The sequence below is a fragment of the Argopecten irradians genome, chromosome 2 (assembly GCF_041381155.1).
Source record: "Argopecten irradians isolate NY chromosome 2, Ai_NY, whole genome shotgun sequence".
NCBI lineage: Eukaryota > Metazoa > Mollusca > Bivalvia > Pectinida > Pectinidae > Argopecten > Argopecten irradians.
This window is the reverse complement of record NC_091135.1, coordinates 45,191,070-45,335,248: the sequence shown is the minus strand read 5'-3', so window position 1 is coordinate 45,335,248 and position 144,179 is coordinate 45,191,070. Positions and strand designations below refer to the sequence as shown.

General features: G+C 35.7%; 6 protein-coding genes across 9 annotated transcripts; 4 read left to right on the top strand and 2 right to left on the bottom strand.

Annotated features, from left to right (window-relative positions):
- The first annotated feature begins 20,571 nt into the window (after positions 1 to 20,571).
- Positions 20,572 to 35,496, top strand: LOC138315662 (protein IMPACT-like). 2 transcript variants are annotated; one of them, XM_069256845.1, is made up of 10 exons: positions 20,572 to 20,699; positions 25,846 to 25,929; positions 26,307 to 26,359; positions 27,300 to 27,362; positions 29,409 to 29,494; positions 29,847 to 29,960; positions 30,236 to 30,330; positions 30,818 to 30,976; positions 33,124 to 33,258; positions 33,637 to 35,496. In XM_069256845.1, the coding sequence occupies exons 1-10, from the start codon at positions 20,673 to 20,675 to the stop codon at positions 33,679 to 33,681; spliced, it is 861 nt and encodes a 286-aa protein (XP_069112946.1). In that variant the 5' UTR covers positions 20,572 to 20,672; the 3' UTR covers positions 33,682 to 35,496. The 2 variants fall into 2 exon arrangements, with proteins under 2 accessions (XP_069112946.1, XP_069112945.1); XM_069256844.1 differs by having other exon boundaries at positions 25,846 to 25,974.
- Positions 35,497 to 56,583: 21,087 nt separating this feature from the next.
- Positions 56,584 to 104,828, top strand: LOC138315661 (phosphatidylserine decarboxylase proenzyme, mitochondrial-like). The gene is made up of 5 exons (XM_069256843.1): positions 56,584 to 57,102; positions 95,261 to 95,497; positions 96,028 to 96,310; positions 96,716 to 96,876; positions 102,006 to 104,828. Exons 1-5 carry the CDS (start codon positions 56,791 to 56,793, stop codon positions 102,264 to 102,266), a joined length of 1,254 nt encoding a protein of 417 aa, XP_069112944.1. The 5' UTR covers positions 56,584 to 56,790; the 3' UTR covers positions 102,267 to 104,828.
- On the top strand, positions 77,711 to 93,702 carry LOC138315659 (heat shock 70 kDa protein 12A-like). 2 transcript variants are annotated; one of them, XM_069256841.1, is made up of 6 exons: positions 77,718 to 77,901; positions 79,727 to 80,025; positions 80,927 to 81,139; positions 85,923 to 86,067; positions 91,118 to 92,147; positions 92,918 to 93,702. In XM_069256841.1, exons 3-6 carry the CDS (start codon positions 80,957 to 80,959, stop codon positions 92,919 to 92,921), a joined length of 1,362 nt encoding a protein of 453 aa, XP_069112942.1. In that variant the 5' UTR covers positions 77,718 to 77,901; positions 79,727 to 80,025; positions 80,927 to 80,956; the 3' UTR covers positions 92,922 to 93,702. The 2 variants fall into 2 exon arrangements, with proteins under 2 accessions (XP_069112943.1, XP_069112942.1); XM_069256842.1 differs by lacking the exon at positions 85,923 to 86,067 and having other exon boundaries at positions 77,711 to 77,901.
- A 300-nt stretch (positions 104,829 to 105,128) lies between the features above and the next one.
- Positions 105,129 to 123,286, bottom strand: LOC138315658 (uncharacterized). Of its 2 annotated transcripts, none has more exons than XM_069256839.1 (17): positions 123,048 to 123,286; positions 120,242 to 120,440; positions 119,830 to 120,130; positions 119,138 to 119,351; positions 118,695 to 118,841; positions 118,464 to 118,561; positions 117,307 to 117,976; positions 115,932 to 116,130; positions 115,220 to 115,306; positions 114,480 to 114,676; positions 113,877 to 114,013; positions 113,543 to 113,686; positions 113,018 to 113,096; positions 108,465 to 108,985; positions 107,966 to 108,080; positions 107,695 to 107,844; positions 105,129 to 107,408 (listed from the first exon to the last, which is right to left on the bottom strand). In XM_069256839.1, the coding sequence occupies exons 2-17, from the start codon at positions 120,412 to 120,414 to the stop codon at positions 107,143 to 107,145; spliced, it is 3,498 nt and encodes a 1,165-aa protein (XP_069112940.1). In that variant the 5' UTR covers positions 120,415 to 120,440; positions 123,048 to 123,286; the 3' UTR covers positions 105,129 to 107,142. The 2 variants fall into 2 exon arrangements, with proteins under 2 accessions (XP_069112940.1, XP_069112941.1); XM_069256840.1 differs by having other exon boundaries at positions 108,528 to 108,985.
- A 252-nt stretch (positions 123,287 to 123,538) lies between these two features.
- On the top strand, positions 123,539 to 136,253 carry LOC138315656 (nudC domain-containing protein 1-like). Its single transcript, XM_069256837.1, has 9 exons — positions 123,539 to 123,659; positions 129,526 to 129,677; positions 130,737 to 130,925; positions 132,130 to 132,319; positions 132,967 to 133,155; positions 133,460 to 133,673; positions 134,078 to 134,219; positions 134,349 to 134,477; positions 134,864 to 136,253. The coding sequence occupies exons 1-9, from the start codon at positions 123,548 to 123,550 to the stop codon at positions 135,320 to 135,322; spliced, it is 1,776 nt and encodes a 591-aa protein (XP_069112938.1). The 5' UTR covers positions 123,539 to 123,547; the 3' UTR covers positions 135,323 to 136,253.
- Positions 136,243 to 138,237, bottom strand: LOC138315657 (uncharacterized protein SCO4629-like). Its single transcript, XM_069256838.1, has 3 exons — positions 137,815 to 138,237; positions 137,351 to 137,474; positions 136,243 to 136,718 (listed from the first exon to the last, which is right to left on the bottom strand). Exons 1-3 carry the CDS (start codon positions 137,902 to 137,904, stop codon positions 136,243 to 136,245), a joined length of 690 nt encoding a protein of 229 aa, XP_069112939.1. The 5' UTR covers positions 137,905 to 138,237.
- Between the last annotated feature and the right edge of the window lie 5,942 nt (positions 138,238 to 144,179).

The following is a 144,179-nucleotide window of genomic DNA, read 5'->3' as shown; positions in this document are numbered from 1 at the left end:
TGGAAATTAGTCTACAGACTTTCATAGCAATTCAATGAGTTACATGCCGGGAAGAACGTTAAGCATTATAGTGAGATTCAGTGTTGTTTAATCACTGTGATATTATATTATCATTTGCTTTAAGCTCTCCTGTAAAGACGGGGGTTGAAATTTCAATCAACGCTCCATAACGTGGCCTTATGAAAGATTACACTAACTCCGAATAATCTCGTAATACTAATCCAATGTTTATGTGACGTTTGTCAAAACATTTCTTCCGCACTTAAAACCAGATATTATAGCATAAATTGTTTCCAATATGACATTAAAATACCAAAACATTAAAAATAACTTTTAATTTTTCCAACACAAAAAAAAGTCAAAACGTCCAATAACGTTTTATTAGTGTAGCAAAGATATTTCTCAATGATGCTTATACAACTCTTTGAAGAAAACAAGAACTACAAATCAGTATTAACTGTCAGTCTCCGATCGTTATGTTTCTGACTAAGCGGTCGCACGTTCAAAAACATATTTTTATCATTTATATATGTGACAACCAGAGAAAATAATCATTAAAGCATTGAAAATATATGTAGTTTTATTTTGTTATATGTATATATGTATAATCTAATTGCAGTAGAATTCTAATTCAGCTCCAATACGACCATCATAGCGGAATGAAATTACAAGTCTAATCTTGAGTATTTGAGTGTATCGTACTGCTGCGGAATTAAATTTTAATTGATATTAGATTTCCAAGATGTATGAAAGCTGCTCTATATCTCCCATATACAACAGCTCCCATTACAGATGTCGTTTCCATGTGTCGCAATATTTGCTATTTACCGGAAGTGCAGTTTGTAAAAAAAAAAATTTTACCGATGACCATACAGAGGAGTATTCAGGAATACATCCTGAATTAACAGTTCCAACGTAAATAATAGTTCCTTCAAACAGGCGTAGAATAGTTTAACATTCAAAAGACCATACGGCAGTGATTTGGCTACTAAGAGTGATAAACACAAAGAATGATTTCAAGATAGCTTGCAGACCCATCGTTATGACTTTACTACGGAAAGCAAAATAAGTGCATATGGCACGTGCGATGTTTGAAAACATCTGTCGTACGTTCACTCTGAGGTTATCGATAGCATTACAAGAAATATAGTATTTAGGCAGAAGGCATGTAAAATAGTCTAGATATCATTTCATAAAACCAAATCAAGCCGTGAAAACAAAGAAACAGGTCACTCTCTATTTTGATTGCGATCAAACGTATCTGAAAAGCATTGGAATAAATTTGAAAGTTATGAGAAAGAAATATGGGCCAAAGGGAAAATAACCAAATAACTTTTCTGGTATCTCGAATAAGGTCATGAGGCGTTATGGATCTCTGTAATTATTGCATTCTGCAGAGTATGGTAATTCAATAAACAGAGTAGTCTGTAAGGTATCATAAATATATCATAAATATACTTATTTCACCGCGCCGTACACGCTTTAGTCATCGAACAGCGTAATGATCCGGGGTATATATCGGGATATCTTAACCAGCAAAAAAAAAAGGAATTGGATAACTGGTATGTCAGTTATATTGAGACCGGTGGGATGATGATGTGCTGCCCTGTGAATCTAGCGGTAATCTTTAGGACTATAAAAATAGCCATGGTTTCCACTTTTGCAAAGAGACATTATACGAACATGCAGCAGCCTCCAAAAATGTAAATATTCACAAAAACAAATCGGATACAGGCCATCTTAAAGGACTCTAGCTGTTTGGTGGACAAAAATGTTGAAATGAAATAATAATTTGTCAATTGTGCATTAGCGGTACTTTTTTTAAAAAAAAAATGGTGGATTCTGTTCATGCTTGGCACTAAGCATGGAGGAAGTGGGGCGACTGGTTCGCCCGTTGTCACTACATGTATAGTGTGGGGTGTGTTACTTGGTGTCTTCGGTGGCATGCTTCAGTGATATAGCATTAGAAAAGGGTAAGGGATCCACAAAACAAAAAGATACAACACGAATATATCTCAGTCTCCCACAACACGAGCAATTTATACACGCTATACACCGCATATATGGGAGGCCGTCCTTTACCTGACTGTTATAATCAAACAAACATACAATCCGTCAAATTATTTGTGTGTTATGTGTAATTGCCTAAAAGTAAAGCATCATTGACACTGCCTTACCACATCCCTTTCCATATTCGAAAATTTGGTTTGGTTTATTTAAGTCAGGGTTATTTAGGCTCGCAAGATTTACTGGCCATTTCCGTTTATACGGTTTGACTGGCTGGGCCTAGTTGATCGTTTTTGAATTAAAAACATTTTGTGAATAAACTTTTTTTTTCAAACGAGCCTTGGTAACGCATTAAGGTTTTTATATGAACTGCAAGTCTGTTCGATTGTCCGTTGTTCCGACTAAACCAAAACTGCCATCCTCGTTCCAACATTTGTCTGCTCCTGCATATCGCTCATCATTAAGGGTGTGGGACGACTGGTTCGCCCGTTGTCAATATAAGGTGACCAGATGGGATGTGTTGTTTGGTGTCTTAGGCTGAATGCTTCAGTAATGTAGCACCTTAAACAGGGCAACGATTCAACTATACAAGAAGACACAACACGAATATACCGCAGTCTCCCAGGGCACACACTTGCACTTCAGGTGTGACCCCGTATCTAGGTCGATCTTGGTTTGGTTTGTTTTATTTGGTAGTCTCCGGTAATCTATTCTAATCGCCTTTTGTCAGTCGTGCGCTGTGCGTCATCCGTCGTATGTCCGTAAACAATTTACATTTTCGACTTCTTCTCAAACATTGTTGAAGCAATTTCAATGACATTTTGCTTTAAGACTTAAGGCCAATCACAATTGTGAATTATACCCCCCGCCTACTCCCAGGAGGCTATGGGGGGTGTAGAGTTTACTGAAATTTCAAAAATATTCTTCTCCTATCACAAATGTGGTAGAATCAAATACTTTTCATAAATAGAAAGGTCCTAAGGTCCTTTATGAAAGTTGTGAATTATATGACCCTGGATCTCACGTTTCCCCTTGTGGAGGGAGTCCATTTTACTATAGTTTGTATAGGGAAAATACATTTCTGAGCATTATTTACTCAATTTTCATAGGAAATGAGTCAAACTTTGAATTATTAGCCTGAGATAGTAATGTAATTTAACATCATATCCATATTGGTTCTGTTCTACCTGAAGGGACGATTGGTAGACCATCAGAGGTCTGGATTAGACCACGGTCAACTGTTAACACAACATAGTTGAAAATTGTTTTTTGAAGTAACAAAAGGTTTTGGGAGGTAAAATTGTTACCAATATCGCTTAAAAAGTATTATGTTGGTTTGTTGGCAATTTACTCATCACAAATACAATCAATTTTGAGATCAATTGATAACTTATGACATGGGCATTAAAGGACAACTTGAATTATGATGATTAAAGCAAGTTGCCGGTATATAGATTTAACATTAGTTTTCCGTGTTGTCAAATGAGAAACTAAGAAAATAAATTACCCATAATTATTTCATTTTACTGACATAGACCATTCAGTGTCGAGCGTGAAAGATCTCACGATGTCTCTTGTGGTGTATCTGTAAGGAAGTGAAAATGCCTGTGTTTATCGCTTCGTCGTAACCATTGACGTCAGTTTACAACAGTTTTACTGTTATATGTTGTTGTACCATATTTTGTACAATTATATGACATTTATTTACTACCATTTTATAGACCATTCATTGGAAGCCAAGGTGTTGTAGGCTGCTGGCGTATACAATTGATAATACCAAATGGAGATATAAATTCACCTCGGCTTAGGATTCGCTTTAGTAGCTAAGTATATTTAATTTTGCCATGGCTTCAGATTAATGTAACGAATTCGTTGTCTCACCCTAGGTTGGTTGATTAAATTATCGTCTTATTCACAGCAATTCTGGTGTTATCAAAGCACAACTTTTGGCCGTTGACTCTCCACCATTAAACACACGACGTGAACTACTAGTTATTGATGAAGATCGTTACCATTATACAGGAAATGACGTCATTTGTTTTTTCGATAGCTTCTTTTCTTTCGATTGTAAATTAAATCTTATATCCAAGGATAAATTCGGAGTTGTTTATGTCTTTCTTGCCTTCCGTAACATTTGCAGTAAGACGCATCTATACACCTACTTCATACAGAGCACGTGTCCGCTCCTATCGGTTAATAAATGTGGTAAATATTCACTAGGAAGACATTCGTTGATTGTATGTCTGTGAGTGTCCTGCTAAATTCATCTTGTGAATGTTGACCAGTTTATATTTCTCCAGTATTTATTCAGAAGGAAAATTTTCATTTGTATTTATTTTTCTTTATTTTTTTTTTCTTCACTGAATTCTCCTGGCATAGAGTCCTGCCCTGAGAAGAAGACTTTTAATCTAATAAACCTTGGTTAGGTTTAATTTATTATATTTACATCCTATTAACATCCTTTAAGTACGGCCTCCCATGTGGTGTGAAGTGCGTATTTTGGGAGACTGTGGTATATTTGTGTTATATACTGGCATTCTTACCATTTAAACCAAACAAAACCAGGAAGCTAGAGCCACACACAGAGGCGAGCGCTCAAATGAAGTCAAAAATCGACAGTGTCAAGGAAGACAAAGTCTGCTAGAAATAGGAGAAAAGATAAGATCCTAAATATTGTCGCATTTTACGATCTCTTTGTATCTTTGGATATCCCCCAGTGTCAGCAATCGCAATAGAAAATCGATTGCATACTGATACTAAACATATTTTTGATGAGATGCCATGGTGTTTGTGTCCTGTTCCGACCCTTGGGCAACATGCTCCGTTCAGTGAGATCGTATGACGTGATCAGATTTAGTTACGACATTTCTACTGAATAATGTCTTTATAACAGATCGTTGACCAGACCCAGGGATTATCTGACAGTTTTATACTTAAGGTTTTGATTCGCCAACCAAACATGACTTACTATTGAAAACACTCTCTGTAATTGGCCAAGTCTACACTTCATAAATTATTTTAATTTTAGCAAGCTTTTGTTTAAAATAACACTGTTCCGTAATCCTTTGTCCAGTATTTTTTTATGATCTTATTCTTATTGTTTTGCCCCAGCGACGAAGTTGAGGAGGCGTATGTCTGTCCTATTTTGTCTATTGGTTAAAAGAGTTGCGTTAAATGAAACATTAAAGAATGATTTCAATCAAAAAGGATATAGAACAAGATCAGGAATCGATCCATACCAATACGGACCTAGAATTACATAAAGAGTTAAAGAGAAACAACGAAGTTAATTTTCAGTCAAAGCCAAAAGACACCGCACAAGCACACTCCGCCCTGTCATATTATACTGACAACTGACACTTGTTAAGTAAACATAACCATAATGTGACGTGCTGTCTATATATGTTATTCAATTCTTGTATTGACTTTTGGTCAATGATTCATCAGTACAACAGTAAATATATATAGTGTGGACAACATGCACTATTACAAAATTTATCACAAAATTATAAAAGGTAATTGACATGTTATCAAGGTAGACCGTCTTTTCTGGTTTCCTCTGAAGGATTTCGTTCATTTTTTTTTAATTTTGATCTTAGGTACACCCTGATCACAACAAACATGTCACCAGGTTAATTTCTACAAAAGTGTGTATTGTGGACAACATACATTACTACAAAATTTATCACAAAATTACAAAAGGTGGTTCACTTATTTATTGTTAAGTACAGAAAAAGAGTCATTATCAGAATGATATACTTAATTTGAACAATTATTGATCTACGTTCATGACTACTTACAAAACAAAATACATAATGTATCAACTTTGACGTACATGTGATGCGTCCATTCATAGGGTTGATACAAATACACTACTTATCAACATATGAATACTAGAATAATTCTGATAATACTCTGTCAGAGAAACATAGAAAAAGTATAAATTACATGTAATACCATTTTGTAAAAACAACAGACGGACACTAGAGATTATAAAATTATCCTATGCAAGTCTGTTGGAGCATTTAAAAACCAAACCAAATATATATTTATAAAATTCCACAACCAAGACCTTTAATTCTTCTTAACAATTCTTTTTGACTGTTTGTAAGCAATAATTCTATTACTTTGAGTATTTATTCCAAAAAGGATTTCTTTACAAATATATCTTTGTCTAATATTTGAATATTTTTTGATATACGAGTAAAAATCAAATTCATCTTCAACTTCCAAAGCATAACCGTATTATAGCTAGTATTTATCATATTACTCGACATATGTTATGAGTTAAAAACTATCGGGCAGGCCTGGTCATTGATTCTTTCTTTTATAATAGGCAAATAAACAATATCAGCAGGTAAGTGACGTAGCCATATATATCCAAATCAAAGTTCAAATAATTTGTGCTTGACTTATACATATAAGAGCCAATTCTGCTTTGGATTTTGTCTCTCATCTCTCAGCATATATGTAGATCGAGTGATTTGTAAATCTTGCTTAGAATAAAATTGCCAGATTTCAACAACTTGAACCAAACTTTTAACAATCTGGAAAGTTGAATATTCTCAAACGGGAGTCGCCCAAGTTCGATATAAACCATGGCATTACATGTAAATTTATAACACCCATTAATTTAGCCCGAGATGCTCTTGCCCTACACCAGACATAGACATTATTACAGAAAGATGTCTGGTGTAGGGCCCGAGTGCATTAGGCTAATTCCAGATTTTCAAGTACTAGCGGGCTCTGGCCGTCAGGGCTAGAGCATCTCGGGCTACCATTAATTCTAAATGTACCTTTCCAGTTTCTACTGCATTAAATGTACCCCATATTTCACACGCATAGCACATAATGCTTCCAAAGTATGAAACAAATGCAACATAGGTTTTTACATTCAAATTCAATTAGCTACTTCTAGAACGAAGGGCAGAAATAGATAACGACCTTGTTCTGCTAAGTGCTCAGGCATAGACTTTTTGTTATTAGAATTCACAAGAAATTTTAAACAACAGAAATGGTCTATTACCGAGATGTGTACACCGTCATATATGTTGGTTTCGTTATCCTTGACTATACCACCCTTCCGAAAAACTACATTTCTTAAACTTTATTCACAGTTCATTTCTCACAGGAAGACCTTAAATTTTCTAAAGGCTCTGCAGACCTTCGACTGATTCTAAGAACAGCGCAAAACCATCTGTGTACATAAGGAGAAAGATAGTTTCCTAAATCATTAATAAACCGGGAAAAAAGTAAAGTTACCTCATCTGAGAAAAAATCTGACCATTTTTCGATGTGCTAAACACATTATTTAACTGAAATATATTTCGATTTGACTGTATCCGAGAAATTACCATGTGCACCAAATTAAGAAATTTTATACCACATGCTTACTCTGTCTACACAATCTAAAGCCTTTCAAAAATCAACGAAACGCAATGCAAGTGTTTTTTTGTCTTTGCAAGGGCTTGTCAATAGACTTACAAAATGTATCCACTAATAGGAGATATTTTCATATTCTCTAGTTTGGAGATTCGCACTAAAAATACCGATGTTTCCAATTTAGACGTCACTCTCGATTAGAAGTGTAAACTATCTGTGTGCCAAAATACATCGTAGCAAATTAAAAAAAAATGTCAACCTCGATTTTGAAAGTGATTTCTTAGTTTACTCCCACAACATGATTTTAACTTGTTTTCCTAATTTGATATCTGGATCTTGTTATGAATGTCATTGTTAAGTACAAGGACAATGGTTTCACTCGTTTAAACATGTCCATACTCAACTATTCGCCTTTCAACTCTGGAGTAATCCGAAACCCCATCAGATCTAGCCTGTGTGCGGTTTGTTGCAAAGCTGTTGACCTATTCACCTCAAAATATCGGACGACGGACCACGACGGACAAAATGCGTTTAGAATATGTCATCATGAGACTTCGTCTCAGGTGACCTAAAAATGGCAAGACATCCACTTTACAAGAGTACACAAGAAGAATATACAGCAGTCTCTCAAAACACGCACCACACTTCATACACGCTACACATCGCATACATTGGAGGCCATCCTTGCATGCCCTGACTGTTAATAGGACGTTAACTTAACAATCTGATGTCTCCTTGTAATAGTGGTTACTCATTTTCTCTGAAGCATTCTTTTAAGACATTGAACACCATATCCAATCCTATACTGACCACGGGCTGCCAGTCGTCCCACTCCATTGCTGCTAACCGGTAGCAAACACTACCGTCCTATAAAATATGTTGACTCTGAAAACAGACTGAATTAAAACCCTTTTTCACATGAGTAAAGTTGAGCTAAAAAAATCAAACGTGAGGTAGTGTCAAAGGAGCAAAAACCTAAGAGATCATAAAAGTATAAAACGATAATACAATGGGGGAAGCGGATACAATGCTAACGTCTCACCGGTAGTGGACACAATGCTAACGTTTCACCGTTAGTGGACACAATGATAACGTCTCACCAGTAGTGGACACAATGCTAACATTTCACCGGTAGCGGACACAATGCTAACGTCTCATCCGGTAGTGGACACAATGCTAACGTTTCACCGTTAGTGGACACAATAATAACGTCTCACCAGTAGTGGACACAATGCTAACGTTTCACCGTTAGTGGACACAATGATAACGTCTCACCGGTAGTGGACACAATGCTAACGTTTCACCGTTAGTGGACACAATAATAACGTCTCACCAGTAGTGGACACAATGCTAACATTTCACTGGTAGCGGACACAATGCTAACGTCTCATCCGGTAGCAGACAAAATTTTAACGTCTTACCGGTAGCAGACACAATGCTAACGTCTCACCGGTAGTGGACACAATGCTAACGTCTCACCAGTAACGGACACAATGCTAACGTCTCATCGGTAGCGGACAAAATGCTAACGTCTCACCGGTAGTGGACACAATGCTAACGTCTCACCGGTAGCGGACACAATGCTAACGTCTTACACGGTAGCGGACACAATGCTAACGTCTCACCGGTAGTGACACAGCGCTAATGTCTCACCGGTAATGGACACAATGCTAACGTCTCACCGGTAGCGGACACAATGCTAACGTCTCACCGGTAGCAGACACAATGCTAACGTCTCACCGGTAGTGGACACAGCGCTAATGTCTCACCGGTAATGGACACAATGCTAACATTTCACCGGTAGCGGACACAATGCTAAAGTCTCACCGGTAGCGGACACAATGCTAACGTCTCATCCGGTAGCAGACAAAATTTTAACGTCTCACCGGTAGCAGACACAATGCTAACGTTTCACCGGTAGTGGACACAATCTATCCTCCCACCTGGTAGCGGACACGATGCTAATGTCTCACCGGTAGTGGACACAACGCTAACGTCACACCGGTAGCGGAAACAATGCTTACGTCTCACCGGTAGTGGACACAATGCTAACGTCTCACCGGTAGCGGAGACAATGCTAACGTCACACCGGTAGTGGACACAATGCTAACGTCTCACTGGTAGTGGACACAATGCTAACGTCACACCGGTAGTGGACACAATGCTAACGTCACACCGGTAGTGGACACAATGCTAACGTGTCACTGGTAGTGGACACAATGCTAACGTCTCACCGGTAGTGGACACAATGCTAACGTGTCACTGGTAGTGGACACAATGCTAACGTGTCACCGGTAGTGGACACAATGCTAACGTGTCACTGGTAGTGGACACAATGCTAACGTCTCACCGGTAGTGGACACAATGCTAACGTCTCACTGGTAGTGGACACAATGCTAACGTCACACCGGTAGTGGACACAATGCTAACGTCTCACCGATAGTGGACACAGCGCTAATGTCTCACCGGTAATGGACACAATGCTAACATTTCACCGGTAGCGGACACAATGCTAACGTCTCATCCGGTAGCAGACAAAATTTTAACGTCTTACCGGTAGCAGACACAATGCTAACGTCTCACCGGTAGTGGACACAATGCTAACGTCTCACCGGTAGTGGACACAATGCTAACGTCTCACCGGTAGTGGACACAATGCTAATGTCTCACCGGTAATGGACACAATGCTAACGTCTCATCCGGTAGCAGACAAAATTTTAACGTCTCACCGGTAGCAGACACAATGCTAACGTTTCACCGGTAGTGGACCCAATCTATCCTCCCACCTGGTAGCGGACACAATGCTAATGTCTCACCGGTAGTGGACACAATGCTAACGTCTCACTGGTAATGGACACAATGCTAACGTCTCACCGATTGTGAACATAATGATAACGTCTCACCGGTAGTGGACACAATGCTTACGTCTCACCGGTATTGGACACAATGCTAACGTCTCACCGGTAGTTGACACAATGCTAACGTCTCACCGGTAGTGGACACAATGCTAACGTCTCACCGGTAGCGGACACAATGCTAACGTGTCACTGGTAGTGGACACAATGCTAACGTCTCACCGGTAGTGGACACAATGCTAACGTCTCACCGGTAGTGGACACAATGCTAACGTCTCACCGGTAGTGGACACAATGCTAACGTCTCACCGGTAGTGGACACAATGCTAACGTCTCACCGGTAGTGGACACAATAACGTCTCACCGGTAGTGGACACAATGCTAACGTCTCACCGGTAGTGGACACAATGCTAACGTCTCACCGGTAGCGGACACAATGCTAACGTCTCATCCGGTAGCGGACACAATGCTAACGTCTCACCGGTAGCGGAGACAATGCTAACGTCTCATCCGGTAGCGGACATAATGATAACGTCTCACCGGTAGTGGACACAATGCTAACGTCTCACCGGTAGCGGAGACAATGCTAACGTCACACCGGTAGTGGACACAATGCTAACGTCTCACTGGTAGTGGACACAATGCTAACGTCACACCGGTAGTGGACACAATGCTAACGTCACACCGGTAGTGGACACAATGCTAACGTGTCACTGGTAGTGGACACAATGCTAACGTCTCACCGGTAGTGGACACAATGCTAACGTGTCACTGGTAGTGGACACAATGCTAACGTCTCACCGGTAGTGGACACAATGCTAACGTGTCACTGGTAGTGGACACAATGCTAACGTCTCACCGGTAGTGGACACAATGCTAACGTCTCACTGGTAGTGGACACAATGCTAACGTCACACCGGTAGTGGACACAATGCTAACGTCTCACCGATAGTGGACACAGCGCTAATGTCTCACCGGTAATGGACACAATGCTAACATTTCACCGGTAGCGGACACAATGCTAACGTCTCATCCGGTAGCAGACAAAATTTTAACGTCTTACCGGTAGCAGACACAATGCTAACGTCTCACCGGTAGTGGACACAATGCTAACGTCTCACCGGTAGTGGACACAATGCTAATGTCTCACCGGTAATGGACACAATGCTAACGTCTCATCCGGTAGCAGACAAAATTTTAACGTCTCACCGGTAGCAGACACAATGCTAACGTTTCACCGGTAGTGGACCCAATCTATCCTCCCACCTGGTAGCGGACACAATGCTAATGTCTCACCGGTAGTGGACACAATGCTAACGTCTCACTGGTAATGGACACAATGCTAACGTCTCACCGATTGTGAACATAATGATAACGTCTCACCGGTAGTGGACACAATGCTTACGTCTCACCGGTATTGGACACAATGCTAACGTCTCACCGGTAGTTGACACAATGATAACGTCTCACCGGTAGTGGACACAATGCTAACGTCTCACCGGTAGCGGACACAATGCTAACGTGTCACTGGTAGTGGACACAATGCTAACGTCTCACCGGTAGTGGACACAATGCTAACGTCTCACCGGTAGTGGACACAATGCTAACGTCTCACCGGTAGTGGACACAATGCTAACGTCTCACCGGTAGTGGACACAATGCTAACGTCTCACCGGTAGTGGACACAATGCTAACGTCTCACCGGTAGTGGACACAATGCTAACGTCTCACCGGTAGCGGACACAATGCTAACGTCTCATCCGGTAGCGGACACAATGCTAACGTCTCACCGGTAGCGGAGACAATGCTAACGTCTCATCCGGTAGCGGACATAATGATAACGTCTCACCGGTAGTGGACACAATGCTAACGTCTCACCGGTAGCGGACACAATGCTAACGTCTCATCCGGTAGCGGACATAATGATAACGTCTCACCGGTAGTGGACACAATGCTTACGTCTCACCGGTAGTGGACACAATGCTAACGTCTCACCGGTAGCGGAGACAATGCTAACGTCTCACTGGTTATGGACACAATGCTAACGTCTCACCGATTGTGAACATAATGATAACGTCTCACCGGTAGTGGACACAATGCTAACGTCTCACCGGTAGTTGACACAATGATAACGTCTCCCCGGTAGTGGACACAATGCTAACGTCTCATCGGTAGCGGAGACAATTTTAACGTCTCACCGGTAGTGGACACAACGCTAACGTCTCACCGGTAGTGGACACAATGCTAACGTCTCACCGGTAGTGGACACAATGCTAACGTCTCACCGGTAGTGGACACAATGCTAACGTCTCATCGGTAGCGGAGACAATTTTAACGTCTCACCGGTAGTGGACACAACGCTAACGTCTCACCGGTAGTGGACACAATGCTAACGTCTCACCGGTAGTGGACACAATGCTAACGTCTCACCGGTAGTGGACACAATGCTAACGTCTCACCGGTAGCGGACACAATGCTAACGTCTCATCCGGTAGCGGACACAATGCTAACGTCTCACCGGTAGTGGACACAATGCTTACGTCTCACCGGTAGCGGACACAATGCTGACGTCTCACCGGTAGCGGACACAATGCTAATCTCTGACCTGCAGGATACAATATCATTGATCACATTACTAGTATACTGACAACAGGCAAAGTAGTCGTGTCACCCATTTTATGCTGAGCAAAATAGGTGACCCTAATAAGACTGGAATCAGATTGAACCCCTTAGAACATATATTGTAATTTCGTCTAAAATACAGTCATTCGCATGGCAAACGCGGATCCAATTATCCTTTCATTGAAAAGAACACAATCAATAAAATAACAATAAAAAGACATCTATACAAGTCACTACAATATATCGGTCTACTCACTTGTGAAAACCACCCCATATATTAGAGGTGATCTTGTTTTAGTAGAAGGCAGCAGACAATAATGTTTACAAACTAGAAATTTTCATCTCCGAAACAGATGTTTAAAGTTTATCAATAACAATTATAACCTTAGAACCTAAAACAATGGTACAATATGTTCATATTCAATTATGAAGATTCATTTCGCTATTTTGCCAGAAGGCATAGTGATGGTCAAATATTGCGCGGTAATTAGGACGTTAGGATACATATAAGACCTATGTTATGAAAAGTGGAAGGTAATTGATATGTTTATAATTCCCAAGGGAGCGATAATACATGTAGTATTCATGTAGTTATAGTTAAGTTATGTATCTTACGGGGCCATGCTTCATTAGTATTTCAGGCTTCAATCCAAAGCCGAAAAAAAAAAACCCAGAAAATACATCTAGCAGCGTAACAATAACATTGTAGGAAAGGAAATCTATCACTAACCTTGTCTCTTTCACTATCACTACCTTAGCAACACAAAGTAGATGACTGAGCCTGCTAACTTCTCAAAATAGAAATCAGAGAGTATCCTTTTGCAAAAGATGCTTTCTTGGAAACAGCTGGGAAACTCTTATCACTACAAATCGGGAGTGTTCCAGAAAAAAGGCAATCCTGACATAGTCAATTCATTAAAGACAACGGAGCTCTGGTCACCATTCAGTTTGTACTTATTTATGCACACCGAAGTATATTCCTCCCCACTATTATTCAGTTCCGTATTGACCTTGCATCAATGGAACTCGATCCACGGTCTGCTGTCAGTTGAGATTACTTAACACAGCCTGATAAAATGATAAACGGATCGGTTTTCAAATTTAGTGAACCGGTATATCCGTTTAACAAGAGATACACGAATTGAAAATTCTATATCATTCAATTGAATCGACTCTTTCGCTACTTTTCCCGCGAAATGTATAACTTTGATAGTCAAATTTTACGATGACCAAAATCCAAGAATACGAACCTATAGTTTTTATGATTTTTTTTTTCAATGCAAAATACATGTATCGGTAACAAACTTCCTATTTCAGTAATCTTTCTTATCTTCCATTAGTAATTTCTGAGAAATATTTCATAACAAACATCGGCTATCAGCCTGCCAGGCTACCCGCAGTGTAATTGTCGAATTGGTCGCAACATGTGATATGCACAAGCAGAGTTCAAAGTAAGCCTACAAATGAAATCGAGGCATATCACTTCAGAGGTTTCTGAGAAATAGTGGTAACAAACTGAACAATCACAACTGTCGGCCATCTTTGTCTAAATATAATTTGAGATGTATCCCTTTACAGAAACGGGAATTGTTTACTGACGGACAAACTATTGGAAAAAAGATAATTTTAATAGCTCTCCATCTGGTGATATGGACCAACACTACTTAGTTGATCATCAGGACACTTTACAGACATATTCCTTTTGGGGATGTAGTCATGCACCACGTATTGGTTTTTATTATTATTATTATTATTTTGATTTAACATCCAAGATGACCGCTTAAGCAAACATTTGATTTGAAAAATTTGCATATGTAATATATATTAATTAATGTACGTGTATTTATGTAAAACAAAACAACAAAGCCTTAGAGGGCAGGACCCAGCTACACGAAAATTCCTTAACACAATATTCCGAACCAGAAAGCATATTCTCTACAAGATAGCATTGATCTCCTATGAGGGATGTAAAGTTAAGAGTTCCGTTATCATAGGGAATGTTTGTGAAACCGGGCCATGAAATATTCAGGTGGCCGTAACGCAATGTTTTCCTATTGGGTCATACTTTTTGGAACCCTTGAGTGTATTTGGGCGACAACTGTTTTCCCATCCGCGGGTAGAGCGAGAAAATGTTCTTATGCATTATCGCCCAAACAACGTGAACATTATATAACCTAAGAACAAATGGCGATGTATGGGACTTGGAAACATTAGCAATTTATCAACTTATAGATTTACATTGACGATGAAACCGAACCGGAGACACCATTTAATATACATATAACAATATTGAAAAAAAGATGTTTTCTTTTTGAAATTATTGTTTATTTTCAGGTCCGCTTTATTTTTAGCTTCGCTGTTTTTTTAGCCATTTAGATATACTACTTTGGTAAGTTGGTGTTTGTAAATTTAGGATTGTTGTATTTAGGACTTATTAATCAATTACGAAGTCAACATGCCACTGTCGGAGGATGAAGTTGCTCGTATGAAGGAACATTTTGAGGCAATGGAGGTAAAGCCCAGAATAGAAACTAAGGAAAGTTTTGGCCGATGACTTTCTGACTTGGGAAGTAGAGGGGCCAAATCCAAATTTAATTTTGAAGCTGAGGGAGTTGATTCACATGATGAAGCTACTAATCAACCCATCTATACCAAACATTGGTAACGCATATCTGTGTTTTATGGAGGAGGTAGTGACAAGAGGAACAGGTTAATTTTGAGCAGTGGAAATATGAAGCCTTGTGTTTACTTAAGGACAAATCCTACACTGAAGAGAGTAAAAGTCAGGTCATTCGACAATCTTTGAAAGGTGACGCAGCAGGTATTGCCAGACGCCTTGGACATGGTGCGAGTTTGCATAACCTTCTAGATAAGCTTGGCAGTGTGTATGGCGTAGAAGAGTCTAAGGAATCGCTACTCGAGAAGTTTAATAGAGTCTGCCAGAAGGAGGATGAGAATGTATCAACCTGGAGTTGTAGACCGAAACAAATATTATCAAAGGCTTATATTATCAGAAGGGCGAGTTCATGTTTGGTGAAACTTCCGATATGTTAAGGGCAAAGTTTTGGAAGGGCCTCAGGCAGCCGCTTCAGGATATATCTGGCCATAAGTTTGATCAACTTAGGAATTATGATGAATTATAAGTTGTAATCCGATAATCAGGTAAGGAAACCGCGACTGTTAAAATGGCTGCCATGACTGAAGACAAAAAGCCAGATGACCAGCCGGATCTTCACAGTATGATATAACAGCCAAGGTAATACAGTAGACTAGTAAACAGCAGCAATACCAAGGGAGAAAAAAACGATAGGAGTAAATATCAATCAGAGTCCCGAATTGAGAAGACAAAACAGCAGGACTATAGCAAACAGAGGGCAGATAATGAGACGAAAGAAGTAAATGTTGTAGATGTGGACAACCTGGGCATCTTAGACTTGGATGTAGGGTTATTCTGGACCATTCTAAGAAGTCGTTAAACGAGATAAAGTCTTCGGAGTAGGGTCGACCGTTGGCTTAAAGAAGTTTAGGCCCAAGATTTGCAAAACCGCTACTGAACTAGTGGGGGAATCTAACGAGTTTAGTATTTCCCTGCGAGGCATTAGTCAGAGCACTACTAGATACCGGATCCACAGTTTCTTCTGTAAGTGGGAAATTCTTTTTAAACAAATCTGTATCATTTCGAACTGTAGCCATTGTCAGAGATATTGGATATAGAGTGTGCAGGTGGACCTCATTACCATACTTGGGAGTTGTACTGGTTGACATTGGGGATTTACCAGACATGGATCCAGAGGTTGTGATGTTGGTTTTACAGGTTGTACCAACAGGGAACAACTTTAGAGAGTTGTTAAACTTGGATGCAGAGAATCTGACTGATAGATCGCTTGAACACGAGTGAAGCTTTACTCAAGGAGTTTGAAGACACATTTTCGTCCGGTGACTTCGATTCGGGTCAATGTTCCGACGTACAACATTATTTAAGGATTAAAGTCTCTTTCTGGTGGTTCTATCGAAGGATAAAGTTGAGTAGGGTATCGATATTTGGAAGCGGTCCATGAAACAAATATTGATACCCTACTCAACTTTATCCTTCGATAGAACCACCAGAAAGAGACTTTAATCCTTATATTTACAGTCTTAACTATTATTTTCATAGCTCAAAATTTACCCTTGATAGTGTTTATGGCATTTATAAGACTAAAATTGAATTATATCGTTTAGGTCCGACAAGGTATTTGGAACAGCCACTCGAAGTGGCGGAAATTCCCGCCAATTTATCAATGAACATACAAATAAAATGAGTTCCGTCTGATGAAGCATTTATCTGGGGTTTTCCCGGTATGAAACTATAAATCGTTTTATTTATCTGTTGTTAAAAACACCATGGTGCAAAGCACTTTGGTTTTAATCTTTTACTTCGTATGATTACACACGCTTACACAATTCAAAACGTGGCAGGATATTTAACGTAGTTGTGACGCGGCGTCCGATTCAAACTGCCTGTGTCAAGGAGGTGTGACAAACAGAGAGTTTCTTCAATTTTGTGATCACTTGAGTTCTACTTTATCAGTTCACGTTTGAAATTACTTGAATACACGGATGTTTACATAGTTCCATGTCATTATTTCCGGATTTTGGAGATTTTCAAATGTATCGGACGTCGTTTCGAGGAACATGTACAAACACAGGTAGGCCCACTAGGTAAAAGTTTACCGCTCTCAAAATGGTAGCTTATATTGATATTGTTGTTTCAATCACTTCAATAAATATTAGAGATATCTATTACAAGTATTGTAAAGCTATAATTGTAGGATTCCGTTTCATTGATATTTCGAAACACCCAAACGTACATTGTGTATGTAAGGCCTACTCTCGAGTCTCGCCGATTCACAGTAGATAACGTACAGGACTTGTCTGTCCCCCGAGGCGAACAAAAATGCATTATCGTGCTGGGCCGTTTTGGTTAAACTTATGCAACTCAAAGACTGATGTTGTCCTGACATATCTTATCCATTTGCGTACAACCAAAGATGTTAAAAATACAAATAGGATGTAGATCTACATGTTGTAGCGAACAACACAGCCTCACCGACACACAACATGTAAACATTGCGACGTCATCGGAATGTGCATATTTATCATACGCACGGAAGCATTGCTCAAAGAGGTACGGTAGTAACATAAACAATGTAGCTTTTCTACATTTGTATTTACACACGTACATGTATATGTGTTCTAAAACCTAATTTGATACATGTACATGTTCATCGAACGTACGTTCGGTCCTAAAAACACCAAAAGTTTCTTATTTGGACCATCATAAATTCATCCGCGCGGCTCCAAATTGCGCGTGACATACTCAATCTATCAAGAAATAAAGTTGAGTAGCCTTTGGTTGAAATCAACGGGGTTTATACTATCAATTCACCACTGACTGTAAATATAATGAGATGGATGATGCCACCCCATTTGCCCAACGTCATCGACGCGTTTCGCCATCAATGGTAGAAGAAGCTCGGCTCACACATTTCCCACGGTCCTCATGTGTGGTCTTAGAATGTGTATTGATTATAGACAGCTTAACAGCAAAACCATCAAGGACTAATATTCCATGCCGAGGATAGATGAGATTTTGGACGCTTTGCATGGATCCAAGTACGTTACAGTGCTTGACTTGCCTCCAGGTAGGGCGTTAGAATTGTACCTGCTGCCCCTAATGCATGATCGTAAAAGGCTACTAAATTTAGGATCTTATCTTTTCTCTTCTTACTAACTGACTTTATGTTTCCTAATGCCTCAATTGGCACCGCCTCCCTTTTGGCCTTGAGGTGAGCGTTCGCCCCTGTGAGGAAGGCTCTGGGTTCTGTCCCCTGGCCGAGGCACACCAAAGTCTATAATAGTGGTAGTTTCTCCTCCTGCTTAGCGCTAAGCAAACAGGGAGTGGGACGACTGGTTCGCCCGTTATCAGTATAATGTGACCGGGTGGGGTTCTTCGGCGGCATGCTTCAGTGATATAGCACTTAAAAAGGGCAATAGTTTCACTATACAAGAAGACGCAACACGAACATATCGCAGTCTCCTAAAACACGCACCCCACACTCCACGCTACACACAGCATACATGGGAAACCGTCTTTACATTACCCCGGCTGTTATATTGGACGTTAAAATAATCAAACAAACAAATGAAAAGTGGTTACAAACCAAGTAGAGGCGTTAGAGGAACATAGACAGCGAACAGCGTTCACCGTTGGACCATTAGCACTATGGGAGTATAACAGAAGGACTTTTGGTTTAGTTAATGCCTCAGCGACAACGCCTACGTATCAACGCCTCATGGAAGACTGTCTCGGAGACTATATTGGAAAGCTATGTTTCATTTATTTAGATGACCTCATCGTGGTCTCTGATATATTTGAGGAACATCTGGAGAGACTTGGAAAAGTTATGCAATGTTTAATGGAACATGGTCTTATATCATTTCCGAAAAGTGTTTTCTTAGAAGATGCCTACGGCCCAAGAGGAACTTCGACAATTCCTAGGTTTTGCGGGATATGACCGTAAATTTGCGGAGAATTTCTCTTCTATTGCCAGACCTCTCAATGAGTTACTTCCATCAACCAGCAAGAAGTGTAAGAAGAAACTTAAGGTAACACCAGTAACATGGCATTGGGACCAGATCAACATGAGGCTTTCGATAAGCTGAAAGGGATTCTAACATCACCACCCATTTTAGCATTTCCAGATTTATTGTTACTAATTGAACTATATATTAATGCCAGTTCCTAAGGACTTGGAGTAATCCTTTACCAAACTCAGGACGGAAAGCGACATGTAATCAGTTATGCAAGTAGAAGCCTGAACAAGTCCGAAAGGAACTGTCCAGCGAACAAGATGGAGTTTCTTACGTTAAAATGTGCAGTAACGGACAAATTTTCTGATTACTTATATGGAACTAAATTCATGGTTTATACAGATAATAATCTATTGACCTACGTTCTCTCAACAGCCAAGCTTGATGCAACAGGCCATCGCTGGGTTGCTGCACTGATTGTTTATGATTTTACCATCCAGTATATGTTCCAGGAAAGAATTCTCCACGCATACAGTGAATATCCCAACTAAGTCCAAGTAAACGCATTCTGTACACTCACCCCACATGATAGTGCTGGGTTACACACCACTAGCCAAGGACAGGGACTGGCCACTATATACTGACTGATTTCAAAATAGACAATACTTAAAACACAAGGACAAAAGACTTTATAGAACGAGTTAAAATACTTTAGACATTTTCCTATATATACTTTAGCAAAATAATGTATTGACATTTTAATTTTCAAGTGATCTTGACGAAATTACTTTCCTTTATAAGTTACTTTTTTTAGTTTATTCTGAATTAAACTTTCTTTCATACTTAATTTATTTAGACACTTACTTAGTAATAATGCCTTCATAATACAATAGTGTTATAGTAAGAAGTTATTTGTACTTATCAAATTAAAACCAAACTGTTATGCATTGTATATAGTTTAATACTCAAAATTTAAGCAGCTCTTCGTAAGTATTCTTGAGTATGAAAATTAGAGCACATATAACTTTAAATACTTTCAATATTGCCGTTTAAGGCAGCTACGCCCCTGGAAACTCGTGTCAAATACATTCATAAGTTACCGCCAAATCGCACATTAAAGTCACGTGAGTTACTTCTCTTATCATGTGACGTGGTTTGTACAAAATGGCAGCGCCCATACAGCAATGTGTCATGTGTCGGTGCTGTATTCAAATGGTTTAACAAGGATTAATAATGTCAGATGACAATGCTACAAGACAGGTAATATGATTTTACATGTCACTTTGGTTATATACATTTCCGATCTAGCTAAAGCAGAAACATATAGTATATATACATGTACAGTATTTATTTTTCTGGCCAAAGAGAACGTCTCTTTAGCCGAGAGGTACTTTGTAATATACATTGTAGATTGTAATCCAATAATATTAGACGTCGGTATTGAGAAACTTTTGATTGATGGGCATTACCGACATGTAAGACACGACGTAATGATCAAAAGTGTCTCGTCGTGCTATACAATGTACCTCTAACATTGTTGGAGTACATACATTGCTGCTAGTTATTAAGTATTAACCACAGGGACCTGGCACGAACATTTTTAACCAACATTATACATACATATAATATGAATTTAAGGCAAAGCGCAGCTACAAAATGTACATGTAAAAGATTATAACATCATAACTTTATATTGTCTATATTTTTCTATGAGACTAACAATAGAATATTTCACTGACATGCAAATACTATCGATAGTTAGAAAGAATTCAAAACAATCCAAATGGAATAGTTCAATATACACGTACTTCAATCTTGTTTTATCAGATGCAGAGAAAACTTGGCAACATGCCATGCTATCAAAAATACGCACGAATCTGTGCCGTCATCTTTGGCGTCAGGTTTTGTGACGTCACTGCTGACGGTGCCGTGCGCTTGAGAACATACACAGTACATATTGGACAACTACATTTATTGCGTTGTTCTTGTACATGTGTAAATTAAAACTACTTACAGTAATTTTAAAGCGTATACTGATAACACATTTAGTCTAGTACAGAAATTTCAAATCTCGTCGTGCTGATAACGAGAATTAAAACATGGCTGCCTACATGGAGGTGCGAGACTTTTCCCGAGGGACACAATTTCAAAGTCCAGGGGGTATGGAGTGTATTGGAATCTATATGCTCACACACGTGTTATGGTTAGTAGAGCTTCGCTCTACGCGGCCTTCGGCCGCGCAGAGAGCTGCGCTCTTATAATATGACTGAAGGCAAGGCCTTAAAGGGCACAGACAGATTTTTTAATATGAATCATGCACAGCATAGGAAGAGCGAAGCTCTCTACTTATTCATTTTATTTTCTATTTCATGCAGAAGACATAATTTAGAAATCAAAGGACACACTTTAAACTATAGGAGTATATACATGTATATATATAATGTAATAATTGTTTAGCATAAACTCAAAGAAATGAACTCAAAGATTCAGATTTGTGTTATGTGGTGTCATGATTCCTTGTGCTCATCTTCGCCTTGGTGGATATTTTGACTGCATTCTAAAGCTTTTAATTTTCAAAGCGCTATTATCATTTTTTTTTTTAAATAAAAAAAAATGTTTAATTACTCCTGTTATGCATTTGGATTAGAGTTAAATATATATTTACTGGGGAGAGCAGTACCAGAGCAATGCACAAACTCCCCATATTTATGAAAAAATGGCGGCCGCATACTGAAGCTATCAGTGTGAAGGATTGTATTTTGAAGATTGTGTTTTTTCTTATATTTTCGTGCCCGGTCACGAAGGGCTGCGCCTTTATAGCATCAAGGGTATGATCTCTGCGATTGAGAAAAACGGACCTATTTTTAGCTCACCTGGTCCGAAGGACCAAGGTGAGCTTATGCCATACCGTGGCGTCCGGCGTCCGTCGTCCGTCGTCCGTCGTCCGTCGTCCGTCGTCGTCCGTCCGTCCGTCCGTCCGTCAACAATCGACTTCTTCTCCATAACCGCTGGTCGGATTTCAACAAAATTTGACTGGTAGCATCCTTATGGGCTACTAACTGAAAATTGTACAAATGATGGGGCTGACCCCCCAGGGGCCTGAGGGGCGGGGCCAAAAGGGGTCAATTTGGCTATTTCCATATAAACGACTTCTTCTCTGAAACCAAGCATGGGATAGCACCCATAATGCAATGGTAGCATCCTTATAGGGTGGGGATTCAAAATTGTACAAATGATGGGGCTGACCCCCCAGGGGCCTGAGGGGCGGGGCCAAAAGGGGTCAATTTGGCTATTTCCATATAAACGACTTCTTCTCTGAAACCAAGCATGGGATAGCACCCATAATGCAATGGTAGCATCCTTATAGGGTGGGGATTCAAAATTGTACAGATGATGGGGCTGACCCCCCGGGGGCCTGAGGGGCGGGGTCAAAAGGGGTCAATTTGGCTATTTCCATATAAACGACTTCTTCTCTGAAACCAAGCATGAGATAGCACTCATAATGCAATGGTAGTATCGTTATAGAGTGGGGATTAAAAATTGTACAAATGATGGGGCTGACCCCCCGGGGGCCTGAGGGGCGGGGCCAAAAGGGGTCAATTTGGCTATTTCCATATAAACGACTTCTTCTCTGAAACCAAGCATGGGATAGCACCCATAATGCAATGGTAGCATCCTTATAGGGTGGGGATTCAAAATTGTACAAATGATGGGGCTGACCCCCTGGGGGCCTGAGGGGCGGGGTCAAATGGGGTCAATTTGGCTATTTCCATATAAACGACTTCTTCTCTGACTAAGCATGAGATAGCACTCATAATGCAATGGTAGTATCTTTATAGGTTGGGGATTCAAAATTGTACAAATGATGTGGCTGACCCCCGGGGGGCCTGAGGGGCGGGGCCAAAAGGGGTCAATTTGGCTATTTCCATATAAACGACTTCTTCTCTGAAACTAAGCATGGTATAGCACCCATAATGCAATGGTGGCATCTTTATAGGGTGGGGATTCAAAATTGTGCAAATGATGGGGCTGACCCCCAGGGGGCCTGAGGGGCGGGGTCGAAAGTGGCCAATTTGGCAATTTCCATTTAAACGACTTCTTCTCTGAAACTAAGCACGGTATAGCACCCATAATACAATGGTAGTATCCTTATAGTGTGGGGATTCAAAATTGTGCAAATGATAGGGCTGACCCCCCGGGGGCCTGAGGGGCGGTGTCAAAAGTGGTCAATTTCCATATATATATGACTTTTTCTCTGCAACTTAACATGGGATTACGCTCATAATGCAATGGTTACATCCTTATAGGGTTTGGATTCAAAATTTTGCAAATGATGGGGCTGACCCCCCGGGGGCCTGAAGGGTGGGGTCAAAAGGGGTCAATTTAGCTATTTCCATATAAACGACTTCTTCTCTGCAACTAAGAATGGAAGAGCACTTATAGTGCAATGGTAGCATCCTTATAGGGTTGAGATTTGAAATTGTACAAATGATAGGGCTGACCCCCGGGGCCTTAGATGGCAATAGATGCGAGGTCAAAAGGTCAATTAGGCTACTATTTTCATATAAATTACTTTGTCTCTGAACCTATGTATTGGATAGCATATTTGTATGGTATCAATAGCATCATTGTATGGTTGTGATTCAAAATTAAACTTTGGGAGTCAATTTTGCTTATTTTTCTAATTGTCAGAGTCTTGTGATAATTACTAACAAAAAACCAGGTGAGCGATACAGGCCCTCTGGGCCTCTTGTTTTAAAACTGTGATTATTTCAATAAATGGGCTCTATACACCATTGACGCATTCTATACCTTAAAGAGAAATAATTTATCTTTCCAGTGAGTGCTTGATGAACAAAATTGGCCAAGTATTGACAAAGTTATGGTTTGATGAATCGGGAAATTTACGAAAAATATGCTAGGTAGACATTTCCCTGTCCGTTTGAAATGTTGTCTCGCCTCTAAAGGATACCTCAACAACCAAGCCAAAATCACAAAATCTACCTTGTGGTGGTAAACAATACCCATAACTGTGTTCATCCACAATCTCCTTTGGAGGTGTCATGACCCATACTTTGTAGAAACTCCATTAAAACATTGTGTAGCTCACTTACTTTAACCATAACGGCCATGTTCATTTTTCTCTCAGAATGCTTCTCGATTTTACATTTCGTGACTGCATTATGCAAATTATGTAGTGTTGTGCTTGTATGTAAAATCAAGAAGCGTTCTGAAGAACAAATGAACATGGCGGTTGTGGTTAAAGTAAGTAACTGCTAAGGTCTGTAAGCCTGATAAGCAGTCACTGGCAAGCAGTTTCAGTCTTATGATAAGCAGTCACTGACTGATTACAAATCCGCCAAACCTGCATATATTAGTAGGCTTTTTAATTTATTTCATTTTTTTGCCTAATATATATTAAAGGGACAATTCAGTAAGGCTAATTTGTTACATAACCACGAAGCAAAATATGACATAAATGTGTTGTTCTTCATTCCTTATGAAACATATGACAAGATATAGTGACTAATTCCACAACATTGTTAAGTATATTGATTAATACCATTGGAATTCCAAATGTTGATCAATACAATTAAGCAGGTATAAAATGTAAGCTGTACCCTTACCCGAGTCAAAGTCACGCATGTTAAATAAATGCAATACATAACCACTGAGGAGTTGATGAAATTATTTTTAGACAAGATCATGCATCTTATAATGTAAACACAACTGTAAGAGCGTTTTGAGCAGTTCTAGACAAAAAATTCTTTACTACACAGGCAAGGGTCAGGTTCAGCATACAAGGCTATGTGTAATGGCGATTGAACATTTCAGATACATTTGACTACAGTGGACTTTTCTGACATAACACAGTTAAACAAACTAATCTAATTTCCATTAGAACTAGTTTGTTTCCGAAATATGTGCAAGTTTTAATGTACTCTTAGACCAATTAGTCCCTTTAAAAAAATTTAAAAAGTTCAGTTTGACATGGGTATGTGTGTACCTACAATGTTCCACACGCCAGCTGATTCAAAAGTGAAGGAGTTCTTACCATGTGTCTCAGTCCTGATTGAGTGACATGATATTTTCTACCTGCTATTGTCAGATTGCCATCACTATGTAATAATTTTGGCAGTTTTGCACATGTAAATCTTACATGGTTAATATAGCTGAAAGTTATCATGTTGTATTGTACACATGTGGAAGGTTCTATGTTGTAATGGTAGCTCACCAATTTAGAACTTGAAAATTATCCAAAAGTCAGCTAAGGCTTCAGATATAGTTAATATGTAGTTTCTCCAGAAAGGTACTATTAGCTACCCAGGAGATGACTTTATCATCTAATTTATATTTTATGAATTTTCCTATTATCTTGATTTTGTCACATTTTGTTGGTTTACAGGAAGAGGAAGTGGAAGCACTAGCAGCAATCTACGGGGCAGATTTTAGTGTAGTTAGCAAGGAAGCTCACATCTACAATATAGAAGTAAGAAATGAGGACCTCAGATCTCACAGGAACATCACTGTGGAGGTATAGGAACCCTTCATCTACTAATTAATGATGAATAAACACATGTACATGTATAGACCAGGAAATGACCTGGGGATATGAAAGGATGTGCATATATAGATATCTGGAACTGTAACAGTCATAACAGATGTTAGTTCTGTATCATAATTATAGTATTATTTACACACAGAGTTAATGAATCCAAAAACCTTTCATGTCCTTAAATGACCCTGGATGTTAATTAAAGATAAACTTACAAGGGTTAATTAGTTCTCTTTTTATAATTCTTATTTGTTAGTTGCTACGATGTCTCAACTGGTTAGTAGATACAATTATTTTTTCTGTCCTTTTAGATCACCATGCCTCCAGGCTATCCACAGGAGTCGCCTCCCCTTTATCAGTTGACGTGAGTGGTTTTAAATAACAACAAAGATAGGGAAAACAACCAAAAGTATACTTTATTTTGTCATGTTGATCTTTATTTTTCTCAACGTTTTTTTTTTTCTTTTTAACTTAATTTTACATGTTTGACTCTGTATTTTTATCCCAAATGCCCCTTATCTTTCCGAAACAGCTTTTGATTTTTTAGATGGAAATGTAAAATGAGACTGATAATTTTGTAGGGTCATATAAGTTATTACTAACTGTTAATACTACACTTATCAATTCACCCTCTGAACAATTTAATTACAATAAAGTCAATGGTAATATTTATAACCCCCGGTCGTCTTATTTTTCCCGGGGTCGTCCCAATTACTGTGCATAAGTTGATTATTACTGCACTTAAAGTAGCAGAACAACAAAATGCATCTTCACTGTTAGCATAGATTACGCAGGGAATCATTTGTGTGGTGTTGTAACCTCATCTAGGGCCATCCATTTATATCTTAAAGAAAGAAAATTTTATTAAATTAGAAAATCATTTTCAAACAAAATAAAATAAATGATAAACATTAACAACCTCTCTGATATTTTTCTACTAGTGAAGGAAAGTCAGAAAAATGGATGTATAAAGGTTTAGTTATTTGCTATGAAATATAAATTGGTTGGATTAGGGGATTTCCATAAGTGTTAATGGAGAAAATTGTGAAAATAGAAGATTTTAAGGACATTTTCAGGATTGGAAGATTTTAGAAGAAAATTTTTGGGAGAATTAATTATATTGCCAAAATATTACTCTTGAAGTCACCACTGGATACATGTAGACATGTAGAATAAAAAAAATCACCATATTATTATCTGTATAAACTACAATATGTTTGTGTATTCATATTTTAAAAGTTTAGGTTAAAAACAAATATGTTTATTTTCATTGTTACAATATTTTAAAATATGTTTCTCATCAGAGCACCATGGCTTCGCCGTGAGGAAAAACAGACATTAGAAGATTCTCTAGCTGATATTTATTGGTAAGTTACACCGTGGTGATGCCAAAACAGTGACATTAACAAATACTTAAAAGACGCAAAGGAAGAAGTCTACCCCATACATTAATTATCATACAATTAATACTAATCCTCTATCCTTTACTGTAGGGAACTTTGTCATGACAGTCAGACAAATCATTTGGGACAGAATTCATTCTTTATAATATATGTCATTAGACAGAAACTGGTCACTGTAGTAATGTATTTATGTATTTTAGTTCTAAAGACTTCAATAAGGTACTGACAAACAGAGAACTAAGCCAAAGTCAATAACCAGAATAGTTCTAGAGACTTCAGTAAGGTACTGACAAGCAGAGAACTAGGCCGAAGTCAATAACCAGAATGGTTCTAGAGACTTCAGTAAGGTGCTGACAAGCAGAGAACTAGGCCAAAGTCAATAACCGGAATAGTTCTAGAGACTTCAGTAAGGTACTGACAAGCAGAGAGCTAGGCCGAGGTCAATAACCAGAATTGTTCTAGAGATTTAAGTAAGGTACTGACAAGCAGAGAACTAGGCCAAAGTCAATAACCGGAATAGTTCTAGAGACTTCAGTAAGGTACTGACAAACAAAGAACTAGGCCGAAGTCAATAACCAGAATGGTTCTAGAGACTTCAGTAAGATACTGACAAGCAGAGAAGTAGGCCGAAGTCTATAACCAGAATAGTTCTAGAGACTTCAGTTAGGTACTGACAAGCAGAGAACTAGGCCGAAGTCAATAACCGGAACAGTTCTAGAGACTTCAGTAAGGTACTGACAAGCAGAGAACTAGGCCGAAGTCAATAACCAGAATAGTTCTAGAGACTTCAGTAAAGTACTAACAAGTAGAGAACTAAGCCAGGTGTTACAGAGGACATGTGTACTGGGTAGATAATTTATAATAACTCAATTTTCACCACTGTGATTATAAGAAGCCCTTGTTCTTAATACACTAGATAATAATTAGCTCCTAGGCAAGATGACCAGTTTCAATTAGCTAAAACCAGCCAACAGTCCAACAAGATTGATGACTCTTGATCTGATTTATAAATCATGTACAGTATGGACCTCATTTGAGCCTATTTAACATACCTAATTATACTACCAGGTTGTATGTAATTGCAAAGCAAATCAAAACAATCTTGGTAGATATATCATTACATGGTAGTCATCCATTGGTGCATGTTAATCATGTTAATGATTGCCTATTTGTGGCCTCTGTAGCAGGGCGATACAAAAATTTATTTACCTGTAGACACAATGTTAAATCATACTGGCTTCATGTTAGCTTGGGGCATAAACTAGCTGTTGTATTCATAAAAAAATTATCAGCATATATCATAGTTCTACATTTTTAAAAATAAATTATTACATGTATAAAGTTCAGAGACCTAATATAGCCATTACATTTAAATGCAGATTATATTTAAGTAGATTTCAACAAATACCTGCTATAAGTCATTATCCCCATTGTTTTCTACTGACTTATATTTTAACAAGAACCAGTATTTCAAAAAATTAAATCAAAACTCATTTTCTGTACATACTCCAGTTATATACATGTATAAATTTTAGAAATATTTGTACATTTAATTGAGTAAATTAATCCACATCATCGAGTCGCTGGTTTGAAAATATAATTTTTAATAATCCTAGTGTTTAAAAAGTTTCAAATAGACACTCCAGAAATAATATTCTTTTGTTTATTCTTTGTTTGATTATATGTATGAACAAATGTATACAATTGCAAGAGAGGTAATTCTGTATGAAATATTGGTAGTCACCTTAGGGACTTACTCTAGTGTTTTTTGGGTTTTTTTTGTATATTGCATTTCAGCTTATCATATACATGTGAGATCTACAATACTATTATTGTAGATGTAACAGCTTGCACCATTCCATGCATAAAATTAAACTTATAGGATCTTAATTTATGGATTATTGATTTTAACCCAGTTTCTCCCTTGTGTATGTAGTCTAAGGTAGTATGTATAATTTCTAAATCGGGCTTTGTTACTAATATACTTGGGTCCTTTGTTTCTTTTCACAGTGAAAACATTGGGGAAAGCATTATCTATCTTTGGATTGAAAGAATTAGGGAAGTAGTGCAGGCCCAACTCGACGATAGTTGCTCAGGTGAGTTTGTTTGTTCATATACTGTCAATATTGTAAACTAGATATATACAAGAACAATTGTATAAGATGGTTTTTAGGTGAGTCTGGTCATACTGACAATCATCATCAGAGACCCACATACATGCTATTATTGTTAGTGTATGGTAGGGTAGTGCCATCAACTGCATGTGTGTCTCCAAGGATGACTGACTATCATTTACTATATAGAGGAACAGCACTAAACAGAAGTCATTCAGGAAAGTTTATCACTCTTATATTGGCACATTTAGATACTTAGATAACTTAACAGTTACACAACACAGGCTCTTGATACTACATGTACATATTAGCTGCAAACTTTAAAAATTTTCAGATGTTTCACCTCGTTCCGCAAAGTCGACATCAGCTGTCAGTGATGAAGAAGATCTTGACTTTGACCTCTCTGAGTTGGTGATTACAACATCAGAACAGCCAGATGATGGCGAAGGTATAGGATCTATAAATCATTCACAAATGTCACCAAGTAGTCTTCTTTCTGTCATAAATGAAATAATTTGAGTATAAAGGGAAATAACTTAATCAGCCAAATGGTGAAATTTTAAAACAGAATTATGGACACTACCTTAAACACTAAAGAAAAATTATGGATATTGTTAAAAGCATCTTCATTAGATGAAGTACAAAATCAAATGACTTGCAGTATTGGTTAAGTGTTAGTTTTGATGAGTAAACATCTATCTATTTAATTGATTTATATGACAGTGTTGGAGTGCCCGCCCATCAGTAGCGGAGAACCTATTATAGACAGAAAGAGTACGTTTCAAGGACATCTCGCCCCGGTGATTCATAAGAAACAGGTACAGTAGAATCCTTTGTGTTTATAATTGGCCTGTTCAGACATGCAAGACACTAGAATTTAATTTTTACACCATTGTATAATAATGTTAGTCATACATATAATGTTATAATAATCATATGAATGCGCATTAGTATCTATTTTGCAATTAGGAAATATACTATTGTTTAGAAAGAACTTAATTCAAATTGAAATTCTAACAGATGTTCTATGAAACAGGCCAATGACGTATCACATTATAAAGCTTCGTGAATACGCTGCACTTTGACTTACAGGTATATATATTGAATTTTTTTCCAAATATTTTTTGAGATGCAGTATATTATCAGATTCTTGTTTAATACATCAGAAAACCTGAGCAACTAATTATCACCAGTTATAAGATCCATACAGTTATAAATATAGTAGGTCATGTTTTCACCTATCCCTTTGAAGAGTTGGACTTACTTCGTACAGATGGTATTCAGTGTTTACTTGATACTTTCCAGGTAAAACAGGTATTGGACACTCTCTACCACAACAAGAAGATTGCCAATGCTACACACAACATCTATGCCTATAGGATCTGTGAGGGTGGTACCGTGTATCAGGGCTGTGAGGACGATGGGGAAACTAATGCTGGCTCACGCATGCTCCACTTATTGCAGGTGAAGCTACAATAGTTTAAATTAGCTTCATACACAGAAAATCTTTTATATCAAGTTTTTGTTTTGTTTACTGAACGTTTTGTAATGATCCATCAGTTTTGAATTGATCACTTGTTATCTCCCTTGATCTCTTGTCTAATCACATAACAGTACCTGATTTACCTGATCTTCTGTCTAGATATAGGCATCAATTCCTCTTGAACTCCTCGACTTCGACTTGAATCACTTGATATTGCCTTGGTTACACAAATATCATGGAGACTACCTGGTAGTCTTGTATAAAAAAAATGCTAGTGTTTCGTCACGTTTGTCTTAAAGCGATAGATTTTTAGATCATCTGACCGAAGGTCAGGATGACCTATTGTCATCGTGTTTCGTCCGTCGTCGTGCACCGTCCGTCGTCCGCCGTGCGTCGTGCGTAAGACTATTTATACAAAAGCCTACTCCTCCCTAACCCTTGAGTGGATTACATCTATATTTGGTGTGAAACATCATTGGGGAAGGACAATCAAATTTTATATAAATGAGATAGGTTCAATCCCTAGAAGCAGAAGGGCAGGGCCCCAAAAGGGCAAATTTTCTTAATTTAAGCTTTTAAATCCTACTCCTCCTTAACCCTTATTTGGATAATATCCATATTTGGTGTGACACATCATTGGGGAAGGACGATCATTTTCATATAAATGAGATAGGTCTGACCCCTAGGGACAGAGGGATGGGGCGCCAAAAGGGCATTTTTTTTTAATTTAAGCTTTAAAATCCTACTCCTCCTTCATCCTCGATGGATTTTATTCAATATTTAGTTTGAAACGTCATTGGGGAAGGCAATCATATTCTATATAAATGAGATAGGTCCGACCCCTAGGGGCAGAGAGGCGGGGCCCTAAAAGGGCAAATTTTCTTAATTTAAGCTTTAAAATCCTACTCCTACTTAACCCTTGAGTGGATTTCATCCATATTTGGTGTGAAACATCATTAGGGAAGGGCAATCATATTTTTATATAAAGATTTTAGTATGCCAAGATGGCCATTGGCCTACTTCCTATTTTCAGGCTTCGGTCTCAATCTCAATGAAAATTGGTCTATACGTGTTTTAAGGGATGGTGAACAACATACAAACATTTTGGTAAAGATTTTGGTATTCCAAGTTGTCGCAAGGCTAACTTCCTGTTTTTATATTTCGGTCTTATTTCAATGAAAAATAGTGTAAAGGGTTATTACAGATGCTCCAAGGCTGACAGATCATAAATGATACTTGTCATTTGTACAATATTTGGTGTTAAATCATGTACATATTTGTCTAATTAACACAAAAAATAACCTAAAATAATTCATTTTGCTGTTGGTGCATTCAGTACTTCATTTTATATGGAACATAGTAGCACTGACCTTTTTCGAGATACAATTAATTATTTTGATATTTTTGTCTTGAAATAAAATTAGAAGCTCAATCATTTCAATGGTGGTTAATTATGATGTAAAGTAAGTAACTTTTGTAACTGAAGAAAAACACTAGTTCGTTTGCTCTTGTTTTTTATAGAGAAAAATACTATTTGTCAATGGTGATGCTGATCAGTAATGATAAAAAATTTGGAAGATTGTTGCTGGGCCAACCTCCTGTTTTTGAATTTTGTCTGCAATTCATTTAATGTAAAAGTTCCTCAAAATTTCAAATGACCTTTACCTATTTCAGAAACTTACATATTCAAAAAAGGAGTTCCTTGTATTGCTTATATTAATTATTAACCACTACTTTATACTGTGACTTACATATTCAGAAAAGGAGTTCCTTGTATTGTTTATATTAATCATTAACCAATACTTTATACTGTGACTTTGTTGTTTTGTGCCATGAGTCAGATGACCGTTAAGGCCCATGGGCCTCGTGTAATTTTTGTGCAGATAACACCCTATATATATAACGGGGTAACAAGATTTTGAATCCTCGTTGTACTCTTCTGCCTTTCTTACTGGTTATATATCGGTGAACATCATCTCTACTAGTCAGTTCGGAGGACTCTGAGTCCCCCTAACCTAGACATATTCTACAAAGATAACACTTTATACCACATCTTATTGCTCCTACCTTTGGCCGGGCTTTTAGTCGTCATCGGTAGTGTGCTTCAGTTGATGTTTTATACTGGCAGATCCTGGGTACTGAGAATGTGATGGTGGTTGTGTCTAGATGGTATGGAGGGATCCTTCTTGGCCCTGATCGCTTTAAACACATCAACAATGCTGCAAGGATGATTTTAGATGAACATGGCTACATCAAGTCAAAGGTATACAATAAAGATTTCTTTTGTCACAAATATGAATTTAATCATTATGCCTCATCAGATGATCTGACACTTAGTATGTACAAAAATATTTAAGTATTAAATGTAGGTATGCAGATATCATTATCTAGTTTAAATGTTATACAACGTAGATAAGAATTGCATGAAAAATTTGTAACTTCATGTTTATGCATAAGCCATTGTCACAGATTCTTTTGAAATTTGTATATTTACATATACATAGTGTATGTATATTTAATTTTTCTACATACCTTCACTCAAACATTACAGATTTTGACTCTTTTTACATGTTTCTGCATCACTTACATTATATTACATTTAATTTGCATGACTAAAGTGAATTTGATTTGAATTTTTCAGGACTCCAAAAAAGGACCCAAAAGTGGTGGAAAAAAGAAAAGATGATCAAGTTTTAATTGTAATATTTTACGATGTTATTAAATTATGGGAATGCAAGAGAGAGTGAGTTTGTGTGATTTAGAGTAAAAGTTTTAATGGTTTTATCTCTGATCTCTGCTAGATTTGCTTTTTCCTTTAGTCTAGGATCAATAATTTTGTTTTCTTCTCATTCAGAAGTGAGTTAAGTGTTTATTTATATATTTTCCTTAAAATGTTTGAAACTAGCATAGTCAGGGTATGACTTAATAGTTGAACCACTGTATCTAACCTAATTATCATGTTTTCATCTTACAAATTCTCCTGACACAGGCATGATGCCAGTGGTCAAGCATATTCAAATTATATGTAGTGTCTGATAGCCATATTACATGAACCTTTCTTCAAGACAATTGTGAGAGGCGTCTAGTGTGAAAGTTTGACCCTATTATGAAGCATAAATAAAACACAAATATTTTGTTCCATTAGTTTTATCCAAACTTTGTCAATTGGTGTGATATATGGATACAATTAATTTGCTGCATAATCTGTTTTAATAACGGTTACCATGAATACAACAAAAGCTTCTGATTAGTTATAGCTATTCTGTATTTGCATATTACAGAGTTATCTTTCCTTGTGGGTTAATATTGATTGTGACATGTGTTTGCGAGCGTAACGTCATACTGCTTGGAGAAAACGACGTGAATTGTGCCCACAAAATAATGATGTCACAATGGATACCTAGCCACAAGGGAGCTAACTCTGTAATATGCAAAGATGGTATGAAAAAATAAAACCCCAATATTCAAAACCACAGATATAGAATTTGTACATACGTATACACCATGGATGGAGTGTTTTAAGTGTTCAGTTGGGACTCTATGATATTTGTATTACTCCGAGAACACTGGTCTCCCGAAAATCACGAACAACGCCTTCTTCGCTGTCTTCCTCCGCGACAGACTTTCGGTGGATTTTGGATTGTGTATGTTTATTTACATTTTATGTAATTCATGCTAATGATCGATTATTGTAATCTAATGTTAGGAAGGTAACTATAAAAGAAAGTTCTTATAATGCTTATAAAGGTTTTTTTCAGAACATTACTTGGCATTAAAAACCAGGTGAGCGATACAGGCCCTCTGGGTCTCTTGTTAAAATATAGTCAAAACATCTCGTCTCTTTTTATTTGGATGCTCTGTTTACTAAAGGCAACATTATGGTGAATAAAAGATTTTCGAATGTTGCATGGAATAAGCGACGATTTTTATCTCCTGGATAAATAAGACCTTGGTAAAATAGTACATTATGATCAATTCAGCACAATGCTCAACCACAGGTTTCTCAATAGTATACTAAAGCCGTTATATCCCTTTGTTTCTCGTGTCTCTTCCATTTGTGTGAGGCGTGGGTGCTCTTTTTGGTAACTTTACCAGCAGTATGTTTCAGTAAGGTAGTACTATAAAGTAGCGTATAGACAAACGCTATCAGAATGAGACTAGCATGTATACAAATGTACCATCGTGGATGTTATACTTAAAAGAAAATGAGTCAAACCTGGTCTGTCGTCTATAATATTTAGCACCTTTTATCGATTGATGTGTGTAATTTCGTCGGTAGTAGGATGCAGGTGTTTTCCCGTTCGTCAATCGTGGTAGGCAGACTTGATCTACTATCATGAGATCGCGATGACTTAATAATGCAACGCGTCCCAAATCATTAAATCTGACAATATTATTTTCCATTTTTGCTAACCTCCAAATTTAATCTAGCTGTTAATAGGACGCTAACCTGAATTAGCCCTCCCTACCAAAGTGGGGAAATAAAGATTGATTGAATTTATTGATTGGTTTCGCATTATTTTGAGGAAGCAATAATGTACATTATTATTATTGTGAGTTTTCCGATTTTGTATTAATGTTGTATTGACATAGCTATAACAACGCTAATTATTAATTAGTAATCGTAATTTATTGGAATATGGCTTAAAAATCGTTCCCGTGGACAAAGTGGCATGATTGTATACAGTTTGTATCTTTCTCGACGTTGCTGTTCTTTCACTTGCACCTTTTTATTTAAAACAATATTTTATTCAATAAGGATACCGTACAACATATATCATGAGAAGTTGGATTCAGAAACAAGTGAAATGTACTTATATCAATCCGCCTCTCTCTCTATATATAAGCATTTGGACAGTACTGATTATATTTCCTATAATTTATCTGTGATGGTGTAGGAAAAGGAAGGGGTGTGTAACCCTATAGAGGTAGGCAGGCTGATAGCCTTGCTTAAGCCCCAATGATATTATTGGTGATAGACGATTGTAACCCTATAGAGATAGACAGGCTAGTAGCCCTGCTTAAGTCCCCATGAATATCATTTATAGATATGATATTTGAATATTCCCGCTAGGTAAACAGGAAGTGGGGTACCTGTTGAACCTTGACAGAAGTTGTTATGTTAGCCGTGTATAATTGTGGATCGCGGGGCTGAGTTAAATTATAGTGTATTTTATAAGAGTACAAGTATTAGTTATTTAATAACAACCATGTATATATTTATTAGGCTGTGTTTAATTTCATAGTGCATTATTGTGGTGTATATAGTGTTGCTTAGACCTAGTACCGATGTGTAGTATATTTAAAGGTCAGTAACGCAGGATTGTTTACTCATGCTTGCAGCCAGAGTTAGGTTGTTGTTTTAGGGCATGGCCAAACTAGGTGACCGAAATATCAGTAAATTGTTACGGCACCTACTTAGTAGCGACTACGTGGGATGTTCTGGAAAGCATGACAGGACATCGCACGGTCTATGCACGTGTTAAACTAGGTGACCAACTTATTAGTTAATTGTTACCGAATAGGTATGGATATGGTAGGGACTACGTGGAATGTTCTGGAAGGAATGACAGGACATCACGTAGTCCACACACCTGTTTAACTGCGCAGTATAGTTTGTGCAAAATGTGTATATTACAGGCGGTTCTGTCCAGCCTCAACCAAGTCCAGTCAGAAAATCAAAACATTTATATTTTGTTAAGCCTGCATCAGGCGCCGGTAAGGATGTATTCTGAATTAAAATTAGTAAATTTTGACAGTTTATGATGAACTGGGTAACCTTTGGGGCAAGCATTGTCCCAACGGCACGTGTACCAGTCACGTACCCAATCATTATAAATAGAGGGCCGCAATAGGCCCCAGTCAGACGGAAACTAGACGAACATCAGACTGAAACTAGACTGAAATTAGACGGATATCAGACGGGAATAAGACTGAGACTGGGTACTTCCGCCTCACATACACCTACGTCACCGCCTCCTCTAGGGACACACACATGAGAGAGAGAAAGTGAGAACTCTTGTCTACACTTTGAATAAAAGCCGTCAACAAGCTTCTACCCTACTCCTTGTCGTCATTTCGACCAACACAGCCATCCATAGGACGACAAGGTGGGGTAAGAGGTTATGTTATTTGGTGCTGTGACCAGGATCTTCAATATAAAGAAGAAAAGAAAAAACCTGAAGACGAAGAAACAGACGGCTAAAGGTAAGCGAAATTTCTCTACTTTGATTAGTACCTCTAGTAGCTGACCATTTTTAATGTTGTTTAGGTATTTAGTGGTATAATTTGGTTAGTTAGAAACCAGGTACTGTCAGTATACATATTTTTGGCAATATTTAAAAAACAAATTATGTCTCTCAATTAAGATGTAGACATGGCCCAATTAACTGAGCGTATGGCAGATCTAACACAGACAGAACAAAATCAAAATGTGACCCCAGATCAGAATATTGCTCAGGACGATAGTGAGGTAGTGTTCAGAAACATGTCACAACATTTTAAGAACTTCTCTGCAGCTATGACAGCGCAGGGAGTTTTCCAGGTCGTTAGGTCATTTGAGGGTGACCCCACTAAATTCAAGACCTGGATAAAAGAAATAGAAAAATACGCGAAATTAGTAGGGGGGTTAGATGACAAGGCAATCCCTAATATAGCGTATCAAACAAGTGTAGGTTCAGTAGGGGATTTTATCAAACGATATTTAGAGGGAGATCTGTCTTGGGAGGACCTTAAGAAACTCCTCAAACAAAGATTCGCTGACATAACAGATTCGCATCAAGCTATGGCCTTATTACGTAAAACGATACAGAAACAGGACGAAAGGAGAGAGGGCGGTACATATAGCTATGCGCGAACAGAACCTTAGGAAAAGGTTCAATCTAAGACAAGACATGAATAATGGCAATGATATGGTCTTAAGGCCAAGACAGGAACATGTATATGACCCTCAGGTAGCCCCTACGCAAGACACATACTTTAACCTTAGACATAACGAAACTAACACGAGGCGAGAAGTACCAATGGACATTGACCACACCAGACAGAGACAGTGTTATAAATGTAAACAAAACAATATCATAAGACATAGACCACGCCCAGTACAAGACAGAAATAGTTTTAGGCAAACACAGAGGCAGACACCCCTTGATAGAGCCCCTAGAAATAGGTATTCAGACAACAGCAGATATCAGAACCTAACCCAAAATACACGTAGGTCGTATAGTACAGGTAACAGAGTTCAAACTCAGAACCCCCCACAAGTGCAGTCATTAGGTCGAAATAAACAAAGACCACAATTCAGATGTTTTCAATGTAATGAAGAAGGTCACATAAGAAAGAACTGCCCCCAATTAAATAGAAAAGGTAGGCCGTTAAACTAAAGACCTCGCTTCATAAGGAAACCGATGGGGCGAGGTTGAAAAGAAATAAGAAGCATGTGTCTAAGAAAATAGAAATATCAGGTAACCCAAGTACAACTGTGATAAAAATAGGTAAACAAAAATTAAGAGCTCTCTTAGACACAGGTGCTGAGGTTTCCATAATCAGCAATAGGATTTTTAAGATGTTACCGAACAAACCACGACTAAGAAAAGAAAGCGTGACTCTCCAATCCGTCAGCAGTACACCGCTCAAGGTAATAGGTTCAGCAGACATTTCATTTCAAATAAGACATTTGACCTTAAGACATAAATTTTATGTTGTTGATGGCATGAACAGACACTGTGTCCTTGGTTTAGATTTTCTTAAACAAAATGGCGTTAGAATGTATTTTGACCTTGCATGTATGCGTATAGGTAAGACCTATGTTCAATTAGAGGAAGACATACATATTGCCTCAATAATAAGGACCACCCACAAGACATTGTTAAGACCGCAAACGGCAACGGTATGTCAGGTAAGACTCCCAAGAACTTTTAAGATACCAGGATCAAAGCTCTTAGAGATATCAACAAATGACACTTGTATATATGATGAACCTGGTTTGACCTTACAAAACGGTGTAACAAAGGTCACGAACCCTCGCAAGATACCTATCTTGATACTTAACCAAACAAACAGGACGATTAACCTAAAACGAGGAAGTGTAGTAGGCAAAGCACAGGCCTTAGAAGACAAAGACATTTCTAGTATAACTGCGACAAAAGACGATGACAAAGACGAAGAAAACTTTAAGGAGGTAGATGTACCAGATGAGTACCGTGCTGAGACACTAAAGATATTAAGAAGAAACAAGGATCTATTCGCCAAAAAGGATTCTCAGCTTGGACATACAAAAACAATTAAGATGCATATAGAAACAGGAGATCACAAACCAATTAAGAACCGACCTTACAGGACACCCCTGAAGAAACGTCAAGTAGTGGACGAAGCTATTGACGAGATGTTAAAGGCAAAGGTCATAGATAGGTCTAGAAGTCCCTGGAGTTTTGGCTTAGTGGTAGTTGGTGAAAGATGGAAGTAAGAGAATGTGTGTAGATTTTAGAAGTTTAAATAAGATTGTTACCCCGATGACAGTACCTCTTCCTTTGATAGATGACATTTTGACCCTCCTAGGACACTCAAGACATTTCATTACATTAGATTTGAAAAGTGGATATTGGCAAGTAGAACTCGACGAGGAAAGTAAACAAAGGACAGCTTTTGCCTGTCACAAAGGACTATTCCAGTTCAACAGAATGCCTTTCGGACTAAGTAACGCCCCTACTGTCTTCCAAGAACTGATGAATATTGTCTTACAAGGATGCGAACAATTCGCCACGGCTTACCTTGATGATGTCATAATTTACAGTAGGACAGCCGAAGAACACCTGAAACACTTACAGATAGTCTTCAACAAGTTAAGACAACATGGACTTAAACTAAAGCTTAAGAAATGCACTTTCTTCAAGAAAGAGACGGAATATCTTGGGTTTATGATTACGGACAAAGGTGTAAAGCCGGACCAAAAGAAAGTTGAAGCTATTAGGGCCTTACCAACCCCTACTTGCGTAAGAGATGTAAGAGCATTCATTGGAATGTGCGGTTACTACAGGAAGCACATCCCCAACTTCTCAAAAATAGCGGAATGTCTTACAGAACTAACCAAGAAGTATGCTAGGTTCAAATGGACTGAAGAATGTCAGAAGTCATTTGACTATCTTAAAGAAAGTCTTACAGTAGTGCCTCTACTAGCATACCCAGACCCAAACCAACCATATGTGCTTTATACAGATGCATCAGACACATGCATAGGAGCTTGTCTTACACAGAAGACAAAGGAAGGTGAAGAAATGCCACTTTATTACTTGTCACATAAGCTTAGCCCAACACAGCGTAGGTGGTCTGTGATAGAGAAGGAAGCAATTGCTGTGGTATATTCTCATCAGAAGCTTGATAACTACTTACACAACAGTTCCTTTGTAATAAGAACGGACCATCGCCCACTTTCTTACATATTCTCAGACAAGAAGACATTGAATAAGAAACTCTCCTTATGGTCCCTTACTGTAGCGTCTTATAATTGTAAGGTAGAATATATTGAAGGTAGATTTAATTGTTGCGCGGACTTACTATCGCGACTACTAACAGATACAGCAGAAGAAGCTGAGGAAAAGCAAGGAGAAACCCAGGAAACTACAGACATTCATGATGTCTTGGACGTAGATGACAGAGCCTTAGAGATTGGAGCTCTCAGTTGATACTCCAGACGATATTGTTAAACCTCATATGGATCTCCCTAAAGACATAGACATACGAAAAACTCAAGACAATGACGAAGACATATCATAGCTGAGACTTAGACTTTGTAATGGACAAGCAACCAAAAGTGAGGAGGAGCGCTTCTTGGTTGTAGGTAACTTAGTGTATTATTTGTCAAACGCGGAATCAGATGACCCGGTTTTGAGACTTTACATTCCGAAGGAACTTGAAGGAATGGTGATAAGACAGTACCATGATTTCCTAGGTCATATATTAGTGTATTATTTGTCAAACGCGGAATCAGATGACCCGGTTTTGAGACTTTACATTCCGAAGGAACTTGAAGGAATGGTGATAAGACAGTACCATGATTTCCTAGGTCATATGGCAGTTGACAAAACATATGACGTAATAAGAAAGAAGTATTATTTTCCTTTGTTATATAAAAAAGTTCACCAACACATTGAAAAGTGTGTGACTTGTCAGACAAGAAGTCACAGTAACCCTCATCCTCCTCTTCAAGACAGCCAGATACCCCCATACCCTTTTGCTAAGGTAGCCATGGATTTGTCAGGCCCTTATCCCCAGACATTATCAGGAAACAAATACATCGTGTCGTTCATAGATGTTTACTCTGGCTTTCCGGAAGCATTTCCAGTCCCTGACAAATCAGCAGCAAACATTGTACATCTTATCTTGGAAGAACTATTCCCAAGATATGGTAGCGTATTAGAACTGGTTACTGATAACGGTTCAGAGAATATCGCTAGATCAGTAAAGGAGACACTAGAAGCATTGAATATCAACCATGTTACCACTTCTTATTATTGCCCCCAGTCAAATGGAAAGGTGGAGAGATTTCATAGAACGATGGTAGACATTTTGGCCAAGAAGATCAAAGAAAACGTTGACACGTGAGATCTTTTCTTGAACCAAGTATTGGCCGCAGTAAGATTTCATACCAGTGAGGTAACAAAGGCTTCGCCTTTCTTCCTGCTTTATAACCGCGATGTAGTACTCCCGTTGGACACAATCTTAAAGCCAAGACGGCGGTATGCCGGTGAAGAGTTACACAAGATCGCCTTAGAGCAGCAACATAAGTCCTTTGTTCTAGTGCATAGGCACATGAAACAAGCGATGAAGAAACAGAAGAAACTCGCTGATAGGAACTGTAAAGACGAGGATCTTAGGACAGGAGATCCGATTTACATAAGAAACCATAAGCATACCTCAAAACTGGACAATAAATGGACACCTTACTATAGGATTATAGAGCAGACTGGACCAGTAAGTTTTAAGGTAAGAAACCAGCTAACAGGTGAAGTCACGAAGACACACGCGAGGCATTTACGATTAGCAAATGCTGATGAATGGGAGTTGCCCAAAGATAATATAGGTCGACCTTTAAGGAAATCGACATATGTAGTTCCCCCTGAGAGTAGTTCAGAGGGGTCTGAGGAGGAAACATCCTTAAAAAGAGTCATAAGATATAGAAGTCAAGAAAGGTCAGATTCGGACTCTGAGGATGATATTCCGTTAATGGAGCTAAGACAAAGGCTCCGGACTCGAGAATTGGACAAAGCTAGTCCTATTGATTCAGATGATGAACTTATACCTTTATCACAATTGAAAGGCAAGTTAAATGAAAACAATAACGCTGACACTCAGACAGATGATGTTGACGATGTTGATGATGCGTCTGAGACAGGTTGTACTGCTGATGACATGGAGATTGATGCGGTAAATAAATTAGCAAATGAAGTTACGCCCCAAATCTCCACCGCAGTAGATAAAACATATCAAGATAACGGGCTCCACAATAGAAAAGATGTAGATTCTAAGAATCAGACAGAGGAAGTTAAGAAAAACATATCAAAAGACTCTGAGAAAAATTTAGCATTATCAAGAAAATGCCTGAGATATTTTCTTCGTGATCCGGAGCTATTTAAAAAAATGTCTGAAATATTTTCTTCGTGATCAATAACGAGATTCAAGAGTAAATCGTTTTCTTATCATTTCAGGAAAATAGGACTCCGAAAACCCTTATGGCGGACAGAAATAAATCTGAAGAGTTATGTAATCTAATACAGATGATACAAGTTAGGGCACCCTCTATTGTAGAAAAAATCTTACTATTTTTAAGAATTGAAGAAGCCAAACACCCTGATAGAATAGCAATTAAAAAGGAACTTAGAGAATCAATTAGAGTAGATAGGAAAATTAGGCGAACAGCAATACTCATTTTAAGTGGATTCGAATATGAACGAAACTTAAGACCAAGTCTGATAAAAGTAATGAAAGAATTGAGGAAGGCAATACAAATAACGCGCAAAAGGAAATTAGAAGAAGTACTAGATAACATGATTTAGAGTTCATTAAATAGTTAAAGTTAAAAAAATGGATAAACGTGGACCCCCTAAGATTTCCCTGAATAGCCAGTTTAATCGGATGAAAGTAAGCGACAGGGAACCCACGGGTAGGAAAGAATCTTCAATAATAACGAGTCTAACGCTCGGGCCAAGATATAGTATACATGCCCCAAGTTGCACAAGACGGCCTAAAGCATTAAATAAGTCGCCCTCTAAGCCACAGCCACGATCGGTAGTTACCCCTAAGGATAGAGCTTCAAGTAAGCAAAACAAATCTTCAAGACCCAATCGCCAAATTACAAAGTGTAAAACTTGGCCTCCTGTCAATGTGTTAAGACATGATGAATCTAATGACCCTTTGTTAAAATATATAAAGGAGGCAATGGACATATCATATGCTGTTAGACAATTAATAATGAAGTTTAGTAGGATAGCACAGGCTTCCAAGTCAGTTGCTAAAAAATGATTTCCATTTAGAGTTAGACACTATACAAAAATTTATAGACTTTATCAAATCAAAGAAATACAAGAAGGAACAGCCAGCGTTACCATCTTACCGTCAATGATAAAATTCTGGCGAAAATATTCATTCCTTGTTAGATTTACCTTAGATACCCCATTCATACCCTTTCCAGGTCTTAAAAAGGAATTAGCCGAATTGGATGAATTACTCAAGAAACCAGATTTAAACGTATTTTTTTATTGAATTTACAGGTAAAAAGAAATTGTCAAGATGCGCAGTTCATTTCTAACCGTGTTTCTTTTCCTGACCATATTAAGTTTAAGCACTAGTACAGTAATAAGACAAAATGTAATATTTGAGAAAGTTGCTGATGTAACATCAACTAGATCAAAATGGCTTGTAGCTTTTGATCTTAATCCTTACGAGGAGGTTCTTAGAAAGTTAAATACTAGTCTGTCAGAAATAACTAAAAACATCCTAGCAGAGTCAATAAAACACCATGAAACATCTAGAACGAGATTAGGTCTTAATAACAACCTTATGATACTGAACCATGAAGTTGAAAATTTAAGAAATACACAAGACTTTCTTCAGTCAGAACTTACCGACATTAGGACACTACATCAAGCCAGAACTAAAAGAGCTTTAATTCCTATAATAGGTAAAGCACTGAACTTTCTGTGTGGTATTTTAGATGAAGGTGATATTAATACAATCAAAACTAACGTAAACCTCTTAAGACATAATCAGGTCAATCTTCAGCATGCAGTTAGATAAAGCTTAACAAATTTCATGCTTCATCTTAATCTTTTGAAACTTCAGATCAATATGCTATTTTTAGGACATTTAAGCCCTTCAGTCATTTCAAACTCCTTACTGAAGTAGAAAGCAAGTTTGATCCAGGTGTTAGGGTACCTTTTGACCCGGAAACTGACCTTTGGGAATTTTATAAGACAGTGACCTGTACGACACTTATTAGTACTGATAGCCTTATTGTAGTTATTTCCATTCCATTATTAGACATGATTGGCAAGTTTGCTGTGTACCGAGCACATAACCTTTCTCTTCCGTATCTTGGATCGAATCAAACAAATATTTTGGCGACTTATAAATTAGAAGCAGAAGCTCTTGCAATCAATGAATCAAAAACACGATTGGTTACAATGACAATTGAGGAGATGAATCAATGTGTAAATAGCGTTAAAAACTACTGCAGGTTTCGTAGTCCAATGTATACTATAATGGGAAATAAGAAATGTATTGTTAATCTTTTTATGAATTGGACCAGTAATTTAGTTAAATATTGTACTACAGTAGTACAAAATACAAACACTTCCCCTATTGCCCAGTATTTGACCAATGGCCAATGGATAGTTGTCCATGATAGATTCTTGACCTTTACACTGAAATGCCCCTATAGAACCCAATCTGGTACTGTGGTGACCAGATGCCCTATTGACACCTTATCCCTTGCGGAAGGTTGTTCTGCATCAAATGAATATATGACCTTGCCCTCATATTATCATTCAGAGAGTAAATATAACCTAACAGATCATTTTCAACAGGTGATTTCAAATTATTATGTAGGCTCTATTGAACTCTGGAAACCAATGGCCCAAAGACTACCAAATGTAAAAAACATTAAGATACCCCATAAACTTAAGCCTATAACGGAAATCCCCATTGATGAGTTGATAAATGAACTTGACAATTCATTTGATCTTGAACCTATGGAATCTGATTTGCCCCTCTCGACCTACTTGTCGATAGTAGGTGTGGTAGTAGTTGTTGTTATAGTGATATATTTATGTCGTAGGAGAATTAGGGATAAATGTCAGAAATGTAGGTTAGGTAAATGGTCAGTGAAAAGGGGAAAGTCAGAGTCGAGTGCTTCGCAAGCCACAAGAACAATGCAAAGACTCAAAAGTAACCAATCCACAGAAGACATGACAGCCTTAGAAGAATTGATGACAACATACATCAAGGAACTCATCCACCAGGAACAAGAAAACACAGAAAAACCTACACTGATGTCAGGAAATTACCCTGAAGGCGTTCACCTCGCCGAGGCAGATGTAACTGCCCCATCAGGAAGTGGAGGAATTGAATCGGGTAAACAAGACTGCCTTACAACCCGAGTACGAAGTGTAATATACCCAGACTTGAGAAAAGAGCTCAGTCTTCCATAGACAGATATAAAGTAACGTCTTGGTCGTAACAAGACAATGACTAAATGTGAAGAAGGAAATGATAATGACCCGGTGAAACATTATGCCGTGATATTTAACGTCTATATGATTAAAGATACTTACGAGACAAAGATATACATATAATGTCTCGGTTATTACAAGACAATACGGAAACGTCTTGGTGTTAACAAGACCAACTCTTGTCTGGATATTAACATTAGTCAATTTAAAAAAAAATCACAATGTCTTAATGCGGATAAGACAAAATGTGACCTCTTCAAGAACCGTGGTGGATGACGGACCTAAGAGCATAAAGAAGCTCTGGATATAACTAAATAAGCAGCAACTGTGGAGATAAACTGTGGATTTTTATATAGGAGCAGCCATATTATTACGAATGATTTTTAACGATGAAGTTACCATGGAACTCTGTGACTGTTAAATAGGTTCAAACTAAAATGAACGTGACTGTGAAACAATATTACTGATTTTCAACGACGTAGTTACCATGGAACTGTGTGACTGTTAAATATGTTCGAACTACAATGGAAGTGACTGTGAAATATGTTCGAACTACAATGGAAGTGACTGTGAAATATATTTGAACTACAATGGACGAACTGTGAAATGTGTTTGAACTACAATGGACGAACTGTGAAATATAATTACTGGCCAACTTTATGATGTTGTGACCATAGAACTGTGACTGTAAATAAGACTTTATATTGCATGAATGTATTAAAGAGATGTTTAAAGTATAACGTCCAAGATAATTACAATATGTGTATGTACATATTGTGCATTAAGGTAAAGAGTTGTAACGTTTAATAGGATAACTTCGCGATAATTAAAAATATACTGCATGACGCATGCGAATGAAAGAAGGTTGAAAGGAGAAATGAATGAAATGGCCACTAGTTACTATTTAGGGATTTTTTTTAAAGGAGGCGGTGGTAAATTGAAATAGTAATAATACTTGATACTTTGCGTTAAGAAATATGTAAGCCATTCTGACAAATGCCTTACATATTGTCCTGTTTGAAGAAAGGGGCGATTGTAACCCTATAGAGGTAGGCAGGCTGGTAGCCTTGCTTAAGCCCCAATGATATTATTGGTGATATTATTGGTGATAGACGATTGTAACCCTATAGAGATAGACAGGCTAGTAGCCCTGCTTAAGTCCCCATGAATATCATTAATAGATATGATATTTGAATATTCCCGCTAGGTAAACAGGAAGTGGGGTACCTGTTGAACCTTGACAGAAGTTGTTATGTTAGCCGTGTATAATTGTGGATCGCGGGGCTGAGTTAAATTATAGTGTATTTTATAAGAGTACAAGTATTAGTTATTTAATAACAACCATGTATATATTTATTAGGCTGTGTTTAATTTCATAGTGCATTATTGTGGTGTATATAGTGTTGCTTAGACCTAGTACCGATGTGTAGTATATTTAAAGGTCAGTAACGCAGGATTGTTTACTCATGCTTGCAGCCAGAGTTAGGTTGTTGTTTTTAAGGCATGGCCAAACTAGGTGACCGAAATATCAGTAAATTGTTACGGCACCTACTTAGTAGCGACTACGTGGGATGTTCTTGAAAGCATGACAGGACATCGCACGGTCTATGCACGTGTTAAACTAGGTGACCAACTTATTAGTTAATTGTTACCGAATAGGTATGGATATGGTAGGGACTACGTGGAATGTTCTGGAAGGAATGACAGGACATCACGTAGTCCACACACCTGTTTAACTGCTCAGTATAGCTTGTGCAAAATGTGTATATTACAGGCGGTTCTGTCCAGCCTCAACCAAGTCCAGTCAGAAAATCAAAACATTTATATTTTGTTAAGTCTGCATCAGGCGACGGTAAGGCTGTATTCTGAATTAAAATTAGTAAATTTTGACAGTTTATGATGAACTGGGTAACCTTTGGGGCAAGTATTGTCCCAACGGCACGTGTACCAGTCACGTACCCAATCATTATAAATAGAGGGCCGCAATAGGCCCCAGTCAGACGGAAACTAGACGAACATCAGACTGAAACTAGACTGAAATTAGACGGACATTAGACGGGAATAAGACTGAGACTGGGTACTTCCGCCTCACATACACCTACGTCACCGCCTCCTCTAGGGACACACACATGAGAGAGAGAAAGTGAGAACTCTTGTCTACACTTTGAATAAAAGCCGTCAACAAGCTTCTACCCTACTCCTTGTCGTCATTTCGACCAACACAGCCATCCATAGGACGACAGGTGCAGGGGTTAAGTAAAGGAAAATAGTATCTATTTTTCAACCATACAAAACTCTTATATAGGCTTGCCTGTTGTCTGATCCCTTTAATATTTGTTATCAATAAAATATGTTGCAATGAAATACAAAACTCTAGAGATTCGTTGAGAAACGAAGCCGGTCATAGTTTCATTTAAGTAAAACTAATACGGATTTGCGTATATAACCAATGTACATGTTTGATTAGAGATAGACAGATCAACTGTAGGGATTTAATTAATCTTAATTAAATAATGTAATTTTTAAGCAAAGTGTTTGCACTAACAGCCTATGTGGTTAGTACAGTTACATGTGTATCATTTAGAAAGCTGTATCACACACAAGTCGATTGTTACAGAGTTGATTGAATACAACCAACAAAATCAAAAACTAAAAACCATTTTTCCGTCAAAAAATTCTGTTTTTAATGTGTAGTTTTTCTGTATACCGCATGTAATATGTTTATTGTTTGTTTTGTAATTAATTTCTTCAACGTTCTTGTGCTATGGACAATGTGCAATGCTTTTGAATTTCGAACCTTTAGGCCACTATGTGTTTCCGCATATTTTCGCTCAATTTTCGTTCACCACAAAAACGTTTCTTTTTTGTATTTTTTATCGAGTTTAATGTTAATGAAAATATTATTGCCCTCTAAGAATTATCTTAGAAATACAAAATACAACATAATTCGAAGTTAATTATACCGCAAGTTTACTTTACAGTTTTAAGATATTTCTTTCCAAGAAATAAAAACAGGCCTACAATAAATACAAAATAATTATTATTTGATTAAAAGTGATTTACTTATACTGCAAGTTACTTTACATATTTTAAATATTTATTTATTCATAAGAATAATTTCAGCCTACAATCAATGCAAAATAATTAATCTAATTAAACCTGAATTACTTTTGTAAGTTACTTTACAAATTATGTGTTGATGTAATACTCATACAAGCATAAACCCTCAAAAATGGAATATGTTTGCGAAAACGGAAAATGAGCGCAATTACCCGGGAACTCATATTTAACAAATAATTACCAAAACTCCAGAATTAACACGTCTATGGCTAGTGAATTAGTTTTTTTTAACTAAATGTAGTAACTATATATAATTGATACACTGACAAAATGATGATTTTCACGAAAATGTTTTAATTATAATTTAACGTAAAGAACGCTCACCGGTAGCCGGACAAGAGCTTGTAACCTGTTCCTTAAGTTTGTGTAATGTGTAAAGTTCAAAAGATTTGTTTACATTGGAGATATTTGATTTCACAATGTATGAAAGACAACAGACATGATATTCGTGGATACATGGAAGAATACCGTCACTGCCAGCTATAAACGTACTAGACCTTGTGCTGATTTACATTGTGCATGCGCCGAGTACGTGTAGTGAAGCATTAAGCATGTTCAATACTCATGATCTGTTTCATCAATCTGTTTATAGGTCAATTATGTCATGAACATTTGACTTCTAAATGTACTTTACATGAACTTATCGGTAATCATAAGCTTGTCCAACCAATCAAGTGCTTTTAAAATATCTTGTTTGTTCTGTTATCATTCCTGTAAATCCACTAAAAAGTAATAATTGTAGATTGTCATTGACATATAATTTCCTCTGGATCTGACTGTGCTAAAACATGTTTCGTCTTGGTTAGTCATTAACATGTAATTCTTCTGGATCTGATAATGTGCTAAAACATGTGGTGTTTTTTTTCTTCTGTCTTTCCATTCCCTCTGCTTCGGTATTCAGTATCCTTCTCCTTGTCCTTCTCCTTATAGCAATTTTTAATGGAAGGAATTTTGCCTTATCTTTCTTTACTTTGTTGTTCTATTTATTTCCCTCCTCACTCATTGTAAATGTGGGTGCAAGGATTTTTCTTGTTGAATAGGGTGGAAAATAATATCTTGGGACAACTGAATGTTTTCTAATATTTTATTTTAGATTCTATATAAAAGAACTTTATGTATGCTGCCGACAGTCACTCAAACTGTAAAGATATTAGCAAGCTGAATCCATCTTGAAGGAGATCAACTCGAGTTTGGACACATCTTCCCACACTAATAATATACGGAATTATCTCCAATCCTCTCAAATTAAAAGTAACGAGAAATATTCCAATTCTTTATAGTTGACTATAATAGGACCACTGAGTGTCAATTTGAAAATCGCAAAAACATTGTTCTTATTCATTCTATTAATGGTAGGCAAAAACAATGTTTTCAATTCTAATATAAATGCAGTTTAATCTATTGCTAGTTTTATATTACAATGAATGTATTGTTTTTTACTTTTGGACTGATTGGAGTTTAGTTCAGCACACACATAACATATTCAAGTTTGTACGAGTGCAGCGCTCTTGTATAACGATAATCATGTGTAGTCAAAGTAAGTATAATGCTCACATTGACATGACAAGCAAGTTAAAGATACCCCCCCCTACAAACGAGTCCACTCTCATACAGTGACCATTAGGTCCTACCTCACACAGTGACCAGTAGGTCCTACCTCACACAGTAACAAGTAGGTCCTACCTCACACAGTGACCAGTAGGTCCTATCTCACACAGTGACCAGTAGGTCCTACCTCACACAGTGACCAGTAGGTCCTACCTCACACAGTGACAAGTAGGTCCTACCTCACACAGTGACCAGTAGGTCCTACCTCACACAGTGACCAGTAGGTCCTACCTCACACAGTGACCAGTAGGTCCTACCTCACACAGTGACCAGTAGGTCCTGCCTCACACAGTGACCAGTAGGTCCTACCTCACACAGTGACCAGTAGGTCCTACCTCACACAGTAACAAGTAGGTCCTACCTCACACAGTAACCAGTAGGTCCTACCTCACACAGTAACCAGTAGGTCCTACCTCACACAGTGACAAGTAGGTCCTACCTCACACAGTAACCAGTAGGTCCTACCTCACACAGTAACAAGTAGGTCCTACCTCACACAGTAACCAGTAGGTCCTACCTCACACAGTAACAAGTAGGTCCTACCTCACACAGTAACAAGTAGGTCCTACCTCACACAGTAACAAGTAGGTCCTACCTCACACAGTGACCAGTAGGTCCTACCTCACACAGTAACCAGTAGGTCCTACCTCACACAGTGACCAGTAGGTCCTACCTCACACAGTGACCAGTAGGTCCTACCTCACACAGTAACAAGTAGGTCCTACCTCACACAGTGACCAGTAGGTCCTACCTCACACAGTGACCAGTAGGTCCTACCTCACACAGTGACCAGTAGGTCCTACCTCACACAGTGACCAGTAGGTCCTACCTCACACAGTGACCAGTAGGTCCTACCTCACACAGTGACCAGTAGGTCCTACCTCACACAGTGACCAGTAGGTCCTACCTCACACAGTGACCAGTAGGTCTACTCACACAGTGCGTAGGTCCTACCTCACACAGTGACCAGTAGGTCCTACCTCACACAGTGACCAGTAGGTCCTACCTCACACATCAGTAGTACCAGTAGTAGGTCCTACCTCACACAGTGACCAGTAGGTCCTACCTCACACATGACAGTAGGTCCTACCTCACACAGTTGGCTCCTCACACAGTGACATAGGTCCTACCTCACACAGTGACCAGTAGGTCCTACCTCACACAGTGACCAGTAGTAGTCCTACCTCACACAGTGACCAGTAGGTCCTACCTCACACAGTGACCAGTAGGTCCTACCTCACACAGTGTTACCACGTAGGTCCTACCTCACACAGTGACCAGTAGGTCTCCTCACACAGTACCATAGTCCTACCTCACACAGTGACCAGTAGGTCCTACCTCACACAGTGACCAGTAGGTCCTACCTCACACAGTGACCAGTAGGTCCTACCTCACACAGTGACCAGTAGGTCCTACTCACACAGTGACCAGTAGGTCCTACTCACACAGTGACCAGTAGGTCCTACCTCACACAGTAGTTACAGTAGTAGGTCCTACCTCACACAGTACAGTAGGTCCTACCTCACACAGTGACCAGTAGGTCCTACCTCACAGTACAGTACCTCACACAGTAGTAGTCCTACCTCACACAGTGACCAGTAGGTCCTACCTCACACAGTGACCAGTAGGTCCTACCTCACACAGTGACCAGTAGGTCCTACCTCACACAGTGACCAGTAGGTCCTACCTCACACAGTGACCAGTAGGTCCTACCTCACACAGTGACCAGTAGGTCCTACCTCACACAGTGACAAGTAGGTCCTACCTCACACAGTGACCAGTAGGTCCTATCTCACACAGTAACCAGTAGGTCCTACCTCACACAGTGACCAGTAGGTCCTACCTCACACAGTGACCAGTAGGTCCTACCTCACACAGTGACCAGTAGGTCCTACCTCACACAGTGACCAGTAGGTCCTACCTCACACAGTACAGTAGGTCCTACTCACACAGTAGTAGTCCTACCTCACACAGTGACCAGTAGGTCCTACCTCACACAGTGACCAGTAGGTCCTACCTCACACATTGACCAGTAAGTCCTATCTCACACAGTGACCAGTAGGTCCTACCTCACACATTGACCAGTAGGTCCTACCTCACACAGTGACCAGTAGGTCCTACCTCACACAGTGACCAGTAGGTCCTACTCACACAGTAACAAGTAGGTCCTACCTCACACAGTGACCAGTAGGTCCTACCTCACACAGTGACCAGTAGGTCCTACCTCACACAGTGACCAGTAGGTCCTACCTCACACAGTGACCAGTAGGTCCTACCTCACACAGTGACCAGTAGGTCCTGTCTCACACAGTAACAAGTAGGTCCTACCTCACACAATGACCAGTAGGTCCTACCTCACACACAGTGACCAGTAGGTCCTACCTCACACAGTGACCAGTAGGTCCTACCTCACACACAGTGACCAGTAGGTCCTGCCTCACACAGTGACCAGTAGGTCCTACCTCACACAGTGACCAGTAGGTCCTACCTCACACAGTGACCAGTAGGTCCTACCTCACACAGTGACCAGTAGGTCCTACCTCACACAGTGACCAGTAGGTCCTACCTCACACAGTGACCAGTAGGTCCTACCTCACACAGTGACCAGTAGGTCCTACCTCACACAGTGACCAGTAGGTCCTACCTCACACAGTGACCAGTAGTTCCTGCCTCACACAGTGACCAGTAGTTCCTGTCTCACACAGTAACAAGTAGGTCCTACCTCACACAATGACCAGTAGGTCCTACCTCACACAGTGACCAGTAGGTCCTACCTCACACAGTGACCAGTAGGTCCTACCTCACACAGTGACCAGTAGGTCCTACCTCACACAGTGACCAGTAGGTCCTACCTCAGTAAGTCCTACCTCACACAGTGACCAGTGTGTCCTATCTCACACAGTGACCAGTAGGTCCTACCTCACACATTGACCAGTAAGTCCTATCTCACACAGTGACCATAAGGTCCTACCTCACACAATGACCAGTAAGTCCTTTCTCACACAGTGACCAGTAGGTCTTACCTCACACAATGACCAGTAGGTCCTACCTCACACAGTGACCAGTAGGTCCTACCTCACACAGTGACCAGTAGGTCTTACCTCACACAGTGACCAGTAGGTCCTACCTCACACAGTGACCAGTAGGTCCTACCTCACACATTGACCAGTAAGTCCTATCTCACACAGTAACCAGTAGGTCCTATCTCACACAGTGACCAGTAGTTCCTATCTCACACACTTGAGGCCAATAACATTCTCATCCTCCGATATTTAGGAGGATCAGTATGTGACTCTCATAATGCGAATATCTGGCGCTAGGGTCGATATATATATATAGAGATCAATGGTATGGACCTATCCTCTCACATTGATAACGATAAGAGGTTCAGGCCTCTCCATGTCAAGCGTGTTGATGACCCTTGTCCCCTTGGCTATCGTCAGCCCCATAGACGATACTTAAATGACAAACAACCTGCTAAATTAGTAGGAAAACGGTTACTTGCTCTTTTGAATAAATGATTACATTACAAAAGAAAGAAAACACTCAGGAAGTTTTTTTATTAAGATGTTTAACAAATGAAGTAATTGTTATTTTTGATTTTTACAAGTTTCAAGTTTTATTTACTTGGAGTCTGCTGACTCATCAGATGGACACACACACATGCATTGATACATGGCATTTGAATGGTATATATTTAACAATTAAAGGATTGTTAGATTGCATTTATTGGAAATATAAATGCAATCTGGGTGGCAGATAAATAGAATAGCGCCCGGTAGGGCGCTATGAATATTTATCTGCCAACCAGATTGCATTTATATCTCAAATAAATGCAATCTAACAATCCTTTAATTGTTATATTTACATTTTACTTTCTAGTTCAAAGTAAAACATAATTCAGATGCGAGTGAACATCTGAATTTCCCGCTTCAGCCATTTAACCTCAACAGCCAAGTTCAATGTGATAAAAAATAGTCCCTATAAAAAATTGAAAAGATTACAAAATTTCAATGTTTTCAATAGCTTTTCAGTTTAATTCAATTATCTAGACATTTAAAAGATTTTTTCATAAGTTTCATAACCAAAATGGTTCATTCAACTATAATGTCAATTTTCCCGCGCGGACTAACATGGTGTCAGTAAACAAGACTCGCATTCATTTATGTAGATATTACTACACCAAGTCTAGGCTGCATTTATTGTCTCATAATGCAGATCACGGTTATCATTAGAGTAATGGGAGTCGCAGTGGCAAAATGTAAATATACATATATGCGTACATTTGTACTTTGATTTTGTATCTTTAAGTTATATGTGCCATAATTGTCATACTCACGAATTCAAGAAGAGCTTTAAAATATTTTATTCACCATCAAATATTACCAACATTGGAGAATAACAATACTTAAAATGCACAGATTTTAATTTTACAAGTACATGTAACAGCTGAAAATGACGCTTGGTAGTACTGCCAAATTCATTATATTTTTATCCGATAAGACTATGAAGCCAGAGGCGAGCGCTCCACAAAAGGCCAAAAATGGGGCGGTGTCAATTTAGTCGCTTTTTACGATCATGCAATGGGGCAGTCATTACAGACATAGTTTCTATATAATGAAGAGTTAGTTCATCAATATTATTCCAATGATGATAGCACTGTGAGTGTACTTTCCCGAATACTCCTTATCAATCTAGAATACCATGTACTTTACGAACAGTCCGAAGTTCAGTTTTAAAGTATGAAGGTACTTGACCAGTACGCATGTGGACATGATAAGTTAATGTCACTACGATTTGTAATGTTGAACAGTCCATCACATATTAATTTATGTACTTTTGGTTTATGTAAGAGAAATTAATGTCTGATGTGAAAGACAACTTTTTTTTAGTATACTACAAATTAATAATTCTCCATTGGCAATTTAACAACTAATGCATATATACCGTATTACTTGCTAACTTTGCAGGAATTACATCTTCGAAATTTTGCGGGACATTAACATTATCACAAATAATTAATCTGTGAATTATAGAATATTTCACATTTATGAAGTCCACTAGCGAAATTTTGATTTGATAAAGTGCGTTAGTGAATATCGCGTTTTAAGGCGTGAAAATTACAAGATGTACGGTAAAATATGTATGATATCCAAAATGTTGATTTTATTATATTGTTTCACAAATATGTTTCTGATAAATCTAAACATGCTACCACCCGTATCGTATTGAAAAAGACTTTCGTAATTGCAAACTTTAAAATGATAATGTTAAAATACACGTGTATATATTGATCTATGATTATTGTTTTATTGTGTGTGATAACATTACTTCGTTAATGTGATCTAATAAATTCATCGCTTGCCTTATGGGAAGTCTTATAATAGCATTATTACCTTTATCTGTACACTTACTTAACCGGATATCTGGTCATGCACGCGTGTCGATGCGGGGATGAACTATGATATAGATGTAAGAAATATGATAACAAATTTTGTATTATCTCTAGTCCCGTTTCTTTACTCCGTTCCGTTTTATATTACCTGAAACATTTAACGAGGCATGAATGAATATGCAAAAAAAACATATTTTTACCGAAAATTACAGTGGGGCGATAATTTGGAACCTATTATTTTAAATGATGTAAGTAAGAGTATTGTGAGTAATGTGCTCTCGCACACACTTCCTGTATGCTACATTGTTTACAAACGTTTACACATGCCGATTGCCGTGATAGGGGTTAAAGTACACCAGTGTGACAACTCTGGTCTGATATCGAATTGTACACAACAGTTTATAAAGTTTACTATATGTATAAAATGCTAGTGACTGCGAGAATTTTACAGCTTCACTGTAGTCGTTTAGATTTGAATAAAGTAGCTAACTTTCAAGGACACACAAGGGTAAACCTCTCACTGACGGGGGAGTACCCAAGGGCACACAAGGGTAATGGCTATATATGAAGGGTACATATATATTACGTAGAATTCATGAAACTATTGATTTATCTTAAAGTTTAGCGTTAGTCATGTCTAGTTATGATATCTTTGTTTGTTTTGCCCGATATTTGTTATATACAGCTAGGTAGTTTGATATTAAACTGAACCTCTACTAGTATTCACATAATGAGTACTTGTTATTAATGAAAAACGTGTAATTTTAGTAATAAAATTTGAATGTATATGCAAACAAAATGGGCCTCTCTGTGTTACACCGGGTTGATATCATATACCTTGAACCTAAACCGTATCAGCTGATTTCGCCGGGCTCTATTCATTGTGCAAAGCTAGGTTGGAAATCTAGGAGATAAATCGTCATTTTACATCAGGCCATTGAAACACGAGATGATAGTAGCAGTTTGGGAGATTTTTTTGGCTGTTCGTCAAATTGTGGCACTTTCTAACCGGGTCAAGCCGAACCTGGTTTACAGTTCACTGACGATGGCGTGTATATTACATGGACACCACCGGGACGACACTGTCCACAGCATCACACACCACGTCGTCTGTATGACCAATCGTCATCTCTGGAAGCGACTGATGGGCAATAAACTTTACAGGAGTTCTCATAACCACCACATGACTAGCAAGAAGTCAGGAACGCATGGAACCACACGCAAGCGGCGCATAAGTCACAGGAAAAAGTACCACAGAACGGTAAGGGTACCTCCCCGGAATTACCATAACTACTTTTAGAATCACGTCATCCCCAACCCTGGCCACCCACTTCGCTTCTCTACCCTGTCCCCATTATACAGTGTATAACGATTTATATAATGTCAAATAATCTATTTCCGGATATAGACCATGGGTTGATGGTTGTTCATCAGACATTCTAAACCTAATACTTTATCAATAGTCTTCTGCTGTTTATAGCACACTAGTATAGTCCAGTCTAAGGAATGGAATTATTCTGTGAAACTCTACAATAGATTAACTGATTGCTATAAACAACTTATTGTCTGATCATGTGTATCGAAAAATGTACTTGACATCAAGTTTTAAAATACGACGAATGCACGAATGGGCCATGATATTGTAAAATGAATGATGAAACTATAATTAATAAAGAGTGCGTTTACCTAAGTACTATACTTAGAAAGATATATATTCTAATAACAAAATGGCAATGCCATAATTTAGAGCTATCATCATTTTAATGTACAAAATTAGTGAGTAACAACTCCACTTATTACCAGAATATGTTGGATATTCATTAGATATAGATGCAATTGATCAAATCATTAAAAACATTTTTTAAATGATTTATATTATAGATTTATCGATATCGAAATGGAAAAATGGAACAGCTCAAGGGAGTATTGTCTACAAACATGATAATAGTTCAACATGCTTTCTTTACAAATGCTTCGAGCATGCTATTTAACACCTTACCGACTTAAACCCGAGTCGCCTCAGTATCTGTAACTTAACGACATATTGTACATGATTACATTGTTAGTTTTTTTTTTATTTTACGTTTGTTTGGGAAATCGATGTCAAATTATTTTCTCAACAGGCTTTGACCTCACGACAGGTAATTATTCAGAAAAGTTCAAATCCCGTGAAAAGCACCCTGAAACATTCATCTTTATGGGACAATATCAAACACAATTCGAAGACAAATCACATTTATGTCACCAGCCACTAGATTATAACATTATTAGGATAACCGATCACCTATGCTTACTATGTAATGATAAATCTGTACAAACATTCACTCAAAAGTATTTTAACAATTGTGTTAAAAGATCACTCAAAAAAAAAAACAAAAAAACAAATGTGTGAATGTATAATATGGCTTCCTTAACAATGATGATTTCACTTGGACATTTTTTTGTCAATAATCCAATACTAATTTAGAAATACGCAATATTAGATAGATAATCAAAACGAAATTTATTTTAATGTACATCACATAAATCAGCATAGATCATGAGGCTATGAAGCAGAGTATTAAAACAAGTGGTTAATGTAAAATGTTATATTGTGGGATTGATAGATAAACTTTATTTCCCCATATTAATGAGTTTAAAATTAACATTTAATGGTCTATTTATATTTTGCAAACCTCACGAAGAAACTTTAACACACATGTTCCAAAGTGAAATTATTCAGGCTTAAGGTTAGGATCATCAGTAGAACTATATACATGTAGTAGTATTTTGGAAGTAAAAAATCAATTTACAGTGTATAATAGGAGTGAATAATCACTTTCATAATACTGACAATCCAATGGATATAGAAAGCAAAAACGACAAAAATAATAACAAATTTATCAATATTTATATTTATGAGTACAACATATCAAAACATTGATCAGGATGGAAATACGAAAAAGAATTTGTACGACATTTAATTTTAAAGAAGACAGGACGTTGACAATTGAAATGGTAAGAAATGAGCTATGAGAAGAACGAATGCAGTATCGGATGAGAGTGTAGTGAGAGACTGGTGGAAAATGAATTTGGATACATGTGTTGTTATTAAAATGTTTATATAGTGGAAAGTTTTATGGAGTTAATATAGGTTTAACATATCAAACTAGAGAATAGGCCCTGCTAAATGTCAATTGATATACGTAACTTTTATTTTATTGGAGAAATAACCTTCACCAGAACGTAACCCGTTATGAAATTTTGCCAAATCCTCTACGGATAGTCTGAATGGTTCTGATTATCTGATCGCTATTGTGTTTGGGATGGGGCGGCTCGATATCCCCAACACAATATTTAGCAGTCAGATAGCCAGAACCTTTCACACAAGCATATTATTTAACCCATACTTTGATGGAAGCAATATTATTACACTATGGTAACATTATATGTTAGGGTTTTATATTATTTTTGTGTTAATTAGGCATATATATATACAAGGACGTATATATGAAAAGGATAAGTCACACTGGGTTTTGGGGAAGTCCAAGGCAGGCGCTTTTGTGTTTGTGCACTGACCGTGACGTTGGGCGACGACTGATTTTCCTTTGATATCCGTCGGCGCAGCCTTTGATGTAGCTTGCGGGTGCGAGGGTTACCGTCTTACTTTCTGAAGCGGTGCTGTCATTTCATGAGCTGTCGATTTTTTTTAACGAAAATTTAAGACATATCCCCTAAACATTCCGTCTTTAAAGCAAGTTATAAACGTCGTGGAATTTAATAAACTTTACAATGGTGTTTCGTTTGACTCGATAAGACAAGTATTTGTTGAGAAAAACGTTTTATTCCGTTCATAGGCGTTGCGTGGTGTTTAGTAATGTAAAGAGACAGACACGAATCCTTCTCACTTAAAAATCCTTGATATACACGATTAAACACCAATTATTGTTCAAATGATGAATATCATTTATGCTCTGTCGGCGTAGGAGCATCTTTAATATTTATTCATCATAAAATATTACCAATATTTTGATATTAACAATACATATACTTACAATGAATAGGTTTCCAATTTTCAAGTACATATCAGAGTCGGAATTGATTTTTGGCGATACTATCATGAAGCTAAGTTGTGGTTAATAATACCCTTTCACATTTTTACAGTGTTATTAGTAAATGTGGAGTAATTTTTGTCTGCATATTTCCATCTAAACATACATAAGGCATAAAAAGCAAACATTTTACAGTACGATAAATGCTTGGCTGTCCATTTGAATGATTTTCAAAGCTTAATTCATCAAACTTTGTTTGTTTGTTTGTTTGTTTGTTTGAGTTTTACGGCCCATCGACAACTAAGGTCATTTAGGGCCAAACTACAAGTCATGCATTATTATCAGGATAAAAGATCAGGGTAAGAAAAGGCAGGTTAGGACTAAAACACAGATTGTAAACGTTTATTTGATAAAAAAAAAGGTTTGCATGGGATAAAATAGTTTTGGCTAAAACACATGAGAAAACTCATGCACAAAGTTGATGAAACGATGAAATGTTGAGATGATATGATATGATGAGAAAACGTTCATATTTTGTTTAAAATACCGATTTCTTTGAGATAATTAAAAATACGATTATGTCTCACGGCATGAAACAAAGTGTACATGTCGGAGACATCGTAGTACTTATCTCGTATGTGCTTAAAATCAATACAGTGCACTAAAATATGTTCCACTGTGAGAGGAGAATCACATGCGTGGCATGTGGGAGGATCCTCCCCTCTCAATAGATAGGAATGTGTAAAATATGTGTGTCCAGTTCGGAGCCGAGAGAGAACAACTTCCTCTCTGCGGTCTCTCCGACTGGACAGTTTAGGATTAAGTGTAGGTTGAATTTTAAACAGTTTATTGTTTGTTTCGGTAGACCACCTTTGTTGCCAATGGTGTTTGATGGCCGACTGAATTGAAGGTTTGATGTCGGTGTATGGTAGTTTCAAATCTGTTTGTGCTAGGCGAAGAGCAGTCTTAGCTGCTTTATCAGCCTGTTCATTCCCCTTTATACCCACATGACTGGGAATCCAGAGATAAGTAATTTGAGTTTTAGAAGATAATCGAAAGGTTCGGATTAAAAGATTTTGAATTAGAGTATTTCTAGGGTTTCTTGATTTCAAAGCCTGAAGAACCGAAAGAGAGTCTGAACAGATGATTGCCTTTTCAATGCGGTGTTCTTCGATGTGGTCAAGAGCCAGACCGATAGCACAAGCTTCCGCAGAGAAAATGGAGGCAGCATCTGGAAGTCGGATAGAGGAACAGTGATTAGATGTACAGCATGCTGCCGCAACTTTATCACCATCTTTTGAGCCGTCAGTGTAGATCTTGACATGATCAGGGAAAGTCCTGATGCACTCCCGAAAGGAGGATTTATGTTCTTCGGGTAATGCACTGGACTTTGTCCTCTCATGCAAAGATAAAATTGATATCAGGTGTTTGAATGAGCCATGGTGGTACATCCGATATGGTGTACTCGTCAATGGTGTCGAAATTTATATTTAGTTCCTGCAAAAACTTTGAAATTCTGATGCCAAATGTTGGTATGAGCTTTTGATTTTGTCTGAATATGTCTTGGTGTTGTGGATTAAATGCAAGATCGAATGCGGGGTTTTTGGGATTGGATTTCAGTTGAGCAGTATACTGTAAGGATAATTTCTTTCGTCGATCGTCTAGAGATGGCTCATTAGCTTCCACATGGAGACTCTTCACAGGTGTTGTTCGAAAAGCTCCAAGTGCCAGACGCAGTCCCTGATTCTGGATAGGGTTAAGCATCTGTAGATAAGAGCTGCGAGCCGATCCATAGACAATCGAGCCGTAGTCAAGTTTTGATCTAATAAGTGCACAGTAGATACGCAGAAGCATTTCACGATCTGCACCCCAATCAGAATGGGACAGAACACGTAGAATGTTCAGCGCCTTCGAGCACTTATCCTTAAGGTGTTTTATGTGTGGAACAAAGGACACCGAACTTAACGAAAACTGCCCATGGTTGGGCATTTTGTATAGTATACAATGACAGTAGAAACTGTCTAAGATACCTTAAAAATAATTCAAAAAGGTCCCCCCCACCCCCCCCCCCCCCCCCCCCCCCCACAGGGGCCTGTGCTAGGGAGGAGTTTAATGGTTTGCCTTCCCGAGAGTGTAGCACCCATGTTTCCGGCCATTTAGGTCCAGAAAACTATGTTCAAATAAAATTGTTCAATCTTTTTGAAACGCGATATCATGTTCTCCAAAAGTATCGCAATGTTTCCGCAAAATTTTGACTAATAACAGAGTGTACTACTAAAAATAACAAGATTTTAAACATAAATTGTATTAGCAACGTTGCATTGAAACGCATAAAAAAAATATGCACGGAAATTGGAAGTATGTTCAATTATTAGCAATAAACAACTTTTCGAGCGCCAACGAATGTACACTCCCACTTTCTAGTTCAATGTACACGCTAAAAATATTTAGGGCAACTTTATTAGTTAGCATAAAGTAAGAAAACCATATTCATTATAAGTTCAATATGAATACCGTGTTTTTCATTTATGGAATGGGATTTTCTGAAAATATTAGACAACTGAAAATGTTATTTTAGGGCGCATTGATTTCCTGGTGATGTATTTTGCAGGCAGTGGATCCAGTGGAGTAGCGGTACGTAAATACTATTACCAAGCTCTATTAACTATGGGGACCCGGTAAACCATTTTATAAATAATTACTTTGGGTTATTTATCGTGTGTTACTGTTAAATAAATAAACATATAGTAAGATGTTTTCCATGAAGTCATAGCAACAAGTGTTTGGGGTTACGTTTTTAATGTTATAGATAAGTAAACATTTGTACAGACTAATCTAAATATCAGGGCGACAAATGACCGACAAAAGTAAAACAGAAGGTAAGGTGATCAAGTAATTCACATGATGTCGTAGTATGTCATCCACCTAATGGACATAAATACTATATAGTTCAAAACACTGTTTATCGACTATATTTTCCTGGATACACTGTTGCAGTCGACACGCGTAGCAGAAACTCACCTTAACATGTTTCTGTGCGTACGTCATCCAGAATTTTGACGTTCTAGTCATACAGTAATAAGACTACAAATGCAACATATATTAATATATTAATCCATTTATAAAAGCTTATTCTATCGTAGTCTTATTGAAATTGATCTACATGGTAAATTAAAGAGTATGGTTATAATGTGTAATCCTACACCTTCTCTGTGACTTCTCATGATCATGGCAGAATTAGCAAATAGATTCATCCGCATTCTGTAGCAACAGTAATAAGTTAATGAATATACACCTCAAACCGGCTGTATTAATCATAATGAAATAAAGGATTCTGTTACAGGTATGTATGGAAACGACATAACGTACGCGTATGCATACACACGATGTAATCAATATTGTTTGTGGTTTTATATGAAGTATTTGCGACTTTTTTGTGCTAACAAGTTATTAATATTAAATTAATTGTGTGATAACGTTAACGAAATATCCAATATATCTATATAGTATATGTCGTACATTGAATTTGTAGGCCCAGTACATACATATATGTATTTCTATAATGAGGAATAAAAAAACATACGTAAAAAAATATATCCAAAAAAATTATCAAACACACAGTAAATGCTTAAAGTTAAGTATAATTAAATTGTAATTGCCTGACGTTTAATGCAATACATATCTATTATTGTACAAGTATTTTTGCAGCGAAAATATGGTTTTTCTATTATTGTCCACCTTTAAACGATAATTAAAATGATAAATTATTTATTTAAGCTGTATATCGATGAAGCATTCCAAACCGATTTGTAAAACATTGACCAGCTATCAAAGCACACAAGTAAGTAATAAAATACTATTTAGTCTTGCCAAAAGTATTTAGGCAAACATTACATGTATGTAGCCTATTATGTGATCATACCCAAAACCCAGAGAGGCTGATGGCTACGAACTATATACTCTTCGCTATGTAAGCTGGTTTTTCAATTTATACAGTGTGGAGTATTTAAGAATTTCTGTTATCCATAGCAGTTTTGCTGAATAGCAAATTCCGAAATTTATGCATATTAACTAAAAGTAACATTCCACATACATGACAAAATGATTAATTTTCAGACAAAAATTAGTCATGACAATTTGAAGTTGAGAAAATATAACAACCAAATTTTCGCTTCATGTTTCTGGCAAAAAAAAAAAAAAAAAAAATAAATAAGATCAATGTAAATTATCATACTTTAATATCAAGAAATTTCAAATGTATGCATCTGGATGCAAAGTACACCAACTGCCACCTCTTGAATACAATTGATACCAGTTATGCAAACTTTTAGCGCGTCCATTTTGAAATTCAAAAATCCCACGTTTTCGAGTTTCGAAAAACGAAGCGTACGGGCGTAGGTCGAATGCATCTTGGCCCTCGTGTGCGAAAAAATAATATATTGCATGTCCGCCGCCGACATCACATCCACCCCCAGTAATTTTACACAATAGTTTAATTGGGGGGGGGGGGGGAGGGGTGGGGATAAGTTAAATCTCTTTAGGAGGATGATGTATTTACATATAGAAGTTGTAAGAGTAAACGCCTTTAGGTGGATGACATTTACATATAGTTTATTTATATAGTAAAACTCCTTTAGCTGTGATGATATTTACGACTATAGTTTATATTATGGTAGAGCGTTTAAAACTATATAAACTTATAATGTAGTAATATCATCCAGCTAAAGGAGTTTTACTTGACGTATATAAACTATGTGTAAATAGCCTCCCATCCAAAAACAGGCGTTTTAATATATAAACTATATGTTAATATCATCCAGCTAAAAAGGCGGTTTTCCCTAAAAATCGTTCTATGTGTAAAATATAATCCAGCTAAAGAAATTCTAAAGAAGTTTTACTACATAATACTGTATATGTAATAAATCCATCCCACCTACTTAGGCGTTTTCCTCTCTTCTTCAATTTTATGTAAATGAGAAACATCCAGCTTAAAGGATGTTGTTAAATTACTGTCTGTGTTACAGGAAATCAGACTTGACAAGAAATTATTAAAATTTCTTTTACAAATTTTTACATCTACAATCTGTATTGTCCCAAACATACAACAAATTAAACATTTATAAACTTGATCCACCCTGAATACCCAATCAGTCACAGCACTCTGAAACATATCAGCGCCGCTCTACCCTATTTGGAAACTTGTGATTCCCAAAGAGGATTGTATTTCCAGGATTCCTATTTTTGGTTTGAATCTGTCGGTCCCTATAGGAGTTTTCCTTGATAAACTATGTTGTAAATAGGTCATTGCCAAAATAAGAAGTAAATTTACTATATACACTATATTTGTAAAAATTCATCCAACCTAATAGAAGTTATTTACTAATATATGCTATATTGTAAAATGTCAATCCACCTAACAAGGAGTTTCACTATAAATATCATCGCCAGCTAAAGAGAGTTTTACTACATAAACTTTGTCCTATAATGTCATTCCACCTAAAGCCGCGTTTCCCCTATATTTGCTATATGTAAATATCATCCAGCTAAAGGAGATTTACTATGTAAATTATATGTAAAAATCATCCACACTAAAGGATGATTATTTACATTTACAATACAATAAATATCATCCACCTATAAAGGAGTTATTAAACTAACTATAATGGTTTTAACTATGTCAAATATCAATCCGAGCTAGAAGGAGTTTTTCTATATATAATCCAGCTAATATGTAAATGTCATCCACCTAAAGGAGTTTCACATATACAAAATATCATCCAGGCTAAATGGAAGTTTTACTAGCATAAACTTTGTCTAAACATGTCATCCACCTGCAAAAGGCGTTTCTCTATATCTTGCTATATGTAAATATCATCTCAGCTAAAGCGAAGATTTACTATGTAAAATCTTATATCTATGTAAATTCATCAATCCACCAAAAGGGATGATATTTACATTTACAAGTCAATAAAATATCATCCAGTTCTAAAGGAGTTTTACTATATACACCTATATGTAAATAATCATCCAGCTAAAGGAGTTTTACTATTACACTATACAGACTATATGTAAATATCGATCCAGGCTAAAGGACGTTTTTACTAAAATACAGAAACACTAAATGTAAAAAATCATCCAGCTAAAAGGAGTTTTACTATATAATACACTATAGTGTAAATATCAATCCAGCTAAAGGAGTTTTACTATATACATAGGCTAATGGAGTTATACCACCATATGTAAATATCATCCAGCTAAAGGAGTTTTACTATATTCCACTATATGTAAATATCAATCCAGCTAAAGGATGTTTTACTATATACACTATATGTAAATATCATCCAGCTAAAGGATTTTTTACTATATACACACTATATGTAAAATATCATCCAGCTAAAGGAGTTTTACTATATACACTATATGTAATAATATCATCCAGCTACATAAAGGAGTTTTACTATAATTCACTAAGATGTAAATATCAACCGCTAAATGAGATTTATACTATATAACACTATAATGTCAATAACATCCAGCTAAAGGAGTTTTTACTATATACACTATATGTAAATTATCATCCAGCTAAAGGAGTTTTACTATATTCACTAATGTAAATATCATCCAGCTACAGTAAGGAGTTTTACTATATAAACTAATGTAAATATCATCCAGCTAAAGGAGTTTACCTACTATGATACAACTATATGTAAATATCATCCAGCTAAAGGAGTTTTACTATAATACACTGATAAAAGTTATATGTCATCTCAGATAAAGGAGTTTTACTATAATACACCATATGTAAATATCATCCGCTAAAGGAGTTTTACTATATACACTATATGTAAATTATCATCCAGCTAAAGGAGTTTTTTTTAACTATATTCACTAATGTAAATATCATCCAGCTAAAGGAGTTTTACTATATACACTATATGTAAATATCATCCAGCTAAAGGAGTTTTACTATATACACTATATTAGTAAATATCATCCAGCTAAAGGAGTTTTACTATATACAACTATATGTAAATATCATCCAACCTAAATCTGATGTTTTTACTATATACTAAATTACTATATGTAAACTATCATCCAGCTAAAAGGATTTTTACTATATAATTTCACTATAACTGTAAATATCCATCCACCTAAAGGTCAGTTTTACTATAAAAACTATATGTAAATGTTATCCACCCTAAATGAGTTTTACTTATATTAAACATGTTTTACTATATGTATAATGTTATCCACCTATAAGGTCGTTTCCTTTGTAAATATCATCCACCTAAAAGAGTGAGTACTATACACTATATGTAAATATCATCCACTAAAGGAGTTTTACTATTTACACTATATGTAAAATATCATCCAAGCCTAAAGGAGTTTTACTATATACACTATATGTAAATATCATCCAGCTAAAGGAGTTTTACTTATATACACTATATGTAAATATCATCCAGCTAAAGGAGTAGGTTTACTATTTACACTATATGTAAATATTCATCCAGCTTAAAGGAGTTTTACTATATTCACTATATGTAAATATCATCCAGCTAAAGGAGTTTTACTATATACACTATATGTAAATATCATCCAGTAAAGGAGTTTTACTATATGTATACACCTAATATGTAAATATGTAAATATCATCCACTAAAGGTAGTTTTACTATATACACTATATGTAAATATCATTCCAGCTAAAGGAGTTTTACTCATATACACTATATGTAAATATCATCCAGCTAAAGGAGTTTTACTATATAACACTATATGTAAATATCATCCAGCTAAAGGAGTTTTTAACTATATATACACTATATGTAAATATCATCCAGCTAAAGGAGTTTTACTATATACACTATATGTAAATATCATCCAGGCTAAAGGAGTTTTACTATATACACTATATGTAAATATCATCCAAGCTAAAGGAGTTTTTACTATATTCACTATATGTAAATATCATCCAGCTAAAGGAGTTTTACTATATACACTATATGTAAATATCATCCAGCTAAAGGAGTTTTTACTATATACACTATATGTAAATATCATCCAGCTAAAGGAGTTTTTACTATATTCACTATATGTAAATATCATCCAGCTAAAGGAGTTTTACTATATTCACTAATGTAAAATATCATCTAAAGGAGTTTTTACTATATAAACTATATGTAAATATCATCCAGCTAAAGGAGTTTTACTATATACAACTATATGTAAATATCATCCAGCTAAAGGAGTTTTACTATATTCACTATATGTAAATATCATCCAGCTAAAGGAGTTTTACTATATAAACTAATGTAAATATTCATCCAGCTAAAGGAGTTTACTATATACAGCTATATGTCATTATCATCCAGCTAAAGGAGTTTTACTATAAACACTATATGTAAATATCATCCAGCTAAAGGAGTTTTACTATATACACCATATGTAAATATATCATCCAGCTAAAGGAGTTTTACTATATTCACTATATGTAAATATCATCCAGCTAAAGGAGTTTTATAGCTATATACACTATATGTAAATATCATCCAGCTAAAGGAGTTTTACTATATTCCACTAATGTAAATATCATCCATCCAGTTAAAGGAGTTTTTACTATATAAACTATATGTAAATATCATCCAGCTAAAGGAGTTTTTACTATATTACACTATATGTAAATATATCATCCAGCTAAAGGAGTTTTACTATATACACTATATGTAAATATCATCCACCTAAATGAGTTTTACTATATACACTATATGTAAATATCATCCAGCTAAAGGAGTTTTACTATATTCACTATATGTAAATGTCATCCACCTAAAGGAGTTTTACTATATAAACTATATGTAAATGTTATCCACCTAAAGGAGTTTTACTATATAAACAACTATATGTAAATGTTATCCACCTATAGGCGTTTCCTTGTAAATATCATCCACCTAAATGAGTTTTACTATATACACTATATGTAAATATCATCCAGCTAAAGGAGTTTTTTACTATATACACTATATGTAAATATCATCCACCTAAATGAGTTTTACTATATACACTATATGTAAATATCATCCAGCTAAAGGAGATTTTTTACTATATAAACTATATGTAAATATCATCCAGCTAAAGGAGTTTTACTATATACACTATAGGTAAATATCATCCAGCTAAAGGAGTTTTACTATATTCACTAATGTAAATATCATCCAGCTAAAGGAGTTTTACTATATACACTATATGTAAATATCATCCAGCTAAAGGAGTTTTACTATATTCACTAATGTAAATATCATCCAGCTAAAGGAGTTTTACTATATACACTATATGTAAATATCATCCAGCTAAAGGAGTTTTACTATATACACTATATGTAAATATCATCCAGCTAAAGGAGTTTTACTATATTCACTAATGTAAATATCATCCAGCTAAAGGAGTTTTACTATATAAACTATGTAATATCACCAGCTAAAGAGTTCTATCCAGCTAAAGGAGTTTTAATATCTATATACACTATATGTCAATATCATCCAGCTAAAGGAGTTTTACTATATACACTATATGTAAATATCATCCAGCTAAAGGAGTTTTACTATATATACACCATATGTAAATATCATCCAGCTAAAGGAGTTTTACTATATTCACTATACTATATATATGTAAATATCATCCAGCTAAAGGAGTTTTTTACTATATACACTATATGTAAATATCATCCAGCTAAAGGAGTTTTACTATATACACTATATGTAAATATCATCCAGCTAAAGGAGTTTTACTATATTCACTAATGTAAATATCATCCAGCTAAAGGAGTTTTAACTATATACACTATATGTAAATATCATCCAGCTAAAGGAGTTTTACTATATACACTATATGTAAATATCATCCAGCTAAAGGAGTTTTACTATATTCACTAATGTAAATATCATCCAGCTAAAGGAGTTTTACTATATAAACTATATGTAAATATCATCCAGCTAAAGGAGTTTTACTATATACACTATATGTAAATATCATCCAGCTAAAGGAGTTTTTACTATATAAACTATATGTAAATATCATCCACCTAAATGAGTTTTACTATATAACTACACTATATGTAAATATCATCCAGCTAAGGAGTTTTACTATATTCACTATATGTAAATGTCATCCACCTAAAGGAGTTTTTACTATATAAACTATATGTAAATATTTATCCACCTAAAGGAGTTTTACTATATATAAACAACTATATGTAAATGTTATCCACCTATAGGCGTTTTCCTTGTAAATATCATCCACCTAAATGAGTTTTACTATATACACTATATGTAAATATCATCATCTAAAAAGGAGTTTTACTATATACACTATATGTAAATATCATCCAGCTAAAGGAGTTTTTACTATATACACTATATGTAAATATCATCCAGCTAAAGGAGTTTTATACTATATACACTATATGTAAATATCATCCAGCTAAAGGAGTTTTACTATATACACTATATGTAAATATCATCCAGCTAAAGGAGAGTTTTACTATATACACTATATGTAAATATCATCCAGCTAAAGGAGTTTTTACTATATTCACTATATGTAAATATCATCCAGCTAAAGGAGTTTTACTATATACACTATATGTAAATATCATCCAGCTAAAGGAGTTTTACTATATACACTATATGTAAATTATCATCCAGCTAAAGGAGTTTTACTATATACACTATATGTAAATATCATCCAGCTAAAGGAGTTTTTACTATATTCACTAATGTAAATATCATCCAGCTAAAGGAGGAGTTTTACTATATATACACTATATGTAAATATCATCCAGCTAAAGGAGTTTTACTATATACACTATATGTAAATATCATCCAGCTAAAGGAGTTTTACTATATTCACTAATGTAAATATATCATCCAGCTAAAGGAGTTTTACTATATATACAACTAATGTAAAGTATCATCCAGCTAAAGGAGTTTTACTATATACACTATATGTCAATATCATCCACACTAAAGGAGTTTTACTATATACACTATATGTAAATATCATCCAGCTAAAGGAGTTTTACTATTATACAACCATATGTAAAATATCATCCAGCTAAAGGAGTTTTTACTATATTCACTATATGTAAATATCATCCAGCTAAAGGAGTTTTACTATATAACACTATATGTAAATATCATCCAGCTAAAGGAGTTTTACTATATACACTATATGTAAATATCATCCAGCTAAAGGAGTTTTACTATATTCACTAATGTAAATATCATCCAGCTAAAGGAGTTTTACTATATACACTATATGTAAATATCATCCAGCTAAAGGAGTTTTACTATATACACTATATGTAAATATCATCCAGCTAAAGGAGTTTTACTATATTCACTAATGTAAATATCATCCAGCTAAAGGAGTTTTACTATATAAACTATATGTAAATATCATCCAGCTAAAGGAGTTTTTACTATTATACACTATATTGTAAATATCATCCAGCTAAAGGAGTTTTACTATATACACTATATGTAAATATCATCCACCTAAATGAGTTTTTACTATATACACTATATGTAAATATCATCCAGCTAAAGGAGTTTTTACTATATTCACTATATGTAAATGTCATCCACCTAAAGGAGTTTTTACTATATAAACTATATGTAAATGTTATCCACCTAAAGGAGTTTTACTATATAAACAACTATATGTAAAATGTTATCCACCTATAGGCGTTTCCTTTGTAAATATCATCATCCACCTAAATGAGTTTTACTATATACACTATATGTAAATATCATCCAGCTAAAGGAGTTTTACTATATACACTATATGTAAATATCATCCAGCTAAAGGAGTTTTACTATATACACTATATGTAAATATCATCCACCTAAATGAGTTTTACTATATACACTATATGTAAATATCATCCAGCTAAAAGGAGTTTTTACTATATACACTATAGGTAAATATCATCCAGCTAAAGGAGTTTTTACTATATACACTATAGGTAAATATCATCCAGCTAAAGGAGTTTTTACTATATTCACTAATGTAAATATCATCCAGCTAAAGGAGTTTTACTATATACACTATATGTAAATATCATCCAGCTAAAGGAGTTTTTTACTATATTACACTATATGTAAATATCATCCAGCTAAAGGAGTTTTACTATATACACTATATGTAAATATCATCCACCTAAATGGAGTTTTACTATATACACTATATGTAAATATCATCCAGCTAAAGGAGTTTTACTATATTCACTAATGTAAATATCATCCAGCTAAAGGAGTTTTACTATATACACTATATGTAAATATCATCCACCTAAATGAGTTTTACTATATACACTATATGTAAATATCATCCAGCTAAAGGAGTTTTACTATATACACTATATGTAAATATCATCCAGCTAAAGGAGAGTTTTACTATATACACTATATGTAAATATCATGGAGTTTTAATATTACACTAAATGTAAATATCATCCAGCTAAAGGAGTTTTACTATATACACTATATGTAAATATCATCCAGCTAAAGGAGTTTTACTATATACACTATATGTAAATATCATCCAGCTAAAGGAGTTTTTACTATATTCACTATATGTAAATATCATCCAGCTAAAGGAGTTTTACTATATACACTAACAAATGTAAAAATATTCATCCAGCTAAAGGATTTTTACTATATACACTATATGTAAATATCATCCAGCTAAAGGAGTTTTACTATATACACTATATGTAAATATCATCCAGCTAAAGGAGTTTTACTATATTCACTATATGTAAATGTCATCCAGTCCCTAAAGGAGTTTTTACTATATAAACACTATATGTAAATGTTATCCACCTAAAGGAGTTTTTACTATATAAACTCTATATGTAAATGTCATCCACCTAAAGGAGTTTTACTATATATGTAATGTAAATATCATCCACCTAAAGGAGTTTTACTATATACAATGTAAAATATCATCCACCTAAAGAGTTTTACTATATAAACTATATGTAAATGTCATCCACCTAAAGGAGTTTTACTATATAAACTATATGTAAATATCTCCAGCTAAAGGAGTTTTACTATAAATTATATGTAAATATCATCCAGCTAAAGGAGTTTTACTATATACACTATATGTAATATCATCCAGCTAAAGGAGTTTTACTATATACACTATATGTAAATATCATCCAGCTAAAGGAGTTTTACTATATACACTATATGTAAATATCATCCAGCTAAAGGAGTTTTACTATATACACTATATGTAAATATCATCCAGCTAAAGGAGTTTTACTATATAACACTATATGTAAATATCATCCAGCTAAAGGAGTTTTACTATATACACTATATGTAAATATCATCCAGCTAAAGGAGTTTTACTATATACACTATATATGTAAATATCATCCAGCTAAAGGAGTTTTACTATATACACTATATGAAATATCATCCAGCTATGGGTTTCAAATAATGTAATCATCCACCTAAAGGAGTTTTACTATATAAACTATATGTAAATGTTATCCACCTAAAGGAGTTTTACTATATAAACTATATGTAAATGTTATCCACCTATAGGCGTTTCCTTGTAAATATCATCCACCTAAATGAGTTTTACTATATACACTATATGTAAATATCATCCACCTAAATGAGTTTTACCTATATACACTATATGTAAATGTCATCCACCTAAAGGAGTTTTACTATATAAAATATATGTAAATGTTATCCACCTATAGGCGTTTCCTTGTAAATATCATCCACCTAAAGGAGTTTATCTATATAAACTATATGTAAAGGTCATCCACCTAAAGGCGTTTCCTTACATCTTCTATATGTTAATATCCAGCTAAAGAAGTTTCACTATAAATATCATCCACCTTAAGGAGTTTTACTATATAAACTATATGTAAATGTCATCCACCTAAAGGAGTTTCACTGTAAATATCATCATCCAGCTAAAGGAGTTTTACTATAAACACTATATGTAAATACCATCCACCTAAAGGCGTTTCCCTATATCTTCTCTATGTAAATATCATCCAGCTTAAGAAATTTTACCATACAAACTATATGGAAATATCATTCACCCAAAAGGAGTTTATCTATATGTAAAGGTCATCCACCTAAAGGCGTTTCCCTGTAAATAACATCCAGCTTAAGGAGTTTTACTATATAAACTATGTGAAATTATCATCCAGCTAAAGGCGTTTCCCTATATCTCCTATATGTAAATATCATCCACCTACAGGAGTTTTACTATATTTTTTTTTGTAAATACCATCTAGCTAAATGAATTTTCTGTATCTTGTATAGTATTTCACCTGAAATTGACCTGAAAAAATCTTCATGTGAATTCAGGTCAAATTCTTCACCTGAATTCAGGTCAAATTTAGGTCAATTTCAGGTGAAATTGACCTGAAAATTTCTTCATGTGAAATTCAGGTCAATTTCGGTCAATTTCAGGTCAATTTCATATGAATTTCAGGTCAATTTCAGGTCAAGATTTTGACCTGAAATGACTTTTTTGCTCTTTTCAGGTCAATTTGACCTGAAAAATTTCACCTGAAATTGACCTGAAATTGACCTGAATTTTACCTGAAGACATATTGCCTGTGTAGCATTCATATTGTATTACATTTACCTTAACTATTATGTCCATCTGACAAATGCTAAATCACTTCAGCCATCTGCTCGCAAATAGAGCGACTGCATATTGTGATTTAAAATCATCGAAAACATGCGTCAACATTTGAAATTCAGAAATGAATTGAACATTTGGTTCCAGAAAGAAAATACCACTTAATAGAACAACTTTGGGAAAGTTCTTTTATGGTCATTATACTCATTATGATCTGTTAGGGTGAAATATTCTTATTACCTCACAAGAAGTAATTTATGCTTCTATATCTACATTTTTTATTGCAGTCCCACTATGTAACCTTACCAAGCGCAGTTAGCATTATTATAGTCTATGAACTTCAAGCGCTTATTATGATGTCATTGAGACGTCGAAATTGCGTGCCAGCGATCACGGAAAACGGCTGTTCAAATGGCTGTTCCATCCATGACGATAACGAATGTCTAATTCATTATATATGCAAACTCCCTTGGGATTTCATCATAAAACTGTAACAAAATGTAAATGTAAGCATTGAAAGCCTTTCAGTTGGCATTCATAGCCGATATGAATGCCAATTTGACAGAGGTAAATTCAACATAGCGTACTTGCATACTTGTTTCTAATTTTAATAATATGATAAATAATGATTTTGTTTGGGGAGAATATTCATAGAAGCTTTCAAAAATATACAACTTTTCCTTTGCTGGTTTATCCTATAATTTTGACCAAATGGTTATTAGCATTATCATTGGTCTTTTTGGTTTACAAGAACTGGAAGTATGTGAACTACTTTCGTTAAACCTCTGTTTGGCTTAAAATCTTCAATAGTAGAACCCCACCTTTTTGGGTTTGAGATTACATATTCTTTTCTTAGATGTACTAAATGATAACATCTCAGTACCCAAAATTATCAAGAATTCATTCTATTAATGAAAACATACCACGTCAATAGAAATATCATACTTTGAACCCTTTGATTAACCATTTTATGAGCAATATAAGGTTATATGATTTTTCTCGAAAACACTATCCCACGGTAATTAACATTTCAGTTGACAACTTTACCGGTCACTTTTTTTTTAAATTTTCAATATTGGTTTCTTACATACTGCTCTAAAGAGATATTTAATATTTTTGGTGTACAAGAACCGGAAGTAGGTAAGCTACTTGCGTTAAATCTCTGTTCAGTTACAAATCTTCTATAAAAGCACCCTATCTTTTGTGGTTTAAGATTAAATATTTTTCCTCAAATGCGCAATATAAAAACATTTCAGTGTGTAATATTTTCTGAAAATCATTCCATTAATGAAAACATATAATTTTAATAGAAACGGATGTGTCTGTGTGTGACGTTTTTATGCACCGCCACCGCCACACCACTCTATGCCCGGCCGCCTGTTGTTTGAGTGTTGGTGTATATAATGTAAATTGTCTGAGATTGATGGTGTCTTTCAGCATTATTTCTTGGAGGCAGAATATGGATGGGTTCTTTGTTTGTATAAGATGTTTCAGTTCTTCTATGTTCGCTTTAAATCTGCGTATGTTCCATTGTATGATTGTGTTTGTCATGGTGCTCCCTGAGGATAGTTTGCCGGACTGACAGGACTACTCGAAGTAGGTTGTTTGGTGACGAAAAATGTGCTGTCACCAAACTCGCTGTCGTCCGGGAGAACATTACAGATGGTCCGACTATGGACAGGGTCATCTGGGCTTGTTGTTAATTGCTTGGAGCCTCGACAGCCTAACCTTGGTGGTTTTGGTCTGCCGTTGCTCCTGCGGTGATGCATCTGCTGGTCGCTTGGCGTTATCAGCAAGCTTATTAACGTCAATAAACGGTTGAGATAACGTACGTCTATGACGAGAGGCGGTAATTTTTGTTCGTATGCTTGGCGTTGTTTGAATTTTATGTTGTGTACGTCCTGGAGACGCCGGTGTAATTGGCGTTTTATTTCCAGGTTGTCCAGCAGGTTGATTTTTCTGTGGTTTGTGCAGTGGCTATGTTTGTAGTATTGAAGGTCGTTTTTGTGGACCCGACTTGAACCGATTTGGGTCCCCCATAATGACTTTGCAGGCCTTAGCACCAGCCATGTCTGGGGCAACATTGCCCCAGCTAGGCTCATCAACCAAGGCCTGGACTGACGCATGTTTGACTGTGACACTGAGAACAGGCGTCTTTGCGCGAGTGATCTTTGCATAAGTAGCAACATTCAGGTCTGAACACTCGACTACCTCCTAGCTTCAGGAAAGGAGACACCTCGGGTATATTTGACTCGCAATATCTCCCTCTCCCGAGTCCAGCCAGGACAGGTACGAGCAGACGCAGCATGGTCACCTCCGCAATTGACGCAGTGAAGGTCGACAATGTCACATTCAGCTTTTTCGTCGTGACCTTCACGGCCACAGTACTGACATACCAGCTTCCGTCTACATTTGCTCTCATGATGGTCGTACCTCTGGTAGTTACGGCACTTCAATGGATTTGGGATGTAGACGTTGACAGTATAACGCTGGTAACCAACAGTTGATGACACGGATATCCAGTGTCAAAGTGCCAGGGATACATATATAGTATACTCGGAAGAATATTTCGAACGAACATAATTCAAATCAAGCTTGCGACAGCACGCTCGCGAGATTAATAATAAATATTAGTCCGGTGTAAGTACACCCGCAAGATCGATCAGAATCAAGACAATCCTAATTAAACTCACAATTGACCCCAAGCCACTGCCTTCTTGGACATCTAGGAACTAAGGGCTCGGCATGACCAGCCGATTGATAATACAGGGCCCATATTACCATTGTCAAACCGGAGTCTGAAGCCAAAGTAGTGTGTAGCAGTAAAATAAGGAAGAAAAAAGAGCAAAATCTATTTAACCACCAGGACCTTCTTCCCCCGAATACGAGATGCAACGCACGGCAAACAGGTTGGCTCAAATTGGAGCTACTGTGAAAGACTTCAGCTACACTGATATCACGCGGACGCACATTACACCCCCAAAAGTGGCGCGCATCCGCAAGAGACCAGTGCACCCAGTCACGGGACGTGGACCCAGCTTTCATGGAGATCTAGCATCGACAAACTAATTTTTTTCTCAGTACATTTTTTTTTTCAGAAACAAGGCTGACAATACAACAGTGTGCCATGCAAAGAGTAACCATGCAACAATTCGCCATGCGACAGTGCGACAATGCGACAGTTTGATAATTCGCCGAGCGCTATGCGATAAACACACTGTCGCACTGTTGCATGGCACATTGTTGCACTGTCGCCAAAATCAGACATCATACTGACGACCTGCGTACAGTTTTATTCCTACATTATAATGAGCATGTTTACCCATATTCAGAGAAATCAGCGTACGTATATGACCTAACGGGAAATATTGTGAGACCATATATGACCAAGACACTCAGATAATCATTCGATATATTTGCACATATTTGCGTGTTATAAAATTTGCTTTTTAGACGCCAAAGTATAATATCCTCAATATATCATGAATAATGATTGCTCCCCTTCGAATACCTATCCGTGTACGTATGCGTATACGTATACAGCTTATTAGACATTTCCAATAGTAAGCGTGAACGTACTACGAGCGCGGACTCGGACACGCACTAGGTGATTTCTGGGGGTCGTCTCAAACTCAAAACTGTAAAACAAATGTACAATAGGAAAATGTATATTGAGATCATATACATTTAATACAAACAAACGAATATTCATGATATCATGATTTCTTTAAGGAAGATTTATGTCTTCATAATGCGAGAGATTTAGATACTATCTAATCTCAGACAATGTACATTATATATACCTAACATATATATTTATAGATGACGCATACATTACTAGTATATACATATTTTAAGGTTTAGGTAAAGGAAATAAATTATTCATAAAACCATATGAATAAAATGGTATTGAACGTGCAATGACTTTTTTGAATATATTTCATACGGTTGTCAGGGAATCCCATTAAGAGTGATCATGACTTACGATTAAACCACACTGAAATGTACCTGTAGGTCAAAGTTCATCTCACTCAATCTATCAATACATGCAAGATCGGCGAAACGGTATGGTAAGTCCCTTCTCAGTTTATAGTAATTAAAACATACACATCACAGTATCTCTGCTAAGAAGCATATAATATATATCTGTAACCTGCACACCTAGCAGACATCGTCCGCCCAACTGTGCGATGTGCGGCACAGACCGCACATTGGTGCGATTCGTATCGCACACCGCACATTTTGGAATGTTGAGTTTTGGCGGAATCTCTTATCGTAATTAAATAACGTAAATAGATAATCCAGTAATTTGTCGGGTATTAATTCTTGTTTTATATCACAAAATATATTACTTGCATTATATTTGTAATTGTTTTTTAACTACATACATGGTCGATGATAAATGGTTAGATGTGGAGACGAACATTGTATGTAGGCATAACTAATACGCATAGAAAAATTATGTCTATATGATATTATCGAAAGTGTGGGGGGACTTACCTTACCTTAGTACATTTATGGAATACACGATTATCACATGCACCGTTATAACATGAGGTACATTATTAACTGACATCTATGTAATCTGCATATTGTGTATGCGGAGAAGTATACAACATTTCATGCATTGTCAGTCGGTCTCAATTTTATACAGACAAAATATAACGTAATGACTGAAGAATGTCTAAATTAATTATTCAAAATTTATTCTTTTATAATTAACGGAATCAGAGTCCTGTTTAAAATTACGTTCATTGCAAATGCAAATAATGGAACTTCTCGTTTGAGACGATCCTCAGAAATCGCCTAGTACCCGTCCGAGTACGTTCACGCTTACTATTGGAAACGTCTATTAAAAGGTTTATTGAAATAGTTTCAAATTGAATGGACTAGCTTCGAATTTAAGCATAAATTATTATTTGTCTATAATAATTCCAAATCTACCAAAACTTATTAATCTATAATTTTGACGTCAAATCTGGATTGTTTGTTACATTATTCAACAGTTCCCGGTCTGTTTCAACCGTAGTTACCTTCTGTCAAAATGTAATATACTGATTTGACCTCTTGTTACACACGTAAGTGTGGCAGAGTGTAATAAAAGAATGAATATATCATTAACACCTGCCACGAAACTTAATGGTAATGCACCATTTGTATTTTGCAGTTACATTACCGACGAAACATGACCGCCATTGCTGCATCATTAGCAGTACATATAGGGGAGACGTATACTTGTTCTGCTGTATCCTTTAGGAATGGTTTTAAAAGGGTTGATGAAGTAAAAATGTTTACACATGGTAGAGATTCACTTCATTATAAAGCACCTACGGCCCTACTGTTGAACCCAGACAGGAGTTTTCATTCCTTTGGTGATGTGGCCGATGCAAATTATCGTGTTATGACAGAGACGGAAGGGGAGACGAAAGCATTTACCATTACTTCCAGAATCTACATAATGTGAAGGTATATCCTTGACACTGTTTCTTCACAACAAAAAGAGTATTTATGCATCTTTCATCTTCTTTTGTGTTAAGCCGTGTAGCATGTCTTGTCTATGGAAAATGAATTTAAATATCATTTTAAAATGCTAGACATTCTCAAGGTCATTTATACGTAGTAACTAAGAAAGGGAAAGGGAAAAACATTGCTTTGTTTCCAATTTCCCCGTAAGATGATCTTACATATGCTGATCTGTGTTTCAGTAATTTTATCTGGTTTTCAATATACAAATACATCATGTATGAAAACATACCTTAAAAGAAGACACTTAGGAAATAATAAAACAGGAAAGTTACAATTTTATATTTGATACTGATAGTGGTTTCCCCACTTTGACATTATGTTGATGTAACAGATACATACAGCCCAGTATATCATTATTACGTTATTCTTCGTCCAAATGATGTTTTGTTCCACTACAAAAAGTGTATTCATATTGCTCGATTTTCAATTGCCTTCCCTGAATACCGTTGTATCACTTTAACTGATTGTATGCAATATGCAATATACATATTTACTCTTATTGTTGTATTACCAAAACTTCTTCACTATTTGTATCCATAGGAAATAAGATGAAAATATGCATCCGGAGGTCTGTTATCTTTAACATCAGAGTTGATATTAGAAATGACCTGAGAATATAAGAATAATTGTTTCTTATATATATATTGTCAACTGATGAATTACTGTAAGAAAAGACCCAAACTTTTACATTCCAGACGCTCGTGTTTTTACTGTCGATTAAATTACGCACCGCAGGTGCCTGTCTGTGACATCTTTCTGAACGTTCATATATCAATTCATCTGCTTTATCATTTACCTTTGCAGATGAAAATACGATTGATATATCTTATTTGTTTTGTAGGCTGTGTGCAAAAGTGAGAAACTGAAGGATATGACAGGAAAATTGACTTCGGTGTCTGACATATTTTTTCATTTGATAAGTTTTATTAAAACCAGACATGACACAAATCTACAAGAGTATGGAATCATACCAGAAAACTCTATGTATGTAATTACTATTCCTGGAAGATGGGGTTACATAGGCAAACAACTCATAAGGGAGGCAGCAGAGAGGGTAAGTACAATAAGTATAAACCTTAAGCGCCAAAAATATTTCTTTCTCCAAATACAGATATGTAGACCTCCAAAAATATATTTCACAACCAAAGTGAGGGTATCACTTTGGGTCGTTTTACGGCCACCCAGTGACAAGCAAACTATTTTGCATCAATTTCACTGTTCAAGTCCTAATTAATCAAATATTAGAATAAAGATAATAGTTTTTGCAGGTTTGCATGTAAATATTAGGTTTGTGAAGTTCAGTTTAGAAAATGATGAAAAATTCAAGAAGTAGGTCACAGTGACCTAGTCAATCATTTATTCTATTTTAGCATTAAAAACTTTAATATTTACGCTGAAAACTTAGATTTGATAGCTTGAAATTGATGCTTAGTATTGAATGTGGATCTTGACATAACCTGCTTAAGATGATTACATCCTAGGGTCACATTAGCTAGGTCACGTGCATAAATTAGGTCATATTCAATGAATGGTATCATCTGTCCACTAAGCATATGTTGTTTTCCCATGATTTAAATTATTCCAGCTAGTTTTATGAGCTTAATTCAAGCCATACCATCACTGAAGATAGGATGTTAGAATTGCGCTTGTTGTTCCACTGTATGACCGTAAAATGCGACTAAATTTTGAATCTTAATTTCGTTGTTACCTAGATGAAAATACTTTTATTTTTAAACCATTTCATAGTTTAAAGTGATGTTTAGAGCTTTATTTGGATTTTAGTGATGATCTGCTTCAGTTGATAGCATCTTAGGGTCACATGCGCAAGGTGATGGGGATGATTTAGGTCAAATTCAATGAAAGATATCTTCTGTCATCTATGTATCTTCTGGGTTTTCTATATTTAATGCAAGTGTTTAAGCTATTTAAGTTTGTTTTGTGAGAGAATCTCAAGCAATACCTACATTGCAAGTACGTTGTTAGAAGTGTGCCTGCTGCCCCATTACATGATCATTAAAGGTAACTAAATATTGAACCTTTATCTCGTGGCTTTAGCAAACAATATAATGTATATAACATCATAAGAGAGTGTTATGTTGAAAATAACTGGTTTGTAGTGACAGGAAAGTTTTCCTGAGAAAGAAAACATTCTGTATGATGTTTGAGAGAGAAATCCAATATATTTTGATCTAGGTAGTCACTAAAATTGAGATCCAGATTTAGCCGCTTTTCCCGATCATGCAATGAAGCGGCTGGCATAATGTGGTTGTGGTAGACTTTTACCTCAGAAAAAATAGGATATTCTGATTAGCATACACCATGCAGCTGAGCCCAAAGGTATCTTAATGCAAAATGTCTGCTTACCACTGAGTGAGCGTAAAACGGCCCAAAGGGATACCCCTCCTTTATAATAGCATGCTTGAACAAAAATCATTAATCTTCTAAATGTAACAATTCCCCTAGACTTAATCATAGTTTATGACCTTAGAGTCGAAATTTTAATGTCGGCGAGCGGGCGGGCGGGACAATTATCGTCATAAACGATATAATAATCGTACCTTTCATAGTACCACTGTTACTCTTTAATTTTATTACAGTATAGATATGCACGCCTGCCTAAATACAGTCGTAGTTTGGTAGTTCTCCAATTTCACTCTTCCCATAAACTCAGTCCATGTACGTGTATCCTTGTAGGAAAATATGACAACTACGACGACATCGAAAATGAAATTGTGACTACCGGTTATACGCTATGCTACGACCCACTTTGAAAAACAAAAGTGTGTTATTTTTCAAAGTGTGTTGTCACAAAGACGTGCATTCATTGACCTTAATAATCAATTTACATTCTAACCATTGGAAATTTTCGGTCCTTACCTTATCACATACATCCGAATAACATTGTTTGGATATGTCCTTGGCAAAATAGATAGATTCTTTATCATTATCGGTACTCCAAGGTTACTTTCATTGTTCTATCCACCCTCGGCTCGGTTTTCTCGAAATAAAATTGCAAACTTAAGATTTTCTCCTTATGTAACGTATATGAAAACTTTTGACTCAAGTCATTTCAATAGAGTTCATTTGATGTTCATCAAAAGAATCGAACAACGGTACACTGTTTTGAATGTGTTGCTTTTGAGTTTGGGCGTCGCTTTTCCTGTATTCTTCATAGAATTTTTTGCAGGCCTGTGATTAGTAAGTTTTTAGGTCATCTGACCCGAACGGTCAGGATGACCTATAGTCATCGAGATTTGTCCGTCGTCGTCCGCCGTGCGCCGTGCGCCGTCCGTCGTGCGTAAACTTTTTCCTTTAAAACGCTACTCCTCCTTAACCGCTAAGCAGATTTCATCCATATTTGGTGTGAAACATTATTGGAGAAGGACAATCATATTTTATATAAATGAGCTTGGTCCGACCCCTAGGAGGTGAAGAGTGGGGCCCCAAAAGGGCAATGTTTTTATTTTAAGCTTTAAAATCCTACTCCTCCTTCATCCTTAGATTAATTTCATCAATATTTGGTGTGAAACATCATTAGAGAAGGACAGTCATATTTAATATAAATGAGCCTGGTCCGACCCTTAGAGGCTAAGGGGTAGGGCCCCAAAAGGGCAAATTTTCTTTATTTTTGCTTTAAAATCCTACTCCTCCTTCATCCTTGGATGGATTTCATCCATATTTAGTGTAAAAACATCATTGGGGAAGGACAATCATAATTTATATCAATGAGTTTGGTCCGACCCCTAGGGGCTGAGGGATGGGGCCCCAAAAGGGCAATATTTTTATTTTAAGCTTTAAAATCCTACTCCTCCTTCATCCTTGGGTTGATTTCATCCATATTTGGTGTTAAACATTATTACGGAAAGACAATCATATTTTTTATATAAATGAGCCTGGTCCGCCCCCTAGGGTCAGAGGGAGAGGGCCCAAAAAGGGCAAATTTTCTAAATTTTAGCTTTAATATCCTACTCCTCCTTCATCCTTGAATGGATTTCATCCCATTTTTGGTGTTAAACATCATTGGGGAGGAACAATTATTTTTTATATAAATGAGAAAGGTCCTACCCTTCGGGGCTGAGGGGTGGGGCCCCAAAAGGGCAAATTTTCTTAATTTAAGCTTTAAAATCCTTCTCCTCCTCCTTCATCCTTAGATGGATTTCATCCATATCTGGTATGAAACATTATTGGCGAAAAACAATCATTTTTTTTATAAAAATGAGCCTCTTCCGACCCCTAGGGGCTGAGGGGTGGGGCCCCAAAAGGGCATTTTTTTAAAAAATTTTAGCTTTAAAATCCTACTCCTCCTTCATCCTTGGATGGATTTCATCCATATTTAGTGTGAAACATCGTTGGGGAAGGACAATTATTTTTTTATATAAATGAGATAGGTCCGACCCCTAGGGGCCGAGGGGCGGGGCCCCAAAAGGGTAAAAAAAAAATTTATGAAAAAAACATTTTCATAAAGATTTTGGTATTCCAAGATAGCCGCTGGCCCACATCCTGTTTTCAGGTTTCGGTCCCCGATCTCAAATATAAATTGGTCTATAGAGGTTTTAAGGGATGGCGAACAACGTGCAAATAGATTTTTGTATTCAAAGATGGCTGCGAGTCCATGTCCTGTTTTCAAGTTTCGGTCTCTGATCTCAACAAAAATTAGTCTGTAGAGGTTTTAAGGGATGGCGAACAACATGCAAACATTTTAATAAAGATTTTGGTATTCCAAGATGGCCGCTGGGCCAACTTCCTGTTTTTATATTTCGGTCTCTGATTTCAATAAAATCAAGTATATAGGGTTATAAAGGGATGCTGATCAGTATGATACAAATTTTGAAAGATTTTTGCTGGGCAAACCTCAGTGTCCGTTACAATGAGTACATGTACTTGTTTTAGCTTTAAAATCCTACTCCTCCCTAAGCCTTGAGTGGATTTCATCCATATTTTGTGTAACAGATTGTATAGGAAGGATTGTCATATTTTATATAAGCAAGTTAGGTCCGATCCCTGGGGACAGAGGGGCGGGGCTCAGAATGGGGAATTTTGATTAAATTTTGCTTTAAAATCCTACTCCTTCTTAACCCTTGAGTGGATTAATGCATCCATATTTTGTATGAAACATCACTGGGGAAGGACAATCATATTAAAATAAACGAGTTAGGTTATACCCTAGGGGACAGAGGGGCGGGGCTCAGAAGGGGAAACATATTTTATCAAGGACGAGGTAAGACCCATGGGGATAGAACGTCAGGGGTCCAAATGGAAGCTTTACTGAAATTTGGCTTTAAAATTATATATGGATGAAGGGCTACCAAGTTTGTTCAACAAATGACCTTTACCTATTTCAGAAACTTACATATTCAAAAAAAGGATTTTCTTGTATTACTTATATTAATTGTTAACCACTCCATTATACTGTGACTGTTGTTTTGTGCCATGAGTCAGATGACCGTTAAGGCCCATGGGCCTCTTGTTTTTCTCTTTCACTTATTATTGTAAAAAATTAGTTCGGTATGTATGTTCCCCTCTTAACATAAGAATAAAACAAAGAATGCCACAGCACATAAATTATGCGTATTACCAAAGCGTTTATAAAGCGTAATACATGTCAGTACCTTTGAATAATTTTCACAGCGTAATGCATCAATAGATCACTGAAGAAAGAGTAACACGTTCACATTTTCGCCCAGTTATCACATTATTATTTTAAATACATCTTTTCCAAACAAAACCAACTCTAGGATGATGGTTTTGAAATAAACTCTTAGACCCTGCCACTAAGAGTCTATTGGGCAGAAACCTGACAGATTTACATTTCAAACACGACATTTCCGTTTCCTCAGGCTGGCATACCTAGAGATGGACTGATTGTAGTCTCCGAACCAGTTGTCGCTGCGTTTTGTCTCCGTACAGGTGACAATTCTGACAACAACGCGTTTTACAGAGAGTTCAACAATGGGAGAGACTACATTGTAGTTGATTTACAAGGTAAACAATGATTTTTACTTTTAGAAAAATCAAAAGAATTATTTTAAAATGAATTAAAACTTTTTTTAAAATTCACATTTCGTATAAATACTACTACTAACCCCTGCGATACGTTGATGAATTATTCATGAACATTCATGATTACTCATTAATAAAATTTATGAATATTCCTAAATTATTCATGAATAATACAGGAAAACAATTTCATGAACTTGAGTCAGGTCAGTGTTGTGTTCATGAAGGTTCATGGATGCAAGTTGGAGTCAGCGGTATCTGAATTTTTTTCATTCATTTCGAAGAATTTTCATGAATATCTGTTATGCATAAACCTTTATGGATAATTCTTACCACACACTGATCATAAACATTCATAAATGTTTCATGGATTCAAAAAGTATCCATGAGAGTCATTTGATGAATATTCATGAACTTTTTTCATGAACCACAATCTGCTAATATTCTTGAAGGTTCATGAATCGTTCATGATCATTCAACATGTCATGAACACCATCTCGCAGGGGACTTATTTCATGAACCACAATCTGCTAATATTCTTGAAAGTTCATGAATCAATCATGATCATTCATCATGTCATCAACACCATCTTGCAGGGGACGTATCAATATGCTTTCATTTAGAAATATCTTAAAGAGACAGTTCAATTAAGGTAATTATGTTACATAACCAAGAAGCAAAATAAGGCATAAATGTATTTTTCTACATTCCTTATGAAACACATTACAAAACATATTGATAAATTCCATGACATTGTTTTAAAAGTACTTTAATTAATACCGTTGAAATGTCAAATGGTATAGCAATACGATTAAGCAGATACAATATGTACGCTGTGCCCATACCAGGGGCCAATGTAACGTACGTTAAACAAATGCAATAAAAAAAACCCACTGAGGAGTTCCTGAAACTATTTTAGAACATGTACAAGTGGGGCGATACCTGAAGGAGTGTCGCAGATTAAATGAAGAGACTTGTGAAAAAGGAGATAACTCTTGGAACTGTTTCATTATGTTTGGAGATCATATCACAGTTTGAAGTTAACTGAAGTAGATGTAATTAAAGAAAAAGACCTGCTATACCTTGCATAGTGTAAACTTAAAACACAGTTAGCGTAAATCCTTTTGTTCTTTTTGTGTTATATTTTATGGAATGTACAGGATGTACCCATAACTGATCTATAAGTGACCAGTAGCTAGTTTATGATAAGATGTTACACATTGTTGTTAATTTCAAGATATGCTACCCACCTGGTTTATAAAGTGATGAATGCTTTGTATAGTCGGGTTTTATTAACACAAAAGGAACTGTGTTTTAAGTTAGAGATATGCCGAAAACTGTACTATATGTGTGAGTGTGTACAACACTCGGCCCTAACGGCCTCGTTGCTGTACCCTCTCACTCATATAGTACAGTTTTCGGCTTATCTCCTTAACTTATGATACATACGTACATGTTAGAGTATTTCTATGTAAAACCCAGGTAATATCAGGTGTATAGCCCTCTAAGTTGTTAATAAAAAGTTGCTTAAATATTCTAAGCTACTTGAATCCTGTGGCCTTGAATAAAGGTCAAGGTCATTCAGTTGAATCTATGATGTAATAAATACTCAATTACATCACTAATATCAGAACAAATCCTACTTACATGGTATTTTTGCAATATATAAACTGATTCTGATATATAAATAATGACATTATATCAAAGAATTGGAAATATCATGCATAAGACATCACAAGGTTTGAATTCTTACCCTGGAGATATGCATTTTCATTAATACTCATTTAAAAGTTTCCGCTACCCACTTTTATCAAAGAGAATATGTTGTATAAATAGGAAATTGATAATTTAAATAATGTCGACCTGACAAAACACCCAATCTCTTACAAATACATACTTTTTAGAGAACAAGAAAAGTTAAAAAAAATGTGTTGAAAAAAAATCACAAAATAAACTATTGCTATAATTGTCCATGTATTCCAGGGAATTGATTAATTAATCAAGTTTAAACAGCTAGTAACAAGATGGCACGCATTTCGCAATGGGATTGTGATAAAAACACATTTTCCAATAATTCTGCATTCCTCAAAAATTACTAAATTAGCAAATTACACCTTCCCTCTCCTTTATTCAAAGCGAGTGAATCATACCATCTGTTCCTTTTATCTAGGGCCAACTTTAGAATTGTTGTTACAGTATTGGTCTATGAGGAATGTTTCTCTTGTGTAATGTTTCAGCATTGTAAGTCTATCTTAATGTTCAGCACAACATTTAAAAGTCCGTTCGTTTATCAGTTATACGTAAGTTCTGAATGTTGAATGTCGTATGTCGAGCTGCACAATATTCAGATTTTGAATGTTGAATGTCGTATGTCGAGCTGTGCAACATTCAGATTCTGTTGTCGTTGGCCAGTTATTGGTTTTGAATGTCGAGCTGCACAACTTTCAAAAGTCCGTTCGTTTATCAGTTATACATACGTTCTGAATGTTGAATGTCGAGCTGCACAACATTCACAAGTGATCACAGCATTCACAAACCATTTTGAGCTTAGGTCAAGTACTGAATAATGGCGGGACACGCATGAAAAGTTCAAAATGGTACTTACAGTGTACAATCCGGGCCGTTTGGTAAACTTTTGCTTTTCAAATAGCCAATACTTTTGGCCTTAATGTCAAAGAAGTTGTAACATCTGGGTTTTCATAATAAATTACCAGAAATGTTGCTATTTTCAATCATAAAACTCGCAGATCAAGTTGAAAAGTTTTCACCCCGCCATTGATTTTTCAACAAAGCATCTAAATATAAACAAAGAGATCACGTGACCGTCTAGACGGCAGTGACTAATAGAAGGTACGGACAAGACCATAAAATCCGGAAAAATTAATCCGGATTAGTAAAAATTAAAAATTAATCAAATTGAAAAACAGATAGTATAAATTACTTTATGTTCCACATAAATACAATTATATAGAAGTTCCGAATGTTGAATGTCGTATGTCGAGCTGCACAACATTCAAAATGTCCGTTCGTTAGTCAGTTATATATAAGTTCCGAATGTTGAATGTCGTATGTCGAGCTGCACAACATTCAAAAGTCCGTTCGTTAGTCAGTTATATATAAGTTCCAAATGTTGAATGTCGTATGTCGAGCAGCAACATTCAAAAGTCCGTTCGTCTGTCAGTTATATATAAGTTCCGAATGTTGAATGTCGTATGTCGAGCTGCACAACATTCAAAAGTCCGTCGGTGGCCAACGATATTTGAATGTTGAATGTCGAATGTCGTATATCGAGCCAACTTCACACAACCGTAACTAATTAAATTAAATTCTTGTAAAAAAATGTTCAATCAGTGAAGGGATACACATGTTCATGCATCTGGTTGTATTTCCTATCAAATTTGTCAATAGATGATATAATTCCATAATTGAAGGAGTTTAGGCACCAGCCAGCACTTTAAAATTGCTAAAACTGATATTTGTTTTCAGAATATAGCTATATGAGACATTCTTAGTCAAAATTTATGTGAAAATCCAATATAAGCTGTACATTTCTATGTTTGTAAAGCAGTGATCTACGCGAAGCTTTAAATATTAATGTAAATATATTGTATATGTTTCAACATTTGGTCTAATACCATGGCTTACCGCTAGTTCAGGTTCTAGAATCAGTAAAGTATTTCATTTTGAATATTTCACTTACTTTAACTATATTTTAAATATTGATTTCTTATTTTTCAAAATACCAAGTGTACATGTTTCTTAAAAAAGAAGTCCTATTTATGGAAGAAATGCTCTCAAAGAAAATATCTTTTCTTTGTTGGGGTTTTATTCAATATATGTAACTTTTATCCGTCCAGATACTGTACATCTCTCGTTTAACACATTTGAACATGCTAGGTTTAGATGCTCAAGGGAAGCAAGAGTACCCGGAGAAAACCCATGCACCAGTAGTACCAACTTACTACCCCACATGGGATTCAAACTTCCGATTGGACTCAGAGGTAGAGTGGTATCATGTCTGGACATTTTAAGCATTCACCAGTAGTACCAACTTACTACCCCACATGGGATTCAAACTTCAGATTGGACTCAGAGGTAGAGTGGTATCATGTCTGGACATTTTAAGCATTCACCAACAAATTTACAATTACAAAAAATCTGAGTGTACTCTAAATAAACCGCCAAGCGGTTTATGATGAGAGTGCACTCAGATTTTTGTGCTATATCTTCATAACATAAAAAATATATTCAAATTAATTCTTATAATTCAATGTACTAAATATAATCTCTTCAATATTCAAAATTCATTTTTGGACTCTTTTGTCTATGAAATCATTACGCCGCCATTTCTTCCTTTATGGGCTGATAAAGTTCATTTTTAAACCAATGAAAACGCTTGGAACAAGCAAAATTGAATTATATCGCTGTAAAACTAGTCTAATAGCCTTTAGAACTGGTTTGTTTCCGATAGATGTACAGAATTTAATATATACTTTGACTGAATTGTCCCTTCAATGTAATTGCTACTGGAGTCTAAGATATTTTATGTGTATGTATCATCAAAATGTGTCCGTCAAAACTATCAGTATTTTTGTCTTCATAACCATATTTCAAAGAAACTGTCGACTATTGATGAAACTCTTAAGAGATGTGGACTGATGGAAGAGAGTGGAGAAAGTTTTGTGGTCGATGTTCTCATTTTGAAGTTTCAAAATTTGTGATGTTAAGTTATATAATGATTAATTTTCTAAATTATGTAACTCTTTAGTTTTGTTTACAGCTTTAGTTCCAGTTCATTAACTGTTATTCTAGTCCCAAGATCACGAAAACAAAACAACTTCAGTCTAAACAGTTTTAGATTAAGACTTCGCCAATCACAGATGGCATTACAGAAAATTACGTCAGATTGAATTGGTTAGTTTAAACTTTAATTTAAGACTATTTCGTGACATAATGAATTAACATAAACCCAAATTTTATTCAATGAACAAGAGCAAGGAAAAGTAACACCAAGGGTGTACATCTTTAATTTAAGGTACAACTGTCGATATATCTTGGCATGGACATGGTGGACTTCTCAAACGACTATTTTCGTCCAAAGGTAGGACACTTGGAGGTGACAATATTACGGAGGAAATCCTGAAATTCCTGGAGCAAATATACGGAGAGAAGTGCATGTTAAAGGTGAAAGAAGATACAGATGAGTATGAAAGATTAGTGAGAGCTATTCAAACGCAATTATATCGGCATTCCACTGACTCAGGCAAAAATTTGGTTATGAAAGGGGATTTACCTTTTGAATTCAGCACTCAAGACAACATTGACGTGAGCCGTTTCCAGGATAGCGTAAATATTAATAAAGGTAGACTAATGATACGAAATGAACAGTGGTTCCAACTGTTTGAAAATACCACCACCGCTATCGAAGCAAACATCGAGAGGGTCCTACAAGACAACAGATTACAAAATGTGGAGTTCTTACTAATGGTGGGCGAGTTCTCGCAATGTAAACTAATTACATCCGCTATCAGGAAGAAATTTCCTAAAATGAAATGCATCGTTCCAGACAATCCATCCTTCGCTGTAGTAAGTGGAGCAGCCTACTTCGGTTTACAGTGGGCCTTAAAGCTCGCACAACACAAATCAAAATCAAAATATACATACGGCATTCAAGACTGGCCAAAGTTTGACAAAACCAAACACCCGTTGGACAAGTTAGTAGTCATAGACGGGGTTCCGCGATGTAAAGATGTATTTCTCAAGTACATCGAACAAGGACATGATATTCCCAAAAACCGAAGAGTATCATTGATGTGGACACCTTTTACCACTGACAGTTCTGACACCATAGACTGCACCGTGTATGTCTCGTCTGAAAGTGACCCCATGTTTACTGACGATGATGGATGCACCGTGCTCGGGGTCCTACACACGCCTTTCACTGTGGATAGTAGGAAGGAACGGGAAAGGATTGAGCAAACTATCATCTTCTGCCCAACATCCATCACTTTACAGGCTAAGAACCTGTCAACTGGAGAAACCTGCGAAACACAGATTGAATATATGTAAGTTCCCTCTTGAATTGTTCTTCTTTTTAATATTAAAAAAAAAAATTATGTTCATTTTTTCTTCGTTCTTAATTTTGTTACCTATGTCAAATGCACACAAATCGAAACATACAACAGGTAACAGGATTATAATTGCACTTCTAATCCATATTAATTCAATTCAAATTCAATTCAACTTTATTGCTTTCTTGCATCCATACAAAAGGGATCGATAGCAAAACATACAGTAGATCAATACAGCAACTAAAACATTTGTCAAGCCAGCTTTCCTCAATTCAAATGACTTTTTAACAAAGAGGCCTAAATCCTGCAGAAGTTTTAAATCATTAGGAGACAAGAGTCGTATCAAATTTTCAAAATTTGTTAGATGGTGGTTAATTACATCTTTATGACTATTACCTGGTAAAGAAAATTGTTCTCACAGTAGAGTTAATGGAACACTTAAAAATGAAGTGGGTTTCATCCTCAATTTCTTTACAAAATTTGCATTACCGCAGAGAACGAGGATTACATATTGCCTTTTATTCTATTGGAAGAGTGCAATATTACATTTTCATGTCTACATTATAGCTTCGATAAATACAAGAAAATCCGCCTGTAGTCTTGACACTGGCCCTCGGTTAACTTTCATGAATTAATGTTCATCCGTATGTTTCTAGCATTGTTTCTCGTCATATTTCACTAAAAACAGCGTTATCTGTATATTGTGCGTCGCCATGATGGTAACTGAAATTTATTGAGCTGAATTTACCATATCTTATTTACAGGTAGAGGATTACTGGGTGATGGGATGCATGGGAACGAACAATGAGAGTGGATAGGTCGACAAAACTGTGCAGCATTCCATGTGCTTGGCGTAGTACCTTAACAACATCGGATATACTGGCAAGTTGATGGAGTTTGGAGTAGCCTCAAACATTTGCTCGCAATTGGAATGTGATCACTGTATATCTGTATATCTCACCCTTCTAATAAGAGCGCAGCTCTCTGCGCGGCCGAAGGCCTCGTAGAGCGAAGCTCTACTAACCATAACAAGTGTGTGAGCATATAGATTCCAATACATTCCATTACCCCCTTGGACTTTGAAATTGTGTCCCATGGGAAAAGTCTCGCGCCTCCATGTGGGCAGCCATGTTTTAATTCTCGTTATCAGCACGACGAGATTTGAAATTTTCTTTACTAGACGAAACGTGTCATCGGGATACGCTTTAAAACTACTTTAACTTACACATATACAAGAACAACGCAACAAATGTATTAGTCAAATATAATATGACTGAAGGCAAGGCCTTAAAGGGCGCAGCCAGATGTTTATTTCATGTAGAAGACATAATTTAGAAATAAAAGGACGCACTTTAAACTATAGAAGTATATGATGTAATAATTGTCTAGCATAAACTCAAAGAAATGAACTAAAAGATTCGGATTTCTCTATGTCCATTCAAGGCCTGGAGTGCCGCGTATGATCCTATGATTTCACGCCATTTGTTGACGTTATGTGACGTCATGATTCCTTGTGCTCATCTTCGCCTTGGTGTATAATTTGACTTTTAAAGAAGCTTTTAATTTTCTGTTTTGATCTAATAAGTGCACAGTAGATACGCAGAAGCATTTCACGATCTGCACCCCAATCAGAATGGGACAGAACACGTAGAATGTTCAGCGCCTTCGAGCACTTATCCTTAAGGTGTTTTATGTGTGGAACAAAGGACATCAAACATGAGGTTTTTCAATAGATTACTGTAGAAAAAAACATGTCAAAAAAGTTACGGCACTTAAAACTTTACTACACATAATTTAATAATTGATTATGGAAATCTTATACATGTACATAAAAACCAATATTTTAAACCATATGAACAATCACGAAACATCCGTATCTTTATTTTTTAAGTCCTTATATAAATATAATATGTGCATTAAAGCCTACCAGTTTCAGATAGACGTTGCTTCTGTAATGATTTTTCTATGGAAAGTTTTCAAAATTATATGGGCCCATAACTTGGCATTTTTTTTACATACTACTTTGTCTTCAGTAATCTATTGAAATCTAAGTTTTGATTAATTCAGATGTAAAAAATTATTCAAAGGTGTGGATAAACATGTATAGGGCTTTACAGCCATTTGCAGGAATGCATATTATGCACTGTTATAATTCTTGATTTTATGCTTTATGCATGCTTAAATGAAACCATTTCTGAAGAACTCATTTTATAATGATATATATAGTTGTAAAAACTGAGGTTCTTGATTTGAACATGCGTACTCATTTTACTGCACTCTAGACGTAAATACATGTATCATAATTTTTGAGCTCTTATGTAACTTTGTAAAATTAAAATTCTTTTAAGTTAAGAAACGTTCATGAAACTGGGACCAGGCCCCGATTTCTCGAAACAAATTTAAAGTCAAACATTTTCATAGAATATACATTATAAATTTTAGTCAGTTTTGTTTCGAGAAATTGGAGCCTGCACTTCACGGTCTCGGCCCTCCGCCCACACTAGTAGGTAACCCTTCAAAGAAGGTTCCTTCTTTTACACCAATGTCCTCGTAACGTTTACAAAGAGACCACCTATAATGACAAATTGATATTACATGACTTGCTTATTTTTGCTTCTGTTTTTGTCTTGTTTTTTGTTTTTGGTTTTGCTTTTTAAATGGGTATTGTAATACTATTTTGTAAAAAAACAATTGCAAAGCTTTGATAACAAAAGGATATTGTGTTCTTGTTCCAAACTGCATTTTGTCTTCGATGTCCTATGTTCTTTTTGAAATGACTAAAACCTGTGTTGTTTTAAGCATTTGATATGGTGACACTGAAATTACAAATCATAAATAGCACAATTCCGTAAGTGAAACAACAAGCTACACTGTAAAATAACCGTATTTTGTTTATATGATATTTCATCTAAAATGACTTATAAAGCATGTCTTGCAAAAATAATGATACAGATGTTGATTTCGATTGGATAAATGATAGTATTTTAATAAACAGGTATGATATTTTCATCAGCGGATGAAGATCATTTAAATCAATATTAAAAGAATAGCATCGGGTTGAAGTACAATATTGTAAAATGTGTCTTTTTGACTTGATTCTATTTCAGGTGAAATTGTACCGGAAATTACCTTTGACCTATATGTCGAGGGCATGGGGCAAGGTCAGTCAATTTGACCTTCACCCTATCCTCCGACGACCTCTGCTTGGCCTTTACGTTTGGTTTTGGGGAGTAGACCTTGATGAAGCTGCAGATGAAAATCTCAATAACTACAGAAACTTAAGCGAATTCTTTCGTCGACAGCTCAAACCACACGTTCGACCGGTAGATAAATTCCACTGTTTGGTAAGTCAACTGATCCAACCATCTCATCCTTTTACATTCTAAAGGTCATTCCGTGCAATATTTCGTAGATTTGTGCGGGTGCAAAAAGGTTTCCGTTGCTACCCTGACGACACTCTCAAGGTTAAACATAATCTATCAACATCAAATACAATTGTATTTTGCCATAGATCTTTGTTGTATGAACCAAAAGCTTATTAAATATTGATATCAACTGTCGTACACAGGGAATCATATTTTAATGCTTTTTGGCTATCGAAGCTCATATTGATCTATGGCAAGAAGTTTAAAGCATTTACAGGATTGCAGGACCGAGAGATGTTTTGTCATTCTCATCTGCAGACCAGTTCTCTCCGCCTCGGGATTGCTTCTTTCAGGTGCGCGTATGGTAGATACGACGTAATGTTGGACCGAATTCATTTTAAGTTTGGGCCATTGCGTCATGAATCCAGTATAGCCTGACATGTCTTTAAACATCCATAGCAGTAAATAGGAAAATGCGTTAAATATAAATTTTGTGTTTGCTTTTACAGACATGTCCATGTGATGGTACGGTTCTACATTTTGGCGAAGTACACGAAGACGGGAAATTGGAACAAGTAAAAGGCGTAATATATTCTCTCCAAGACTTCATTGGTCCATTTTCATGGAAAGAGGGTAGTGACTATAATTATTCCGATGAAGAATATTCTGACAATTTGAAATTAAACAGAGAAAACCGTCTGTTCCATTGTGTGATTTATTTAGCTCCCGGGGATTATCACAGATTCCATTCAGCGGCAGATTGGACTGTACAGTACCGAAGGCACTTTCCGGGTATGTCAATGCAACTGCTTAGGTTCGGCTGCTCGTTAAAGGTTGATAGTTAGGGTTTTACTCCTATAGAGACCTAAAGGTTCTGAGATGAACGTTAATTAGTGTCAGTACGTGGCATTTACTTTCAAAGCATGTTAGAAATAAAGGTGAAAGTTATGTAAAAATCAGTGGCTTCGTTTACTTAATGCATAGTGATTTATGAAATCAATTTTATTTTCACAAACTATGAAGGTAGCTGAAACCTCTAATTCGTTTCTAAAGTTGCCTTCACATTCAAAAGCTTTTTGGTAGCCAAATTTAAAGAGAGACTTTGAAGATTGTTAAGGCATCCGTGTTTTTTCGAGTAAATCTTCGAGTTTGCAAATTTCAAACAACGAAAATTGATCATAACTTCTATCGTTTCAGGTGACTTATTGAGTGTGAGCCCACACGTGGTCCGGCGGGTGGCGGGACTGTATAACTACAACGAGAGGGCTGTATACACGGGGACATGGGATCACGGCTTCTTCAGTTTCACTGCCGTCGGGGCGACCAATGTAGGCTCAATTAAGATATACTGTGATAAGGTAAGACTCTGAAGTATCAAGTTCTGTGTTACTGTAAGCGTTATTATATGGGGTAATCAAATTTTCGCCATTGCAAATTTTATATAATTTAGCAGCACAAGTACAAATTGCGAGCAGTCGAAATGCGCTAAAATACGATCGACCATTTAATATATTCTAATAAGTTAAAGCCATCAGCAAAATTCAAACTTACTAACTGTCGTAGAATAAATAATTGTTAAATCAACAATACATTGAAGATATTTTGTTTAAATATATTTTTCGTTATATCAATAGTTTGTGCTGAATGAAGTTGCAAATCATTATGCAAAGTCTCCAGCCACTAAATTTCAAATAAATCAAGCAAAAAATATTTAAAAAATGGAGTATCTAGCACAGTGGATGTTAGTACCGAGTGATATTGCAATTTGTAAACATTTATTTATTTTTTCCCATAACCAAGTGGGTGTGATTAAATTAGGTATTCATTAATCTTGAAACAGCTATCTATGCCATTCTTGTCAGGGTTCAATGTTAAATTGGCACATACTCCGTTCGTTTATAGCTCACTGTACATGTTCTGTTGCCTTGACTCTGATGTTTCTGGTCTTTACTACTTGATCCATTTTGATGTAATATCTTCTGTATAATGGTCCTTACTTGTTGTATTTTGGTTGGATATCTTGTGTTTAATGGTCCTTACTTGTTGTATTTTGGTGGGATATCTTGTGTTTAATGGTCCTTACTTGTTGTATTTTGGTGGAATATCTTGTGTATAATGGTCCTTACTTGTTGTATTTTGGTGTAATATCTTCTGTATAATGGTCCTTACTTGTTGTATTTTGATGTAATATCTTGTGTATAATGGTCCTTACTTGATGCATTTTGGTGGGATATCTTCTGTATAATGGTCCTTACTTGTTGTATTTTGGTGGAATATCTTGTGTTTAATGGTCCTTACTTGATGCATTTTGGTGGGATATCTTGTGTTTAATGGTCCTTACTTGTTGTATTTTGGTGGGATATCTTGTGTTTAATGGTCCTTACTTGTTGTATTTTGGTGGGATATCTTGTGTATAATGGTCCTTACTTGTTGTATTTTGGTGGAATATCTTGTGTATAATGGTCCTTACTTGTTGTATTTTGGTGGAATATCTTGTGTATAATGGTCCTTACTTGTTGTATTTTGGTGGAATATCTTGTGTTTAATGGTCCTTACTTGATGCATTTTGGTGGGATATCTTGTGTTTAATGGTCCTTACTTGATGCATTTTGGTGGAATATCTTGTGTATAATGGTCCTTACTTGATGCAATTTGATGTAATATCTTGGTGTATAATGGTCCTTACTTGATGCATTTTGATGTAATATCTTGGTGTATAATGGTCCTTACTTGATACATTTTGCTGGAATATCTTGGTGTATAATGGTCCTTACTAAATACATTTTGATGATGTCTTGGTGTATAATGGTCCTTACTAAATACATTTTGATGTAATACCTTGGTGTATAATGGTCCTTACTTGATGCATTTTGATGTAATATCTTGTGTATAATGGTCCTTGCTCAATACATTTTGATGTAATACCTTGGTGTAAAATGGTCCTTACTCGATACATTATGATGTAATATCTTGTGTATAATGGTCCTTTCTTCATGCAATTTGATGAAATATCTGGTGTATAAATGGTCCTTTCTCGATACATTTTGGTGGGATATCTTGTGTTTAATGGTCCTTACTTGATACATTTTGTTGGAATATCTTGTGTATAATGGTCCTTACTTGATGCATTTTGATGTAATATCTTGTGTTAATGGTCCTTACCTGATACATTTTGGTGGAATATTTTGTGTATAATGGTTCTTACTTGATGCATTTTGGTGGAATATCTTGTGTATAATGGTCCTTATTTGATGCATTTTGGTGGAATATCTTGGTGTATAATGGTCCTTATTTGATACATTTTGATGGAATACCTTGGTGTATAATGGTCCTTACTTGATGCAATTTGATGTAATATCTTGTGTATAATGGTCCTTACTTGATGCAATTTGACTTGTGTATATGGTCCTTACTTTTGTGTTTAATGGTCCTTACTTGATGCAATTTGATGTAATATTTTGTGTTTAATGGTCCTTACTTGATGCAATTTGATGTAATATCTTGTGTTTAATGGTCCTTACTTGATGCATTTTGGTGGAATATCTTGTGTATAATGGTCCTTACTTGATACATTTTGGTGGAATATCTTGGTGTATAGTGGTCCTTACTTGATGCATTTTGATGTGATATATCTTGGTGTATAATGGTCCTTCCCCAATACATTTTGGTGGAATATCTTGTGTATAATGGTCCTTACTTGATGCATTTTGATGTAATATCTTGTGTATAATGGTCCTTACTTGATGCATTTTGGTGGAATATCTTGTGTATAATGGTCCTTACTTGATACATTTTGGTGGAATATCTTGTGTATAATGGTCCTTACTTAATACATTTTGATGTAATACCTTGGTGTATAATGGTCCTTACTTGATGCATTTTGATGTAATATCTTGTGTATAATGGTCCTTACTTGATGCATTTTGATGTAATATCTTGTGTATAATGGTCCTTACTTGATGCAATTTGATGTAATATCTTGGTGTATAATGGTCCTTACATGATACATTTTGGTGGAATATCTTGGTGTATAATGGTCCTTACTTGATATATTTTGATGTAATATCTTGGTGTATAATGGTCCTTGCTTGATGCATTTTGGTGGAATATCTTGTGTATAATTGTCCTTACTCAATACATTTTGATGTAATACCTTGGTGTATAATGGTCCTTACTTGATGCATTTTGATGTAATACTTTGGTGTATAATGGTCCTTACTTGATGCATTTTGATGTAATATCTTTTGTATAATGGTCCTTACTTGATGCAATTTGATGTAACATCTTGGTGTATAATGGTCCTTACATGATACATTTTGGTGGAATATCTTGGTGTATAATGGTCCTTACTTGATATATTTTGATGTAATATCTTGGTGTATAATGGTCCTTGCTTGATGCATTTTGGTGGAATATCTTGTGTATAATGGTCCTTCCTCAATACATTTTGGTGGAATATCTTGTATATAATGGTCCTTACTTTATGCATTTTGATGTTAATGGTCCTTACTTTATGCAATATCTTGTGTATAATGGTCGTTACTCGATACATTTTGGTGGAATATCTTGTGTATAATGGTCCTTATTTGATGCATTTTGGTGGAATATCTTGGTGTATAATGGTCCTTATTTGATACATTTTGATGGAATACCTTGGTGTATAATGGTCCTTACTTGATATATTTTGGTGGGATATCTGTGTTTAATGGTCCTTACTTGATACATTTTGATGGAATACCTTGTGTATAATGGTCCTTACTTGATGCAATTTGATGTAATATCTTGTGTTTAATGGTCCTTACTTGATGCAATTTGATGTAGTATCTTGTGTATAATGGTCCTTACTTGATGCAATTTGACGTAATATTTTGTGTTTAATGGTCCTTACTTGATGCAATTTGATGTAATATCTTGTGTTTAATGGTCCTTACCTGATACATTTTGGTGGAATATAATGGTTCTTACTTGATGTATAATTGGTTAATGGTCCTTACTTGATACATTTTGGTGGAATATCTTGGTGTATAGTGGTCCTTACTTGATGCATTTTGATGTGATATCTTGGTGTATAATGGTCCTTCCCCAATATATTTTGGTAGAATATCTTGTGTATAATGGTCCTTACTTAATGCATTTTGATGTAATATCTTGTGTATAATGGTCCTTACTTGATGCATTTTGGTGGAATATCTTGTGTGTAATGGTCCTTATTTAATACATTTTGATGTAATACATTGGTGTATAATGGTCCTTACTTGATGCATTTTGATGTAATACTTTGGTTTATAATGGTCCTTACTTGATGCATTTTGATGTAATATCTTGTGTATAATGGTCCTTACTTGATGCAATTTGATGTAACATCTTGGTGTATAATGGTCCTTACATGATACATTTTGGTGGAATATCTTGGTGTATAATGGTCCTTACTTGATATATTTTGATGTAATATCTTGGTGTATAATGGTCCTTGCTTGATGCATTTTGGTGGAATATCTTGTGTATAATTGTCCTTACTCAATACATTTTGATGTAATACCTTGGTGTATAATGGTCCTTACTTGATGCATTTTGATGTAATACTTTGGTGTATAATGGTCCTTACTTGATGCATTTTGATGTAATATCTTTTGTATAATGGTCCTTACTTGATGCAATTTGGTGGGATATCTTGTGTTTAATGGTCCTTACTTTTTGATGCTTTTGATGTAATTTTGATGGTGTATAATGGTCCTTACTTGATGCATTTTGATGTAATATCTTGTGTATAATGGTCCTTACTTGATGCATTTTGATGTAATATCTTGTGTATAATGGTCCTTACTCGATACATTTTGATGTAATATCTTGTGTATAATGGTCCTTACTTAATAAATTTTGATGTAATACTTTGGTGTATAATGGTCCTTACTTGATGCATTTTGGTGGAATATCTTGTGTATAATGGTCCTTACTTAATAAATTTTGATGTAATACCTTGGTGTATAATGGTCCTTACTTGATTCATTTTGATGTAATATCTTGTGTATAATTGTCCTTACTTGATGCATTTTGATGTAATGTCTTGTGTATAATGGTCCTTAATGGATGCAATTTGATGTAATATCTTGGTGTATAATGGTCCTTAAATGATATATTTTGATGTAATATCTTGGTGTATAGTGGTCCTTACTTGATGCATTTTGGTGAAATATCTTGTGTATAGTGGTCCTTACTTGATGCATCTTGATGTAATGTCTTGTGTATAATTGTCCTTAATTGTATATCTTGTGTATAATTGTCCTTAATTGATATATTTTGATGTAATATCTTGTTGTATAATGGTCCTTACTTGATATATTTTGATGTAGTATCTTGTTGTATAGTGGTCCTTACTTGATGCAATTTGATGTAATATCTTGTGTATGTTTTTAATGAAGAATAGAAATTCGCCATGTTGCAAGAGGCCATCTCATAAAACAAAAAATGTATTTTTTTTTTGCGACAGGAGTTACAAACAAACACTTACCAACAAAAGGGAAAGTCACACATGGACAAGAATCTCTGTGATGAAGACAACAATGGCATGAATATAAAAAAGGGTGAAATGTTTGGCGAATTCAACTTTGGTTCTACAATTGTACTTGTGTTTGAAGCACCAAAAAAGTTCAGATTCAGTCTAAAAGAAGGACAAAAGGTCAAGTTTGGACAACCTATTGGCGCAATCCCAGAAATCTCAAACTCATCAAAAAGTCTACATAGTGTCTAATAGTATTACCGAATAGCAATATGCATTGCCTAGTCTTTCGTATTCTGGTAAAAACGCAGCACTTTGTGTGGGAGAGTGGAAAAGTGCTACTTTAAATACGGCCATATTGTTACATTTATAAGATACAATGTATCATTGAATTTTTTGTTATCAAAAAGTAGTTAATTGATGCTGATACAGATAGTATCCACAGGCATTTAAACGTCAATAATGGTGGGTGTTCAAACTAAATTCATATTAATATCGTGTGGGGTGATGTAAGGAGACTGAATTAGCTGTATGAGTACATGTAAGAAAGGGTGTGGGTGTGAGTGTGTATTGCATGTATGTGTACTCCATATGTGTCCATTCTAATATAATATCTAAAAAACTTTAGAAAAATAAAAAATAAATAAAGAAAAAGGAGTAATTTGTTCCACAACAAACTAAAACTGTTAAGGTTCCACATACCGCTGGGTAAGGTGTGCATGGAAGATAACTCTTAACAAATGTTTCCTCTTCCATTCATGGCTTGAATACCCTCTAAACCATATACTTTCCAACCCGATATTTAGTTGAAAATACTGGATTTCAAATATCGATACAATAGGTATAATGGATGTGTTTCATTACAGCACCAGTTGCTATGGTAACGATCCTAAAGATGCTAATTAAGATATTGAAATTTCGTCAATTAAATTAGCCATTTTTTCATCAAGAAACCATCGAGTGCATCCATTAACTAAACATGGCAATATGGAATCATGAACGATCTCTATGATAACATAAGAAACATAGGAGATGGGTATCCCTCATAGTGGTATCCTGTCTGTTACATTTCTTGGATTAAAACTTAACAGCATAACTAAATGTCTTTGCTAATCTACAGAAGGGTTCCTATTTGTGGATGATTTCATGATCTGTTACAGATAAAAAAAAAACATGCACACTATAGAACGACAACTACAACAATGTTTAGGCGAATTACAAAATTGGGCTGACAAAATGGCTTTAGATTTTCAAGATTATAGAACTGTCTGCATGCATTACTGTCAAAAACGAACACCACACAACGATCCAGACCTCACACTAAATGGAATTAAAACTCCAGTGGTTGAAAACTAAATTTCTTGGACTTATATTTGATTCTGAGATGTCCTTTGTTCCACGTATCAAACATCTGAAGGGTAAGTGCTCGAAGGCGCTGAACATTCTACGTGTTCTTTTCCATTCTGATTGGGGTGCAGACCGTGAAATGCGTCTGTGTATGTAGCGGGCACTTATTAGATCAAAACTTGACTACGGCTCAATTGTCTATGAATCGGCTCGCAGCTCCTATCTACAGATGCTCGACCCATCCGGAATCAGGGACTCCGTCTCGCACTTGGAGCTTTTCGAACACCTGTAAAGAGTCTCCATGTGGAAGCTAATGAGCCATCTCTACGATCGACGAAAGAAATTATCCTTACCGTATGCTGCTCAACTGAAATCCAATCTCAGAAACCCCGCAGTTGATCTTGTTTTTAATCCACAACATCAGGATATATTCACCAAAAAATCAAAAGCTCTTACCAACATTTGGCATCAGAATTTCAAAATGTTTGCAGGAACTGAATATAAATTTCGACACAATTGACGAGTACACCGTATCGGATGTTCAAACACCTGATATAAATTTATCTCTACATAAGAGGGCAAAGTCCAGTGCATTACCCAAAGAACACAAATCCTCCTTTGTGCAAAAGGGATTTCTCTGATCATGTCGAAGAACACCGCTTTGAAAAGGCAATAATATGTTCCGACTCCCTTTAGGTTCTCCAGGCTTTGATTTCTCTTTTTTAAATCAAGAAACCCTAGAAACACATTAATCGAAAATCTTTTGATCCGATCATTTCGATTTTCTCTGGAATCCCAGTCATGTGGGTATAAAGCGGAATAAAAAGGCTGATAAAGCAGCTAAGACTGCTCTTCGCCTAGCACAAACAGATTTGAAACTACCGTACACTGACTACAAACTTTCAATTCAGTCAGCCATTAAACACCATTGGCAACAAAGGTGGTCTACCGAAACAAACAATAAACTGTTTAAAATACAACTTTCACTTAATCCTAAACTGTCCAGTCGTAGAGACCGCAGTGAGGAAGTTGTTTTCTCTCGGCTCCGAACTAGACACACATATTTTACACATTCCTATCTATTAAGAGGGGAGGGTCCTCATACATGCCATACATGCGATTCTCCTGTCACAGTTGAGCATATCTTAGTGCACTGTAATGATTTCAAACACATACGAGATAAGTATTACGATGTCTCCGACATGTACACTTTATGTCTTGAGACATAATCGTATTTTCAATTATCCCAAAAAGATCGGCATTTTAAACAAAATAAGAACGTTTTCTCGTCTTATCATCGTATCAACTCAACATTTTATCTTTTCATCAACATTGTGCATGAGTTTTCTCATGTGTTTTAACCTAAACTATTTTATCCCATGCATTTTTTTATATTATAAAATCAACATTTACAATCTGTGTTTTAGTTTTTTAGTTTTACTTTTTCTTATCCCGATCTTTTAGATGCAATCATTGTTTATATCCTGATATAGGCTGTCCAGCACTTGTTGGCTTAAAAAATGTTAAAATGTTAACTTATTTATGAATGCAAAACATTCAGTCTATATTTACTAGTAAGATAGCTAGGTCATCTGACATTACCTCAGTTGACCTATTGGCATGAAAAAATAAGGACTTTTTTAGGAATTGTCCTAAGATTTTCTAAATTTTTAAGAATTTTAGGGACACTGGTCAAATAAACCAATTAACTTAAAATCTTAACATTTGAAAGCACATTCAATCAATAATGAAGACAGAAACAAACGATTTAAACACTAATGATTTTATTGAGCCTGCAGTAAAACTGAATATCAAGTCTTCATTCCAAAAATGTTGAGAAATTGAAACATATGCACATGCTATCAAAATCAGAACAAAAGAATGTAATACAACGACAGTCTATAGATTTTACTATCTTTATTACAAAATACTGCACGTACAATACAGCTGTCTTATCCTTTAATGACTTGATTGTCTAATGAATATTCCGTCTTTGCATATTACAGGGTTAGCTCCCTTACCGGTAGGTATCGATCGTTATGTCATTATGTTGTGAGCACAATTCATGTTGTTTTCCCCAGAAAGTATGACGCTACGCTCGCCAACACATGACGTCACAATCAATACCTACCCGCAAAGGCAGATAACTCTGTAATGTGCAAATGCAGAATATCAGAAGTTAAGTTGGAGGTGACAAAATCTTAGAGATATATTGGTATATTTTCACTATCAAAAACAGGAGCAGACGATTTAGTATTTTTCTTCAGCTACAAAAGTTATTTACTTTACACCATTACCACCATTGAAAAGTTGGAGCTTCTAACTTTAATTGCATCCCCAAAAAAATCTGTGTCACTTTATCCTATATGGAATGAAGTACTGATTGCGCATCCACCAAAGGCGAAACAAATTATTTTTTATTACCTTTTGTGTTAATTAGACATATATATACATGATTAAACACCAATTATTGTTCAAGTGAAGAATATCATTTATGCTTTATTGGCGGTGGAGCATCTTTAAACATAAGTAAAGCAACAGGCAAAAAAAAAAAATTAGCTTCATTAATACAGATATATCCAGTTGTTTCATTGGCATTCATCCTGTCATTCATTATATTTTTAACTAAAGTCAGTGTTCATTTTACATAATGCTGATCAAGCTAGGTATGATTACATGCATCATGAACTTCATTGTAAGAATGTAAACTAAAAGAAGAAGCATTGTGAGTACCTGTATTACTGAAGCAATTCACATCCCTTACTGATCTCCACAAGCTATTACAGTTACTTCAACATATTTTAGTGATAAAATCAAAGCAACATTGTTTATAAACTAAAAGATGATTATACACAGATATGTCTAATATAAATGTATAACACAATAATTCTGAGAATGAATCAGTGAAAATGAAAAACAATTAAGCATTGATGTCACTATTTTTGTTATTCTCACAAAAGTTTGCAAACAAATTTGCTTTGATACCCAGATGAAGTTAAAAAATAGTTACATCAATGCTTTTACGTGTAATTAGTTTTTCAGTCTATTTGATAACATAAAACATGTTTAAATGTATGATTCCATTGACTTTCCAATGAATTATTTTTGATTAGTATGCAACATAGACGTCTCTATTGTGACGTCATGATAACGTCAAGTTTTCGCGCCACTCTCGGATTTTTTCTTCATAGTACAATGTATAAAAATATCTGACAATCAGACAGTTGGATTTAGTATGAAAACAAATAAAAATCAAGTATATGATTACTTGGATGATTCCTATACTTTCACATTCAAACCTGGTTACATATTATGTGACAATGCCTTTAGATCAGTACTACTGTCAAGATTATTTATAAATATTAGTTTTACATATCACATACAGTAAGGCAGGACTTGTTACTTTACTGAAATATTGTGTTTATAACCACAACAAATCCAAATTACAAGTCATAGAAAATATTTTCTACTATAAACTTAAATAAAAATTATTATGGATTTATTAAATGTATTTTTTTTTTCAATGCATGATTCTGTTTTAAATTACCACATTGCTTCAAATGAGCTGTCCATCCCACTGAAAATCATAACAACACAATCTACATCCACACAATTTTCCAATCTTACATTCCATGAAGATGATTTATAAAATCACATCATTAATAATTAAATTCTCATTAAATACCTTCTCTAAAACTTGTTTGTATATATACCGGTATGTATATTTCTTTCTATCACAATAAATTGTATTAAATGTTTTGGTATTTCTCCAAGTAATGAATTATTGCAATTGGTTTGCAATGTCATTCCTTTTAATTTTACTGAGGGCCTTTGCCAACACATCGATAGTTGCCTGTCTTTTTGACGATGACCATTTTTTTAACATCTGGTAACAGACTTCGTAGGATCCCTCACTTCCGTAATCTAATTGAATCTGATCCATATTGGCAGGAGTAATATCGAGCCGCTTGGATAACTCATGAACACTAGAACCTATCTTTTCAGATACCACATCAAAGTCATCAGGTGTAACAGGTCTTTTGGACTCTACAAGCAAAACAAACATATAATCTTTCTGTCCAACATTTTGATTGATACATAAAGTCATTTGGTGTCGTTAACGAGTTTATCAAATTATAATTGACAGTTAACGACATAACTAGCCTATTTCTTTACCAAAGAACTATGGTTACTGTAAAACACTTTACTGTCACCAATTATATAAAACGTTTACACAAATAAACAATTGTCATTCAATTTTCACGAATATGTTGGATATGCAAATATAGGAGATTGTTTACAGTATAAACTCAATTTGTTGGTGCTGACTTACTGGTGAGTTTAGCTGGGACTTGCGGTTTGGCAGACATTCCTGACACTTCTCCTTTGTTAATAACCATGACATTTTTATCTCCGACCTGAATATTAGGATGTTTTGCTTCCTTGTTTCCCGACAGTACAATTTTTGTAGTACATCCAGGCCCTACAATTTTATCAAAATATAACAAGTTACTTCTCATTTAAACTCCAAGAAGATCAGGACTCTGATACAGCGTATATGTTTTTTCACACTTTTTTAATGTCACATTCTGTAATTAACTTACGATTATGGTAAATGGTGTGGGTTTTCCCATCATCTTTTAAATAAATCTCAGACTTGGTGGTAGCAATTGTCTCCATGCTTGGGTTAGCATCTATAGAAACGTCCTGGTCCAGGCTCTGAAATTAAGAAAGCACACCTCAACCAAAAACCATCAAACAAAGCATGCTATTGAATACATTTAAGTTGCTTACTATGGACATGTTTAAGTATTACTTATCAAATTAATATGAATTATTTTGCAAAAAAGCTTGAACAATAATGATGATCATATAATTCTCAGCTGTCAGTTGTAGCACAAAAATACAATCTGATTAAAATCATATAATACTGGGCAATCACTCAAAGGCCTTAGCATTCTAAAAATATCAATTTTCTGTTTAGTTTCAAATATTATTCTCATGTTCACCGAAGGTTCCAAATTTTTTTTTTGGATGGGGGCAGGATTTAGGCCATCTGGCATTTAATAGTTACAAGTTTATTCTGATGTTGAGCTTGCTTACTTCATTATCACTTATTTTAGTCTTTTTTGCCTCAGATGGGGTAGCGGAGGGGCGTGGACGTACTTGTGTCTCCATGGCACTGCGACTCCCAGAAGTCTTGGTGGCTGAGACATTTACATTTTGTACTTGTTGGATAAGCTTGCTAGTGCTAGGTAGTGAGGCTGCCTTTGGAGTTGGGGGATTGTAAAGCTGTTTTAGTGGAGTCTCCGACGAACGGCTATTCACTGAAGAACTGTCATCTAGAGGCATCAGAGACGGAAAGGGATCCACCTCCATTGGAGTTGTAACAGATGCAGCAGACGCAGACCCAAGACTCGAAATATTGTTCCCTATTGATGGCACTGAGGCTGCGGATGCTGGAAGACTTGTTGATGTTACAACACCAGGATGACTACTCACACTATCACCAGGGTGTGACAAGCTCGACCCCTGGGGTTGGGGAAGGATAGGTGTGGTTGATTGACGATCAACAGGGAGTGCTACAGCAGCTGGAATGATATCAGAGGTACCCTGAACTCTTTCTGAAAAAAATGTAAAGCATGATCAAAACAATGACACTTTGAACTTTGAAAGCCTTAAATTGGTGTGAAAAACTAAGTTTTGAATGTTAAGGCATTCTTATCATAGCACTCAATAAATCTAAATTTTGATATATGAGATTTTAAAGTAAAGGAAATCTGTCTCATGATTTTGTATACAGTCAAAATAAGCTTCTAAGTCCTAATTATTAGGACTTATGAATTAGTCAAATCATTGAAATGCAAACATATCAATTGGCTAATTTACTAGCACAGTATACCAGTGCCGGCAGCTGGCTATTAAAACTATTTCTGCTATCACTAGCACATTAATGTAAAGTCATGCTATATTCAGACAGGAAAAACTTCAATTTTTCTCTGTGTTTCTAACAAACATTATCACATAGGATCTCACACAAAATATCACGTTTGGATACCTTTTCAAGACAAAAATCCTATGATGCCAACACAGCCACGGTTGTTAAGTTCAACTATTAGTGGTTCTTATCAATACATCCTCAGCCATATTGAAGTTATTTCAATAAATCATTGTAATCACAGCTTGATTTAGTGTAGTACTATACCCTCTCTTTTCAGTTGTGTTTGTAGTCACCTTCTGTTTGGTTGGTGTCTACAATACATAGCTGGTTATTGTAGTCACCTTCTGTTTGGTTGGTGTCTACAATACATAGCTGCTTAAACTTAGTACTTAACATATAACCTTATAATTAGTCATATATCACTAAAACTGTTGGCACTTTCCCAATAAGAAAATTCCAAATTAATCACAGCTATTCTTAAATCTGACCTAAATGTACTAAATATAGATCTTTTGATCATAACAATAAAGACCTTGATTTTAAAAAAGACTTAGTTTTTTGTGTACTTGACCGTATTATTACCTCAAACATATACAATAACATTTAAATGTACATTATTTAGGTACAAAATTTATATGTATATATTTGCAGACACAATCATATTTAGTTATTGCATAAGGTCTCAAACAGATTCATGAGTCGATTAATTAATGTGAATAGGAACCTCACATTGGAGTATTTTTTGTTACTAGCCATTAAAATTGATTCAAAACTTCAAAAATTATTACTTGTTGTTTGTTTCTAGTGTTAATCACGTATTTATCAAGTGAAGGAAACACTGGTATTTGCCTGTTCACATGCATGTAGGGGTCAAACAGAGGGGCAAAATGCCTATTTGAAAAATCTAGATATTTGCATATTTTTCTTCTGAAAAATACCCTTTGCAAAAAAGTGGAATCCTCTGTATATGTCTCTCCAGACACATAGACCATGTGTAACAGGAAACCAATCAAATAAATACATTCAGATGACAGAACATAAATACATAATTTACATAATCTACAGCAGAATTACACATCAGTACAATACAATGCACTTGCTTTACATTACATGTAACAGTACACTATATAAGCACAATTTACAAAGAAGACACTGTACATGTGTCTATAATGAGTGTATAAAACAAAGGCACTGTACATGTGTCTATAATGAGTGTATAAAACAAAGACACTGTACATGTGTCTATAATGAGTGTATAAAACAAAGACACTGTACATGTGTCTATAATGAGTGTATAAAACAAAGACACTGTACATGTGTCTATAATGAGGGTATAAAACAAAGACACTGTACATGTGTCTATAATGAGTGTATAAAACAAAGACACTGTACATGTGTCTATAATGAGTGTATAAAACAAAGACACTGTACATGTGTCTATAATGAGTGTATAAAACAAAGACACTGTACATGTGTCTATAATGAGTGTATAAAACAAAGACACTGTACATGTGTCTATAATGAGTGTATAAAACAAAGACACTGTACATGTGTCTATAATGAGTGTATAAAACAAAGGCACTGTACATGTGTCTATAATGAGTGTATAAAACAAAGAAACTGTACATGTGTCTATAATGAGTGTATAAAACAAAGACACTGTACATGTGTCTATAATGAGTGTATAAAACAAAGACACTGTACATGTGTCTATAATGAGTGTATAAAACAAAGACACTGTACATGTGTCTATAATGAGTGTATAAAACAAAGGCACTGTACATGTGTCTATAATGATTGTATAAAACAAAGACACTGTACATGTGTCTATAATGAGTGTATAAAACAAAGGCACTGTACATGTGTCTATAATGAGTGTATAAAACAAAGGCACTGTACATGTGTCTATAATGATTGTATAAAACAAAGACACTGTACATGTGTCTATAATGATTGTATAAAACAAAGGCACTGTACATGTGTCTATAATGAGTGTATAAAACAAAGGCACTGTACATGTGTCTATAATGAGTGTATAAAACAAAGAAACTGTACATGTGTCTATAATGAGTGTATAAAACAAAGGCACTGTACATGTGTCTATAATGAGTGTATAAAACAAAGACACTGTACATATGTCTATAATGAGTGTATAAAACAAAGACACTGTACATGTGTCTATAATGATTGTATAAAACAAAGGCACTGTACATGTGTCTATAATGATTGTATAAAACAAAGACACTGTACATGTGTCTATAATGAGTGTATAAAACAAAGGCACTGTACATGTGTCTATAATGAGTGTATAAAACAAAGGCACTGTACATGTGTCTATAATGATTGTATAAAACAAAGACACTGTACATGTGTCTATAATGATTGTATAAAACAAAGGCACTGTACATGTGTCTATAATGAGTGTATAAAACAAAGGCACTGTACATGTGTCTATAATGATTGTATAAAACAAAGGCACTGTACATGTGTCTATAATGATTGTATAAAACAAAGACACTGTACATGTGTCTATAATGAGTGTATAAAACAAAGACACTGTACATGTGTCTATAATGATTGTATAAAACAAAGACACTGTACATGTGTCTATAATGATTGTATAAAACAAAGACACTGTACATGTGTCTATAATGATTGTATAAAACAAAGACACTGTACATGTGTCTATAATGAGTGTATAAAACAAAGACACTGTACATGTGTCTATAATGAGTGTATAAAACAAAGACACTGTACATGTGTCTATAATGATTGTATAAAACAAAGACACTGTACATGTGTCTATAATGAGTGTATAAAACAAAGGCACTGTACATGTGTCTATAATGATTGTATAAAACAAAGGCACTGTACATGTGTCTATAATGATTGTATAAAACAAAGACACTGTACATGTGTCTATAATGAGTGTATAAAACAAAGACACTGTACATGTGTCTATAATGATTGTATAAAACAAAGACACTGTACATGTGTCTATAATGATTGTATAAAACAAAGACACTGTACATGTGTCTATAATGATTGTATAAAACAAAGACACTGTACATGTGTCTATAATGATTGTATAAAACAAAGACACTGTACATGTGTCTATAATGAGTGTATAAAACAAAGACACTGTACATGTGTCTATAATGAGTGTATAAAACAAAGGCACTGTACATGTGTCTATAATGAGTGTATAAAACAAAGGCACTGTACATGTGTCTATAATGAGTGTATAAAACAAAGGCACTGTACATGTGTCTATAATGAGTGTATAAAACAAAGACACTGTACATGTGTCTATAATGAGTGTATAAAACAAAGGCACTGTACATGTGTCTATAATGAGTGTATAAAACAATCCTTTGGGCCAGAGCCCAGAGATCTTCTTAACCCCTTTGGGTCATTCTTTTATTTTCATATATTCCACTTTTTGCGTACTACCATATACTATAAACATTTTCGCGCTTAGTTTTATTTTAGCACTATCTTTGAAGTTCTACTTCATTTACAGCACTAATTTTTTTTATAGTTGAACCAACGAACTGCGCTTACTTATATCTGCACTTATAAATCCTATTTTACAGGTTTTTCACACTTGTGCTAAAATTTGACTGAAAGAACAAGTATGTTTACAGTATAAGATTGTATTCATCCAAAGGACAGACACATATGATGTTATAAGAATCTGTTGTTTTATCCTTACCAGGAGGTGGGGCTGCATCTGTTTCCAGAGAGTTGGACCTAGGACCATCTTGATCAAGTTCATCACTTTCCATCTTTATCTACAAAGAAAGACATACCCCTGTGAAGAACCTTATATCTGCTTTATTTGAATCAAGTTTAACTTTTGTGTAAATCCTTTATCAAATTTGTAATTGTTGTGGCACTATTTCTTGTTGAGTCCCAGAAGTAAATACAATTTCCTGTATAGTGTGGATAGCTGTTACACTATTCAATTAGTTCAAGTATGATTAATGTCAATTACAGACCAACTAATTGTGATATTTTATTCAAAGATATTTTGATGAATGAAAACTAGCAAAATGTGAAAAAAAAAAGAAAAAAAAATGAGAATTATTCTGAAAGTTAATTAAAAGGATTATACAACTGGACTTTTGTGAATTCCTCTCAAATATAGCCATTAAGTGGAACCTACCTCAAAATAGTCTTGGAAGAAAAAGACTTAAAACCAAACAGGTAAAAATGCTAATTTAGTATGTGTCATCACCTCTTTATGTTTGTTATCTTTCTCTTGTAGAACTCTATTGCCCTTGTTTTCATCGTCATCTCTAGCATTACGTCCAGCACCAGGCAACAGGTTCTTCACTTGACTCAGAACATTTCCGATAATTCCAGAACTCTGGCTTGATTCCTACAAGGGGAGATAATTCTGTTATCAGATGAAGTAAATAGAACCAATAGCTATATAATCAAGCTACCTTTACACTCCCTTAGTAAAACGATGAAAGTAAAGTTGATATCCCACAACTGCTTATTAATAATCCTAAACACAGAATTTCATAAAAATTAGAAACATGAATTACATGAATTTAAGTACATACATTCTTGGAGGAGCCTGATGCGGAGGAAGAAGATGGTTCAGATTCTTTTCTAGAAGATGGGTTCATTTCACGTCTTCTCCGTTCCATCTCCATTCGGTACATGGGTGGCATCATATTCATTCTCATGTCTTCCATTCCTGTGAGCAATAAATCAGGATTTAAAATCAATTTTAATATCACTGTAGTTACAGGAGAAAGACTATTAACCTAAAGCTCAGTTCTATTTTCTGGTTGTTATTTTCAAAGTCGTTGATAGAAAATATCATTGAGCATATTCTATAAACTTATTGTCAGTTGATATTCATTTTATAATAGCTTGCCATTGCATTCATATTACTATAAGCCATTCACCTGTGGGTTTCAAGTTCGAATTTCACTCAAGAGAGTTGGCAGATACTGGCCAAAGTTTGGTGTTTTCCCTCGGGTACACAGTTTTTCCTCCATCTCCTAAAACCTGGCACATCCTTAAATGCCCCATGCAGTTAATAGGAAGTTAAATGAAACATAAACAAAGGCCATCAAGTAACTTCTTAAGCTGTATTAGTTTGATTACCAACAAATTTAGTTTTTGTTGTTTTGATTATTACAAGTAATTCTACTTACTATCTGGTCTCATACCCCTTCCCATCATCATCTCTCTCATCATCATATCCATATGCTCATCGTCATCGTCCATGTCATACATTGGGTGATGTCTCATCTTCCGCATTCTCGGTCCTGCCATCTCCATCATCCTCATTAGATCCTCTGGGCTCCTTATTTTGTCCCGGTCAATGTGGCGCATCATGTCTAGCATACGCCTACAACAGTCATAGTCATGAATAGTCATATGCCTGGAAATAATCACACTCATGAATATTCATATATCATGTGCCTATTTTTTAAAACAAGCAATTTTGCAATATCTATATTATAACCGGCACATACAATAATTTATAAATTCTCTATGCTATTAAAGGCTTAAATGCTACTTTAAGCATAACAAGATTAAACGTTCTCATTACCATTCATATAATATCCTAATGATAGCTTAGACCATTGCAATGAATATTTATATAATATATAATAATACTGGAACCTGAGGCAGCAGTCAAGAAATCAGTAAGCTAAATGAATGTTCTACAAATATCTGTTTGTTAATTGTTATATGTAACTACTCATTAAATAATAACTTCATCTTACCCTTTCCAACTTTGTAAATGAATAGTGATGATGATTCTTATCAAGTTGCCATCTTATCAGTCACTTTGAATTTCATTTTATCTAAACCAGATGTCAATGTCATATGTGGTGTTTTGATCCAAGATGTTAACTACACATCAGTGCCACATGTGGTGACTTACCAGTTGTGGTTTTGGTTTTCACAATTTGTATATGAGGAGTAACCATTTAGTCCCTGTAGAATCTTCAGGAACATGTCTGGATAGTTACTGAAACAAAATCAAAGTTTGTTAATGCTTAGTTAATACTTTGAGGACAAGATATCCAAGAGAGATCTTGGCACCCATAATGACCTGGATGTTTTCTCAGATTATCCTTATTTTGTTATTTTCTTGGATGTTTTCTCAGATTAGTTTACAGAAAACACATAGTACTAAGACAGCAACCGAAGATAAATTTGGTTGCTTGACAGCCATCTTGTTGATGGATCATGTGGAGTCTACATATGAAATTTGAGAGAGATCCCTTCAGTACTTTCTTTGATATAGCGTGGTAACAAACTTCACCCACCAAAATCCAACATGGTGGCTTGATGTTGATGAGGGGTTAAAATCATAGTTTTGCAACTGAACTAAACGCTACTTTCCAGAACTTTCAGAATATGCAATTAAGCAGTAATGCAAGGTTTTCCGATGTTTTATTTTACTTCCTTTTAAGTTTATAAGGTTGGTATTTATTGTTTCAGACATGCACTGCATTGAATTGTACTTTCAACGATATCTTTGTGATTTTCTATGACTATATAGCATTAAACTATTACTATCATAAACTATAATCTGACAGAATAAGACAAGGAGATGCACATTAAATCAGTCTGAGTATATATAAACATACTTAGATAACTTCAACAGTATGCCTGATTCTTGGTAGAGTACTGCTATCAAAAGATAGGGATCCTTCATCAAGTCAAAAATATCCTTTTCAATGGTTGTGAGCGAGGATTCTGTCTTGCCGCTTTCCCTATCTCGCATAGCTTGTCTCAGCTGTGCTGGATTATCTAGAGCCTTCTTTAAGCGGAAATAGTTTGCTGTATCTGGACAAAAATAATATAAATTTAATCATGGGTTTCAAAATACCAAAATAATGTGGGTACAGTAATATATGATTATTGTCGATTAGTCCTATCTTCTGGTGAATATGATGTCCGAAAATCCTGTCACAATCACTATAAGATAGGACTAATTGATGGAAAATTTTACTTAACCCACCTCTTTTTGGTATCAAGAAATTGACGTATTCAGTTGGTTTACTTCCATTACATGACAAACTTCACCATTAAAGAGAATATTTTGAGGACTATTACTTCAGGGTAAACCTTGAATAAGTTTTCCTGCAAATGTTACAGATATCTATTGTTATCTATGATAAGTGTAGCGTAGTGCAATCGCCCCTGAGTCTCCGACGATACAGATATTTATGGTAATTAGCAATTGTTACAGATATCTATGTTAATTAGCAATTGTTACAGATATCTATGTTAATTAGCAATTGTTACAGATATCTATGTTAATTAGCAATTGTTACAGATATCTATGTTAATTAGCAATTGTTACAGATATCTATGTTAATTAGCAATTGTTACAGATATCTATGTTAATTAGCAATTGTTACAGATATCTATGTTAATTAGCAATTGTTACAGATAAATATGTTAATTAGCAATTGTTACAAATAAATATGTTAATTAGCAATTGTTACAAATATCTATGTTAATTAGCAATTGTTACAAATAAATATGTTAATTAGCAATTGTTACAAATAAATATGTTAATTAGCAATTGTTACAAATAAATATGTTAATTAGCAATTGTTACAAATAAATATGTTAATTAGCAATTGTTACACATATGTATGTTAATTAGCAATTTTCACAGATATCTATGTTAATTAGCAATTGTTACACATATGTATGTTAATTAGCAATTGTTACAGATATGTATGTTAATTAGCAATTGTTACAGATATCTATGTTAATTAGCAATTGTTACAGATATGTATGTTAATTAGCAATTGTTACAGATATCTATGTTAATTAATCAGCAATCCTGTAAAATATATTGAAAAAATTAAATTTTTTCTTGGCTAAGGCTCTAAATTTGGTGGGTTTTTTTTTTATATCAATAATAGATGAATCATTGCATCTTTTCTGGGTCCTGGTTTTCGAAAGAAAACAAATCATGGAATGGTTGTAAATACATGCAATTCTCACCTTTAGAATCATAGCCTCCTACATGTGGGTTTTTATTCATGGTTTCATCCACACGTGATCTTCTTCTATCACGTAATCTTTGTCCAGCTGTTTCAAACCGTGAACATGAATGACGGTAAGTACGTCCTGTCCCCTTCAGCTCATCTTCGTTAATCTTATCATACAAAACATTTGTAAGCTCAAATCTCTTGGCATGCATACCAGATAGATCCCTACGATAGTCAAATTTTGAAAACTTCATTTCCCACTGCAATGTTAAATCACTTTGAATAACACGCTCCACTTTTTTCGGATCACGTAAATCTTTGACAGCTTTATCATTTAATCGGAATACTTCTTTAGCATAGGGTGTGTGTACTAGTCTCATTGCAATTGGATTATGTAAAATCTTTCGCATCATTTTCTCGTTAGTGTCTAGTTCTTCTTCGACTTTGAAATATTTCACATCAACTGGTGTGTCATCTTCCGCAGTTTCTGTTTCCATGGGAATGGACGTCTCCCTCTGAGAGTCCTCCTGGGATGTTGATTGATGGCTGGAGGACGGCATTTCTGTGTCTGTTGACACTGTCACCTGCTGTAGAGGTTGCTCAGGCACTTTTGGCACAGTGAATACTGGAATCTGCATGTTGTCTATGTCAGCAGTTTGTGTGTAAACAGGGTCATCATGTTCCTAAATAAAACATAAAGAAGAATTCTTCTGAGATAAACAACTCTTACAATCATATAATATTAATATAACATTTTGTGACCCTCGGGTAGAATATCCCTATCCTTCATATCAACATATGGAAGAGTCTTATAATATTACATGGGGATATATCAGAAAGGTTATTGACAATCATTAACAAATGATTTTTACAGGGATGATATTTTTGCAATTTTGAGGGACTTTTACATAATTATTCAAAAATAAATGATTATTCTGTGAAACCACAAGAAACTGATCCATTGAAAATAACATTTTTAACCTCATTTCAATTCATAAATGTGTTAAACAAAACATTTGTTACCTGTCTCATATGTAATTAAGAAACATCAGTTCAAAAGAAATACCATTGACCTCTCAGAGGTTAGATTTAAAAGATTGTAAGGCTGATTTGAAACCTCAGACTTTGTTTCATCAATCTAAATAAAAAGTTGTAGAAATTTAAACTTACATAATCTGCTACTATTTCAGATCTGATATTTTTCAAAGCTTTCACAATGTCCTTTTCATATACGTCTTTGTATAAAGTGTCAACTTCTTTCTTGATGACTGTAGAAGGAAGCAGTAGGAAAATCATGACATGATATAACAGTATGACAACCCACATATATGGCATATACATTTTTAGATTCACCAACATTGTATTAAAGACAAGTATATCATAAAAGAATTCAATGTTTACCTGTGAAAGGTGGCCGCTGACCAGGCTTTTGATGCCAACATCTGGTCATTAACTGTGTAAACTTAGGAGAAGCATCCTTAGGGATCTGGACAAAGTCTGGACGCTGTCCACTCAAAACAGCAGATCTGACCAATTCATCGGACACACCTGTTTAACACCAATTTAGACTTGATAGTTTATGAACATTTAAAAACAAGTAAAAAGCTTTTATAAGATTACAACTTACATTTCAGTTTATACATGTCTAAGTTAAATGTAAGTTGTGAAATGAAAACAGGCCTATGTATAATATCAGAGAATATTTCCTCTAAACATCTAATTCTTAGAAAGACACAAGGCACATTTTACATGCACACAAGTCCCTACAAGACCAAGGCTAATTTTCTTAGTCCATAGTTTTGATAGAGACTGTGATTTACAATTCAAAATATTTTCTTTCTCACCTCTGTAAGGGACTTGCCCACTCAGCATTTCCCATAGCACTATGCCAAATCCGTAGATGTCAAAATGTGTACTGGATGGTAGGTTTATGTTTGACCAAACCTCAGGAGGAACATGACTGACTGTACATCTCCGGCCATCGCCGGCCTCTCCCCCTGTCCCTCGGGTTACAGTCATTGTTATAGTTCTCCACTCCGACAAACCAAAGTCTGCAATCTGTTACACAAAAATTTCATCTACATCAAGTCAACACCTATCTACCCATAATTGTACATTACTGGAAAGTTTTTATCCAATCATGTTTGGGATCCTTCGAGCTCTCCAACAAAAGTTGATCCGATCACATTAAAGTTATAGGATTTAACCAATTATATTCTTTGGACTGCAGTAAATATACAGGCTGAGTAATTTTAGTCATAGAAGTTTTGTTCAAATATAGATAACACCTGTGTTTTCAAAGCATGAAATTTTAAACATTTTTATTTGAACTTCAAAACCTCAGGTAACAAATATGCTTAATACAATGTAATAAGACATCTAGTTTACATGATAATTTAATCATCTCTGTGGATAACATATGATCTTCTCCCTCTTGATGGATATAAATTATAGCTAGGTCATAGATTTGTATTTTAAACAGATTCCAGAAATTATCAAAAAAAAATGTTAAAAACCAAACCTATAAGTACATTACCTTGGCACGTATCTGTCCATTCAGTAAGATGTTATCTCCTTTAAGATCCAGATGAAGAATGTGTGGATCATGGCTATGTAAATATTCCATTCCTGAAGCAATGTCTGTCACTATACGAGACATAACTGGCCATTGAACTTTGAACTCCTTACGGAATTCCACTAAACTTCCCAATGCCATATACTCAAGAATTAAGGAATAATTGTCTTTTTCCATGATTGTTCCTAAAAGTTTCAATATGGAAGGATGCCCACACAGCTGTCCTAGTTTCTTAGCTTCCTTTGTTAGAATTCTGATATGTCTACAAGAAAAATATTAATTTACATGACACTTAGTGATATATAAGGTCTTAAATTATATCAAGCTTTCAAGACAAGAAAGGGAGTATATGATAATCATATGTACTACTTACTTCTGAGGAAGCATGCCATTATCAATGAGAGTCTTTACTGCCACGATTCCAAAGTCTTTATGTTTGGCCCTGTATACAGTACCAAATCCTCCTCTTCCTATGGGAGCCTCATCAAACTCAAATTCTGACTTAGTAAGCACAGGAGCACTCACTGGATTTTCCTGTGAAGCCATGACTGTATTTTCCTATTTACACAAGTCTGTAAAGAAAATATAATAAATTAATATCAATTTATGCTTATATAGACATTGAACAGTGTTCCGATTGTGTTAAAGGTGGTATGAACGCAATTGGATACAGGCATTGGACAGATTGATGACTCGTTTAGGGCCAGAGCACAGTGCTATATCAAAAGAGGAACTTGTCGACACTGATTGGTATCGGACCGGGCTATGCAAAACCCAGATTTGGATAACCTCTTGCTATAAGATTTCACATCACTTGAAATAATGTTAGAGGTTAGATACTATTTGTTATATAGTCAGTTACTGACCCCCTATAAAGGCATAGAGGGTCAGTAAGATTTAAAGGGGGCGAGGACGTAGCCCGAGCCTCCTATACTTCTAACTGACCCTCTATACCTTTATAGGGGGTCAGTAACTGACTATATACAATATATATTTTATCGCATCGAGGACCATTAGTTTGTTTCATTAGGTCTTTGTTTCCTATTTATTTTGTCAAGAATCTAAAATCAAACTTGAATCATGCTGGCAAAGAATACAAACAATCGCTGATTTTAAAACAGAAGTGTCTTGGGCATACATATTTATTTATGTATTTCTTTCCGGAATCTACAAATATACTGTATAAGGAATCTGCAAAACAAGTACTAGATCCAAGTAATTTATAAATCACCAATAATTTCAACATTCCTTGTGCACAGTAACTTATGTTAGGCCTACCTCAACACGACACAAGACTGGTTGTATATTGAAAGCATCAAAAACAAAAGTGACACAAAAATCCATCCAACATTTAAAACGCAGTCTCCTTGAACATCTCTTTATTCTCTCTGAGATAATCACTTTTATGCCGATAAATTGATTGTAGAGTGAGGAATGATCTGTAGGTATGAACCCCTCCATTTGTTTATAATCACAGTCAAGAAAACGCTTGAATTGTTACGTTTGACTTTCACCATGTCGTCAACTTTTTCATTTCATTGCATTTCATTTAATTTGAAGTATCAAAACGATTTAAGTTAATTTTACACCAAAATATCAAGTAATATATAGTTTTACGGTAATGCAATGGTATAGTTTGTTGAAGAGAATGTGTTTAAATTTTGAAGCGAAAGCAGGTATTGCACCATAATAAAATTTACTGACCCCCTAGTATAAAGTGATACAGGGGTAACCACATGACGGCTCTCCGCCAATCATTTGGGTACATTTCTGCGATAAGACGTAATGACATACATTGTATCTAACCTCTAATATTGGTTCAAGTGTCTTTTTCACTAATGATTCAAACATGTCTCGTTGTGCTATACCTCTAACATTGACTTGGGGAGTAAAATTAGGGGCAGAGGAGAGCTGACAGTGACATACATGTGTGTAACAAAACGTAACCCTTCGTTCCGTTAGATTTTTTCAATCAATTTGTGGAAGTTATGTGAATCGAGACTTTACAGAGACTTTACTGAGCACAAGATCATGGGATTGCTGGGATTAATTATTGTAGCATATAAAATACATATGTGAAAAATAAAACTCTACTACCTTCCTCTAGTACTTTTGCCATTTCATGAAGGTTCTTCAGGAATATAAATGTTTATTTTTTAAAGAACAAATCAATAAACATTTATATTCCTGAAGAGCCATCATGAAATGACGAAAGTACTAGAGGAAAGTCGTTCAAGTTTTATTTTTTATATATTCAACTCTACATGGACAAGTACTATTTCTTGACAATTGATATATGTATATTACTGTGTGTGTATTATTTGCTGTCAGACAATATTTTTGCTATATTTTTGGGTTTGAACAACTTCGGGTTTGAAATACTGGACTTGGCATGTCTCGATTTTTTGTGTTTATTTTTGGGTTTAACCGTTAAGGAGATAATACAAGAATCTCCGCTGGAGAAAGGTGTTTATACTAATCGTAACTTGTTAAATATTAATAATGAAATGTATTCTACATCGTCCGTTATTTATTCTCACCAGTACTCTGAAACGTCATAGTATGACAAAGAATCTGCAAGCTAACGCAGCAGTCGAACCCTGGCAAAACAATTAATTGTAGCTTTCTAGCAAATGTTCTGACTATGGTCGTATAACAAACCATTCGTTACACATGTCACATGTACTCAGCTTTCGAAATTATCGCCTGTCCGTCTGCCCGTGACTGGCAACTTTATAGTAGGGCTGACATTTTTTGTCATGCAACTGGTCCTTTGACCGGCAACTTTTTGGTCCAGTTCTGATAGAGTACTAAAGACAGACAAAACAAAAATAGCAGTAGCATTGTAGAAAGGTTAAAGATCAAATTGTCCAAAACAGATTTTCGTGATATTCTGGTTTTAAGTGAACTTTGTTGAGAGCGTAAAATACTAAAATAGATATGTGGATATTTTCTTTAGTAAAACTATTACTTACTTTGCTAGTATATAAACTACAAGGATGAATTCTAATTTTGTAAGGACAACTTTCACTCAGGACCAGTCAGTTTTAGGGTCAGTCGGTCCTTAGGACCAGCTGGAAAATGTCCGAAGGGAGAACACTGCATGTACTGTATAGTTAAATTAGGTTCTGCAGATTATATTAAGATTACATTATCTACATATATGAACTTGATCTTACCCTTTCTGTTGAAAGTCCTTAATTTGAACTGTTGAAGATAACTTCAAAATAACACTGACATTGTGACACTGCATGTAAAAACAGTTCAAAAAATTCAAACTAAACCACACAAAACAATATAACAGGAAAATAAAAATACAATGTTCGTTACATATGGGTTGTGTGGTAGATAATGTCAAATAAGAGATGAATCTAGAATGACGCTCAGTCAGCCATTTCCCAAAACTTTTATTAATAGCTTTAAGGATTTTCCACAGGAAGCATCATTGCCACCGGAAGTGAGATATTATCGTGTCAGATACTTTTCTCCGGAACGCAACTCAATTTCAAAACAATAAATCGTTTCTTTAAGACACCAGCATACACAATCTTAAATACATTTTACATAAATAAAACCAAAAAATATATATTGATAAGTCTCTGATATAAAATAATACATAAGACCTGGAGATGTTTCGTATAAATAGAAGTTTGAAATTTCATGATATACCGCAACTATCATGGCTGACACTGTAGAGTTGAAAATCCACAGAGAACTGTTGGATCCAAAATTCGACGGTTATAAGCTTTCATTGGATAAAATCCCGCTTTACAAGTCTCAATTAGACAATGGTAAGATACATAAAGTGTTTTCATTCTGCTATATTTGCATGACAACATCTAAATTGATAGGAAAATGTCCCAAAGTTTGGGCAGAGTTCTCACTCTCAGGAAAAATGACAACATGGAATCTCCACGTGTTCAAAAATTATTTGATAGCGAATGTTATCATTACGACATGTGGAGTCTTTCCGAAACATGTTAAGATTTCAAGAAATACTTATATGAATATACCCAAAAGACAATTGATTTAAAAAAAACTGTACATGTAGCAATTACAATGTACACTGATCCTAGTCCGCTAAACCTGCCTATATTATTAGGCTTTTTTATTTTATTTTTTTTTTGCCTAATATATAGTCAGCTCGCGGTACCTCTTAAAAATGTGAAATCGTAGGCCAGATTTGGCCTACGCTACGTCACTTTGCTTCCGGTTTTATTTTTTAAAAAACAAGTGTAGTTGAAAAATAAACAAAATTCTACCGTGTATATGCTACATGTATATGCAACGTGAATATCGCGAAAGTCATGCGGTACCAGCAATGGTCGTGTTTAATTTGAATATTTGACAACATGTCGTGTATGTCGACAATAATTTCACTATAAAAACTCTAACTGGCTAGCATTTTGTTTATCTTTCAACTACACGTGGTTTTTTAAAAATAAAACCGGAAGCGAAGTTGATTGGCTGCCGTTTGCTCTACTAAATGTGTATACGGCGGCCATTACAAATGTGTGAAATAGAAGGGTCTCGGAAGTATTTCATTGTGCAGAGTTATTTAATTTCATAAATGGGATGTAACATAGGGGCAGTGGAGTACATAAGATCCCAAAATATAGGTATGTGTACGTTTTCCTGGCATTGCATGGACGATATATTAGAAACATGCCGCTGACGTAGCATAGGCCAAATCTGGCCTACGATTTCACATTTTTAAGAGGTACCGCGAGCTGACTATGTATTAGGCAAAAAAAAAAAAAAAATTAAAAAAGCCTAATAATATAGGCAGGTTTAGCGGACTACACTGATCCCAACAACAAAACTCAAACATGGAGAAAAGTAGCCCGAGATACTCTGGCCCTCACACCAGACTTGGACATTATGACAGATAAATGTCTGGTGAAGGCCAGAGCGCAGTGCTATATCAAAAGGTGGAACTTGTCGACACCGTTTGGTATCGGCCTAGGTCATCGTCAATATTCAGACTGATCTCCAAGAAGCCTCACTTTCCTTGGTCTTTTCAAGAAATGAATAATTTATTTACCTAAATATAGCAATCCGTGGAGATTAGAGGCGATTTGCATACAGTACTATGAGAAATTGGCGACGAGGAGGAGGAAGATTTTAAGTTGTGTAAAGGAAACTACTGTATTGACATAATATAGCGTGCATGCATGATAAAATGGATTGCTGTGGGTAGATAAATTATTCATTGGTTGAAAAGACCAAGTTAAGTGACGCTTCTTGGCGGTAACATTTTATAAGCAGTCTCAATGGGAGATGAGCTAGGCTGATACCAAACAGTGTCGGTGAGTTCCACCTTTTGATATAGCACTGCGCTCTGGCCCTCACCAGACATCTATCTGTCATAATGTCTAAGTCTGGTGTCAGGGCAAGAGTATCTCGGGCTAGGAGAAAAGGTTTGGCCGAAATTATTACTGTTAAAAGGCAAGCATTGACAATGCACATGTGACAAAATGTACACAACTTATCACACTTCACACCTGCACATGCACACAGTAATACTGTCAAGCGACTATATAGAAAAATGAATGACTAGGAATGATAATTAAATAAGGCCTATAAACCATTCTCCGACTATAAATCTGGTTATAAATTGTTCATTAGGCCTACACATAATAAATATACTATGCGTTATTATGACTTGAATAATCCAATAAATACATTTTAATAGTATATGAAAGAGACATTGGAAAATACTGTTGTAGTTCCCGCATTGTATCTCCGTGGAATAATCTACCAATCTACCACCCGAAGTGGTTAACTCACCAAATATCAATTGACAGTTACTGGCAAAATGAAAACATGCTGTATGACTATCATTCCCCCCACTGGGAAAGATACTAAAGAAGATTATGACAAAATTATGACAATTAATTTGCATAATAATGATATCCAATAAAAAGTAGACATACCTAAACACATGACCACTGCATGACCAATGGGCGAAACGAACTCGCCACTTCCATATACCACTTTCGTATACCACTTCCAGAGTAAAATGAACAATAACAAACATATATACATGCTGTACATATATACATGCCTGCTGTAGGTGTGTAATTATACATTTTGAGCAGCCCAAAATACCACCATTGTCAACAAGTTGGCCATAAACCCGTATATAGTTTGAATTCTACGCCAACAATGTTAGAGGTAAAGCATGACGAGACACATTTGATCATCACATCGTGTCTAATGAGGTCAGTATTGCTAATCAGAAGTTTGTCGATACGACGTCTAATATTATTAAATTAGGTTGAATTCCTGGCATTGAGAATGATTTTTTCTTCACAATAGTATACCTTTCCAAATAATTGCACAAGAAATAGGGCAAGCACAGAGTGGTACGTCATTGTTACTGGTCGCGACCCAATACCCATTTGAGTAATCCTAAGTTACCCAAATGCAGGATTCTGAGAAATAACAAGAGGCCCAGAGGGCCTGTATCGCTCACCTGGTTTGTAATGTCAAGTCATCTTCTGAATACAGGTTCATTGTTTCTTTTCTGAAGGAATTTGAATATTTACCTCTTATTTCCCTATTGGGCCCCTCCCCTCCTGCCCCCGGGGGGGTCAGAGCCAAAATTTATACAAGTTCTTTCCCCCTTCCCCCAAGGATGTTTGTGGCCAAATTTGGTTACAATCCATGCAGAACTCTAGGACAAGTAGCGATTTATAGGATTTACCTCTATTTCCCCTATTGGGCCCCGCCCCTCCTGCCCCCAGGGGGGGGGGGGGGGGGGGGGGGAGGGGGTCAGAGCCAAAATTTATACAAGTTCTTTCCCCCTTCCCCCAAGGATGTTTGTGGCCAAATTTGGTTACAATCCATGCAGAACTCTAGGACAAGTAGCGTTTTATAGGATTTACCTCTATTTCCCCTATTGGGCCCCGCCCCTCCTGCCCCCGGGGGGTCAGAGCCAAAATTTATACAAGTTCTGTTCCCCTTCCCCCAAGGATGTTTGTGGCCAAATTTGGTTACAATCCATGCAGAACTCTAGGACAAGTAGCGATTTATAGGATTTACCTCTATTTCCCCTATTGGGCCCCGCCCCTCCTGCCCCCGGGGGGTCAGAGCCAAAATTTATACAAGTTCTGTTCCCCCTCCCCCAAGGATGTTTGTGGCCAAATTTGGTTACAATCCATGCAGAACTCTAGGACAAGTAGCAATTTATAGGATTTACCTCTATTTCCCCTATTGGGCCCCGCCCCTCCTGCCCCCGGGGGGTCAGAGCCAAAATTTATACAAGTTCTGTTCCCCTTCCCTCAAGGATGTTTCTGGCAAAATTTGGTTACAATCCATGCAGAACTCTAGGACAAGTAGCGTTTTATAGAATTTACCTTTATTTTCCCTATTGGGCCGCCCCCTCCTGCCCCCGGGGGGTCAGAGCCAAAATTTATACAAGTTCTGTTCATCTTCCCCCAAGGATGTTTGTGGCCAAATTTGGTTACAATCCATGCAGAACTCTATGACTAGTAGCGATTTAAAGGAAATGTTGACGGACGAACAGACGGCGGACGACGGACGCCGCGCCATGACATAAGCTCACCGGCCCTTCGGGCCAGGTCAGCTAAAAATGCGTTTCATATGGTGTTTTAATTTTTTTTTTCTCCTTTTTCAAAAATATAAGACAGTCATACCCATATGGCAGGTTGTGCCATTGCAACCTGTTCAATTACCTCGCACAACATATATGAAAATTCACAGGACTCAACCAATTATTTATCAGATGTTATTTAATATTTTAAATTCACTTTGACTATCTGTCAGAAAATCTTCTGTCTGTCATTTGTAGCTACGTACATCATCGTAGCTATAGAGTTATATGTGTCCCTATTAGTATGTTTGTTTCTGGATATACAATGTACCACATCCACCTTTTTAGGTCACCTGAGACGAAGTCTCAAGTGACCTATTCTAATCGCCTTTTGTCCATCGTCGTGCGTCGTGCGTCGTGCGTCGTATGTCCGTACACAATTTACATTTTCGTCTTCTTCTCCAAAACTGCTGAAGCAATTTCAATGAAATTTTGCACAAACCTTCTAAGGCATAAGGCCAATCAAAATTGTGAATTATATGGTCCCCACCCCCCAGGGGGCTGTGGGAGGGGTCAAAAGGGGTAAAATTGAGTAAAATTTCAAAAATCTTCTTCTCTACTCACAGATGTGGTAGAATCAAATACTCTTCATAGATAGAAAGGTCTTAAGGTCCTTTACAAAAATTGTGAATTATATGACCCTGGGGTCTCTAGTTTGCCCCTGGGGAGGGGGTTAAGTTTACTATAGTTTATATTGTGAAAACACATTTTTGCGCATTATTTGGTCATTTGTAATAGGAAATGAGTCAAATGTTGTCAGAATTATCAGTATGAGATAGCCATTTAATCCTATTAACAAATTTTCTATGACTGACCCCCAGGGGCCTTATATAGGGGCAGGGTCAAAAGGGGTCAAATAGGCTAAAACTTCAAAAATCTTCTTCTGAAATTCTGGAAATGGTAGAATCAAATATTTTTCATAAATAAAAAGGTCTTAAGGTCCTTTACAAAAATTGTGAATTATATGACCCCTGGGTCTCGCGTTTCCCCCTGGGGAGGGGGTCAAGTTTACTATAGTTTATATAGGGAAAACACATTTATGAGCATGTTTTGCTCAATTTTCATTGGAAACGAGTCAAACTTGGTTAGAATTATTAGCCTGAGATAGCATTTTAATATCATATCCATATTGGTCCAGTCCAACCCACTGGGGTTAGAAGGGTGGGGCTAAAAAAGGGTCAAATAGGCTAAAACTTCAAAAATATTCTTTTAAAATTCTGGAAATGGTATATTCAAATACACTTTATAGGTTAAAAGGTCTTAAAGTTTGTTTATTAAAATTGTAAATTATATGACCCTGGGGTCTCACGTTTCCCCTTGGGGAGTGGGTCAAGTTTACAATAGTTTATATAAGAAAAACACATTAATGAGCATTTTTTGCTCAATTTTCATAGGAAATGAGTCAAACTTGGTTAGAATTATTGGCCTGAGATAGCATTTTAATATCATATCCACATTGGTCCTGGCCGACTCCCTGGGGGCAGAGGGGCGGGGCAAAAAAAGGGTCAAATAGGCTAAAACTTCAAAAATCTTCTAAAATTCTGGATATAGTAGAATCAAATAATTATAGATGGAAAGGTCTCAAGGTGTGTTATAAAAATTGTGAATTATATGACCTTGGGGTCTCACGTTACCCCCTGGGGAGGGGTCAAGTTTACTTTAGTTTATATAGGAAAAACATTTTTGTGAACATTATTTGCCCAATTTTCGTAGGAAAATAGTCAAACTTTATTAGAATTATTAGCCTAAGATATAGCATTTTAACATCCATATCCGTCCTCGAAGACCCCTGGGGGACCAGAGGGGCCGGACCAAACAGGGTAAAAATGATTAAAATTTCAAAAAATACCTCTGAGTTCACAGGTTTGATGGAAGCAATTACTCTTATAGTCTAAAAAGTCAAATTTATAAATCACTGACCAACTTCAAGACCCAGCATATAGTGTTTATATGTCTTTAATTTGTTTCATTATTTGTTTTATTATATAATTTAACTCAGGTGACCGTTTAGGCCCATGGGCCTCTTGTTTCATTTTCAGTGATTGAAGTTGTTGATCTAAGTGATGATCAGTATTCCTTTCACCATGCCAAGGTTTATGGAGTCCATAACCACCTCTTCATGGACATGTGGTCAGAGCAAAGTGTGTACTTCATTGACAGAGACTGGAGCGTTATCAAGTCAACATCAGTGGTAAGGTGAAATGAAGTACCGTATTTGACCCAATAAGCGCCCAGGGCGCTTAAAAAATTGATAAAAATGAAAAGGTGCTTAAAATAAGTCCAAATTATTGCAAATTTATACCGTTTTAGTTTTGGTCCTTATTTGTGCCTGAGCAATTGAAATTGAGGCCTCAAAAAAGGGGAGGAGCGCTTATAGGGACATGGGTGTTTATTGGGTCGAATACAGTATTTGGGCCTGTATCAGTGATCCAGATTATTTTTTGGGACTGGAAGATTGTAATCGAAATTAAAAAAAAGGGAGGGGTACAACTCTGACTTCGGTATGAACCCAGAACTTATAATTACCAATGATATATCAGAAAAAGTTATGTTAGTTATACATGTATAATATTACTAAGTACTCAATGACAAACTAGCAATTGTGCAAATATCTATCTATTTGAAACAAGAGCACAGTTGATCCAGAATCTTGAGAATGACTGGAAGTCTTCTGATTTTACTTAATTAATTTGGTTGCATAATACAAATATTGTAGGGTAATAAGTAAACATTCATAAAATGTTTCAGGGTAATTGACAGATTTAAGGGATAGCAATTTTCTTGTACAAATGTGAAATCTTTATCTAAGTAAGTTGTATTTTCCCAATAGTTTGCCACATACTGTTCAAAAGATAAATTCTATGATATATCATTAAACCCCATGACAAAGTTTATCTTATACTGGAATCAACTTCCCTATCAATTTGCCTATCAGTTTGTATGTCAATAGAAAAATGTTTTCTGGACATTTCTTTCTGTCTTTCTTAACTGTTGATTTCAATGAATATTGGAGACTATTTTATAATCGTGAAGAAGGTTACCATGGTAACCAGGTCACTATATATACACTGGTATGTTGTAATACAGCTTGTGTAAGACCTATGGTTAGCCATTATGTTTACAACTTTTTAGTTCTTTGATATTAATTCTGGTTAATTGCACCAGAGAAATTATTTATAGACATCATCATATGCAAAATACTGTTAGATTTAACAGAGACTAAAACCTCAATGCATTTCCTTTTTTCCAGGGCATGACTCTGGATTCAGGAAGAAAAGTCTTACAAATTCCAGATGCCACAAACCAGAAGCTGACTCCCAGGAGACTTAACCTTGCCCTGCAGTTTATCTCACAAGATATGGCAGTTGTATCTGATGGTGCTGGCAAATTCCATCTGGTGGAGACAGGCAACAGGGGAGACAACTCTAACAGCTGGAAGGTAGGCGTTACTTATGTTTGATACATTGTAATATAAAAGAATAAAAGTCCACTACCTTTCTAGAACAAAAGTTCAAAGTAATAATAACGCAAAAAATATTTATTGATGGCCTAAGATGAGGTTACAACACCAAACAAATTCATGATTTCCTGCTAATAGTCTTAGTGTAGATTCATTTTGCAGTTTTGGTGCAGTGTTAAGTCGACTAATAAGGATAGCAGCGGGAAACGTCAGACAATGCTCATTATTGAAATTAACAATTGATTTAATTTGATTACGCTTGTTCAGAAGGTGATAATGATTATATATATAAATGTTAGCAGTATTAATTTAAAAGGTAAGCTAATAATTTTTGAAACTCTCCAAAATTATCAATCTCGTTTAACATTTTAAAAATCAAAAGCTATTTCGGAAAGGTAAAGAATGAAGAATATCTACATTAATGAAATACAAACCGGGTTCATTGTTAAAGATGCTCCACCGCTGACAAATGTTATTTTTCTCTATAAAAACAGTAGCCAACGAATTAGTATTTTTCTTCAGTTACAAAAAGTTAACTACCTTACACCATTACCACCATTGAAAAGTTTGAGCTTCTAATTTTACTTGAAGATAAAAATGTTGAAAATAATTAATTGCTTCCTAGAAAAATTTGTGGCACTATGTCTTATATGGAATGAAGAATTGATTGGGCATACACCAAAAGCAAAATAAATTATCTTATATTATTTAGATGTAATTAGATGTATATACAATGTATATTCGATTAAACACCAGTTAATGCTCAAATGATGGGGTTCGTGTAGGCTCTGTCAGCGGTGGAGCATCTTTAATAATCCGTGGAGATTAAACTCACCTACCAAAAACCTATTAATTAGTTCCATCTTAGTGCAAGACCATAATAGATTGCAAGTTTTTGAAGTTAAGTGAATTTAGAATTAAAAAAAAAAAAATTCTAAAATTAAAAAAATTAAAGCATACCAGTTATCATGGATTAAAAATTGCATTACTTTTAGAATTAATCTGATAGAAATATACTGAAAACAATGATATAAATACCATATTAGTGTACATACAGTGCATACTCCATTTGAGCTATATGTGCCAAATTAGCACAAAAGTAACACTTCTATCTAAGGTCACAATGACAGCTACAGGGTTTTGGATGAAGATATTAATTTCAGACGTTTTTTGACATTTTCAGATAATCTTTTCAAAAGATCTGTTAAATAAAGGAGAGCCATTTCTACTGGTGGATGCAGTAGCCCACATTGTTGATGAGACACACCATGTGGAATGTCTTTGTGTTCATGTGGAGGAAGCGACAGAAGAACAGAAGGACAAATACAGATCTCCGTACCTAACACTGCTGGAGTGGATTACACTTGACTCAGGTATACATTAACCTGATATTTATTTACTGATGATTTGAAATAAATACCATATAAATATACATATTCTTCATTTGATGTTACTTAGAGAATATAGGATTTGTATTCCATTGACATTGATCACATTACAATTCTGATTGTTTGATGTAGTACTTAATAATGTAACAGTGCTAATGATCATTGTACTGTAGAATGGAAATATTATATGTAAGGGCTAAAGGTGTTAATATTGCTGTGATGGAGTCCAAAAAATTATCAACTTATGGGTTGTTTGGTGTTATTTCAATTGTGATTGGCCCCAATTTTTAAATCACTCACAATATGGTGTGATATTCATATAGGAGTCAGTCATTATAAGTAACAGTGCCTACACAGTATTGTTGTACACTGCCTATTCTTTAATGCCTTTTGGGGCTGGTATCAACCCTGGTCCCAGTTGAAATTAGCCATTATATTTTCCAAAATGGTACTTGATTTCAATAATTTAAATTTGTAGAAATCATACAAAAATCTTGTTTTCCTTACAGAAATATTGAACATGTTTATTAGATATCAAAATTCACAAAGTAATATTTTATCTTTAACTCCAATAAATCAATATATAGGTCAATACAAGTCTATACTGAAATAGTTTAATACTTCCTCTGCAGTTGATGGCAGGTCCTGGAGTGTACAGAGAACCAGACAACTGATTGGTCGAAAGCCCTACGACTACGCTGCCCTGGACCATACAGGGTCATCCATTATTTTATCAGCCACAGCAGAGTTCAAATTCGTATCAGACTCATCAAAACCTATTCAAGAGGAAACGGAACAGGTGCCAGAGAATGGACAAAATGGTAGGATGGCATTGCTCTGTAAATTACAGAGGGGGGCATAGATCCCACCCTATTTATATATTGATAACCAGTACCAGTTCACTTAAACAGATAAATCTTTGTAAATAGCCGAGGAAACGCAATATAAAAAGACAAAGTAATTGTACATACATACAAGATTAAATAAGCTTTTTCAAACCAAGTGATGGGTTTATTCCTGGTTCCTTGATTTATTCCAACAATAAAACTTCATTGACATATCACAGATTAAAGAATACAACAGACATTTCTCTAAGTAACCTAAACCGTTCTTATATATGGCCAGGTGGTACAGTTCCTGAGTACACATGGAACCAGGGGTCCGATGAGATCTGTGCCATGTTTACTGTCCCCGAGGGAGTAAAGAAAGGCGACATCTACCTCACTCTGAAATCTGAGTATATTGACTTTGGTATAAAGAACGGCAAAGCTCTCCTGAAAGGTCAGCTGCATCGGCGGATAGATGTGGACGCCAGTACATGGACAATCAGTGGACAAAGGTTAGTGCATGGTGTATTAACAATAAATAAGTACATAGAAATCCAATTATTTATTGCTGTATTATTTGCATTTTGTGAATTGAAACCTAAACCGTTAATCGTCTATTCGTCTCAAATTATTCAACTGAATATTTCACCATTTTAAGAGCCTGCATTTCCGACTATTTCTTTAATCTGCTGACACAATATGTAAATTCATGTGCATATATTGTGACATTATAATGTTACAATGGACTCCTGTTTGATCTTTAGCTCATTTTAATTGTGGCTGAAGGTATGTGCACTGATGCCTCATAATGAAAGGCAGTATACTGTCATACATTGTATGTATAATACATTAGATGCCAGGTCTCACGAAATACTGTTCTTAGAAAGAAATGTCTTTGATCGATGCTGTATTTCAGAGTGGAGCTGACCCTTTCTAAGACGGAGCTGGAGGCCTGGCCTGTTATTGTTCAAGGTGATGACAGAGGGGAGATGACTGTAGATGACGGACTCATTGCACAGATACATGAAAGACTTGCACACCTTACATCTGATCAAATGGTAATTTTCTATGTTGCTAAATAAACAAAGATATCAGTTTAAGATACAGACATACCCATCCATCATCTAGGCAGAAATGAGTATTTGTTCAGCAACTGTTGTATCCTAATAACTGATAATTTGTTATAGAACCCTTCCCCTGAGATGGCCGAGGGACAGCCATACAATGCACAACAACTGGAGGATTGTGACATGTTCCCAGATGATAGCTCTCTACTACACAGAATCAATGGCGACACACATCGCACAGTGTCACAGGTAAACACCAACGTTACACACAATCAACATTGATACATAGACCATACTAAAACACACTCAATATCAGTATCATGTCTGTAACATTTGGTTCTTAAGATCAACAACTATACAATGCTGAACACACCATTCTGTACAGATTTAAATTCAGGAAAGACATTACACACAATACATCTGACTATATAGCTACTTAAACACATTATCATGCAAAGAACATGCTTTGTACACAGATACACAGTACATAATATGTATATGGTATTTGCTAAACATACAATATGAAGTTATTTGTCACAGTGCAAAAATGATGTTTTGATAGATGACCATAAAAACTGTGATGTTGCATTAAATCCATGGAGAAGAAATAAGCTTTTATATTTCTGCCATTTCAGACCAACCTTGGAAGTCACCAGTGGCTGTTCAATGCTAGGTTAAGCCGTGACCAGCCTCCCGCTCTGTGTCTGAGGCATGATGTTGACGGGTTACTATGGCAACCAGAAAATGTTGTTAAAGAACAAATGACTCCATGGAAGCATGTGTCAACATTTAATGCGTTTGGTTATGTTCAAGCCTCGAAACAACAGCGGAAGTATTCCATTTGTCCCCCTGGGAGTTCTTATGTTGCTGTGTGTGACTGTGCTAGACATGTGTATATTTACAGACAGCCTGCACCAATAACGTCTCCGGTCAGAAACAGGAAAACAGGGAGACAAGTTAATTCTGTCGCTAAGCAACAAGTTATCTCGCTGGAAAGTGTGGACAATATCTTGGGAGTTCAGGCAACAGACGAAAAACTTTTTGTGATTACAAAAAATATGGTTTATGTGGCAAATGTTAACATGGCACAATAAGTTTTGTCTTGCATAAATTGAATTGAAATAGAGGGAACAGGGGTTAAAATAGTAACATTTAGGGGAATTAATGAGATACCGGGGTTCGAGGGATCATATTGATTTGCTGGGTAAGGAAGTCGGGAACAGCAAACATGGGGTTGGACTTTTGGGTCGGGATGTTAACTTCATGAATTTGTTGCATTTGGGATCCAAGTGGCAAAATTAAGTATTTAATTCGAATAGTGGGATCAGGTGGCCTGTGATGTTACTGCTTTATTGGAACTCTGAGATAAGGTATGGGACATAACAAATAAAATGACAAATCTGATACATGTGTAAACAGTTATTAAATAGATCAAAGTATGTTCAAAGGTCACATTGTCAGTCAGTATATTTACATTGGCAAAATGTTGAGAGAAGGTTGCTTTACAAATTGTTACTGAATAAATCCGTGTTGTTACAATATTTAAGGATAGTAAATCCTAATGATTTGGTAATTGTATTTAACTTCTGACAACAGAAATCTGTACTATTAAGATGTGTTCAAACTCGGACATATGCCATGAATACCATATTTATCCAATACAATAATACCCATACATGCATAAGAAACTTTTGAGGTTGATGGACAAGTCAGTTAGTAAAGCTGAATTATCAAGATATCTAAAAAGGTGAAATATTACTTTTTATTTCTTGCAGAATTACTAGGTATGTGTAGTTAAAAGTAGACCATATTTCTACATGTGAAGTTATAATAGGTCTGATATCTTAGTCAAGTTAGCTCTATATTTTCCAGTTCAGGAAAGTATTAGACAATTAGGTCTCAAAGTTGAATCATGTAACCATTTTCCTTTCTTGTTCAGTTAGTATGTATAATAGCCATTTCACAATTAAATCTCTTTGTGAACACTGTAAACATTAAAATAAACTATTAAGTATCAAATCTTAATCATGTGACCACTGTATTTTCCAGTTTTGATCAATTTCTCAAAACACCAACAGACTACTTTTGGAATGTGCTGGGGTATCTGAAATCCAGCTTTGGGGTAGACCTTGACCCTATACAGTGACCCTACCAATACAGTGACCACATCGTGCAGGGTGCCCACGTGGTCATTAGGGTAGTTGATCATGGAGATCGGGGGTGAAGAAACAGTAACATTCAGGGCAGTGGCATCTCCTGGCCATTGTTTCATGAATGTTGTATAGATGCGTCTTTCCATGTGTGGCATTTGTATGAGTGTAACACTGCGTAGACTCTCAAGCAGATCTCTCTCCTGAAGTACATGGTACGAAAATGAAACATTTTGTCCGGTATTTGTTGCCTTAGTTTCCAGTATAATTTTCTCCTTGGGGACACCCATGGTTATAGCTACTTCACCGAACACTTCTGCTTCAGTCTTGTCCCATTTTCCTAAGAGAAAAAAAAATATCATTTTAAGACAAGAGAGTAATATAAGCAATAAAAGTCCTATAGCAGGTTACAAAAAACATATTAATCATATTTAACTTTACAGCGAATGCAAACAACAGACATATGGATATTTAGCAACAACATGTTAATCATGAATTAGAAGCATAGAACAAGAAGAATTAGTGATACAGGACCCACCAATTATAAATGGATTTACTAGTATTTAAAAAAGCAAATTTGTCGTGTTATGCATCAATATACCTGAAATAGTTACTACACAATTATTTTTAGAATAAAATCTTTGAAAGTCGAGAGGAGAACAGACCAAACAGCATTGCACTGAAATACACCACTCATAGAATTCTCAAGTTGAATTCTGAACTCTGTCTTCAATACGAAAAACCTTTATCAACGTTTCTGTAAAGAACTCTTAACTTTGTTCATGACATTTGTCTTAAATGTTTCACTTTGAACTTTAAACTCCGACCTACGTGTGCGACTTAAACACCTTTACTAAATAACTTGAATTAGAAACCTGACCTATCCCTTATAGCTGAACGAGTCCAGTTTGAACTATAAACTCTGAACAATGTCTTTAAGTTACACCTTCAGTTTAAACTCTGAACTCTGACCTTTTGTTAGGACACCTTCATCCCCCGAGAACATCAACCAATCCGCGTATCCATCCAGGAATAATTTCGCTGCGTACTCTGCTGTTCTGGTATCATGATTCCCCAACACAAGGATAATGTCGCTCTGTAAACAAGATCAACAGCAGTTATATTGGATTTTGCGAAGATTCACATTGCTACTTTCCTTCCACTATCAAAATTGTTTCCGATACTACATACTGCCTTATGCGATCTTAGATTTTTGAATGTTTTTTTTTCCGGTTAAATGCAGACGTATTAATTATGTTTCAATAGCAAGAAATGTCATTGGATAAAAGTTCATTTTAAAGAGTAAAAAGAGAAAATGACGCCTATTCGAATTCTTTTAAAACAGAAAATAAATGTATTTTAAAAACAAACGAGAATCTTCAAAACGTTTGAAAATGTTCTTTTCAGACCCCAGTCCATCCAAATTCCGACTGTACCTTTTTGACCTTGTGATGTAACATCATATAGTCCCATAGTGTTAGAGCGAAGTCCGTCTCCTCGTCCGTAACAGTTAACCCACCAAACATATCTTTCTCGCTCTGTCAATGGACACCTTCATCAACGTATCAACGGAAACTAGCTAGGAAACGGAAGTCGTGATACAGAACAGCACTGTGTAATGTTTTAGTTAACATCTATATAAGCATATAGTCTGCTGAAACCATATGGACAAGTACACGCACTGCTTTCACTTTGCATGGTTTCATGATGTTGTCATGCCGTTTGTACATATACTTGTATTGAAATTGCATTTGGCAATGAAAATGGATATTTAGAGTTTATGAAGTCTAAATTAGAAAAAAGAAATGTAAGTGGATACTTGGTGTCGTCGGAGATTTATGAGGTTCCTGATTTGGAGTGTCCATAATTCTCTTTTAGAATAGTGATTCAAATGATATGAAGCGTTTTGTTTTTCAAACATTTAACGCTAAAAGTGGAGGAAAAGTAAATATGAGTTTGAAACTGTATATTATATCGCATTTTTACGCTTTCTATCGGGTATGTATCAAAGACTTGTATCTATATAAAACTTTTTATGTATATACATACGCATGCATATCTACATCAGAACTTGACGAATGGATATGTTTTTATGTTTATTGGCGAATAACTCGTTGAAGAATGCATGAATGGTTAAGCGAGTTACCCCGCTTTCCATTCTAGTCTAATCATGATACACACGCATGTACATGCGAAATGTGATCAAAATAAATAATAGATTGGTATATAAATTTACACTAGAAACAAATTGATTGTGAAACAAACCAGTGAAGAAGTCGACATAAAGCTTACCCTCATTTATAGATGCTCCACCGCTGACAAATGGTATTTTTTAACACAACGCGACTAGCGTTTGTATTAATGCTATCCGGTTTACTATCGATGTGTAGGACTGAGTAGGACTTGCCCTACAATGACATCTAGTGGTGACCTCTTGAACCATTTCATTCATAAACTTCCATTCATAAATTCCCTATTCATTGAATAATATTCCTTTGGACCAATCAGTAGTCATGGGAAGACTGCTTTCTGATTGGTAGAACACACAGATTGTGTATAGAATACACAGAGTGTTATATAAACTAATAAAAGAGGGTATCGAAGGTAAGATGTTGGCTATTATACGCTCGCTATATCATAAAGTTAGAAGTTGTGTTAAATATAATGGGTCGAATTCTGACTTTTTCGAATGTAAAAACGGTTTGTTGCAAGGCGAAGTACTATCCCCTATATTATACTCCCTCTACGTTAATGATTTTGAAATGCAATTTATAAGTGACAATTGCCCATGTATCGAATTACAGGAACTGAATATGTTTCTGATTATGTAGATGACACCGTTATTTTAGCTGAAACTCCTGAAGGCCTACAAAAACTGTTAAACTCGTTGCTTAACTATACCATGAAATGGGCGCTAACTGTTAACACTGATAAAACAAAAAATTATGATTTTCAGAAACGGTGGGGTAATTAGGGAAAATGAACAGTGGTTTTATAACGGTGAAAAATTAGAAATTGTAAATGAATTCAACTATTTAGGTATGCTTATTAATTACAATGGCAAATTTAGACAAACTCAGAAAAAAGTAGCAGATCAGGGACGTAAAGCATTATTTGCGATCGACAAAATTTGTAGAGAGAATTTTTTCAACATTGAAACTCAACTATCCGTTTTTGATACTTTCGTAGGTAGTGTTATAAACTATGCCTCGGAAATATGGGGTTTCCACCAAGCACCTGATGTCGAAAAAATACAAATTAGTTTCTGTAAAAAGTTGCTTGGAATTAGAAAGAGTGCTTGTAACAATTTTGTTTACCAAGAACTTGGGCGCTACCCTTTACACATCGTGCGAAAATTAAGAATTTTTAAATATTGGATCAAACTCAAAAACACAGATAACTGTATACTTCAGGCAAGTTATGAAAATATGCTACAGAACGGCGAAAGTTGGGTTCTGAGTATTAAAAATGAATTGTATAGAAGTGGACTAGGGTTCATATGGGAGTCTCCCAATGTTGATAACGTAACATATTTAAAAATAAAATACAGAATCTTGGACATTTTTCAACAAAAATGCCACGAATCTATAATTTCAAGTCCGAAAGGACATATTTTTCAACATTTAAATAATTCGTTTACCCTCCAAACTTATCTGATCAAAATGAGCAGCCGAGTCTATCAGAGAGAAGTCACTAAAATTAGGACATCCGCCCACTTACTCAATATCGAAAGTGGTCGTTTTAGGAATAATCAAAGAACTGAACGAAAATGCCATGTCTGCGATAAAAATGATATTGAAGATGAATTCCATTTTATACTTATTTGTCCTTTATACAATGATTTACGCCAACAATTAATCAAACTGTTCTATAGAAGAAACCCAAGTGTGTTTAAAGGCCTACTACCTTTCCAGAGCAAAATAAAAAGGTTTCTGAAATTTTTTTATAACATCAGAAAACATATGCCGATGGCCTAAGATGAGGTTACAACACCAAACATATGCAAGATTTCTTGCGTAATATAAGATAACATTGGAAAGTCATTTCGCTGCTTTGCCGCTGGCGCAGTGATAGTCAACTACCGCGCGGTATTTAGGACGACGGCGGGAAACATAAGACGACCCGCGTTATGAAAATTATTATTTTATTTATTTTAATCAAATTGTTCAGAAGGTGATAATACGTGTAGTATTAACGGTAAGTTAATAACTTTTGCGACGCTACAAAATTACCGATCTCGTTTTACATTCCCATTTAAAAAATTAAAAGCTGTTTTGGAAAGGTAGTGGGCCTTTAAGTTAATCCAACTGTTATCTTCTGATAATGTAACAGAATTAAAAAATTTGGGGAAATACATTTTCCGCGCGAACAAACGCCGAGCTGAATGTCTTGTGTTACAAAATGTACAGCCGTAAATTGCCATCCATGCCATTAATGCCCTATCTTTATCTATATTATTATTTCTATGTTATTGATCTATCTATATTTCATCATGTGTTTGTTTGTCACGCTCTCAAGGTTTTCACTCTCTTAATTGTTATGTTATGTATTTGAATGATTTGTATAATCTGATTAGCTTTTGCTAAAGGAATAAAGAAATTGAATTGAAAAAAATATATATATATATATAATACACAGCCCATCTAGGTCAACTGTTGCCTGCTGGTGACTCCTCTGTCATAAGAGTTTTAAAGTAAACTAATCATATGCCATTTTTGTGTACTTTAAAATAATGTTTTTAAATGAATGTTAAACACAGATCTGAGGTAAAGGCAAAATAACTTATAAGGCTGCGCTCATATGCATACATGGTTTTACCAAAATAAGTGTATGTGCAACATAAAAAACAAGAGTATATTAAGGATAGAAACTCATTTTAATGAAGACTTGTTTTCTTTGTAATTTTCATGTATGAACTTTAATTAAGAAAAATGTCAAACAAAACATAAGTATTTTCTGTGATCAGTTGAATGTTCTTAAAATAATTGATATTAAAGTCATTATAATATGGTTTATATATTTGGATTTTGGAAATTCATTTGATTTCAATCTATTTTTCTGTGTCTGCTGCGTTGGCGAATTCCCCGAACACCAACTCTGGTAAAGACAAAGGGAGGTGTTTATGTAGGGAACCCTTTGAAGTTTAGTTATAGTCTGTTTCAAAATCTAACACCAACTCAGGTAACTTTTCAACCAGGTAATTTTTATACTCATACCTATGATAATATACATAATAATAATAATAATGCATAATAATGTCACACATTTTTACACAACATCTACAATTAAAAAAAATATTCTTCATTAGTAAAAATGCCGAGCCGTTAATTGGCTTACGAGACACGAATGTACTAAAATTATGAACAATATATGTGAATAAAACAACATTATCAGTTAAAGTTATAGTTAAGTTCTCCTCATCGCTAAAAAGATATATTTAGAAAGACTAACTTGTAAAACATCACAATTCATTAAAAAGATAAGTTGATTATCAGAAGACATACTTTCAAAATGTTCACATAAAACAGTTACTCTATCAATTATGTAAGTTGTCCTTTAATCACAATACGCTTTACAGTTAAAAATTAAATGAACATAATGCATCCAATTCTCCTGTAAGATATTGTTCCAGTAAGGTTTATATAACGAATTGCGTTTGTAACTATTATACAGTTCTGTGTACTACAGTTTTGTTAATGTTTAATTTGTATAAAATGTTGTACACTAGTGGAAGAGGGAAAGGGTTGATATAGGCACCGCCTGTTACCCAATTTCATTTTGTGTGATTTATATAAAATAAAACATTTTTGATTGAATTGATATGCAAAATAGTTCCTGCCAATTTAAGCAAGGTGCAGCAGCTGTGATGCTGATCATGAGTCGGCTTATGTCATCAAGTCAATGGTTCCGTTCTGGTATCCCAAATAATGTCTGTATATTCTATGTTTAATGTTTAATGTTTCAATGTTCGTAATAAGTTCTGTCTTGATGAAACTTTTTCACAAATATTAAAGATGTAATCCGACCATGCTCTTTTTTTTGATCAGCCCATGAAGAAATTGACGATAGATCATCATCCAAAAACTCTGCATGTATTACTGTCAGTAAAAGGTCATCATCATTATCAATATAGAGATGTGTCATCAGCAAATATTTTTATATAAGATATTACATTATCTGTTAAGTCATTTATAAACAATAGGAAAAGAAAAGACCAAGTACTGAACCTTGCGGTACTCAAGCATTTATCGGTTTTTCATTAGATTACCGGGTAATTGATATTCGTTTATGAATACGAGTTGTTTTCTGTCAGATAAGTAGGCTTCAAACCAATCATACAGTTTACCTTTAATTCCATATTTTTTTTCAACTTATACATTAAGTTTTAACAGAGACTTCGGTATAATATATATATGATATTATATCTAAGTCTCTGGTTTTAATGCCTTACTCGATCAAAAGCTTATATCACAGAAAATAGATGAAAAAAGTGATCGATCCTATCAACAAAGGGAGGAAACATCTTCACTTATAAGAGAAATCCCTCCACTAAGTGTTTAAAAGGGTCAGTTTATGATATTTTAGATCATATCTGACATTATTTGTTTCTCCTTAATATTGCCCAATCAGACGAAATCCTCTGAATTAAAGAGGAGGATTCTCATCCTTGAAAACTGAAAAAAAACACAGTCAAGTATAGATCAATAATAAACTGTAAATTCAACAATTCTAGTACAGATGTTTTAAAAAGTGTATATTAATCTAAATCTGAAAACTAAAATAAATCAGAAAGTATAAAAAGTATAAGAAAATGATGAAATTGAATGATCTAGAATAGTATTTCTATTAAATATTTACACTTATAAAGCTTGAAAGTGTACAAATACAAGTCAAGTTGATAATTTAACGTTATATTCAAATATCATGGCAAGTACGATTTTTTCTGAAGTATGCCTCTGTTTTATACACCATTCTGCAGCATCTTGAGAATAACAGTTACTGATTTGCTGATCACCTACCTGGTGAGTTGATTTACCTGAGATTTACCTGTGATCTTGCTCTGAGAACAATTCTGAGATAGACTATAACTCCCTATCAACACACCTTAACCCCTATGAAAACACCCCACCCTACCCAGAGTTGGTGTTCGGGGAAGACCCCGCTGCGTTGTATTTGCAGTACTTTGAGTACTTTGAATTCACTATTAAAAACGGGATCAGACGATTTAGTATTTCTCAGCAACAAAAGTTGCTTACTTTAGACCATTACCACCAATGAAAAGTTTAAGCTTCTAATTTTACTTCAAGTTAAAAATATAAAAAATAATTAATTGCATCCCGAAAAAAAAATCCGTGCCACTATATCCTATATGGAATGAAGTACTGATTGCGCATGCACCAAAGGCGAAGTAAATTATTTTATATTATTTTTGTGTTAATTATATATATATATACACACGATTAAACACCAATTATTGTTCAAATGATGAATATCATTTATGCTCTGTTGGCGGTGGAGCATCTTTAAGTAACGTGATATACCAGACATTTTAGGAATGTTTTCAATGTAAACATGTTTATTTTAGTGTAGCCAGTGTTCGCGCAAAAACACACGATAAAATGTAATTTATTAGCGCGGATGTATCTCAAATTTTTAAAAAGCTGTTTATTTGAAATGTCTACATTTGTTTATGAAATATATATTGTTTGTGATGGTCTATGTGATCACATACTCTTATTCCTTCTAGCGCATACTAGTATAGGATATTGTCGGTTCTTTTTTATTTGTTTATTGCTGTAAT

Coding starts and splice junctions, on each gene's coding strand:
- LOC138315659 (XM_069256841.1), top strand. CDS start 80,957: ATGACAGGAAAATTGACTTCGGTGTCTGACATATTTTTTCATTTGATA. Junction 81,140..85,922: donor TAAGGGAGGCAGCAGAGAGG/GTAAGTACAATA, acceptor CCGTTTCCTCAG/GCTGGCATACCTAGAGATGG. Junction 86,068..91,117: donor CATTGTAGTTGATTTACAAG/GTAAACAATGAT, acceptor CTTTAATTTAAG/GTACAACTGTCGATATATCT.
- LOC138315657 (XM_069256838.1), bottom strand. CDS start 137,904: ATGTTTGGTGGGTTAACTGTTACGGACGAGGAGACGGACTTCGCTCTA. Junction 137,475..137,814: donor TACATCACAAGGTCAAAAAG/GTACAGTCGGAA, acceptor TCTTGTTTACAG/AGCGACATTATCCTTGTGTT. Junction 136,719..137,350: donor TGAAGGTGTCCTAACAAAAG/GTCAGAGTTCAG, acceptor TTTTTCTCTTAG/GAAAATGGGACAAGACTGAA.
- LOC138315662 (XM_069256844.1), top strand. CDS start 20,673: ATGTCAGATGACAATGCTACAAGACAG. Junction 29,495..29,846: donor ACTCGACGATAGTTGCTCAG/GTGAGTTTGTTT, acceptor AAAAATTTTCAG/ATGTTTCACCTCGTTCCGCA. Junction 30,977..33,123: donor GCATGCTCCACTTATTGCAG/GTGAAGCTACAA, acceptor TTATACTGGCAG/ATCCTGGGTACTGAGAATGT.
- LOC138315656 (XM_069256837.1), top strand. CDS start 123,548: ATGGCTGACACTGTAGAGTTGAAAATCCACAGAGAACTGTTGGATCCA. Junction 130,926..132,129: donor ACAACTCTAACAGCTGGAAG/GTAGGCGTTACT, acceptor TGACATTTTCAG/ATAATCTTTTCAAAAGATCT. Junction 134,478..134,863: donor CACATCGCACAGTGTCACAG/GTAAACACCAAC, acceptor CTGCCATTTCAG/ACCAACCTTGGAAGTCACCA.
- LOC138315658 (XM_069256839.1), bottom strand. CDS start 120,414: ATGGCTTCACAGGAAAATCCAGTGAGTGCTCCTGTGCTTACTAAGTCA. Junction 113,097..113,542: donor AAGATAACAAACATAAAGAG/GTGATGACACAT, acceptor CTTTCTTTGTAG/ATAAAGATGGAAAGTGATGA. Junction 107,845..107,965: donor CCACACCATTTACCATAATC/GTAAGTTAATTA, acceptor ATAAAATTGTAG/GGCCTGGATGTACTACAAAA.
- LOC138315661 (XM_069256843.1), top strand. CDS start 56,791: ATGATAGTAGCAGTTTGGGAGATTTTTTTGGCTGTTCGTCAAATTGTG. Junction 95,498..96,027: donor TAGATAAATTCCACTGTTTG/GTAAGTCAACTG, acceptor TTGCTTTTACAG/ACATGTCCATGTGATGGTAC. Junction 96,877..102,005: donor TTAAGATATACTGTGATAAG/GTAAGACTCTGA, acceptor TTTTTGCGACAG/GAGTTACAAACAAACACTTA.